Source organism: Thermobia domestica, chromosome 5 (genome assembly GCF_964235325.1).
Source record: "Thermobia domestica chromosome 5, izTheDome1.hap1.1, whole genome shotgun sequence".
NCBI lineage: Eukaryota > Metazoa > Arthropoda > Insecta > Zygentoma > Lepismatidae > Thermobia > Thermobia domestica.
In genome coordinates this window covers 94851973-94996151 of record NC_137458.1, presented here as the reverse complement: position 1 = coordinate 94996151, position 144179 = coordinate 94851973, and the positions used below count along the sequence as shown (strand labels likewise).

The 144179-nt window shown below is 36.6% G+C and overlaps 1 protein-coding gene across 1 annotated transcript; it reads right to left on the bottom strand.

Moving 5' to 3' along the window:
* Positions 1 to 64288: 64288 nt before the first annotated feature.
* LOC145686007 (lipase member H-like) lies at positions 64289 to 135192 on the bottom strand. The gene is made up of 7 exons (XM_081758842.1): positions 135037 to 135192; positions 125444 to 125534; positions 84887 to 85035; positions 79758 to 80009; positions 73800 to 73994; positions 67930 to 68098; positions 64289 to 64675 (listed from the first exon to the last, which is right to left on the bottom strand). Exons 1-7 carry the CDS (start codon positions 135080 to 135082, stop codon positions 64591 to 64593), a joined length of 987 nt encoding a protein of 328 aa, XP_081614968.1. The 5' UTR covers positions 135083 to 135192; the 3' UTR covers positions 64289 to 64590.
* Positions 135193 to 144179: the final 8987 nt, after the last annotated feature.

The following is a 144179-nucleotide window of genomic DNA, read 5'->3' as shown; positions in this document are numbered from 1 at the left end:
TTCAGTGAAGTTTTAGTAAAGTTTTCTGCTGGGTACTACCAAACTCAACTGATTAATAATATTAGAAATATTAGGATTATATTTATAAACAGTAAAATCACTAAATTGGGATAAAGCAAACATAATTCTAATGATAGTTGTTGATATACTGATTTTTCTAAATTAATGCAATTAACAATAGTGTGAATTAATAATTATACATAAAATAGGCAATGCACGAGTAGTTAGGTATAGAAGAAGAAGAAGAAAAAAGAATACAAACCAGCAGAAGAGGGGGTGAGAGAACTCGAAGTTGAAATTTATTATATTCTGAAATTATTTGATTTGTGATATTAACCTATAAAAATGTGATTAAGGAACACCTTAAATAGTTTTCTTTCGATTGCCGAGTTCTCACAAAATTGAATTCAACCTTTTTCTGATTCCACCCCCGCTGGTCAATAGTTGCTGGAAGCCATGATAGCAACCAGCACATAAATACCAGTTTGAGGAAACAGCAGATGACCAAGGTTCCCTGCCATTCCGGACTGGAAAGTTGTTCATCTTATGAGTCCTTAAGACTGTAAGTAATTGTACCTGGCTTCCAGGTAACCTGATTTTCTTATTTTGAACAATCACATCTTTATGGAGATAAAATACCGTCCTCCAAGATGGCGTCGGTGAAGTAGGAGTGTATTGTGGAATTCAACAGTTTGAAAATTTTTATAAAAACTAATAACTCTTGGAAGTAATCTTGCGAAAAATGATCAATACAATTAATATGGATAGCTAAATTTCATTTGCGTTACGCATCTCACTTATCTGCCATAAATGTCTCCACGTTACTATTAATCTTTATAGTCACTTCAAAATTTTGCATGATAGAATGAATCTTAAGTCGGAATGCATTTAGATACAAGCGAATTTACCCTTGTTGTGTATTCGGTACATTTTCTTAGTTACTGTAAGCTCACGGTATGATTAGCTTAGCTCCGGAATATTTTATGAAGGTTGATTCACCTTGTGGCTCTTAAATTTATATGACTGACAAACTAATGCATTGATCCACCACATTAGTATGAATTTTCTTGCATGTTGTTAAAAATAAATAAATAAATAAATAAAACAATAACGTTCCATATTAGTATTGAGAATATCCTGTCACGTACTTACGTTTTTTTATCATCAATTATACCATATGTACATAATTCGCTGTCCATTATTTTTTTTCTTTGTAGTGCATAAATAAAATATTTAATGTGTTGTCTGAGGGCTGGCTAAATGCTTAAGCCATATCTGATATATGCTACAGGTTTAGAACTCAGTTGGAGTTATAAAGTAGCAACACAGATTGGAGGACATTGTAGGATATGAGTGACAGTTAGATAATTATGTCTTCAAAAATGGAACGTTCAATTTTTTTTCGATAATTAAAAAGGGGATGGATCAGTATTTGGCAGATCTTTTTTCTTTTCCTGTCTGTAAAACCAGTCATGATACGAATTTAGTCGAAGAGCAATTATGGTAAAGTTCCGTAGTTGGCTACTCAAGATCAATCCTTGTCTGATATATTGTAACTAATGTACCGATTCGCTGAAACTGTCTTGTGATTATCAAATATATCAATTGAAGTATCGATATGCAACTTTATGAAACTGTTATGAGATACAATTGTCTTAAGTTATTAATCAAACTGGATTTTTTTTTAAACTTGTCTCCGTTTTGTAATGATGATGACCTAAAGTAATAAAATTGTTATTCTAATTTGAGCTTATGATTTCGAATAAACTAATTTGTTAAATAGCAATGTGAACAGGGATACATATAGAGGTTGTAATAATACGGAATCTTACTGCTGGTTTACTGCTGAAGCATAATGAAAAAAAAAGTCAAACGAGATTGTGATTATCAGAGTTGGAAACATTGAACGTTGCTATGAATAGTTAATGTGCTGCCATCTATAAACTTACGTTTGATAAATTGACCTATCGAACCTTGTAGTTTCGCAAGGTAATAACAAGAGTCAACATGTTATAATTTTGAGAGTGAAATTGTTTCGAAATTGTGTTGGGAAGATGAGAAGTTAATAGTGTACTGTGTATTGTGGTTTGTATAAGGAAATGGGAGCATTGCGAGTGTGTGGTTAATATTCCCTGATTCTAAATTTATAATCTTTTTTTATTTTCCATTTTCGATCAAACTACCAGGTGAGTATTGGTCACCCACTTAGGAATGGCCCCGATTCCTATTAGATCATCTGTGTATGTACTTATTAATATTGGTTTGGTAATTGTTTTCTACTTTCGATTTTGAGACTAAATGAAAACTTCAAATTTAAATTAAATTATTATAAATTAAATGAGTAGTGGAAGAATAGCTCATTTTCGCCTTCCGACATTAAGCCGTGATTGCGAGGCAATTTCACCCAGGAATCGGTTTGTTAGTTGTTATTATATTTATATGTTTTTCTTTAAATTATTTGTTATAATAAATTATGTCTCAATTGAAACTGATTCCTTCTAATTTAAATACAGTTTAATAACCCTTTCTCCAAGTCTTGTTTTCCGTAACCACTCGGAAAATGCAGTGTACTTGTCTTATCTTTGACATGATTGCTGCATAGTAATTTAGTTATCTTGCGAAACTACCTGGAAATATTAAGACTTTGGTTAGAAAGAAAGGGATGTATATTATTTTGGAATTGAACCTGAGTACGAAAATTACGAATGAAAGACCAGACATTAATTGAAAGTGTAATAATAAGTGAAAATAGCGAGAAGGAATTTAGGCCTAATATTAGAAATTATAGTTTTAGGATTTAAACCTGGGGAAAAAAAATGTCACAGAACCTTCTTGAGTGTTTTTCAACGGGTGAGAATGGCCAGGGGAATTCTCTCCTAGTTGACCTTGGCGAAGGGGAAAGAGCGAATGCTTGCGGACACGGGCGAGTAAACGATGACGATTCCTCGCTTGATTTCGCAGGTGTGGTTCTTCCTCCACATCGCGTGTTAAAGCCAGCTATTAGACCAGCTATAAGATGTAATTTTAATAAGCTTTTGGGTGATAACATGTATAAAGCTATAGAAAAGCAGGTTAGTCAGTTACCTGAAATAGATGGAAGTAATGGCTTTGAAGTATGTAAATTTCTATTAAAATTTGACTTGTTACAAGCCCAACTTGAAAATTGTGTAGAAGCTCTGTTAGTGGCTTCTCTGAGTAAATGTGCAGGCCCAGCATTCGAGGAAATGCAAAGGTTATTAAATATCACCACTGACTGGGAAAGAATTATAACAGCATTTTTAGAAAGATTTGTTACTCCGCTAGTAAAAATGGAATTCTTGAAAATAACGTTGTATAGAATAATGCAAGTAGAGGAATCTCTGGTAGATTTTATTAAGGAAAAATTAAGTGTATTATTCATTTTTGATATGAAAATGTCGGAGGATGAATTAACTAAAACTATTGCTAACCTTGTACCACCTGAAATAAGGGATTTAATGATAATTACTCAAGTTCCCCATACTGAGAAGGAATTAGTTGCATTTGCAGAAAGTTACGAAATGAATCGGCGTTACCGGTTGGATTATAAATTTATTACACAAAACCAAAATCAGAATGTAAAGCCCCTTGGTTATGTTAACGAGAAAAATAGGCAGAGGAATAATTTTAGTAAATGTAATTTATGTGGTCTTAATAATCATTTTTGGAAAATGTGTCCTTATAATAAAAGAAATATTCGTGGAGAAAAAACATACTATGTTAGTGAGGAACAACCTCCCTCCTTATTACAAATGCCTGTTTCGATTTGTCGAGATCTGTATCCCTGTTACATTGACTCTGGAAGTAGCCTGTCCTTAATTGAAGAACGAGTGTTGGCCAGGATTGAACGTAGGTGCCGTCCAAAAACTAGAGTAGTGAACTTTACCCTCTCAGTCATGAATTCTGAACCTATTAAAATCTCTAAACAAGTGGAACTAATATATTTTATAAATGGTGTTAAGTTTGTAAACTGGTTTTCGGTGGTTCAACATTCATCTTTAAAACTGCTAGTGGGACTTGATTTCCTACAAAAATATAACGTTAATATAAACATTCGAAATCGTGAGTTGAACTTTACGGAACTAAATTTAACCGTAAAATTAACTGAATGGAATCAAACTCGTTGTGAATCCAGTGATCTGTGCCCACAAATTTCTCGTTTTAGGTCTGGTCCTGAGAACTCTGTGTCGCCGCACAACCTTGACGCAGGGGGAGCGTGGAAACCCAGACCTAGTCAGCGAACGATACAGCCGTCAACCACTTGTCAACCTCGATCAGCTGATTCCAGGAACAGCGGCCAGACAGCCCAGCAGTGTTTCCATACACAACGCAAAAGAGCCAAGCGGAATTTTTGTAGGGAGGAGTCCAGAGTTCGCCAACCGAAACCAGGGACCAGCCAGCGATCTTCCACAGTACTTCAGGATCATGATGTTAGGGGAGGTGAACAATATCAAGACATTCCAGCTGGAGTACCAATTTCCAATCCTACCATCCATGATATTTATCCGGAGGAAGAAAATACAGGTTCAGTAAACCTTCATGAAAATATTTTTTCTGACGATTTAATACCATATGTGGAGAACGTTTTAGACAAATATAAGGACGTTATAAATGAAGAATTAGGAACAGTTAAAGATTTTGTTTATGAAATTAAAATGAATGACTTAAGTCCGAGTATAGCTCAACCATATCCCATGCCACGTCACAAGTTGCGTGAATTAGATGAATACTTGGATGAATTAATTAAGAAAAAGGTCATTGAGGAAGTTTCTAGTTCTGCCTACATTTCTCCGTGCTTCTTAGTTAATAATCGCGATGGAACCAAGCGGCTAGTGGTAAATTATTTTAATATTAATTCAAAAGTGCTTGTAACTGGATTTCCAGCTCCTAATGCTGAAGCTACTATTGCTAATATAGGTAAACATAAGATTTACAGCGTTCTCGATGCCAAGGGAGCTTTCCACCAATTACTGTTAGATGAAAACTCTAGGCAATATACTACTTTTGCTACTCCAACTAGGTTGTTAAGATATTTGAAAATGCCGATGGGTTTCATTAACTCACCATTTATTCTCTCTAGTATCATGAATAAAATCTTTAGGGATCTCTTAGGAGATTATTTAGATATATTTTGTGACGATATTATTATTCATACTGATACTATTGAAAAGCATAAAGAAATATTAGAGCTAGTTTTACAGAGATTACGAAAATGGGGTATTACTATTTCTAAAAAAAACTAAACTATGTAAAAATAAAATAAAATTTTTAGGTTATATATTTTCAGGTGGATATATGATGATCGATGATGACCGAGTCCAGGTAATTAAAAATCTACCTCGTCCTAAAAATCGTAGAGCGTTGAGTAAGATGATTGGTTTCTTGTCATATTATTTAAAATTTGTGAAAGATTATGGTGAACTAATGGGTCCTTTACATGCTTTAAAATCAAATAAAATACCATTTCGTTGGGGAAAAGAAGAAGATGAGATACTAGATCAAATAAAAGAGGCCATTATAAATCATATTGTATTGAAAGTCCCGGATTTCTCTAGTCCTTTTGTAATCCACATAGATAGTAGTAGTAGGGCTTATAGCGCGATCTTAAGTCAATATGATGATGAAGGACGTCTTCGTCCTGTATATTTCTTTTCGAAAATGATTCCATCTAGTGATTGGTCTAAAAGTATTTTCGATCTTGAAATGAAAAGTTTAGTCTATGCTTTAGATAAGTTCGATATTTACTTGCAAAAGAAATTTACTATTTATACTGACAATGCTAGTTTATCTTGGATATTATGAAATCATAAAAGGCAAAAGAAGTATGGTTCTTTAATAGAGAAAATAAGTAAGTCCTCTTTCGATATAATTCACCTTCGCTCTTTCAAAAAACATCTCACAGATTACATCAGTCGTATGTATAATTATGTAGACTTTACTCCACCCAACAGTGATATAGAAGAGATTAATACTATTAATGAACAGAAGGTCCATCTTTCTTTTGTAAATTTCTGGAGTCATTCCATCTTTAATAAACCACTGGCTGAACATCAAAGAGAAGATCCTCAGTTGAAAGAGATAATTTTAGCTTTAGAGAGAAAGGAAAATAAGGATCCGTACATATTGAAAGAAGGTGTGCTATTAAAAAGAACTAATGGTAGAAAATATGGTGGTTTACGAGCAGTAATTCCCCATTCTTTGCGCTATTCTGTTATAAAGTATTGGCACGAAGAATTAGTGGGGGGATGTCATGGTGGGATCCAGAAAACTATCTCTAAGGTTGCATCTAGGTTTACTTGGGATAAAATGTATGCTGAAATTAGTGATTTCGTGAGACGATGTAAAATTTGTCAAGAGAGCCAAGAACTTAATAGGAAACCGTATGGTACTTATTATTCTAAGGAGCCTCGATACCCAAATAATGTCCTACACTTAGATTGTATGGGAGCTTTGCCTACTAGTAATGGATTTAAATACATTATGGTTTTGACAGATAGTTATAGTCGTTTTGTTATAATAGAACCTTTAAGATCTTTGAATTCTAAATTAATTTGTTCTAAATTAACTAAGATCTTTCTAACTTACGGGTATCCATTTTCTATTTTGCATGATAATGCGTCATACCTCAGTAGTGAGTACTTCAAACAGTATTTGTTTAGCCTAGGAATTAAAAACATCTGTACTTCACCTTATTCTATGTCCTCGAACAGAACAGAGCGTATGAATAAAACGATTAAAGGGATACTCAGATCTTATATTAATAAGAATCATACCAAATGGGCTAACTATCTTTATCAAATCCAATATACTTTGAATATAACTGAAAATTGTGAAACTGAAAATTAGATGTTAACTGGATTTTAGATTTGGGTATAATAGAGAAATCACAAAATAAAGAAGAGATTAATGATATTATAGTTGATAACATCGAGAAAGCTTGGAAAAGGAGACAACAAGCTTATAATAAAAAACATGTACCTAGTAATTTGCCTGTGGGAGAATTAGTACTTGTAAAGAAAATGTTAAAATCATCCTTGGATAAGAAATATTATGCCAAGTTTGATACTAAATATTCCGGTCCATTCAAACTTTTGAATTATGTAACACCCAATACTGTGTGGGTTGAGTTAATTAGTAATCCTGATGTAAAGTTAAAACGTCATGTTCAATTTATAAAGAAGTACTTGCCACCAAGAAATGTAAACAGTGTTGCACATATTAATAATAATAATGACTAAACTAAGAAAGAAAAAAAAAGAAATTGTTCATTTCCAAGATAATGTAAATTATATATATATATATTTGTGTGTAGTTTATGTAATGTTTTTGTAAGAAATGTACTGTTGTGTATTTTTCAATTCTGCAGGTTCAGAATTATGTGGATCCACTATGTTTGTGTTTGCGTCTGAGACAACTGATTACCTTGAATCTACTGCTTGGTCGAGGAAAGGTGATTTTGTCAACCCGAAGGCTAGATATGTTTCCCACTCTTTTCATCTCATTGGTGCTTCCAGTCAATCTGTGGTAGATAAGGAGGAAGATCTCATCTTGTTGTGAACATCTACTTCTGGGACTTAAGATAGGACGTCCGGACATTGGTAATCGTGTAATATCTGGAAGTTGTTGGATTACTCTTGGTGAGTCGAACTATCCTTATTTCTGCATGCAGTGATTTGACTTCAACAGTGAATTATATTTTTTTTCTTTTTCATTTCGATAACCATTGTAAAGAAGCAAAACTTCCCAGAGGGGAGGAACTTAATATGAAGCATAATGAAAAAATAAAAAAGGCAAACGAGATTGTGATTATCAGAGTTGGAAACATTGAACATTGCTATGAATAGTTAATGTGCTGCCATCTATAAACTTACGTTTGATAAATTGACCTATCGAACCTTGTAGTTTCGCAAGGTAATAACAAGAGTCAACATGTTATAATTTTGAGAGTGAAATTGTTTCGAAATTGTGTCGGGAAGATGAGAAGTTAATAGTGTACTGTGTATTGTGGTTTGTATAAGGAAATGGGAGCATTGCGAGTGTGTGGTTAATATTCCCTTATTCTAAATTTATAATCTTTTTTTATTTTCCATTTTCGATCAAACTACCAGGTGAGTATTGGTCACCCACTTAGGAATGGCCCCGATTCCTATTAGATCATCTGTGTATGTACTTATTAATATTGGTTTGGTAATTGTTTTCTACTTTCGATTTTGAGACTAAATGAAAACTTCAAATTTAAATTAAATTATTATAAATTAAATGAGTAGTGGAAGAATAGCTCATTTTCGCCTTCCGACATTAAGCCGTGATTGCGAGGCAATTTCACCCAGGAATCGGTTTGTTAGTTGTTATTATATTTATATGTTTTTCTTTAAATTATTTGTTATAATAAATTATGTCTCAATTGAAACTGATTCCTTCTAATTTAAATACAGTTTAATAACCCTTTCTCCAAGTCTTGTTTTCCGTAACCACTCGGAAAATGCAGTGTACTTGTCTTATCTTTGACATGATTGCTGCACTGCTTAAGCAAGAACCTAAATGTAATTTTCTAGAACCGAGTCAGTTGCGCGTTATTTCGTTGGAACAAAGCTAATGTTGAGCAGTATTACAGAACTTAGTTTTTTTCCTTTATTACCTATTCAAAATTTATAAATTATCACAGTGTATAATATTTAAAAATACTCATCACTCTGTTTTACTGGATTTTAAGAATCTTTAACGAAGTGGTAATCCAATGCAAGATTTTTTTTATTTAGTTTCGAGATTTTCTCATTCCTGGAAAAGACCGTGTACAAAGTGGCGACCTTTAGCCAAGGATAATTATTAACTTCGCTGTAGTATGTAATACTGGTGTGAGATTCTGTAATTATAGTGGGGATAATTATGGTAGATATTGGAGATGCGTGACCCAATTACTATGTAAAAAAAATAAGTGAAGTATCAGTGAGACGACATGAACCAGAAAAGTACAGTTGTTGTGATAGCAGTAGTGCTAAAGACAATGTAGCTATTTGTTGTGAAAGCTGTGACCAATGGTTCCATATAAAGTGTTTGAATATGTCATCAGCTGAATTAGAGATTCTAAGACAATCGGAGGAAAAATGGTATTGTGTTACATGTAAAGTGCAAGGAAATAGAGAAGTAAATACTGAAATGAATGTACAGGCTGAAATCAATGCTGTTGTAGGTCAGGATGACATTGTTGTTACTGGTAGAAAAGAAAAGCCAAAGAAATCTGTCCCAGAAATCGAAATAGGGGGTGGTCCTCTTTTAGATAAGTTAACAACGATTATTGCAGGGTTGAGATTAGATATGTCCTCATTTAGAGCAGAAATAGCGACAAATATAAGTGACTTAAAAACAGAAATGTCATCTATCAGAACGGAAATTAGTAATGAAATGACAACTAATATAGGTGAATTAAAATCAGAAATGTCAAAGATGGGTAATGACATTGTATTTCTTAAGGAATCTTTTTCGTCTATGAAAGGGGAGTTAAGAAATGAAGTATCGCAGCTTAAATCTGAAATTGAAGAAACAAAAATTAAATTTGGAGAATCTATAGTTGATGTTCAGGAGAAATTTTCTAGGGAAATAACTGATATTACTAAAGATGTAGATAAGGTTAAGTCTGATGTAGGTATTTTAAAATTAGATCTTAAAGAATCGACTGAAGATATGGATTGTAAATTAGAAACTGTTACCAAAGAAATATCTGCATTGAAAGTTGAAATTAGCAAAGTTAGTGTAACTGTAGAAACACAAACAAAATTTGTAAAAGAGCAACAAGCTGAAGAAACCCGGAAGTTGTATGAATTAAATGAGAGAACAGCGAACATGGTGAAAGTGTTAGAAAGGGACGTAGTTGATGCATATCGACATGGGCGCGATTTATGCAAAAGAAATACTAAAAGTTTAAAAACCTTAGTGTATGATCACCTAAATAAAAATAATTCAGCTCAGTCGAGCCCCATTGACCAAAATTTGATTGGAAAAACATCGAAGCCTGTTAGAACCGAGAATAACATATCTAATGAAAACAATGAGACTCCGGTATTCATGTTAGATGGGATGCGAATTAACCGAGAAGAAAACGTCGTACACATAAATCTATCTTCATCATCTGACTCGGATGAAGAGAGAAATAAATATAAAAATAAAAATAAACGGCACAGGAATAAAACCGGTAGAAAGAGGACGTCGTGTCGCGAACCGTGCGTCATGCAATGTAAAAGGGCAGACATAGTTGTAAATGATAATGTAGAAATGGAAACTTCAGATCTAGATAAGACAAGTAAACAATGGGAAAACAGTCCCTCATACAAAATGGGTGCGGGATCTTACCTGCGCGAATTACATCACTTTCCACGGTTTGACGGACAGCTAACTCAGGGAGTGGCACAAATTTTTATAGATGATTTGATGCAGACAATGAATATGTATGTACTAACCGATAGGGACCGCCTATATATAATTGCAAGATGTTTAGAAAAGTCAGCTAAGATTTGGTATAGAAGCGTAGTAAATCAAATCAAAACATTTCAAGATTTTGTCAGATTATTCAAATTACAGTACATATCGGAGCGAATGGAGAGAGCACAAAAGCGCCATCTCTATTCGTTGCGGTATGGCAAAAGTAAACACTCTTCCTTGTTGGGATTCGTTCGGCATATTGTAGAGAAATATAACTCCATTGTGACATCGCCTTCTGATCAGGAATTAAAGGATCTAATATTAGATTGTCTTCCAAGCGAAGAATCGAAAATTTTAAAGTTAGGATCGGTCACTACCGTGCAGGATCTAATACTAAGGATAGCGGAATTAGAATGTAATCCCAATTCTTGTCCAGATTTCAATGGTGTAAAATTTCAGAATAGGAAACCACAAATAAGAAAGACTTTTATTTCGCAGTCTAACTCGACTCGAATTGATAATGCTGTTCAAACTGAACCAATGAAAAATGAAACTTCAGGGAACGAGAACCATTTTCGAACTTTAACTAATCAAAATTTTAGAAACAATAATGGACAATAATGGACGACAACGTCAAAATTGGAGGAGGAATCGGAATTTGAAATCAAGCTGGGGGACGAATGGAGTTAACAAATTTAGACCTATGAATGGAGTCCAACCTTACCCTTTAGTGTATGGAAATGGACCAGTCCCTTATGCGGTATCTGGAATGTATAATTTGAAACCATCATATGGCCAATGTCCTCCGGTTCCTATATTTAGTTCTCCTTTCTCTTCTAACATGCCGGTGGTAACTTCGGTTACTTCAGCATTACACCCGCCGTATCCTTCTGTTACTGCCGAGTCGATGAATAGTAATAATATTTCGACGTTTATGAAAAACTCAATTCCTGTTTCGGAAAACATCTTGAGCAGCCATCCTTAAGGGGAGACGATGACTGCTCAAATCAACTTCTCTCCCCGAAACAAAATTTAGGAAACCTATACAAGATTGATGATCCGAATGTTGAAAGTAAAAATGATTTTAACTTACCCTCTTTGAAATTATTAACGTACTTTGTTTTGAGAGAAGAAGAAGAAAGTGTAACAAAACAAGACTTTGAGATATTTCCTTCGCCTTCTGTGAAATGTAGGGTGGGGGAAGTGCAAATAAAATGTATCCTGGACACAGGCGCTAAACTCAATTTGTTAAATTATAATGTTTGGTTGAAATTACAAAATTCCTTTCGGTCCGCAAAGTTTGGAAAAGATAGCTTCCCAGTAAAGGGATTGCTCGAATTAACATTAAATATTCAGGACAATCTTTTTGATGTGCCTGTGTTCGTCGTTAAGGACATGAAAGCTGGGTTATTATTAGGCTCGCCTTTCTTTGTGAAATTTCAGGTAATTTTGGACAGTTCTAACAAGAAATTAATTTTGAAAAATAATAAACAAGAAAAGGTGACGTTGGATATTTCTTATCCAAAAATATTATTGGTACATGTAGATAATACCCAGATGTCCAATAACCATTGTGATGTTTCTTCTTCTTTCGATAAACGAAGTACTGATTACGGTGAAATTTCGGAGACAGAAATTAAGGAATACATAAATAATCGAAATGATTTGGATATGGAAACTAAATTAAGACTACAGACACTGTTAATTAAATATAAACATTTATTTTGTGAATACCCAAAACCGATTCGATGTGAGCCATATAACATTGAGCTCAGTGATCATGAGCCTGTTGTGGGAAAAATTTATCCCATACCACAGGCTATGCAAAAGGATTTCGAAGAGGAGTTACAGAAATGGATGAAGTTAGGTATAGCAAAAGAACATGCTAGTAGCTATAGAAATCCAATACACTGTGTTAGGAAAAGTTCGGGGGGTGTGAGAACTGTAATTGATCTCAGATTACTGAACTTGAAAGTAATTAGCCCAAAAATTCAAGTAGAGCCCATTAACGAGATTTTATCGCGAATTTCAGGAGCGAAAGTCTTCAGCTCCATGGATGCTACCATGGGATACTATGGGGTGAAGTTACATCCAGATTCATTTAAATACACTAGCTTCATTTATCTTGGTAGACAATCTGTACTATGTGTTTTGCCTATGGGACTTAAATCGAGCCCTAGCATTTTTCAAGAAGTTATGAACTCTTATTTCGGATTGGACACTCGACAATTTGTAGTGGTCTATCTTGATGATTTATTATGTTATAGCTCGGATTTAACGGAACATTTCGATCATTTGGAACAGATATTCAAAATTTTGGAATTTGGAAATTTCGCTCTAAATTTTAAAAAATGTCAATTTGTGCAATCCGAAATTTTATTCTTAGGTCATGTTGTAAATGGGACAGAATTAAAACCCAATCCGAAACAAAATGAAGCTATCAGGTATTTTCCTGTTCCGAAAACTAAAAAGAAATTACGATCCTTCTTAGGAATCCTTTCCTGGAGAAGGAAATTTATCTCGCAATTTGCTGCGTTGACTGCGCCTTTCTTTGATCTCCTGAAAAAGGATAGGAAATATTGTTTAACAGATGAACTATTTTAAAAATTTCAAAAGTTAAGGGTGTTACTAAGTGAACCTCCGGCACTTAGCCAACCGGATTTTTCAAAACACTTTCATTTGTTTTCGGATGCATCCTTAGAAAATTTGGCCGGTTATCTTGCACAATATGATGAATATGGAGAGTTACTAGTCATTGAATATGCTAGTCGGAAGTTAAAATTGTGTGAAGTATCTTATTCTATCTTTCAATTATAGTTATTAGCAGTCTTATTCATATGTGAACATTTTTCTTATTATATACTAGGTCGGAAAGTTACGGTGCATTGTGATAACAATGCAGTAACATATGCATTCACATTACAGAATTTGGATCCGAGAACCACAAAAATTTTGTTAAAGCTGCAACGATATGATCTCCAATTCGAACACATTAAGGGAGTGGATAATAAAATAGCCGACATTTTAAGTAGAAATACTCCTGAACTCCCTGCTGAATCGGAAGAATATCAAATAAACTTTGTAAATTATGATGTGAATACGTGGTTTGACATAACGGAACTTGAGCAAATGCAGACATTAGATAACTATTGTCGTGATCTAAAGAATAAAATAGATGCCGGAATGAACAAAGATCACATTCAAATCGTAAATAACTTGATGTATATTCAAAATGCTAAATCGAAACGTTGGCTGCTAATAATTCCTGAGTTGTTAATTGAAAGAATAATAAGATGCATTCATGAAACAGGACATTTTGGAGTAAACAAATGCGTAAAGTTAGCACGAGAGTTATTTTTTGGAAATCTCAAAAACAAACCTTTAGGAAATTCATTAATAACTGTGAAATATTTGCTCGAACGAAATTTTCTAATAGATGCATTGCTCGGGAGGAATTACATATCAGCGCAGATAAACCCCATCACAAGATATGTGTTGATTTGGTGGGAAAATTACCATGCAGTTATGGCTACTACTATGTTCTTTCAATAGTTGATGTGTATACTCGCTTCATCTGTTACTTACCTTTGAGAACAGCAACTGCTGCTGAAATTATTCGAACTCTAGAAAGATAATATTTTTATTTGTGTCCATATCCGAATTATATTGTGTCTGATCAGGACCCACAGTTCGTCTCTCAGAGGTAGAAAAACTTTTTTAGTGATCATCAAAAACGTCATATCTTGATTTCTCCATACAACCCAGGGGCTAACGGGATCCTGGAACGTTCGCATCGAGAATTGAACCGAATAGTAAGATTGTTGTGCAGCAATAATCATTCAAAGTGGAAAACTGTGTTGAAGACTGCACAAAACTTACTTAATTATTCATATAATAGTGCCATTGATTATACGCCTGCTGAATTGTTTATTTCTTTTTCGGCTGTTGACAGATTTAGGGAAAAATTTCCTTGGCCTCCAGAATTGCAGAATATGGAGAATTCAAGACGGCATATTCAGGTTGAACCTAGATTGTTTTCAAAAAGAAAAAGAAAATTACAAAATAACGTGGTAGAAATTAAAGAAGGAAATTTAGTAATGGTTCGGACACATTTTCTATCTGATGCGTTCAAAAGAATTACTCACAAGTATATGCCTGTTTATACCGGGCCTTATGTTGCTACAAAAGTGCATCATAACTCTGTTTCGTTAAAAGATTTAAAGGGGAGAGAAGTACCTACACAAAATTTACAAAATGTGAAACTTGTCAATTGCTCTAATGAAAAACGGGAAGAGCTGTTAAAACATTTCACTTAGTTATTAAAAAAATTGATTTTTTTTACGGGCCACTGGGAAAAATGTAATGTACCGGTTTACCGGTAGCGATTACATTATATTAATACCGGTATGCATATATTGAAACTCGTTACATGTCTGATGGCTCCCGTATTGTGTATTTGTGCCATTAAATTTTATTATCGTTATGTTCGTGTGTTTGTGTTAATTACATAAATTAGTTGTTGTTAGGTCGGTTTGGCACACCTTGGAAAACCTTTGTTTTCTCTGATATTTCATAATTATATAGATTTAGGCTATTATTCTATATCTGAGCACACGTTTGACTTGTAAAACCTATATTGTTAAGCGAAATATAATTATGTATAAATAAATTAACCGGTGTCACAATGTGCATTGTGCTGACGAAGAACTACATTACGGTAATACAAATATAATTACGATAATAATAATGAAATATTACCAGTACACTTCAAAATCATATTAAATTGTTGAATAGAAAAAGGGGGATTTGTATTACACACTTTATTAATTTGAAAATGGTATTATTGTTACTCACCAAGATTTTTAATCCAAAATTCTTGTATTTTTATACGTAATTATCAATAGAGCATTAGGCCTAGCGTTAGGCCTAATAATAATGACAATTCAGTGAAGTTTTAGTGAAGTTTTCTGCTGGATACTACCAAACTCAACTGATTAATAATATTAGAAATATTAGGATTATATTTATAAACAGTAAAATCACTAAATTGGGATAAAGCAAACATAATTCTAATGATAGTTGTTGATATACTGATTTTTCTAAATTAATGCAATTAACAATAGTGTGAATTAATAATTATACATAAAATAGGCAATGCACAAGTAGTTAGGTATAGAAGAAGAAGAAGAAAAAGAATACAAACCAGCAGAAGAGGGGGTGAGAGAACTCGAAGTTGAAATTTATTATATTCTGAAATTATTTGATTTGTGATATTAACCTATAAAAAATGTGATTTAGGAACACCTTAATAGGTTAAATAGTTTGCCGAGTTCTCACAAAATTGAATTCAACCTTTTTCTGATTCCACCCCCGCTGGTCAATAGTTGCTGGAAGCCATGATAGCAACCAGCACATAAATACCAGTTTGAGGAAACAGCAGATGACCAAGGTTCCCTGCCATTCCGGACTGGAAAGTTGTTCATCTTATGAGTCCTTAAGACTGTAAGTAATTGTACCTGGCTTCCAGGTAACCTGATTTTCTTATTTTGAACAATCACATCTTTATGGAGATAAAATACGGTCCTCCAAGATGGCGTCGGTGAAGTAGGAGTGTATTGTGGAATTCAACAGTTTGAAAATTTTTATAAAAACTAATAACTCTTGGAAGTAATCTTGCGAAAAATGATCAATACAATTAATATGGATAGCTAAATTTCATTTGCGTTACGCATCTCACTTATCTGCCATAAATGTCTCCACGTTACTATTAATCTTTATAGTCACTTCAAAATTTTGCATGATAGAATGAATCTTAAGTCGGAATGCATTTAGATATAAGCGAATTTACCCTTGTTGTGTATTCGGTACATTTTCTTAGTTACTGTAAATTCACGGTATGATTAGCTTAGCTCCGGAATATTTTATGAAGGTTGATTCACCTTGTGGCTCTTAAATTTATATGACTGACAAACTAATGCATTGATCCACCACATTAGTATGAATTTTCTTGCATGTTTTTAAAAATAAATAAATAAATAAATAAATAAAACAATAACGTTCCATATTAGTATTGAGAATATCCTGTCACGTACTTACGTTTTTTATCATCAATCATACCATATGTACATAATTCGCTGTCCATTATTTTTTTTCTTTGTAGTGCATAAATAAAATATTTAATGTGTTGTCCGAGGGCTGGCTAAATGCTTAAGCCATATCTGATATATGCTACAGTTTTAGAACTCAGTTGGAGTTATACAGTAGCAACACAGATTGGAGGACATTGTAGAATATGAGTGACAGTTAGATAATTATGTCTTCAAAAATGGAACGTTCATTTTTTTTCGATAATTAAAAAGGGGATGGATCAGTATTTGGCAGATCTTTTTTCTTTTCCTGTCTGTAAAACCAGTCATGATACGAATTTAGTCGAAGAGCAATTATGGTAAAGTTCCGTAGTTGGCTACTCAAGATCAATCCTTGTCTGATATATTGTAACTAATGTACCGATTCGCTGAAACTGTCTTGTGATTATCAAATATATCAATTGAAGTATCGATATGCAACTTTATGAAACTGTTATGAGATACAATTGTCTTAAGTTATTAATCAAACTGGATTTTTTTTCAAACTTGTGTCCGTTTTGTAATGATAAACCGACCTAAAGTAATAAAATTGTTATTCTAATTTGAGCTTATGATTTCGAATAAACTAATTTGTTAAATAGCAATGTGAACAGGATACATATAGAGGTTGTAATAATACGGAATCTTACTGCTGGTTTACTGCTTAAGCAAGAACCTAAATGTAATTTTCTAGAACCGAGTCAGTTGCGCGTTATTTCGTTGGAACAAAGCTAATGTTGAGCAGTATTACAGAACTTAGTTTTTTTTCCTTTATTATCTATTCAAAATTTATAAATTATCACAGTGTATAATATTTAAAAATACTCATCACTCTGTTTTACTGGATTTTAAGAATCTTTAACGAAGTGGTAATCCAATGCAGGAATTTTTTTATTTATTTTCGAGATTTTATCATTCCTGGAAAAGACCGTGTACACGTTTACCTACCAACAAAACATGTTTAAATTATTGTGCATGTGAAAAGGATGACAGTCTGTCACGATGTCTCCTACAGTGAAACACGCTGATCTGCTACGTGCTCTGCAACTAAACCAAGATTGCGTAAAGCTATTATTGCCAATGCAGACGCTTCATTAATACATAGTATTTGTGAATGTTGTTATAATGTCTTAAAAGGCAATGTTCCACTGACAAGTGCACAGAAGGCAAGATTAAAGCGTTACAAGAACACGCTCCGCTATCTCGTGGGCAATACAAAATCATTGGATAAAAAGAAGAAACATTTGGCCGTACAACAAGGAGGATTCTTACCTACATTACTTGCACCTATTGTAGGAAGTGTGTTATCCAGTATTTTGTTTAAACAATAAACATCATGGAACATAGCAAGAAGATGGTTTTAGTACCACCAGAAATGCTTCAACGAATGCATGCATCATCAGCCCGTGCGAGTGAAAATCGAGAATCTAATCTTGATCGTGAAATGCAATCTATATTGAATACATCGTATCCAAGTGATGAAGAAAAATGGAATCAGTACATAGTACGAGGGTTGCTATATATATTTCTGGCCTAGGCAACACTAAGTGTTGCCAGGTGCAATCTGACATTTCCATTGGAAAGTTTGACATTTTGTAGCATAAATGTACTCAGAACTTTTTGACTTACGACAATTTTTTTTTCTTTTACAGGTACTTGAAGAAATCAACTTGGCAAAAAAATGGAATTAACTCGTGAACATTTTCGTGCGATCATTTTTCACAACTTTCGACGTGGATTATCACGACAAGAGTGCATCGATGAACTTAAATCTTTGTATGGCGACGAAGCACCATCCTATAGCACTGTGAAAAACTGGTACAACGAATTCAATCGTGGCCGACGCTCGCTCAAAGACGAATTCCGTGAAGGTCGTCCAAAAACAGCCGTTGTGCCAGAAAACATCGATGCCGTACGTGAACTGATAATGCAAGACCGTCATGTGACTTACCGTGAGATAGAGGCATGCCTAGGCATTTCTTCCACCAGCATACATTCGATATTGCATGAACACCTGGCCGTAAAAAAGGTTTGTTCTCGTTGGATCCCGCACAATTTGACAATCGCTCAAAAGAAAGCTCGTGTGGATTGGTGTAAAGAAATGCTGAAAAAATACGATCGCGGTGCTTCAAAAGACGTTTATAAGATCGTCACAGGTGACGAATCATGGATCTATGCGTATGAGCCCGAAACAAAACAGCAATCGACCGTGTGGGTCTTCCAAGACGAGCCAAATCCAACGAAAGTTGTTCGTGGAAGAAGCACTTCGAAGCAAATGGTCGCCTGTTTCTTCGGCATAACTGGTCATGTGGCGACTGTTCCGCTTGAGCAACGTAGGACGGTCAATTCTGAGTGGTACACCACCATTTGTTTGCCTGAAGTCTTCGGAGAAATTCGAAAAATGAACAAGAGAAGACGAATCATTGTGCACCATGACAATGCGAGCTCTCACACATCGGCTCAAACCAGCGCATTTTTGACCGGCCAAAACGTCGAAGTGATGGGTCATCCGCCGTACAGCCCTGACTTGGCACCCAATGACTTCTTTTTATTCCCACACATCAAGAAAAAAATGCGTGGTCAACGATTTTCGTCGCCAGAAAATGCTGTTGAAGCATTCAAAAACCATGTTTTGGAGGTGTCTCAATCGGAGTGGAAAAAGTGCTTCGAAAATTGGTTTGAGCGCATGCAAAAGTGTATAAATCTTGATGGAGAATATTTTGAAAAACAATAAAACCATTTTCGTTGATAAATATTCGTATTTTCATTATTAGGCCAGAAATATATATAGCAGCCCTCGTAGAATACAGAAATATCTTTATGTGATACGTAGTAGTAGTGGTAGACGTTGGCCCGAATGACTCATCCTCATTCTCTTTTATGACCGGGATTTTTGAACTCCGTTCCCTTTTACGGCTAAGATGAATGCTTTGGTACCTCGATTCTGATTGGCTGAGAGAGGTCACGTGACGTTAGGCCCCGCCCACGCGGGAAATTCAAATTTTCCAGGTCACGTGGTATGACGTCATGAGTCACCCTGCGGGGAAATCCCTCACTAATTTGTTCCCTTTTACGGGTAAGATGTGTGTTTCTGATTGGTTGATAGCTGTCACGTGATTTTAGACCCTGCGATATTTGAAATTCGTTCCCTTTTACGGGTAAGATGAATCCTGTACCTTGAATTTGATTGGTGATAGCGGTCACATGATCTTAGACCCTGGGTTTTGAAATTTGGGTATCCTCTTTGATGAGTACTTTGGTACTACGATACATGATCTTAGACCCGCTACACGCTGAACAGGTCACATGGTATGACGTCATGTTTTACCCTTGCGGGGAAATCCATTACTAATTCGTTTCCTTTTACGGGTAAGATGAGTGCTTTGGTACCTTGATTCTGATTGGATGATAGAGATCACGTGATTTTAGGTCCTAGGATTTTTGAAATTAGGGTGTCCTTTCTGATGTATACTTTGGTATCTCGATTCTGATTGGTTGATAGAGGTCACGTGATCTTAAGCCCTGGGATTTTTAAAATTCGTTCCCTTTTTATGGGTAAGATGAGTCCTTTGGTACCTCGATGCTGATTGGCCGACAGAGGTCACATGCTCTTAGACCCGCCACACACCCCATGAGTGAAATATAGAGCGATATGTCGGTGATCCTGTATTTTAGAATTTTGTTCCCTTTTATGGTTATCCTTAAAGTTCCCATGGAGGGCTCAACCTCCTCCTTAAATAACCCTTTTTTTTTGGTATCATGATATTGTACAGAAGTTTACCTTAAATATTATCGTTCTCTTTGACAGATAAGATGATTCTTACCTTGATGGAGATCCTGTCCTTGAATTAGTAGCCTATGTCTCTGGAAGTAACAATGGTGAAAGAGAGGTGTCGCTTGTAGATTTCTTATAACACATTGTTGTGAGTTTAAGCGATTTATTGCTCAGTAAGCGCTTCATTAATGGAAACAGCGTTGCCAGATTTTTTTCTACCTAAACTGCTCCGATTCTTTTCGAAACGGTTCCGCAGAGTACAAGAAATTTTAAACTAAAAAATTTTTCGAACTAAAAAAATTTTGTAACTAAAAAAAATTTTAAACAAAAAAATTTTGAAACAAAAAGTTTTCAAACAAAAAATTTTCGAACCCAAAAAAAATTTCGAACTAAAAAATTTTGAAACAAAAAAAAGTTTCAAACAAAAAATTTTCGAACCCAAAAAAAATTTCGAACTAAAAAAATTGAAACAAAATTTTGTCGAACTAAAACATTTTTTAAAAACAAAAGTTTCGAACTAAAGATGTAAATCACATCTAAAAATTTTCAAATCAAACTTTTTATCGAACTAAACTTTTAAAATTTTCGAACTAGAAATTTAAACCGAGTTTAAGAAAAAATCCTAAGAAATGTTTTTTCAGGAATCGAACTCAGGTCTTTCAAACCAAAGATGTGTATGCTAACCGCTTAAATGAATTCGGTTTTAATCGATCTTGGTGGGTTTCGAACCATGGTCCTTGAAAAGGATACACATATACTTTAAGAAAATAAATCTGACAGTGTAACGCTTCTCAAATCAAACTTTTTATCGAGCTAAACTTTTAAAATTTTCGAACTAGAAATTTAAACCAAGTTTAAGAAAAAATCCTAAGAAATGTTTCTCCAGGAATCGAACTCAGGTCTTTCAAACCAAAGATGTGTATGCTATCCGCTTAAATGAATTCGGTTTTAATCGATCTTGGTGGGTTTCGAACCATGGTCCTTGAAAAGGATACACATATACTTTAAGAAAATAAATCTGACATTGTAACACTTCTCAAATCAAACTTTTTATCGAGCTAAACTTTTAAAATTTTCGAACTAGAAATTGAAACCAAGTTTTAGAAAAATCCTAAGAAATGTTTCTCCAGGAATCGAACTCAGGTCTTTCAAACCAAAGACGTGTATCCTAACCGCTTAGCTATGAATGAATTCGGATTTAATCATGCTTGGTGGGTTTCGAACCATGGTCCTTGAAAAGGATACACATATACTTTAAGAAAATAAATCTGACAGTGTAACGTGGATTAAAATAAAATGCTGATAGACTTCTTTGTGTGACGACATAGAAGCACATATGATTGAAAAAATGCAAACGTCAGCGAATCGCATTACTTTAGTTTTACTACGAACGTGTCAGCATGATTCATGGAAAAAAAAAGCAAACATTGACATTCTCGTATGGAATATGAGGAAAATGAAATGTCGTCACAGTTACGACAAGTAGTGACATGATCCTGACAGAAAGCATTTGGGATCAGAACTGTGATACTATATGATGTAACTATTGAGAAACTTGAATGACGTCACGATCGATTGTTACACATCGTTTTCGTTCGTGATTCATGACAAAAGCAGCGAGCGTTTTGATTGGTTCGTTGTGATGTCATTTTATAAATTTCCTCGTTTCTGATTGGCTGACGGTGACATCGTTTTCACAGCGACCTAAATAAAAATCTAAATTTCATTTTTCAAATCCTACATCGCTCTCAACTAGCGAGTGAAGAAGATCTCCTTTTAAAAGTGTTTTCATTTAAGCTTCATTGCACCGACTTTGTGTTCATTGAATTTGAGGTAAGTTCAGTGAGATTTTATTTTTCACACAAGATTCCAAAATCATTTTTATTTTATATTTGTGGGGGTGGATCGCGAATACACTGTTTTACTTTTAGTACGAAATATTTAGACTATGAAGAAATTAGTGGAATGGGAAAGTGGGAGTACGAATCAGGAACCTCCACACATTAGAAGTAAGCACGATAAACGATATGGTTTAGCGTCCCTTCAGCGAGCACCCGTCGGGAATTGAACCATGGCCAGAAAAATGTGTGCGCTTAGTTTTGAAAAGAATACATTACAAAATTTCAGAAACTATGTCTGAGAATAATATGGTTCGATTCCCTTTGAAAGCATTAGCGTCCCCTTCAGCTTAACGTGATATTCGAGCAACCGCCCGGGATTGAACCTGGGCCAGAGGCGTGTACGTCAATCATTTAGCTTAGTTTTGAAAAGAATGTATGATAACGCATGAGAATATTAAATTTCAGAAAAGGCTTGACAGCGATCCGATGTGTGAAAGCAAACCCCACCGAGGATTGAACCAGGGCCTTCCACGTTAAAAGCATGTACGCTAGCCGCTTAGTCACAATAATAAAAAAAAATACGCTATACAGATTTTGTTTTGACAATTACGTATGTGTAACGTTAATGGTTGATGAATCTCTTCAACTTGCAAACGCATCATTTAAAGGTCGTTGTGAGTAGAAAAAAAAATGCTTACGCGTACTTTCTAACATCTCAGTACTGTTGAAACATTTATTCATTTCATGCATTCTTTTTATCACTATAGAATCGTAGGTCAGTTACATGCTGATGTAGTGCTCTCGAGTTTGACGACAATAAAACACACATTTCAGTAACATAATTATTTAAAAAAACTTTGATTTCTAGTACACGTGCTTTCATAATGAGATTCTGAACGTCACCGCCAGGGGAATCAAACTCAGGACCTTTACATGAATTGCTTAGTTAAGAATTTATCATGAATGTTATGATTTCCCGAACTAAGCGGTTAGCATACGCGCCTTTGGCGTGGGAGACCAGGGTTCGATTCCCGGCGGGGAGCTCATGTGGTTCGGATTCCACGTTAATCAGTAGGTCCACGTCTCATATAGCCTCGCTGCTGAAAGGGACGCTAAACTAAAAAATCAAAAAATCAACTCAAATTCACGCTGCTCAATTCCTTTTTTTCCCATTACATATTTGTTTTACCGTACCTGTTTGTTTGTTTTCATTTTTTAATCATGGTCCAATCGGTTTTACTGTTCGCAATGAAATCACTCGTCATTATAGACGATTTATGTACGTTTATGTATTATGAGGTGTGCACGTCAACCATTTAGCTTAGTTTTGAAAAGAATGTATGATAACGCGTGAGAATATTAAATTTCAGAATAGGCTTGACATGCCCCGACGTGGAAAAGCAAACCCACCGAGGCTTGAACCAGGGCCTTCCACGTCCGAACCATGTACGCTAACCGCATAGTCACAATAATAATAATAAAAAAATACACTATACAGATTTTGTTTCGACAATTACGTATGTGTATTGTCAGAAATGTTTTGAATGTAATCCTGGATTAATGTGTGTAACTTTGAGATGTTGATGTTGATCTCTGACGTAGAAAGCGTGAAAATGTACGTTTAGTTTTCTTTTTTCTCTCTCTCTCTCTCTTTCAATCTTTCTCTGTATGCATCACATTTAACTTGCAAACGCATCATTTAAAGGTCGTTGTGAGTGGGGAAAATGCTGACGCGTACTTTATCACATCTCAGTACTGATGAAACATTCATTCATTTCATGCATTCTTTTTATCACTATAGAATCGTAGGTCAGTTACATGCAGATGTAGTGCTCTCGAGTTTGACGACAATAAAACACTCATTTCAGTAACATAATTATTTAAAAAAACTTTGATTTCTAGTACACGTGCTTTCATAATGAGATTTTGAACGTCACCGCCAGGGAATCAAACTCAGGACCTTTACATGAATTGTTTAGTTAAGAATTTATCATGAACGTTATGATTTCCTGTTTATCAGGTGATTAAGATTTTTCTTTCTTCTTTTCTTTTGTAGTAAATTCACGCTGCATAATTCCTTTTTTTCCCCACATTACATATTTGTTTTACCGTACCTGTTTGTTTGTTTTCTCCTTTTATTAACATGGCCGAATCGGGTTTTACTGTTCGCAATGAAATCACTCGCCATTATAGACGATTTAACATTGAGGGCAGAATGCTCGAAATTCAATTCAACGCACCACCCGTAGGAACCGATATCATACAGTATGTACATAACAGTTTCCAAGCAATGCTGGACCATTTGTTAGCCAATGTCGACGATGAGGCGATGGTTGGTTTATCGGTAATATCACCACGCAACACCAATAAACCATTTTGGGTGAGTTTTCGCCAAGCACGAAACCTGACACTGGAAACGATGTGGGCCTCCTTTGAAAGAGTGTTACAAAGTAACAATGCATTTCTCCTGCACGAACCATTCACGGTTCATTTCCATCGTGTGGATATTCCACGTGGCTATGGCGGTTTGCGGCAAGGAGTACTGGAGAACGAAGAGTTATTACGTACCAAGCGAGGGATTGTACGTGTACAAAATCAAGATTCAAGGTGCCTGGCGTACGCCCTTGTTATTGCTATTGGTCTGAAGGCATACAAGAATGTAGATGTGCAACGTTATAAGCAGTATCAACGCCAATCGAAATATGTTGTGGACCAAGAAGTCGATGCGCTATGTGCAAATGCAGGAGTGAATTTGGATCATGGTGCCAGTGTAAATGAAATTCGACAATTCCAGGCATACCTCAAAGAATATAAAATTACAGTGTATACCAGTTTCACAGGCCATGACATCATGTACGAGGGGCCCAACGACGAAAATCGCACTCCCATAAATTTGATTTGTTTGGCTGGTCATTTTGACATCATTCAATCTTTAACTGCTTGTTTTGCAACCAATTTCTACTGTGAGGCGTGCCATAAAAAATACAGTGAACGTAACAGACATGTGAAAAATTGTCCTGTAACGTGCTCCAAATGTCTACAGAGACCTCTATGCGACAAGAATCAAACGCCGATATTATGCAACGACTGCAATCGTCAATTTTACGGTGAACAATGTTTTAACAATCATCGTAATATTGTATATCATCAAGGGGAACCTATATGCAAAATGGTGAAGCAATGTACTAGATGTTACAGAGTATATTCTTTTGTGCATACTGGACAACGACATCATGATTGCAATGAGATCTTTTGCAATGTTTGTAAGAAGATTGTTCCAGGATCACATCAATGTTTTATGCTTCCCGATCGCCAATGCTTGAAACCTGGTGTTCCTTCACTCATGCACGCAAAGAAAGCCTTGTTGATATTCTATGATATAGAATCTATGCAGGACACGAATATTGGCGATAATACGTATGTACACATTCCAAATTTATTGGTTGCACAACAAGTATGTTATGCATGTGTTGAAAACAATAATATCCAACAGTCTTGCAGTACGTGTGGTCAGCGCCAGCATATTTTCCAAGGAGAGGATCCAGTTTATAATTTTCTCCAGTACTTGCGGGAACGTCGTCCCAATATAAATAGGATTTTCTGTGTCGCTCATAACTCTAAGGGATACGATGGACATTTCATCCTAAAGGCTATGGTAGAACAATGCCAATGGAGACCTGACGTCATATTAAATGGGACCAAGATACTGAGTTTAACGTTGAATAATCTGACGTTCATTGACTCGTTGAACTTCCTACCTATGGCATTAAGTAAATTGTCAAAAGCGTTCAATTTACCCGCAACCAAAGGCTACTTCCCGCATTTCTTCAACACCAAGGAGAATCAATCATATATTGGACCACTTCCGGAAACAAAGTATTATGGTGCAGATGAAATGGCCGTCGAAGACAGAAACAAGTTCATGCAGTGGTACAACGATCATCGTAATGATACGTTTGATTTTCAGAAAGAAATTATCAAATATTGTATTCAAGATGTCAATGTACTGCGACAAGCATGCGTTTCGTTTATGACGTCATTTGAAACAGAAACCAAAGTGAATCCCTTCTTGGAGACGATCACGATTGCCAGTGCTTCCAATTTAGTATTCCGCCGGAATTTCCTTAAACCCAACACCATAGGAATTCTACCGGCACATGGCTATCGATGGAGAAGTACGCAATCGATCGCTGCAATGCAATGGCTGGCCTACATTGAAAAAAGCGAAGAAAAACAAATCTTACATGCGGCCCGACAAAAAGAAGTGTTTATTGCGGGATTCCATGTTGATGGCTACTACCAAGATCCTGAGACGTTAGAGGAGCACGTCTACGAGCATGCCGGCTGCTTTTACCACGGGTGTAAAGTATGTTTTACTACAGGCCGTAATCAGCCCATCTACAGCAATCCAGAAGACACCATGGAATTCCGTTATGAACGAACGCAACGCAAAAATGCAAGACTGCGTGAATTGGGCTACATTGTACATGAAATGTGGGAGTGCGAATTTAATCAGTTCTTAAAACAAAATCCTGCAATGGCGACGTATCTGAAGAATCACCCGTACATGAACCGCAGACCATTAAATCCAAGAGATAGCTTTTTTGGAGGAAGGACCAATTGCGTGAAATTGTACCACCAAGTCGATGAAAAAGCGGGGGAAGTAATAAAATATTTCGATATTGTCTCGCTTTATCCTTATGTAAATAAGTGTGCTAAATACCCTGTAGGCCATCCACGAATTTATCTACAGGGTGATGAAAATATACCACCAATAAATAAAGTCAATGGTCTAATCAAAATGACGATATTACCAAGTCGCCATCTTTATCATGGTCTCCTGCCTTACCGATGTAACAAGAAACTACTCTTTCCACTGTGTGCTGCGTGTGCCGAAGAAATGAACCCAGACCCTACAGCAACGTGTACACACAACGACCAGGAGCGATGCCTCACTGGAACATGGGTATCATATGAAATCCAGAAAGCAGTAGAATTAGGATATCAACCAGTGGAAATTTTTGAAATTTGGGATTATGACATTGAACAATATGATCCCATCACGAAAACAGGTGGCTTGTTCACGGAATATATCAATACGTTTTTGAAATCAAAAATGGAAGCGTCTGGCTGGCCTAGTTCATGTGTCAGCGAAGAAGACAAATCAAAATTCATACAAACCGTCCTGGAGCGTGAAGGTATTGCATTGGATCCGTCCAAAATTGAAAATAATCCTGCACGAAGAAGTTTATCTAAGCTTTGTGTGAACTCATTATGGGGAAAGCTTTGCCAAAGATCAAACTTTAGCCAGACCACAATTATTGACCGGCCGGAAGAATTTTATGAAAAACTCACTTCCCCCGACATTAAACTCCATCAAATTGTACCCATCAATGATACGATGTTGTATGCGTTCTGGGAGTACAATGAACATGTGCATGTTCAAAACCGAAACACCAATGTCGTGTTAGGTGCATTTACAACATGTCAGGCACGCCTGGAACTGTACAAGTACCTGGAAATGTTGCAGGAACGTGTTTTATATTTCGACACGGATTCTGTAATATTTACGGAGAAGCCCGGGGAGCCAACCATTGAACCTTCAACGTACTTGGGATGCTTATCGAATGAGATGGAATCTTACGGACCACGAGCATACATCAAGACATTTGTCAGTGGAGGACCAAAAAATTACAGCCTAGAAATATACAATCCGGATACCAACGTCACCAGTTACATATGCAAAATTAGAGGATTTACATTAAATTACAATGCAGGACAACAATTAAATTTCAATACGCTAAAAGAAATGATTACAAATCAATGCCGTGGACAAGTCACCATCACTATCCCCCATAAGATATGCAGGACCAAAGACCATACCATCGTCACACGCAAAGAAGAAAAAATGTACAGTATCCAGTACACAAAACGTCGATTTAAAGAAATCAATTCTTATGATACGGTTCCGTACGGGTACGTTAAAAAACAGAAGATGGAACTGGAAAAAGAAGATGAAGAAGAAAAAACTGTAAATACCCAATAAGGCCGCCATTTCTTTTTTCCTTTTCCTTTTCTTCTTTCCCTTCCTTAACCACAAAACAGCAACACCAAGAAGAAAATGAAGTACCCACAAGAGTTCATAAACCATCAGTGGAAGAAATGCAGTCATCTCGTATCCAAGGAGGAACCTTGACCATAAAGCTGCAACACCAAGAAAAAATGCAGTACCCAGAAAAAGTTCGTAAACATCCATCAGTGGATGAAATGTACCCGAGGAGGAAGATGAGCCTAAACAGATCCATCATTTACGAGTAAGTTTTATTTCTCTCTTATCAATATTGACTCATTTTTATTGTTTCAGAAAAAAGAAATTCTTAAAGTAATCCGTCGTTTCTTCTTTTTCTTTACAGGATACGTCTACAACATTCGAAGATGATGACACGTCCAACATATTCATTAAACTAGATCCTGTATTTATTATGTTAATAAACTTGTATGAGAAGAGCACATACCTTTCGTTAAAATACAACAAGTTGAAAAAAATATGTTTTATTATTTCTTGAAACCCTGAACACTTGTTTTCAAATAAATGGTAATCTTGAAAATTTAAGGTGGAAAATATATCCAAGATTTGGTTTACATGATTTTGTTCGAAAAAATAATTAAAGAATTTTTTAGTGTCCAAAATTTGGTTTTTAATTTAGTTCGAAAAAAATTTGGATTTGAAAACTTTCAAATGTGGTTTACAACTTTAGTACGAAACTTGTTTTTAAAAATTGGTTCGAAATTTTTTGTTTAAATTTTTAGTTCGAAAAATTTTGATTTGAAAATTTAGTTCGAAAGTTTTTAGTTTAAAATATTTTTCGAAAAATTTTTAATTTTTTTAGTTCGAATTTTTTTTGGGTTCGAAAATTTTTTAAATTCCTTTTAGTTCGAAAATTTTTTGATTTGAAAATTTAGTTCGAAAGTTTTTAGTTTAAATTTTTTAGTTCGAATTTTTTTGAAATTTTTGTTTCAAAATTTTTAGTTCGAAATTTTTTTTGTTTGAAAATTTTTGTTTAAAATTTTTTTAGTTTTGAAATTTTTTTAGTTCGAAAAATTTTTTAGTTTAAAATTTCTTGTACTCTGCGGAACCGTTTCGAAAAGAATCGGAGCAGTTTAGGTAAGAAAAATCTGGCAACACTGTTTCCATTAATGAAGCGCTTACTGAGCAATAAATCGCTTAAACTCACAACAATGTGTTATAAGAAATCTACAAGCAACACCCCTCTTTCACCATTGTTACTTCCAGAGACATAGGCTACTAATTCAAGGACAGGATCTCCATCAAGGTAAGAATCATCTTATCTGTCAAAGAGAGAACGATAATATTTAATGTAAACTTCAGTACAATATCATACCATAAAAGGGTTATTTAAGGATGGGTTGAACCCTCCACGGGAACTTTAAGGTACCAAAAAGGATAACCATTAAAAAAAATCCAGGTCGAGGGTGATCACTGTCATACCACTCTGAATGTCTAGCATTGGGGTGAGGGTAAGATTATGTGACTTCTATCCTCCAATCAAAATTGATGTACCAAAACATTCATCTTACCTGTAAAAGGAAACAAATGAGTGAGGGGTTTTCCCATGTAATCTGTTCACCGTGTGATGGGTCTAAAATCATGTGACCTCTATCAACCAATCAGAATCGAGATACCAAAGTATACATCAGAAAGGACACCCTAATTTCAAAAATCCTAGGACCTAAAATCACGTGATCTCTATCATCCAATCAGAATCAAGGTACCAAAGCACTCATCTTACCCGTAAAAGGAAACGAATTAGTAATGGATTTCCCCGCAAGGGTAAAACATGACGTCATACCATGTGACCTGTTCAGCGTGTAGCGGGTCTAAGATCATGTAACCTCTATCAGCCAATCAGAATCGAGGTACCAAAGTACTCATCAAAGAGGATACCCAAATTTCAAAACCCAGGGTCTAAGATCATGTGACCGCTATCAACCAATCAAATTCAAGGTACCAAACCACTCATCTTACCCATAAAAGGGAACGAATTTTAAAAAATCCCTGAGCCTAAGATCACGTGACCTCTATCAGCCAATCATAAACACTCATCTTACCCGTAAAAGGGAACGAATTTCAAATATCGCAGGGTCTAAGATCACGTGACAGCTGTCAACCAATCAGAATCACACATCTTACCCGTAAAAGGGAACAAATTTCAAAAATCCCGGTCATAAAAGAGAATGAGGGATTTCCCAGCAGGGTGACTCATGACGTCATACCACGTGACCTGGAAAATTTGAATTTCCCGCGTGGGCGGGGCCTAACGTCACGTGACCTCTCTCAGCCAATCAGAATCGAGGTACCAAAGCATTCATCTTAGCCGTAAAAGGGAACGGAGTTCAAAAATCCCGGTCATAAAAGAGAATGAGGATGAGTCATTCGGGCCAACGTCTACCACTACTACTTACGTAAACAAGAAGAACCAATACCACTTACTATTACATCAATGAAACCTGATGGTGTCGTTTCGAATGTTGATGATAGCACGAAGCAAGAAATTTTAGCCGCAATACCACAAATGTATCGTAAGAAAGCCGAACTACTATTCCGACGTTTAAAACAAGATGACGCAATTACGTGGGATCATAAAGGAACAGTGTAAATCAACGATAATAAACTACATGGATCCAATATTTTAGATTTAATGTGTGATGTGACTCGACCGAGGAAACTTTCTAATCCTCAAGGCTGGGAATTGTTTTGCAACTACCTTTCATCGTCAAACACACCTCAAGAATTGATTGGTAATCCACGAAGCAATCAACAATCAAGTAATCAACAAGGCAATCCACTATATTGTCAAGCATAATAGTACAACAGCATCTGCACCACCAAAACCTGCACCTGAGTTATTTTCTTCCGGAGAAGAAGAAGAAGTTTTAGAAGTCCGGCCAAAAAGAAAACGTATCATTCCACAATGGTCAACGTACAAACCATGAACAGAAAGTTGAAATTCATTTATTACAATCCAGCACATCCTGCATCGTTTTCTACTACAAAAAAATTATGGCAAGCCACAGAAAAATCTATACCTCTAGCCAAAATAAAACTTTGGTTAAACAAACAACCTACCTACACGTTACATCGTCCTGTACGTCGTCGTTTCCGTAGAGATTTTTATCTTGTCAACAATATTGATGATCAATGGGAATGTGATTTAAATGATTTACAATCACTTAAAAACTATAATGACAATTACCGCTATATTCTTACAGTAATTGATGTGTTTAATCGGTACGGGTGGGCTGTATAACTAAAATCAAAAAGTGCCGAGGATATAGTGAATGCATTTGAAATGGTTTTGCAGGACAGGAAACCAATTGTGCTACGTAGTGATCAAAGAACTGAATTTACCAACAAGACAGTACAAAAGTTTCTCAGGAAACACAACGTGCAACATGTTACAACAAAGGATCCAGATATTAAAGCCAGCATCACAGAAAGATTTAATCAGACATTGAAACATCGTATGTGGAAATACTTTACCAAATATCAAACATACAATTACATCAAAGTATTGCCTTTACTTGTAAAAGCATACAATGAAAGTCGGCATTCCAGTATTAAAATGGCACCTGCAAACGTTTCTCAGGACAATTTACTGGACATGTGGCATAACTTATACGACAAAAAACTACAACTTTCAAAACAAGATACGGATTTATCTGTTGGTGATACTGTTCGTATTAGTAAAACAAAACGTATCTTTGACAAGGGTTACCTCGAGAACTGGACTTGGGAAATATTTAGAGTAAAAGCCATTGTACCAAGAAACCCACAAGTGTATCGACTAGAGGATTTAAATCATCAACTCATCGATGGTGTTTTCTACAGAGAAGAATTACAACCAGTACCGCTCCCTTCGACGTTCCTCATCGATAAAATACTACGCACAACAAAAGGTCGCAGAAAGGAGTATCTCGTCCAGTGAAAAGGATATCATACCTCATTCAATTCGTGGATCCCTGCAACTTCATTGAAGAAGAAGAATGGAACCTAATCAAGATTTTTACGTTACACTTCCCAGTAATAGTTCCATGGATTATTTTCCAGAAAATACATTGACTTCATATATTACGAAATTACAACGACGCGTAGAGTTTCGCCAGAAATGGGATGTGGCAATTGTAGAGATTCATTATCCACATTCTTTACTGAACATTAACAGTGAAAACAATAAAATATATTACAAATCATCAAGTAGTAATGATCAGGATCCGTGGAAGGTTGTAACGATTCCTGTACGCTATTATAACAATATACGGATTCTTATTCATGCAATTAATACACATCATAAAGAAACCAATTTATTTATATCCCATGATGCAACTAATAATATATGCCTCATAAGACATCCCAATAAGGAAATCCATACTTCTGTACAATTCTCACCAAGTGTTAGTTTAATGCTTGGATTTGAACCGAAAAGTGATTTAAAATATATGCAAAAGGGACAATATACACCGGATGTACAATTAGGTTTACCATCACAAATGTACGTCTACTGTGACATTATTGAAGCTGTCATTGTTGGAGATTCAATGGTACCCTTGCAACGAATTGTCAACATGGATCCTGGGAATCATACTTTTGGAAGTCACGCAGTACAAATCTTTAATCCTGCACATTATTTTCCGGTGGAAAAAATGAATTTTGAGCAAATAAAAATCGATATAAGAGATAGCACAGGTCATCGTATGCCATTCACCTTTGGAACGGTGTGTACAAAACTACATTGTCGTCGTCATGATTGATCCGTATTTGCAATACTACCAAAAACAAGCGTTATCCGGTGTCGGTATCAAATTTACAAGAAAAAGCTAAAAATAAGTTGAAAACTGCTGGGAAGTGGATATCATAAACGAAAATGAGATGACTGCTGTCAGTTTGAGGTTGACTTTCCAACGATCAACAACACCATCAATCCTACGAAGAGACGTACATTATCACATAAGAAGAAGAAGAAGAGATCATTGGCATCGTCACCAGATATTTTTGATTAATTCAACGATGGCTTTCTTGCATCATCAATCCTATGAATGTGTAAAAACTGAATTGGACATTTTTTTCAACGTTACCCACGCAAACCATTGTTCTGGACAATCGTATTATTGGCTACAAACCAATTAGTTCAATAACTGAAAATTCACCAATAGAATTTGTAGTGACTGGTAGCAGTGATGAATATATTGATTTGCCACAAACCTTATTGTATCCTCGTCGCCAAAAGTGCCTTTACATCGCCGTGACGGGTATGTGACTGCGCAGTACTCTAAGGAAGGGATGGTTGCATAAGAGTTTGTGATTAATTTTGAAGAGTTTTTATTTTGACTAGGGAAATAACGTAGGTATAGAGAGTAAAGGCACAGATTTCAAGCATCAGTGCACTGTCATCTCTGTTTTTCAATTTATTGCCTTATATGTTAAGTTAAAAATCACAACATCTGTCACTTATGGCGTAGATCATCTTACTTTTTAAAACTGCCACTTTAGCTTATTTGTCTAAACAATAATCTCCAGACATGATGTAGAGAGAAGAGAAAAAAAATACAACATCTGTAAGATTTATGTAATTCACTAAGGAACTATAGGGACTGACTGAGCTAATTACTGCTACTAGCGCTTTTCACTCTTCAGGAATTTACTACGATATGTTTCCTAAGTCCTAAATCTGTGCATGAATTATATGATTCGCCTCACTGTAATTGTTTGGGAATGGAAACTGATTACGCTGAACGTGAATATGTTTCGCTGTCGTAAAGCAAGGACCGTAATAAATGTAAATAAGGTTCTCATTATTATATAAAACACAGAAGTATTTATTCCGTGTATAAAACAATATAATACAGTAACTAAGCAACATCATAATCACTAACGCCCGCATAATTTTTTTCAACGGGGGGGAGGGGGAAGATCCATATAGAAAAATCTTTGAGTTTCACGTCCCACGTTTTTGCCGGTTAGGCTAATGGAGACGGTGATGATGAGTAATGAATGAAATGGTGGAATGAAGAAAGTGGGAGGAAACGGAAGAACCCCGAGAAAACCCACGCACACGGTGTTTGTCCAACACAAAGCTCAATTGGCGTGGGCTGGGGTCAAACCTCGGACCCAAAGCAGCAGAGGTGAACGCTGTACCACTGAGCCACCGCCTCCCCTGAGTCAAACGGCCACGCGTCAAAAGGGCCCGAGTCAAAAGGACTCCGCAACAAAAGGATGCGAGTCAAAAGCCCCGAATCGAAACGCAACTCACCAAAAGGGCCCGGGTGAAAAGGAGCCAAATCAAAACGCCCCTCATAAATATAGCCCGGGTCAAAAGGGACCCACGACAAAATGACCCAAGTCAAAAGGCCATGCGTCAAACGGGCCCGGGGGGAAAGGAGTCCGTTACAAAAGGACCCGAGTAAAACGTCCCTGTGTCAAAATTTCCCGGTTAAAAGGGCCCGAGTCGATAGGTGACGAATCAAACCGCCCCTCATTAAAAGAGCCCGGCTCAAACGGGTCCCAAAACAAAATGACCCAATTCAAAAGGCTCTGCATCAAACGGGCCCAGGAAAAAAAGGATCCCGCTACAAAAGGTCCGTAGTCAAACGGATCCTAGTCAAAAGGTCCCTCATAAAGAGAACCCGGATCAAAAAGGTTCCACGACAAAATGACCCAAGTCAAAAGGCCCTGCGTCAGACGAGCCCGGGTGAAAACGCACGCAACGGTGTTTGTCCACCACAAAGTTCAATTAGCGTGGGCTGGGATCGAGCCCGGAATCCCAAGCAGCAGAGATGAACGCTCTACCACTGAGCTACCGCGGCCCCTGAGTCAAACGGCACCGCGTTAAAGAGCCCGGGTCAAATGGTCTCCGCAACAAAAGGGCACGAGTGAAGTTCCGATTCAAAACGCCCCTCATCAAACGGGCTCTGGTCAAAAGAGGCCGAATCAAAATGCCTCTCATAAAAACAGCCTGGGTTGAAGGGCCCTCGATAAAATGACCCAAGTCAAAAGGCCATGCGTCAAACAGGCCCAGGAGAAAATGGGCCCGCTGCAAAAGGGCCTGAGTCAATCCGCCCCGCATTAAAAGGGCCCGAATCGAAAGGAGCCGTATCAAAACGCACCTTACAAATGGAGCCAGGTCAAACGGGACCCTCAACAAAATGATCCAAGTCAAACGGGCCCAGGATGAAAAGGGTCCCGCTACAAAAGTTCCCAAGTCAAACGGGCCCGAGTCAAAAGGCCTTCATAAAAAGAGTCCGGGTCAAAAGGGTTCCACGACAAAATTAGCCAAGTCAAAAGGCCCTGCGTCAAATGAGCCCGGGTGAAAACAAACGAAACGGTGTTTGTCCAATACAAAGTTCAATTGGCGTGGGCTGGGATCGAACCCGGAATTCCATGCAGCAGAGGTTAACGCTCTACCACTGAACCACCGCGGCCCCTGAGTCAAACGGCACCGCGTCAAAGTGCCCGGGTCAAATGTTCTCCGCAACAAAAAGGCGCGAGTGAAGTCCCGAATCATAACGCCCCTCATCAAACGGGCCCTGGTCAAAAGGAACCGAATCAAAATGCCCCTCATAAAAAGAGCCCGGGTTAAAGGGTTCTTCGATAAAGTGACCCAAGTCAAAACGCCCTGCGTCAAACGGGTCCAGGAGAAAAGGGGTCCGCTGCAAAAGTGCCTGAGTCAATCCGCTCCGGATAAAAAGGGCCCGAATCGAAAGGACCCGAATCAAAACGCACCTCATAAATAGACCCCAGTCAAACGGGTCCCACGACAAAATGACCCAAGTCAAACGGGCCCTGGGTCAAATGAGCCCGGGTGAAAACCCACGAAACGGTGTTTGTCCAATACAAAGTTCAATTGGCGTGGGCTGAGATCGAACCCGGGATTCCAAGCAGCAGAGGTTAACGCTCTACCACTGAACCACCGCGGCCCCTGAGTCAAACGGCACCGCGTCAAAGTGCCCGGTTCAAATGTTCTGAGCAACAAAAGGGCCCGAGTGAAGTCCCGAATCATAACGCCCCTCATCAAACGCGCCCTGATCAAAAAGAACCGAATCAAAATGCCCCTCATAAAAAGAGCCCGGGTTAAATGGTCCTTCGATAAGGTGACCCAACTCAAAACGCCCTGCGTCAAACGGGTCCAGGAGAAAAGTGGCCCACTGCAAAAGTGCCTGAGTCATCTGCCCCGGATAAAAAGGGCCCGAATCGAAAGGAGCCGAATCAAAACGCCCCTCATAAATAGATCCCGGGTCAAGCGGGTCCCACGACAAAATGAGCCAAGTCAAAAGGCCTTGCGTTGAACGAGCCCGGATGAAAACCCACGAAACGGTGTTTGTCCACCACAAAGTTCAATTGGCGTGGGCTGGGATCGAGCCCGGAATCCCAAGCAGCAGAGATGAACGCTCTACCACTGAGCCACTGCGGCCCCTGAGTCAAACGGCACCGCGTTCAAGAGCCCGGGTCAAATGGTCTCCGCAACAAAAGGGCGCGAGTGAAGTTCTGATTCAAAACGCCCCTCATCAAACGGGCCCTGGTCAAAAGGAGCCGAATCAAAATGCCCCTCATAAAAACAGCCTGGGTTGAAGGGCCCTCGATAAAATGACCCAAGTGAAAAGGCCATGCGTCAAACGGGCCCAGGAGAAAATGAGCCCGCTGCAAAAGGGCCTGAGCCAATTCACCCCGGATTAAAAGGGCCCGAATCGAAAGGAGCCGAATCAAAACGCACCTTACAAATGGAGCCAGGTCAAACAGGTCCGTCGACAAAATGACCCCAGTCAAAAGGACCTGCGTCAAACGGACCCAGGAGAAAAAGAGCTCCGCTGCAAAAGGGCCCGAGTCAAATGACCCCTCATAAAAAGAGCCCTGGTCAAAAGGGTTCCACGACAAAATGAGCCAAGTCAAAAGGCCCTGCGTCAAATGAGCCCGGGTGAAAATCCACGAAACGGTGTTTGTCCACCACAAAGTTCAATTGGCGTGGGCTGAGATCGAACCCGGGATTCCAAGCAGCAGAGGTTAACGCTCTACCACTAAACCACCGCAGCCCCTGAGTCAAACGGCACCGCGTCAAAGAGCCCGGGTCAAATGTTCTCCGCAACAAAAGGGCGCGAGTGAAGTCCCGAATCAAAACGCCCCTCATCAAACGTGCCCTGGTCAAAAGGAGCCGAATCAAAATGCCCCTCATAAAAGAGCCCGGGTTAAAGGGTCCCTCGATAAAATGACCCAAGTCAAAAGGCCCTGCGTCAAACGGGCCCAGGAGAAAAGGGGTCCGCTGCAAAAGTGCCTGAGTCAATCCGCTCCGGATAAAAAGGGCCCGAATCGAAAGGACCCGAATCAAAACGCACCTCATAAATAGACCCCAGTCAAACGGGTCCCACGACAAAATGACCCAAGTCAAACGGGCCCTGGGTCAAATGAGCCCGGGTGAAAACCCACGAAACGGTGTTTGTCCAATACAAAGTTCAATTGGCGTGGGCTGAGATTGAACCCGGGATTCCAAGCAGCAGAGGTTAACGCTCTACCACTGAACCACCGCGGCCCCTGAGTCAAACGGCACCGCGTCAAAGTGCCCGGTTCAAATGTTCTGAGCAACAAAAGGGCCCGAGTGAAGTCCCGAATCATAACGCCCCTCATCAAACGCGCCCTGGTCAAAAAGAACCGAATCAAAATGCCCCTCATAAAAAGAGCCCGGGTTAAATGGTCCTTCGATAAGGTGACCCAACTCAAAACGCCCTGCGTCAAACGGGTCCAGGAGAAAAGTGGCCCACTGCAAAAGTGCCTGAGTCATCTGCCCCGGATAAAAAGGGCCCGAATCGAAAGGAGCCGAATCAAAACGCCCCTCATAAATAGATCCCGGGTCAAGCGGGTCCCACGACAAAATGAGCCAAGTCAAAAGGCCTTGCGTTGAACGAGCCCGGATGAAAACCCACGAAACGGTGTTTGTCCACCACAAAGTTCAATTGGCGTGGGCTGGGATCGAGCCCGGAATCCCAAGCAGCAGAGATGAACGCTCTACCACTGAGCCACTGCGGCCCCTGAGTCAAACGGCACCGCGTTCAAGAGCCCGGGTCAAATGGTCTCCGCAACAAAAGGGCGCGAGTGAAGTTCTGATTCAAAACGCCCCTCATCAAACGGGCCCTGGTCAAAAGGAGCCGAATCAAAATGCCCCTCATAAAAACAGCCTGGGTTGAAGGGCCCTCGATAAAATGACCCAAGTGAAAAGGCCATGCGTCAAACGGGCCCAGGAGAAAATGAGCCCGCTGCAAAAGGGCCTGAGCCAATTCGCCCCGGATTAAAAGGGCCCGAATCGAAAGGAGCCGAATCAAAACGCACCTTACAAATGGAGCCAGGTCAAACAGGTCCGTCGACAAAATGACCCCAGTCAAAAGGACCTGCGTCAAACGGACCCAGGAGAAAAAGAGCTCCGCTGCAAAAGGGCCCGAGTCAAATGACCCCTCATAAAAAGAGCCCTGGTCAAAAGGGTTCCACGACAAAATGAGCCAAGTCAAAAGGCCCTGCGTCAAATGAGCCCGGGTGAAAATCCACGAAACGGTGTTTGTCCACCACAAAGTTCAATTGGCGTGGGCTGAGATCGAACCCGGGATTCCAAGCAGCAGAGGTTAACGCTCTACCACTAAACCACCGCAGCCCCTGAGTCAAACGGCACCGCGTCAAAGAGCCCGGGTCAAATGTTCTCCGCAACAAAAGGGCGCGAGTGAAGTCCCGAATCAAAACGCCCCTCATCAAACGTGCCCTGGTCAAAAGGAGCCGAATCAAAATGCCCCTCATAAAAGAGCCCGGGTTAAAGGGTCCCTCGATAAAATGACCCAAGTCAAAAGGCCCTGCGTCAAACGGGCCCAGGTGAAAAACGGGCTCGCTTTCAAAGGGCCCGTGAAACGGCCCCGGATTAAAAGGGCCCAAATCGAAAAGAGCCGAATCAAAACGCATCATAAATACAGCCCGGTCAAACGGGTCCCTCGACAAAATGACCCCAGTCCAAAGGACCTGCGTTAAACGGGCCTTTGTCAAAAATGGGCCCGCTATAAAAGGGCCCAAGTCACATGGCCCCGCGTCAAGAGGGTCCGGGTCAAAATGTCTCCACAACAAAAGGGCCCGAGAATAGTTTGTTAACGCAAAAATTTGTGATTTAGGTAGCGATAATAAACATAACAATTATAATGACTGTCTGCATTTTTGCATTACGTTACTATACTCAGAATTTTTGCGAAGACTGTTAAGGAATGAAAACCAACGTCAGTAACAGAGGCGACATTTGATGGAAGTTACAATTTTAAAAATTAACGTTTTACGAATGTAATTCACGAGAACTGCGCAAATGTATGGTGGAATTTCATTTACGGTGGAAAACATTAATGGTCTCAAAACAAAAACACAATCACTTTTTGTTCATTGCTATGCAAATTTAATTATTATTATTATTATTATTATTATTATTATTACTTTTTCTATTATCATCATTAATACAAGGTCAGTGGTAGAAATGCTTTCAAACCAGTATATGCCACTGCTCGAAACTATTAACTCTATATTAACATCGGTCGTTTTTCGATCATTTTATGTTACTCCGTCCCATTCCCCAAGGTGTGCAAGAGTGCCGTCTTAATCTTGCCCCAAGACAAGAAAAGCAAACAATATTTTCGCAAACACTGCTAGGCTTAGAGAGGGAGTGACACACAACGCACACAGCTCGCTGTATAGCTGCAAGAGACCTGTGGGTAATTAGTTGCTCTCTTGTTACAAGACGTTTAGTCAGTATACCTATCAAGGTCAGTTCCAGCAGCAACAACTAGTCCCTTCTGTTTACTTTTCACGAATATTATGCGTACAGGTCACGTATTGCGTAGATTAAATGACATGTGTCAAGTATATATTCTCAAAAAGATATGATTACTCAAAAGGCAAAAACATGTAGCTATTTTTGTTTTCCCCTTTTCTATTAGCCAGTGGAAGTGTGTATGGTTATTCCACATCCCTCTTGTAGTTTGCTTACTATTCGTTCTTCTTTTTAGTTGAGCTTTTGGCTATGAATACCACCGCGACAAGAAGTGGTTCTTATAATAGTGGCGTATTTTCGCCCCGAGAAATTACGGAAATAATAAATAATGTATACTACGGTGCTTTTGAAACGGACGATGAACGTAGTTTGTAGAAAGATTCTAGCATCAAATTGTGACACACATGCCTTTTTCATATAGGCTCGCTGCTCAACGGGACGTTAAATCAGTGGCGGAATAGACACACACATTATATATACAGGGTGGCCCATTTTAATCTTTCCACGGAAATATCTCGAAATCGTTTAAGCATAAATAAACTGAACAAAAACTCAAATAGGAAATACCATGGGGCAAATCGAACGGCAATGTCGCGATGCACCCAGAGCCGCTTTTCAAGCGGGCTTGGGGCTAAATTAAAAATATTAAATGGAAACATGGGGCGAGTGAGACTACATTCGATAGATCTTTAAAAACTAAGAAGTGATGTGGCAAAAGATTTTCATATCGGTCACCGTGTTCAAAATGGCCGCCAAAACATGTTACCTTTATCACATAAACATCCAATAGCACTAATATGGAAACGGTTGAACATAAATCAACCAAACAGAAACTCAAATAGGAAAGTCGTGGGGCAAATCGAATAATGTTTTCGCGGTGCCTCCAGGGCCGCCTTTCATCTTAGCCCAGGCCCAACTTAAAAATTTTATTTGAAAATATGGGTCACGCGATAACTCGTTCGATAGGTCTTCATACACTAAACAGCGTTGTGACAAAAGATTGTTCATATGGGCCACCGTTTTCAAAATGGCCGCCAAGACATCTTGCCTGTATCAGATAAAACGGCCAGTACCACTAATATAAAAACGGTTGAAGATAATGACGGCTTAACAGAATAAAACACCTATAGGAAATCACAGAGGGTATTTATCATTCCACGGCTCGAAAATGTTGCAACGGAGGAGATGATTAGAGTAAAGGTGCCATAATGCAAAGGAGGAAATCTAATTCCTAGAAAACGGTCCAACGATAAGTGGGTGAAGGGGACGGGAAGGAACGGTAAAATTCCAAACGAGCACCTTAGTTTTTGCAAATTGTATCTACACAACAAAATTATCTGTTACATGTTTTTTATGAGATATATGTCTGTAATGGAAAATAGTAGGTAAAATTCTTCTGAAACGGTACCTTCCATTTTGATTGCAGGAAATAATTTGTGCAAAATGAATCAACTGAAATGCGAAACCAATTTGTCGAACAATGTAATTTTAGAACAATGTGTAGAAACGTTGGTTTTCTCAAAAGTCGTCTGCAGAATATTGGTTCATTACAGTACCAGTCACTTGTACACCCCAAGTGTTTCAGGAGCTCCTCCGTGGCTAAGCGGTTAGCGTACGCGCCTTTGGCTTGGGAGACCCGGGTTCGATTCCCGGCGGGAGCACGTGTAGTTCGGATTGCACGTTAATCAGTAGGTCCATGTCTCATATAGCCTCGCTGCTGAACAAGACATTAAACCCAAAATCAACTCAACCAAGTGTTTCAGACAAACCATACCTATTGCAAGTAAATGTGGGGGTTCTCATTTGAAATTTTACCATTCATTTCCGCTTCACCCCTTACGGAAGGAGATCGGAAAGATAATTTTCTAAGAATTAGATTTCCTCTTCAGCATTATCACTTATACTTTAATAATCTTTTTCTCCATAGGATCATTCTCGAGGCGTGCAATGAATAATACCCTCTGTGATTTCCTATAGGAGTTATATTTTGTTCATCTACTATTATTTTCAACCGTTTTCATATTAGTGATATTGGACGTTTATCTGATATAGATAACATATTTTGGCGGCCATTTTGAATACGGTGACCTATATGAAAAACCGTTTGCCACATCGTTTTTTAGTTTTTAAAGATCTATCGAAGGAAGTGTCACTCGCCCCATGTTTCCATTTAAAATTTTTAATTTGTCCTCGGGCCCACTTGAAGAGCGGCCCTGGGGGCACCCTGATATCATCATTCGATTTGCCCCATGGTATTTCTTATTTGAGTTTTTGTTCAGTTTATTTATGTTCAACCGTTCTTGAGATATTTCTGTGGAAAGATTAAAATGGGCCACAATGTATATATATATATATATATATATATATATATATATATATATATATATATATATATATATATATATATATAGTAAAATCTGTCAACTTGGCCAAAGTACCATTTTGTCGTTTTCCTTAACTCTTTCGTATTCCCATACGCGAAGCAGATGTTCTGTATTTGTAAGTGGAGACAAAGAAGCATAGATTCCCACGATTTGTTCTTGGAAGTCAAATTCTAGAACACTACCCTGATAAAGGGTTGGGGAAAGAAGATATGAATAAGAAAAAGCACGTACAGGAATTCCGGAAATGATTGCACGTATTTGTTTACCCTATCTGTTTTGGTAAAATCATTAGCTATAGCCTATCAGCTCCGTTCATCAGTGGGGAGCTTTAGTAATTTTGGGAAATTCTCAACAAAAAGTAGTTAAATGATTAATCTATATACATTATTTTAAAGTAGCTGCCGTGCCATTGCTTATTAACAACCAAGTAATACTAGAAATCCTATTCTAAAAATACACGAATCACAGTTATTTTTTGTAAGTTGGCCACTTTTCAATGGAACCAATGTTGGCCAGCATAGACAGGTTTCGCTGTATATATATACTATATTTGTGTGTCTATATATATAGTATTTGTAAGGCATATGTTTACTCTCTTCCTTTAAGTATAAAATTTTATAATTAGTGAAATTTGGTGAATAGTTTTTTTTCGAAGCATAGATTTCTGAATGGTACCTCATTTGCAAGAAATGGGGTCATTACTTCCCCATACCCTCCTTAGGGATAGTCATTTCTAAATACCTTAGAAATGAACTGTAAGGTGAACAAAAAAAGAAAAAAACGATAGAAGTAAAAAACCAAACACCTTACAACACCTAACTTAATACCTAATACCAAATAACTTAACTAATACCTTACAGTTTTGTGAATGAGCTTTATGCCCTGTTCTTCATTACGGCGAAAACATTAATAACTCTTTTTTTTTTTTTTTTTTGAATTCAGGTTCCTACAAAGCTTCTATACCAAGTTCTTTATTGTAAGTGTCCGTAATTCAGAAAGTTTGTCATGCTGTTTGTTAAGTAAGTTACACTCTTTTCAGGGCATTCATTGAATGTTTACAAAATACTGAAGTTGATGAAATGCTCAATACCATATTTAGCAGTTTTGTTGTTTCCTGATATACGCTTTGAAATTCATTACTGAGAATATATTTCAAGTATTCAGGAAGAGAAATGTGTTTGTTCTATCGGAACATATGTTGATAAGTTCATTCTTAAGCTGATCTGAGCAAAAAGTATTAGAAAAGGTGGATATCAAGTCATAGATTTTTGTATTTTTCAAATCTTTCATCTGTACAATTATTGAGCGAAGAATCTAATATAAATAAAGTAGAGTTTCTTTGTGTGTCTATCTAAATATCTTTGTGTCTGTGTGCGCCAGCGGACCAAATGAGTGGACCGAGTTACCAAAATTTGGTCACGGGTACCTAGATCCAGGCCCCAGACCAAGACAACAAGGTTTCTCGTTTTCAAAATTCGAACCGGGGGGGGGGGGGCATTTACCGGGGCATGTAAAAGTACTGGTCACTCTCGCGAAAAATATAAAATTGATAGAATTTCCAATACATCTAAACTTTTCTTTAGGGAGTCTTCTTTTTTTTTATTCTGATGTTGGAGACATGTAGGGACAATATATATATATATATATATATATATATATATATATATATATATATATATATATATATATATGCTAATGTTCTTCAAGGATACAACAATTTAACATTTTATAGAGGGAGCTCGAAAGATGGTTTAAAATAAAAACAATAAGAAGAAATAGCGGTCTGTTTCTGTCACTTACAAATCCAGCTTAAAATGAAGATAGGTACCCGTGTGCCGTAGTCAAAACAGCAACTGTCTTTTCGCAAGTACTACAGTGAAACCTCTACCAACGAACACTTCCCGTAACGGACATATTTTTTAAACCCCAAACACTGTAATGGGAAAAAACATATTGATAAACCTCTCTAAAGCGGACACTCTCTAGTACGGACACGGATAGTCTTTCCTGTCTTTTATAGGTATTATTTACCTCCGTATTACGGACACTTTCTCTAGAAACGAGTTGGAAAGTGCAGTAAAAATACATTTTTAGTATTTCATACATGTGTCATCAAGGAAGCATTGTGACATTTTGCCTCTCAACTGGCTGCTCAGCAACCCAGACGAAGTCTCTGTTTAACAACACTCTCATGTCCTTTGCTTACATCCACTCCCACCCAAACTGTTTTAGACAGAAAAGTGTTTGACAGTTACCCACAATTTGGGATGACATGTTATGGTACTGTTCCGCTAGAATCTGTAAGCAAGCAGAAGACAAGTTTGGTATTTTTGGCCCGCGGGTACACATATTGTCTGAAAAAAGACACTACTGGACTGCAATTAATTCACAAATTAAAACAACATACCGAAAATGTAGTAAGTAGTAGCAAGTGTAAAGAGCAGAGAACTATATCATCTTATTTCCATGTTGTGTCTCGAACATAGAGTATTGGGTGGCGGAGGATAATTCAGGCATTTTCTTAATATTCGTAAATACATGATTCATGCAAAAATATTTGTTTTCTAATTGTGTATTACCTTGTTTACTAATTTACGTCATAAAATATTGAAACCTCTCTAAGGCGGACACCTCTCTATAACGGATAATTTTTGATTCCCCATGGCTGTCCGCTTTAGAGAGGTTTCACTGTACTACATAGCACGAGTCTTTGGACTTCGCACGTGGTTGTTTGTTTCTCCTACGCTTCTATAGGAATAATGTTCAAGGTTTCGCGAGATCCATTGCTTTCTGTCTTTCATACGCAAGCATTAAAAAAAAGCCCAGAAAATAAATTATAGGAAATTTTAAGTTCAGAATCTAAATTGCAAAATTTTAAGTTAGTAATTTAGGCTTAATGGCTTAATACATATAACATTCTAAAGGGTAGAGGCTGTCTACCCTGTCTCCCCTCAGGCCTTGCCACTGCGTTAAACTCAAAATCAAAACTCAACACATACCTCTTTTTATTTAAAAATATTGTGTGGTATACAATATGCGGAATTCAAGATGGCTCTATGATGTATACTAAATCATTTAACGCAGTTTCCAATGCCAAATTGTAACATTTGCTTTTCCTCTGTCTATGCATCTCTTTGTTACTGCTCTATCATGATACATTTTTTCTATTAGATACATATGTCAAACATAGCACACTCTGTCTCAGACAAATGATGTGTAACAAATGAGTTCACATTCTCATTTGTGGGAATATTCAAGCCTAAGCTGAAGTGTAAAATCATAATCTTTTACATTTAAAACAATATTGTGTGATATGCAATATGGCGGAATTCAAGATGCCTTCCATGGTGACCACACTCCAAATCAATGCAGGTTTTGCAATAATACCATTTGTAACATTTATTTTTCCTCCATCCGCGCATGTCGCTATTATTGTTCTGTCCCAATACTTTTCACTAACCCTGTATGCAGATCCACATATGTATTCTCACAGTAAAATTAAACTAATCTTTCCCACAGAATATTTTTCATACTATACTTTGATCCAGGGGTAGAAATGAAATTTTACAAGTAAGGGGAAAATCAGCAATAGATAAAGTTTGATTGGGCTATGTCACGAGAATACAAACTCAGAAAGACAGGAGCCAGAGCCATTAGGCCGCAATTGCGGCCTAGGGCCTCTCAAAAAATGAAACAATAAAGAAAGAAAGAGAAAGAGAGAAAATCTAGTACCATAACTAAATAATTCGGTAGATCACTGTTATTATGCTGCCAACACACACTCCTCTTCTATCCTTTCATCAATCAGTAAGTTATCTTTTTCAATAAGGTCCTTTTGTTACTGGATTTGTGGCTAGGTTCATCTTTCACTTTGATCTTTTATTATCAGAAACTGTGATTTAGTTTGTACCTGGGGCCTTGGACCCTTCTTTCAATATATTGGACAGTTGGGACCTTCTTACATTACATTAAGCAGCTGTGGCCCTGAGTTCTTTATTCATTATATTGGGCAGTTGGGGACCTTCTTTCATTTCATTGAGCAGTTGGGCTCCTAGGCACTTTCTTCATCATGTTGAGCTGTTGGGACCTGGAACTTTTTTCATTATGTTGGGCAGATGGGGCCCTTTCATCGTTGAAGACTGGGGTCTGGTTTGTAGCTGGGTCCATATTTAACCATAGGCTGATTAGTCCTTTATGGATGTTAATACATCTTGTAGGTCTATATTTGATAACTCAAAAATGGAAAAACGGCGTATTTTTTAAAAATTATTTTCTATCAAAAACGTTTACAAAATTGCAGGAGAAAACAGTGAAAGACAGCAAGAAAGTGGGCATTTTCAGCATAATGGTTGATTCTATTTAAGATGTTTCAGTGCTGAATCAGCTTACTATAGTAATTCTCTGCGTTATAAGCGGTCAAGTATTTGGGCGGCTGTTAGCAGTTGTTGTAAAGAGTGACACTATAAGACAAGTAACTTAAAATGAAAACAAAAGAGTACTTTGTGCCAACAATGTTTTGATCTCTGATATTGTAAGTTGGTCTTTTGATGGAGCTGCTAACTTGAATGGATGCTATAAAGGAGTTAAAGCATTACTGGAGAAGGATAATCCTGAAATAATTTACGTCCAATGCATGGCTCATGCTCTTAATTTGGCTATGACAAATTTGACTGAGCAGATCCCTGAAGCTGTAAACTTGTTTGGTGTGGTTGAAACCAGTACTGTGTTCTGTCTGAATACTACAAAAGAAAGAATGTTTGGAAGAAAATGATTGATGCAAGCCACGAGGAACATGACCAACTACGAAAAGTTCAACAAGTTGGTGCAACACGATTGTGGAGCAAAAACAAGGCACTGAATGCGGTAATCGACACTAACGAGTTTCGCTACGAAACATGAAGCCAAGGCGAACACTGTAATGATGTGCTCTGTGTTTCAGGACTTGTTTACAGAAACGAAGCATGTTTCAAAATACCTGCAGTCTCACGAATTGGAGTATCGTACAACCTGGAGACTTGCTGCAGTAGCTTCAGAAGAAAATAGAGGCAAAAGATGTCTGTTTAAGCTTTACGAAAATACAAAAATATTTTGTGCACAGCTCGTGCAATCTGGTGTAGAGATAGCAATGGAAAAAGTCTTTCCGCCCAGAAGAATCTTAAAGAAGAAGAAAATGCCAGGAGAGCTTGCGGCAGTTGAACTGGGAAAGAACTTAAATATAAGTGAAAATGATTTATGCAGAATAAAAAACCAGCGAGAATTCTGAATACAGCTGTTACATGTGTCAGTGATAGATTTCAGCAGCCAAATAAACTCCAAATGCTGGATCCCAAGCACTTTTCGGAAATCGGGAAGAATGGTGTGTCTGCAGGAGCTTTCAGAGTTCTTGCGAAAAAACTAAATATAAAATAGGAGGAAATATACAAAGATCTCCAGCAGTTCTTTGTTGTATATTCTGTCACAAAACGTTCTGGTTTTTGATGATCCTGAAGAGAATGATGCCCCTGAATCCATAGAAGATGATGATGATTATGCATCTGAGCATGCTATGTGAGATTGAACATTTTGGACGGGATTCACGGCAAGAGTGATAATGATGCTGCAAACAACTTGTGTAAAAAATTTTTGTCATGTGCAGGGAAAATTTTGTACCAATTTCTGTCAGTCTAGTTGTTTTAATAATTTATACATTGCATACAAACATGCGTTGTCTCTACCATGCATACAAGTGACATGTGAAAGGTGCTTCTCAAAGTTAAAGTTAGAGAGTAAACAAATCTCAGAGCTAATTTGTGTGAAGACATTTTGGACACATTTTTACTAATGAAAATGGAAAGAGATATGTTAAATTTAGTGTCTGTGAACGAAGTTATTCAGGAACTCTGCCATTCATTATCTGAACTGAAAAGAATCTTAACGTTTTAAAATTATTAGTTTTTTAGTTGTTCAGCAGTGTTTTTCATTTTCAGTAAAACGTCGTGTTCATTCCAGAGTCAAAAGTTATTATTAGTTGTTTGTTACAATTTTCAGTAAGCTGTTCTGTTCTTTCCATAGTAAAAAGCTATTGGCTACTATTTGTTTAGTGTTTCAGCTACTATACAGAGTGTCTCAAAAGTCCCATGACATACGGTAACTCTCTTATTATCAGAGTTACAACAAAATGTAAGAGGGGAAACCGTCTCCAAATATAATGTTTTCAATCTAAAGTGCAAGAATTTTTCAAATCGGACAAGCCGTTTGGGCTGTACGCTCTATATGCGCATAATGTTACATGAAAATGCAACGTTACCATTTACCTGGACCCAGAACATAAATGGATGAAGTTACTGTCTATTAAAAACTTTATTTGAAGACGGTATCTCCTCTTACATTTTGTTGTAACTTTGATCATAACAAAGTTATCCTAAGTCAAGAGGACTTTTTAGACAACCCGTTTTCTCTGTATATTTCTCTTTCGACAGTGCGTTGACTTAATTCAATATTCATTTATACATTGATCAATTTTGAAATTTCACCGAAATTAGTCTGCAGCGCGGCTGTGTAAGATAGACCGGTTTGTTTCGGGGAGGCATGAGCCCCCGAGCTCATAGCTGGTTGCGCCACTGATTGTACGATATTTTAGAAATTGATATTATAGTCTGAGAGCCCTCCATAGTAACCGCGGCCTAGGCCCTAATACACCCAGTCTGCCTATGACGGGAGTGAAAGCAAACTTTCATGAAGAACGACTTAAGCGAAAGCGATTGTTGCAAACCAATCAATAAGCAAACAAAACTAATATCACCATTCAAATTTCCTTTTTGTTACTAATAACCACAGATATATTTCCTTCTTTTGCACAAACACTTCAATTTACTAAGAGGACTAAACCCCTTGTGCATGCTTGATTTCCAATCTTGCTTTGATCTAAAGCTTTTCACCCGTGAAACAGTATTTACCGGTCCCTTTTGACGCGGGACCTTCCTGACTTGTGTCACTTTGACGCAAGGAACTTTTGACTCAGGCCCGGCTGACGCCTGGCCGTTTTAACCCGTGCTCTTTTGTAGCGGTGCCCCTTTGACCAGGGCCTGTTTGACGTAGTTCCCTATTGACTCGGTCCATTTTGTCGCAGAACCCTTTTGACCCAAGCTCTTTTGACGCAGCGCCCTTATGACTCGAGCCCTTTTTTCGCGGAGACATTTTACCTGGGCCCTTTCGACGGGGAGTTGTTTTGACTCAGACATTTTATAGCAGGACCACTTTTGACCCGGGCACGTTTGACGCAGGGCCCTTTTGACTCGGGCCCTTTTGTTGAGTAGACTTTTGGCCAAGGCCCTTTTGACATCGGGCCGTTTGACTTAGGCTTTTTGTAGTGGAGCCCCATTACACCTGGGCCCGTTTTACGCTGAGCCCTTGCGATTCTTTTGTCGTGGGACTCCTTTGACCCGAACTCTTTTGATGAGGGGCGTTTAGATTCTTGCCTTTTGACTAAGGCCCTTTTATTGCGAGGACATTTAATCGGCCCATTTGACGCAGATCTGTTTGACTCTTGCCCTTTTGTAGCAGGGCTCCTTTTTGACACGGGCCTGTTTGACGCAGGGCCTTTTGACTCAGGTCCTTTTGTCGTGGAACCATTTTAACTCGACCCCTTTTTATGAAGGGCGTTCTGATTCGGGCCCATTTGACTCAGGCCCTTTCGTTGCCGAAATCTTTTGACCCAGGACCTTTTGACGCGGGACCGTTTTGACTCGGGTCCTTTTGTAGCGGAAACCCTTTTGACCCGAACTCGTTTGAGGCAGGTCCCTTTTGACTCGGGCTCTTTTGGTGTAAGACCCTTTTGACCCGGCTGTTTTGATGAGGGTCGTTTTGATTCGAGCCCTTTAAACTCCTGCACTTTTGTTGCTGAGACCTTGACCCGAGCCCTTTTGTCGCGGGTCCCTTTTGACTCGTGGCCATTCAAGCGAGGCCACTTTTGACTTGTGCCCTTTTGTTGCGGAGACCTTTTATCTCGGTCCCTTTTGATGCATGGCTCACTTGGACCCTTTTGTAGCGGGGCCCCTGTTTGACACGGGCCCTTTTGACGAAGAGCTTTTTGACTCGGGTTCTTTTTTGTGTGATCCTTTTGGCCAGGGCCCTTTTTATGAGGGACGTTTTGATTCGAGTCCTTTTGACTCAGGCCATTTTGTTGCGGAGACCTCTTCTCCCGGGCACTTATGACGTGGGGCCTTTTTAGTCTGGCCCTTTTGTAGCGGGTCCCTTTTGTCGCGGGCCGTTTTGACTCGGGCCTTTCTGTGTTTGTCCTTTTGTCTGCCCTTCTGACATGGAACCCTATATATAAGGCAGCAGCTGAAATACCTGGGACAGGGGGCCTGGTGGAGTATGAGTAAATCAATGATCGATCAATCCAGGAAGCAGTAAAATTAATTACACACTGTTCATATATCTTTCTTTCTATTCTCTTAACATCATGTCTGGAGATGAATGTTCTGACTAATGGGCTACAGCGGCGAAAGACGATATACGCTATCAATATTAATGTTATGGATTTTAACTTAACATATATAGGGCAATAAAATGAAAATGACTATATCGGTATTTTGCCCTCCCCTCCCCCTTGGAAAAAGTCCTGCGGGCGTAAGTGATTATGATGTTTCTTAGTTACTGTATTATATTGTTCTATAAACGGAATAAATACTTCTGTGTTTTGTATAATAATAAGAACGTTATCTACATTTATTACGGTCCTTGCTTTACGAAAGCGAAACATATTCACGTTCAGCGTAATCAGTTTCCATTCTCAAATAATTACAGTGAGAGGAATGAAATAATTCACGCACACATTTAGGACTTAGAAAAGTGCCCTGCGAACATGTCGTAGTAAAGTCCTGAAGAATGAAAAGCTCTAGTAGTAGTTGTTAGCAGTTATTAACTTAACATATAAGACAGTAAATTGAAAAACTGAGAATACGAATATTTTCAGAGAGGACAGTGCGGTGATGCTTCTAATCTATGTCTTTAGTCCCTATACCTACGTTATTTCCCTAGCCAAAATAAAAACTCTTCAAAATTTCTTATGCAACCATCCCTTCCTTAGAGTACTGCGCGGTTACATACCCGTCACGGCGATGTAAAGGCACTTTTGGCGACGAGAATACATCCAAGCACAAATTGTGAAATCAGATGGTTCCTCCTTCACCGAAACGGATAAAGCAATTGCACCTGTCAATGATTTTCTAAATGCTATGTTTAGTGAAGTACAAATCTACTTGAACAATAAACTGATTTCATTTCCGTCACATAATCATCTATATCGTTCGTACCTGGAAAAACTGCTCAATTACAGTGATGGAGATAAAAATACACATTTACAAACAGCAATGTGGTTTCAAGATCTGTTGGTCATATGAACGAAACCACCAGGGAGAAAAAGGATTTCAACAACGCTATGAACTGACAAAACAAAGTATGAAATTCGATATGATTGGACATCTTCATTGTGACATTTTTAATCAAGATAATTTTTTAATTCATGGAGTGGAATTACGTGTGAAACTTATTCCTTCAAAACCAAACTTTTGTCTCATGGCCAGTGAAAGTGGTGTCAATGCAAAAATCAATATTCTAGATGCATCGTTGCAGGTGAAAAGAGTCACCATTAGTCCTAGTGTCAAATTGGCACAAAATAAAATTTTACAATCTAGACCGGCAAAGTATCCTCTGACAAGGGTTAAATGAAATAATTTACCATCCCGAATGATATACAATCCAAAACTATTGATAACCTGTTTATGGGAACATTGCCAAATCGTATTGTTGTAGGATTTACATCGAATGAAGCATCCAGTGGAACTATTACCAGCAATCCATTTGAATTTCATCATCTAAACATTAATTTCTTTACATTGTACGTGGATGGAAAAGCAGTACCTTCAAAACCATTGCAACCCAGCTTTGAAGAAAATCTCTACATTTCATCGTACCACACATTGTTCTCAGGCTCTGGCATACATTTTACCAATACTGGAAATACAATTTCAAGAGCCGACTACAAGAATGGATATACACTGTTTGTGTTTGACCTAACTCCCGATTCTTCTGCTGGAGATTGTCACTATTGGAATTTACAACGACATGGAGCCATCCGATTGGCAGTTCATTTCCAAGAGAAATTAGCAGCACCTGCAAACTGTATTGTGTATGGGGAGTTTTCCTCGCTCCTAGAGATCGACCACCAGCGCAACATTATCCTGGACTTTTAAATTACAAGGTACGTATACGTTATGTATCATTTCCATTCACGATGTTGAATACATTACAATTAGCTAGTGATTTAAATGGTAGTCCATTATTCAGATCTCATTTTACCGGGGTATTTGCAAGCGATAAGTTGCTCTCACGGATTTCTCTTCCTCTGGCAATCATTGTAAATGCAGATCCATCCACAAAATTAGGAAGCCATTGGATTGCAATTTATATTGATAATCGCGGTGTTGGAGAATATTTTGACAGCTATGGTCTTCCTCCTTATGTACCACAACATGCTGCATTCTTAAAACTTCATTGTATGTACTATAAATATAATAGTAGCCAAATGCAAAGCCATGGTTCGTCCGTATGTGGCTATTATTCTTATTTTTATTTGTGCTGTAAAGCCCAAGGAAAATCTCTGCGTGAAATTCAATACTTGTTTTCAACAGTACCCACGGTTAATGATCGTAGACTACTACAATATACCTTCCAGGTAATTTTATCATATTTATCATTGAGGGTGTATTTATCATAATCTATTTCTATACTAATCATCTTTTTCCTCGTTCTTTTTACAGAATTCACAATACGAAGCTTTGCAAACCGGTGCTATGCTGCGAAACATGGAAACAAATCATCACAATCAAGAAGAGGAGGAGGTCTAATGAAGAAACCCAGCTCAATATACAAACATTGTCAATACCTTACTGTAACAAGAAAGAAAAAGAAGAAACCAGAAAAATGAATAAAATACAATTTATGCTTATCTATGTGTTTTTATTGTTCATTCCATCAATATGATACATACAACGTTATCAGCTTCTCCTAAAGAATTGTGCGATATAAGACGAGAACCCTGGTCATAAATCTTGTTCAAAATTTCCACCTAACTCCTAGAGAACATTGACCAGGGACCTCGTCGCGTATCAAAACCAAATCATCGATCACGTGACCGTACTAGCATTTGACACCCTAAGGGTCCTACCAAATTGAAAGGGGATACCCGTCCATAAATTATAACCTTATCAAAGAGGATAAATTGAGTCAATAACCGAACACGTGGTTGTACTAAAAATTTGGCAACTTTGTACGCATGAAAGGACCACCGAAATTTATCATGATATATATTGAGGTCCTGTACTATGCTTAACTTGGACAATATCCAAAAATTCAAGGGGGGTGGGTCAATGTACCGCTCTCAAATTCTAAGAAGGGTGCATGAATATACCCATGTCTTATGATAGAAATGGACCCCTATAATCATATAAGGTAATAGGATCTCATCAAAGGGGATAACTATGGTCAAAATCAAACACGTGTTACTACGTATTGCTTATGTTTATATTTTGACAATTTTGTACCCCTAAAAGGGAACGAGATGGACCACCCAAATTTATAGTGATATATATTAGGGTCCAGTACTATGATACCAAATGTTTAAATTTGGCAATTTCTAAAATTTGAGGGGTGGACCAAGGTACCCCTCCCAAAAATTTCAAAGGGTTTACAAATGTACCTCTGTCTTATGAAAGGGAATGGACCCCTACACATGACCATATAACCATATAAAGTAATAGGACCTCATCCAAGCGGATAAATTGGGCCAAAAACCTCCGAAATTTGAATTTTTGGCAATTTTGTACCCATGAAAGGGAACGAGGTGGACCACCCAAATTTATAATGATCCATACTAGTGTTCTATACTATTATACCAAATGTTCAAATTGGGCACTGTCTAAAATTTAAGGGGTGGGCCAAGGTACCCCTCCCAAAAATTTCAAGGGGTGCATTAATATACCCATGTCTTATGAAAGATAATGAACCCCTGTATACGCCCATATAACCATATAAGGTAATAACACCTCATCAAAGGGGATAAATTAGGTCAAAAACCTCCGAAATTTGAATTTTTGGCATTTTTTTACCCATGAAAGGGAACGACATAGATCCCCAATACTACTAGAGGTACATACTATGGTCCTTGGCTGCCATACCTAATTTTTAGATGTGGTAATTTCCAAAATTTAAGGGGATGGACCTATGCACCTCTGCCAAAATTTATGGGGTGGGCCAAGGTACCCCTGCCAAATTTTAGAGGGGGTGGTCCTAAGTACCGCTAGGTCATTGACTCCGGACCAAGGTCATTGACCTTTGACCTATGACGTCACAAAGGTCGGGGTCACAGTCCAAAGTTAGACAGGGTGACCCCAGTACTACTCCTGCACACATTTTTCATTTTCTGCCTTTTTCCGGTGTTTGGTTTCTTTTATTGTGCTTTCTTCATTCCCCTAAGTTTCTACTGTACGTATACATTATTGCGAATCTTACTACTATTTTGTAGGTTTTTCCTTTCACCTTAACAGTATCCCTTTATCTCAAACAATATCTAAGGTTGGGGCCACGGTGGTTCAGTAGTAGAGCGTTCACCTCTGATGCATGCAGTCCTTAGTTCCAATTCCTGCTTACTTCAAGTGAAATTTATGGTAGACAAATACATATGTGCGTGGGTTTTCTCGAGGTTGTCCTATGTCAAGGAAATTTAACTTTGTGGGCACTTTTGGCTACAAAGGCTTTTACAATGTCCTCAAAAGATAGTTTTGAAGCTAACTTATGCTCTATAGATATGATCCTAAGGTTGGTGAGTCGTTATTGTCCTGCTAAGATTCTGAGGTATTTTTTTATGATCTTTAGTTTGCTAATATTCCTTTCCTTGCCTTATCGTGAAGATAAATATTAGCCCAGTTTGCACCCCCTAATCTGGCGCCCGTTAGCTTCAATCTTAGTTAAGTCACTGGTGATTAATGACCAATCACATGGTTTCAGTAATCAGTGGTCCATGCTGTTTCTTCGTAACAGCATTTGTGTTGTGCTAAAGCGTGATGGTCCCTTATCAGATGTTTACCCGTGCAAAAACTGTCACCTATATCCATGCCGTTTAACTCGCGATGGACTGTGATTATCAATATAGTGTGTGTGAGGTATTATTTGTATTCCTCTGTCACTTGCATCGCATCCGCACAAAGGTTCTAAGTGACAATACACTATAATGCACGACGGGACCTGTCGCTAATAGTTTTTCGACTACTGTTTCTCTTCTCTGATGTGGTTTTGCCCTGAGTTTTGTAGATCATCATCACCTTGTACACCGTCACTCGCGACACGCCCAACTCCCTCTACACTTTTGTCACGGTTGCATCATATAAGCCAGTGCCAACGATTTGATCTATTTGGAAATCAGAATTTAATATTATCATTGCCTGCTCACTTCACTGCACACTCCGTTTCACTGCTTTACGTGTAGTACGGAGTTTGTCCTAACATGCCATCATCAACAGCTTGCCACCACAGTTGCCGAATGACCGTTGCCAACTCAGATATTTGGCGTGTTTCCAACTTCCAGGAGCTCCCACTAAATTGTTTAAGCATCTATATGTTTACTGGAGTTTAATAGTGATGCATATCTGGCTTATTTTTGTTTTTGTTTTTTTGGTCATTAATTTTTTATGGAACTGTTTTTCTGCTTTCTATGCTCTGGACAAATTTCAAATTCTAACGTTGTGAAAATCAAATTTTGTTCTATATTTGACAATATTATTACTATTTAACGAAAAACAATGTCCAAATATGAGATATATCATATACCAATCGGTATATTTTACTCAGCTGAACAAAATGACATGCGTGAGTATAAAAGTTAATGCGTAGTTTCTGAGAAACTATTAATTAGACACCTTAAAAGTTGATGTAAATTGGAATTCCAGAATAAATCCCTTTGCTGGTATCATAAACGAGTGCAAAGATGCAAATCCAAATTATACATAAGTTTTCAAGCAGTTATAAGCATGTGCAGCACTGAAACGGACATTTGCTCCACAATTCATGCACGAGAAAACTTCTCCACTTTAAGATTAATCTCTTTCAGTGCCATATATCAAAGACATTTAACTCGTTGTGTGTATATAATGTACTATTTTACTACATACGAGCAGTGGTAAAAGTTAGGGGTAACGCGGAGGGACGTCTTACCTACACCTCGAAAAAATATGTACGTCGTTCCCCCAGTTTGTAAAATAATTACAATGGGCAGAGATAGACAGGAGGAGCGGCTTAACGCCATGCCGCTTGCTACCGTCCCCCCACCTTTTAAGATCCGCTTTTACCCCTGTATTCGAGAGGAAAGAAAAACATTGATCATACCTGAGTTAGAAAATTGTTGAAATAAACTTCAAACATCAAATCTGCAGCAACAGAATAAAATACGTTTGTGAATCATTCTCTACATTTATGGTCCTACTACAATTCCTCACCATTCTCGTTATTTCAAAACCTTTTACCTTCTTCACTGGAGAATTTTTTGCATATCACACAGAGTTTGAATTGTAATTGAAATTCAAGCGTGTTTAGTTCTAATTTCATTCGAACCTGGACCATGCAAATCCCATGTGTTAACCAATTACATACACTGATCAGTTAATTAAGTTTAAATAAAAACTATTAGCTAGTTAAAATTCTTTTGTGTAGGTCTAAACGCTCTACTAAGACCCTATGAAAAGATGATCATTCTTCTTCTTATTATTCTTATTCTTGTTCACCTCAACCATAGGTTGGTGGGCAACATGGAGATTTTAAAACTTTTCTCTCGCTTGGTAGAGCTGTTTTATACTTTGAAAATTTCTCTTCTTCGTAACTCCATCTAAATATTCTATCCTTGGTCTTCCTCTTCCTGGTTTTCCTTCTGCCTTTTCCTCTATTAGCACGGTGATCCAATCGGAGTGTCGAATAAGATGACCAAGTATGCTTTTCTTTTTTTTTCCTATTATCTTCACGATCTGTCGTCCTTCATTAGCTTCATTTAGTACGACTTCATTCCTTTTCCTTTCAGTTTATGATATGCGTAGAATTCTGCACCAACACCACATTTCAAATGCTTCCAGCTTAGATATATCAGCTTTCCTCAATGTCCACGTCTCTGATTCGTAAAGCGCCACGTTCCATACTAGGGTCTTAATAAATCGTTTACAAACGTCCAACGACACATTTCTTGATGTTAGTAGTCCTCTATTTCTATTGAATGCTTGTTTAGCCTGTGCTATTCTGGAACTTAACGTCTTTTTTTACTTTTCCATCTGAGGATATTAGACTTCCTAAATAGGGGAAAGTCTTAACGTCTTCGATTTTCTCTCCATCTAGCCATACGTTTGCCTCTTCCTGTCCTGCTCTTGTGCACTTTATCACTTTAGTTTTCTTCTTATTTATTTTCATTTTGCATGTTTATTTCAGTTGGTCGTTCAAGTTTGGAAGTGCTTTCTCCAAGCTCTTTTCGTTTTCCGCTATCAATGCCATGTCATAAGTAAACTTAATTGTGCTGAAAACCTGACTATTTTTACGCCTTTCTCGTTTTTATCAAAGAATTCTTTCATAGCCTCCTCTATATAGACATTAGACGATCATTAGTCCAGCTAATTAATTTTCTTCATCAAATTTTATTGTCTATGTGTTATTTTGTATTGAAATTCTGTTATTGCTTTGTTGCTATTAAGGATAATTGCAATCCCTATCATTTCAAAGATTCAAACTGTTTCACATCAGTTATTGTTACATAAAGAAAATGTGACTGGTGCGAAAAATACTTTTATACGCGTGCATTACAAGAGATGCAATTTCCAATTATTCTCTGCAAACTCATCCTATCTGACTGTAAATAAAGCTAAAGTTCACGTGTTTAAAACAAAATGTTTAGAACGTATACAAAATTTGTTTTAAACAAAATCAATTATTTAAAACAAGTTTTAATAATTTGTTTTAAACACTTTGTTTTAAACAAAACAATCCTGATTTAAATCAGGGTAAAAGTGAGGAGGAACGCGAGGAGACGCCGTTACCCCACTTCCAAAAAGTATCTATGACATCCCCCATCCTAAAAAAAAATATAATGGGCAAAGACAGGCACGGGGGACGGCGTGACGTCATGCCTCCCCCTATGCTTTCAGATCCACTTTTACCCCTGATCTCATTAACTCCGCTTCTTTGTGCAACTTTTTCGCTGTCCTTGATACGAAAAGCCCACTGATGCGTCATATATCGGCCAGATGGATACGTCTATTCCATACTTCGAAACTTATGTAATCAGCATCTTCCTCTGATTTTTTTCTATATTGTCGAAGGTATTTATTTTAAAACAGCTGATTAAACCTCAGGGCTGCATTGGAACGAAGATGAAATCACAAAAGTTCTCACCTATATCAGAATTCGCACCCGGATTGTCCAGTTGATAAGCAGACTCTTTACTTACTACGCCATTGCATCTCTTTTCACAAAGCAAAAGATGTGTGTTCTTGGAATGGCAACTTGAGAACTGTAACGCGATTTAAACATCAAATTTTAATGTAATGTTAGTTAACTGTTAATAACATCCCATTGTTGAAGCGGTGGTTTATTCTCGATTTTCATCCCAGAGGTCCTGATATCTCATATCTTAAATCTATCTTATTTCTAAAGACGAAATTGCATTAGATATTGATAAACAATTCATAAGTACAGTCTCTTACATTATTAAATATTTTACATATAAGGGAAAATTAAATAACATTACTTTCCGGATTACATTATTTCAGTTCTTATTAATTTTAAAATGCTATACGTATCCTACTATTTCATTTAAAAAATAAAAAGTAAGAAACTGGTATGGAACTCGACCAGAGATAGAAACCTTATTTGAAGTTTGGTTTCTAACATTATCTGTTTCACCATATGAACTTTGCTGAGTTAACCTCTTACTTTTTACCATATATTCTCGTTTCCCAGCCATATTAGTGCGTCACTTTGAACTTTAGGAGATGGATTTCTTCTGCCTGTTCACATATTTTCCCACGAAATCTTAATTACAAAAGCCAATATGTACTTGGCAGAAAATATAGACACGAATTTAAACAAGAATTCTCAAAACAGTTTACATGGTACTAACAAGGAACGGGCATGAACATGTCATCCGGACATCCGAATCAAACCTAGTCCATTTGATAAACATAACAAAGTTGTGTTAATACACAAAAAATAGGTGCCATGGACAACGGAGTAAGTCCCTGGGGGCCATTAACCCTGTTAGTATAAAGAAAATCGTAGTCTCGCAGTGAAATAGCTATTGTATCAACATTGTTCATTCGAAAGTTATGGTTTGTAGTTTATTCTCTTCAGCATGATACAAGCTTTCCAGAGGTGCTGTGTATTGGGGCCCATAATGTACTTGAACAGGGAAAATTGGAAGAATGTCGGGCAAATTCCCTCCAGAAATCCCTCTCACCAACTTTGGACTCCTCTGGAGTGGCCCCGTGTAAAAGCACACAATGCAAATTTATCTCTAAAAATACTATGGGATTAGGAAATGACTGTACCAAGTTTTGTATTGATAGACGGAATAGATATGAGGGAAAAGCTTGTATAACAATACACATTTTTCCCTCATATCTGTTCTGTTTATCAATACAAAACTTGGTACTCTATATCAAAGCGTCAGAAGAGTTTAAGGCGACCAGTTGCTGATTTATGCGTATATTGGGGATGTGTAGTCACTACATTATAAATCTCATCTTTTTTTTATTTTTATGCATTTATTTTATTTTTTTTTTTACATATTTATTGATTTATTTTAAGTCAGAAACCACTATTTTTTAACGAAAAAATAATCTATCAAATTACCTCACGATCAGTCATTGAATTATAAAAAAAAATGTGCTGTCATACATAGGATCGAAGCCAAGATTACTTCTACTGAATAAACGTTTTTTGGTCACTTCTTAATAACACCAAAAATGTAATCTTACATCGTGCAAATGTCGGTGCTCTATTAAAGAATAACATGAACTACAGACTCGAAATCATGTTGGTATAAAGTTAACATCTAAGCAAACCTAAGAGATTTTAATATCAAGTGCTAGTTGCTTACCACTATTTGTTATTATTTATGTATTCAAATGGCCTTAAATTACGCCATCGTTTAGTTTTTCTTTGTGCATTTATTACCTAACATCAAACACATCGAAAAATAAAGCAATTTTGCATTTTATTTTGAATAATAAATTGTCGAACTTCGGTAAAGAATATCAGAAATAATGATTGAAGGGCAATGTGCTGGTTACGTGCTTCTCGAGATCGTGAACAGCGTGTTCAATTTCAGTATAGCTGGTCAGTTTCAAATTTTTCTGAAGATAGAAAACCTCTCATACAAATGGCAGTAGGCTTAGTGTTACGTAAGGACGTCAAATAAATTCACGAGTCACAATAAAATTTCCAATACAAATAGCAGAGACGTCCTTCGAAGTTTCTAGACGTAATGCTCTATATACTTGGTTGAAACCGGAGAAAAGAGCAACAACAGCTACAGAACTATCCCGAGCAGCGTCTGTCAGCTTTTTAAGCGCATTTTGAACAAGTGTCTCATTTAGTATTTACTGTTAGAATCAAACTCTCTGTTGACCAATATTCAGCATGGTTTTCGCTCTCTCCAATCTACTACACTGGAAGTAAAACGTGCGTGAGATAGTGGATCAGTATGACAATCTCCATCTGTAATAGTCTACGAATAAGATATTTGTGTTTGATACCTTCCGAAGTGGAATAATGGCACTGTGTTTTCGAACTGTTTTGAAGATGCTTTGTGGTCTGTGTATATTCTGTATCACATTAACACTCTCTGTAAATGCAAATCTTAAGTAAATTGCAAAATATTTTGAACATATTACGATGCTTCAAATCGATGTAGGATGCCTCCTCCTTGAGTATCCATAATTATCTTGTTTATCTCCCCACCAGCCTGCGAAAATTTTCCGGTAAAAGTAATTTTATGGAATATACCTTAGATTTAGTGTCCTTATGTAAAAAAAAAAATAATACCAGTTGTTTCGTATCACGTACAGATTTGTCACAAGTCCTCACGTATATGCTAATGGAACTTCTTTTTTGTAAATAAGGTTTGGATTGGGTGTATGGAATGCAGGTATGGATATGTCTGAGATAAAATATTCTATGCCCTCTGTTTTGGAGGGGATTAGGTAATTATCAAGTAATACCTGAACAACAAATATAATAGTTGTAGTTCGCGCATGTGCAGTGTCAGAGAAGGTCAATACTCCAAGTTATTTTGTCTCAGAGGGGATTCTGGGAACGTGTATCATGCATTTGTCTACAAGTTAAAATGTGCACTTGAAATCGATCCATGAATGAGTTTGTGTTAAAAATGGCAAGTGGCAGTGATATTCGGAGGCGAAAATGTGTGAATAATCCAAACTCTTTCTGTTATATATATGCCCATTACACAATTAAAGACCAGAAGCGAAATATTACGTCATTTATAAAAAGCTTGTTCTTGGCATATTTTAACATGAAGTTAGGTGACCAGGACAAGAAATTCGCATTTCATAATGTCTGTAAACCGTGTATAGAAAACCTGCGGCAATGGTACAAAGGTTTGTTGCCATCAATACTATTCGGAATCCCAATGGTTTGGCGGGAACAAAGAAATCATGTTGACGACTATTATTTTTGTGTATGTAAAGTTTCAATACGAGAAAGAAAAAGCACATTATGTATCCGATCCTTCCATCAGTTTCTGATAACTGTATTGGTGGTTTTGGGACTGGAATATCGGGTCTATGTGGTACGGGGGTTATGGCTGACGGTTCAAGTGTGGATGATGGTGATGATGATACCTTTATACTGGATATTGAAGATAAAACTCCGCGTCTTTATAATCAGTGTGACTTAAATGATTTTGTGCGTGACCCAGGCCTTATTAAAGAAAAGAGTGGACTTTTAGGATCAAGTTTAAAAGAGAGAATTTTTTTACTTCCTGGGACAAGTTCATATTGTTACAGAAATCGGGAGGAAGAATTCAGGCAGTTTCTTGTTCAAGAAGAAGAACTTGTGTTTTGCTGTGATATCCCTGGCTTGATTCGTCGTCTTGGAATAGTTTACCGAGCAAAGGACTGGCGTATATTTATTGATTTGAGTAAAAAGAAGTGTGAAAGTTTTTCTTCTGCACAATGGGAATAAACTTGCTTCAGTGCCAATTACCCATTCGACATCTTTTCGTGAAAACTATCACAATTTATCTATGGTTTTTGCAGAAACTGAAATACAATGAACGCAGATGGTTACTGTGCCGTGATTTAAAAGTGTGCGGTATCATATTGAGACAGCAAGCAGATTATACAAAATTAACGTGTTTTCTGTGTGAGTGGGACTCTCGGGACAAGACTAGACACTGGTTTGTTTCTGAGTGGCCCAAGAGGGAACAGTTCGTGCTAGAAAAAAGCAAAAAGAAAACATTATAAATCGTCCATTAATTGATTCTCAAAGTGTGTTATTGCTCTATTTACATATAAAATTGGTAATTATGAAGCTGTACGTTAAGAGTTAAGATAGAAGTAGTCCCTGCTTTCGGTACTGCTGTCAGAAATTTCCAGGACTGTCGAATGCCAAAATTAAGGAAGGAGTTTTTGACGGCTCCCAAATTCGGAGGCATATGAAGTCTCCTATATCAGCTACGACGATGACCGAAACACAGCTTCAGGCATGGGAATCATTCAAAGATGTTTCCAGCAAATTCCTGGATAATGTTAAAGATGACAACTACCAACAGATTGTCGAAACCACGCTGTACAACTTCCAAAAATTAAGTTGCTATATGAGCTTAAAATTACATTTCCTGCACAGTGATCCGGACTATTTTCCTGCAAATTTAGGAGCATTCAGCGGTTCCATCAATACATAAAAGAAATGGAACGAAGATATCAGGGCCGATGGAACGTCTCCATGATGTCAGATCATTGTTGGTGTCTAGTGTCAGGAACACAAACGCAAATCAACACAGCGTTCATTCACATCAAAGCGCAACAAAAATAGTGTCTTGTAGTGAGATTCATACATTCTAGCGATGAACATATTACATTAAGTAGTGCTTTTTTGTATATTCGTTACAATTTGATCATGTATTCACATCGCAGATATTGTCTATTATGATGAACTTTGTGTTGAAATTAAAACAGTATGAAAAAATTGATTTCATATAGTAGCAAATTGTATGTGATAGGCAAACATATAGTGTTCTTGTGATGAGATTTATACCTTTTACAAATGAACCTGTTACATAAAATAGTATTTTGTATATTCGTTGCAATTTCATCATGTCCCATTCAAATTACATATATTCTATATCATGGTGTTTTCTATCGAAATTACAAGATAAAAGAAAATTCGATTGCAAATAGCAAAGAAACTGTACGTGATATGCAAAAACGGTTTCGATATTTGAAATCAGAACACCTAAATTAGGTTAAATCACCTCTTCAAGCTTTTGCCGGAGAAAAAAAGTTTTATTTCGCGGGCCGAATTAGACGTATTTCCAATAACTTAACTCCACTTCGCGCTTTTTGTACTCGTGTTTGCAGATACAAACTTTGCAGGTGAGATTAGAACCAATTCTACGGGACCCACTTTACTAGTATGTAGATCAAATCATTCGTGGCCTTGTTATTGTACAAGAAGATAAAGCACAAACAAAACCCATTTCTATGTCTCTAATACAATCTGACATGATCTCTAAAATTACAAATCAACTCGAACTATGATTGGTCAATGTGAAGTAAGAAATGTTAAATTTGTTTAATAAAATTTTATTACGTAAAGAATTGTAGTATAATAATTGGTAAATATACAGATTTACTGCAAAAAGCATTCATTTCATTGAAATACTATTATTGATATTAAAAGTTTATTGCATTACACACACAGTACGATCTTTTCAAAAACAGCTGCTTTTTTTCTTACAATTAACTCTATTTCAGCGATGGATGTACGAACCATTTCAATTCAATCCGCAACTAGGCCTATATAACTATGCTCACACTCGCTTAATTCAAAGGACCTTTATATTTGTTCAGTTCCAGATAATTTCAAGACTCAGTTTGCTATATATCTGGCTCCAGGTAAACCTCTCGCAAAAGGCTTTATAGCGTTCGTCAACAAATAATACTTCCCTCTGGCACTGTAAAATTACAAAGAAAAGAAAAACCTATTAAAAGAAGTAATTGCAAATAAATGGTTTGAAGTTAATTTATTGAATTTAAAGATTAAAGGCAAAACATTTTATCTAATACGATTGTATTGAAATAATTTCCATAATGTTTACAAAGCACTTCCAAAATGGCCTTAATGACCCCTTACGTAATTTTAAAAAAATGTATTCAGCCAGTGATGTACGCAAGATTAGTTTCGGGTTTTAGCCCCCCCGTAAGTAATATATAGTATTATACAAAAATGAATATTTGCCATATTAAGATATATATATGGCCGACAATGTTTGGGATGTGATTCCTCCCACCAAGATAAGACAAAAAGTATAGACCAACTTGGATGCACAAATGCTTCCTTTCGGAGTTATAGGCTGCCGAAAACATTTTAAAAAATGAAATTTAAAGGTCCATAGCTTCAAAACTATGGGACCTACCGTAATCAGGTCAAGACTTCACTCAGGAACTGTATGTGCCCTATCCAAAAATACATGCTTCAGAATCCTGCGGTACTTCTGCAACATTTTTTAGAGAGGCAGTTGGAGAGCACTTCAAATTATATGACTGTAGCCAAACTACCTCTATAAAAATTACTCCGTCAGTGCCTTAGGATTCTGAAACATGTATTTTTGGATAGAGCACATATTAGTTTCTAAGTGAAGTCTTGACCCGACTACGGTAGGTGCCATAGTTTTGGAGCTATGGACCTTTAAAGTTATTTTTTTCATGTTTTCGGCCCTATAACTCCGAAAGGAAGCATTTGTGCACCCAGATTGGTCTATACTTTTTGTCTTATTTTGATGTAAGGAATCGCCTCCTAAACGTTGGAATATATAAACACTTGGAAATATATGAACTTGTGTGCTTGAAACCCTGTTGACGACTTTCTGCGCACCCCACTGGCAGACGCAGTGTTTTAGTTACGAGATAATATTGAGGTTGGTTGACATATTGGGGAATTTACTTTTAAGAAGTATAGTTACATTTACATTTATATAAGCTTTGGTATACCTGAGAAACTTATCCTGAAGCGAAAACACTTCTCAGGAAGTTTTTCATCAATAGTAAAATAGAGGAGTGATGTTAATTCATAATATGTACAGTTCCAGAACTTCGTTCAACATTAGAAGTATCAATATTTATCATCTCTCAGCAAATTTTGTACATGCATGGACCTACATACATTGAATGTGAAAGTCATGTAATAAAACAAGTTTAGCAGTATTGAATCATTGGGGATTCCAACGTGAAGTAGGCGTTGGCAGGACAGGTAGTTTTCGTCGACAGCATTTCCTTCTGCCATTAATTCATGATCATATATTGAATGTGGGCCATGACAGCTCCGACATTTCGGGTGATTGTTACAAGCATGCATTTGTGCTCCACACATGAATCAAGATCATACTTTATTATTTACTTCCAAGAGTACGATAATAACTTGTCCGTACTCATTGGATCCCGTAATCATAACGTCTTCTTGGTCGAGTATAGTCTTTATTTTATTTAGTTGTAGAATGTTACCGAATTTCGGAAACTCAATACTTACTTGGTTCTAAAAAAGATCGTAAGGATGTATGGCACCTAAAGAGCCCAGGAAGAGTATCAATATGAAAAGCGGAAATAAATTAGGTCTTTTCCACATTTTTGGATTGAGACAAAAGTGCCTCTTGATGAGCTATTTAGAAGTCTTGTTTGGAAATGGAGAATTTTCTTGGATGTGAAGGAAAGAACTTCTTCAGACGATTGAAATCTTGTGGTAGCGTCATATTGTCGGAACAAATTACCCATGTAGTAACTGTTAAGACAGTTTCATCTAAGGTGCTTCAGATGGATATTAGCGAATTGTCAATATGTTATTTTGTAATAGCCTTCTTTTCCTTTTAGTATGGAGTACTGGTTTCTTTTTTATTAGCATTAGTGACTAAACTCTAATCAGTGTTTTTGTTGAACAGTTTTGCGCCATGCACCATCCGTTTCAATGGAGTTCTGGCTTCTTCCTTTGTTTGTCATTTTCCTTCTTTAGAAGGTTGTCTCAGGAACCTCCCAGTCCTTAGCTATTTTCGAGTAGATTTCGGTTCTTAAGAAGTTTTTGGTTTGGTTTTACATGTTATGTCGTTTTCTGTGAGGATTTGGGGTGGTCTGGAATATTAGTTTTGTAATTGCGGCAGTTGCTTCCTCCACTGTGGTGTCCAGTAGTACGATATATCACACAAGTATTATTTAGGTTCTCTCGACAAAGAAATTTGTGTGTTATCACATCGATAATAAGGTTTCGGAGAACATTCCTTGGTTAGATGCCCGTATTGCCGACAATTCCAGCAAGGAGATGGTTTGGGATTGCAGTAGGTACTTTTTCTTCTTAAAAAATACTCTCTCCAGGATGAGTTTATTTGTTTGGTATGGATGCCCTAGCTCTACCAGAGGATTGGGGCCTTTGATTGGGTGAACCTCTATTATGTTTGAGAAGTTTATCTTTTTGATCCAAAGTTTTTGCCGGACCTCTTTAGTATTTACTGGAAGGTGTACTCTAGTAATCATGCAAGTGAAAGATTCACTGGACTTTCTCGGTTGCACTATTTTCTTGTGATGCTGACTGAAGAAAATATTGTTTGATGCTGATTTAATCGAAACTTTGATTATTTCGATTGAGACAGAATTCTTGTTCAGATTCACGAATAATAAAATTATGTCATCATTGAACTTGAAATAAATATCTTGTTTCAGTGTATGCAGTGGCGTGTTTAGGGGTGTCTTCCGGGCTTAATCCCCCCAAATCTTACTTACTATATTAAAGTACATGAAATATCTTGCAGAATTTTCACATTTTCAGGCAAAGCCCCCCGAAACAAAATCATAAATACGCCACTGAGTGTATGCTTTCTATTTGATGTAATATTCTACTTCTTTTGTCTTCTTTTTGAGCATCTTACATCAAGGAAGAACAACAGCTTCCTTCTATTCTGATGTCCTAACGGTGAATGGACCAAGAGTTCTCAAGAAGTACATGCACATTTTACCTCTCCGTCTATAAGCGTGGGAGGAAAGCATCAATAATAAATCAAGTGTTTGAATAGCGGAAGGATAGGAACAGTTTTGTTTATTTTCATTTAGAAGTAAGGCGTAGCAGAGAATAGTTATCTTTTGAAACGACGTTCACAAGTAGCCCGAAACAGAGAGTAGTTATATCTTTAACCTTAACTGGCACTTATACAGCAGCACTATATCTTACCTTGTTGGAACATCAATCCCCATTGGCACGGTATTCTCTCCGTTTCCAATACAGAGTCCCTTCTTAAAAATCATAAAGCTCCTGCAGCGTACAGCAATAAAGTTCTGTCCATTCCGAATGGATTCGGCATAATATTCTGGTGCACGAGTATGATCGCACGATGCTCTATCTGTAAAAGTAATGAAATTTCAGTTATCTATACAATAGAATCTCTAAATCCTCATCTAGTATTTCAACGTATAATATCTAGGATTCTAGAAAATATTAGACGTATAGAATAGGAATGATGTATGTGCCAACATGTTCATTTTTACTTTTTCGTATCAGTATATTTTATAAAGTTTCCATTATAACTGAGAGTGTCATTGGTTCATCTCAAATGCTAGTGAAATTTTAGCTGTGGGGAAAAGTCCATAGTTTCAGAGCTAGGGCTGTCCAAAATTATGAAAAAAACTAAGTTACAACACGGGCTATTTCGAATTGGAAAAATCGTGGATGGCGGATCACATGATTGTAAAGGATCACAAATACGAAATCAAAAATCACATATTTTATTAATGTACAATCGGTATGCAGAGGATTCCCTACGTGGTATAATTCCCAGACATGCTCTCAGCAGTTTTTAGATAATAGGGAAAAAGTCCAAAGTAGGCAAAAGTTAATTAAGCCTTGACAGCTAAATATGCTTCGGCTTGAAGTTGGGAGTGTTAGGAACGCCAGCTCTATAATTCCTTGTGTTCGGGATGATCCGTGCTTCGATGCATTTTGTCACGTCATATTTCATTTATTTTTTTCTTATAAGCGTGAAATAAAATATCGCAACATGTGTTAGTCTGAACACAGAGGCAGTGGTGTTGGCGATCCCTAACACTTGCGACATCCCGCCAAAGTATTCCGTTCACTGTAGTCAAGGCTTATCTTTAGCCTACTTTGGCCCATCTTAAAGTCAGAGTATGTGTGAAAATTCTGTTGAGAACATGTCTGAGAATTATACCCCGCAAAGAATACCCTGCACACCAATTGCCTATTGATGAAATATGTGTGTTTGGATTGCATATATATGACTTGTTTTACGCTGGTATGGACTATCATTTTACGGTTTCTCGAATTCAAATTGAACATGTTGAAATTTAGTTTGTCCCCGATTTTCGTCAGCTCTAAATCTGGAATTATTCACTTTTCCCCACAAGTCCATATTAACTTTTTCTCCTATTTTGATATGAGGAATCATCTCGTACAGTTTATCGGTATAGTTCATTAACACCCTGTACAACAAACCGTCGAGATTCTAACCAATGTCAAAAATATTAAAATCCAACAGAAAGAAACAACGTGCATGGCTACAGAGACAACTGATCCGTTCCCTTCCGTTGTGTCTAAGGCGAATGAACTTTATGGCAGTCCGCATTTTTTACATAATATTCATGGTCGGAGAGTAACTTTAAAAATCTACGACTAAATTTCATGCATCAATCATGTTCTGTTTTGATATGAAAGTAACATTACATTAAGTAACAAACAGGAGCTGAATATTTTAAACTGCAAACTGTGGCTGCATTCGATATGTTTTGTCACTCTTTCTCCTCGATATGCTGCTCCCATACGGCAGCTTTTAAGGGATTTAATAATAAATTCACGCACAATTAAGATTTGAAGGAGTGTGTGTTAAATTAGAAGTTACACTATTCCAATGATGGAATGAGATAGTGAGTTGTGGGTCAACACTATGTAACCTATTAGTACGTACTACCCATCGTTACTTACTCTGACGCACCATGTCCCACCGATCCACTCTAACCCACTCCAACCATCGTTCATCATAATACATTGTGTTTTGTTTCTTATTTAAAAGAAAGCCTGACCCTACAAACACAAATGGTCGATCGTCAAGGTGCTAGGTGTTTTAAAACAAAAGATTGTTTCATTTACTAGCACAGTGAACTCTTCTTGTATTCGAGTTTATGTTATTTTATGTTATGTTATTTTATTTTATCTGAACAGAAATAGAGAAAATACAAAGAAAAAGAATTGATAGATGTTTTACAATTCAAGACCGTCCTTTAATTTTTGTTCAAAAAAAATCCTTCCTTTTTGGATCAAAAGATCCAATATATTTCAGGCAAAACTTTTCTTGTAGGTCTTACATCTGGAGAACTACATATAGTATAGTCGAATCCAAACTATCAGTTAACTCAGTATGATGTGCTTATTCCGTAAAAATACGAAAATTCTATTTAAGGGCCGTTCAAAACTTTTGTGGCCCCTGATCCAAAACCTATTATTGGCAAAGATGCAATCTTTTGATGCATTTTATTTATTTATTTATTTTTACCACTCATAAAATTCCTGCCCAAGATCGCAATCTTTTGATCCATTGTTTGGATCATTCCTAAAATTCTTGTCACTTTCTTACATGTTTCCTACGTCTTTCAAATAAATTAGCACAAACTTGGTACGAAGGTTAAAATATATATAAAAGTAAAAAGATAAGAATTTGTAAAAAGAAAAATATATTGGGATTGCAATAATTGTAATCACAAATTTCCCATTTTCTTTCAAGCTTTTCGCTTCCTCCTTTCCTTGTAAGTTGCAAGCAAGAACCAATTCCAATTTTTCATTTTCATTTTTGTGTTCAGCGTAGTACTAATACCAAAATTCTCTACTTACATTTCTAGTAAAAATCAATAGTTGAATAGTGATATTAGGCACTATCTTGATTTAAAAAATAACAATTTTTACTTATTTAGGCTGGAAAAGTTCATGAAGACAATTTTGTATTTAGATAACTATACATGCCTAATATCTAGTTCAGTTCATAGGTATACGTCTCCAAATATCTGCTGTCTACTTTAGTTCTTGTCCCTAACAACAACACATATATAAATCATATCCTATTCATTTGTCTGAGTAACAGAATACAATTAACTAGTCCAATATGCCACCTGCATAATGCTTAACTTTTATTTTTACAATGATTTTATCAGGTTACTTTTCTGTTTGTTTGAGGGAAATCTTCCTAATTAAGTTTCATGCAATTTCATATTAATAACAGCTCTGAAATTTCCTGCAGATACCTAAATCCGACATAAATACAATGTATGTAATTTTTGCTCTAGTTTTTCTTTTTACTGTAAAATAATGAAGTTAGGCTATTACAATAAAGATTACGTATATGGTCACGAAACGTCAGTTAATTAAGCCTTACTTCAGCAGATTCCAGAGTGGCTTAATATTGGTTCGAAACTTTTGTGCAGTGTATCTAATGGAAAATGTATTGACTGTTGCTTTCTGTGAAGCAATTAAATATAGCTTGTTACTTCGTTGAATCATTCTGTGTAGGATCGTAAAACCAAGGGCGGATCCAGGACGGACTTCTAGGGGGAGGGGGTAGTTGTAATACTGCTACTTAGAGTTACTTTTAAGTGCTCCAAACTCTGGGGTGGGTTTTATTTGTATATAAAATAAGAAAGTTTCGCCCCCCTTCGATCGCCCTTCTTTGATCCGCTCCTGCGTAAAACAGATATTTTTTATTATATAGTAGGGTTCTTATTACAACATACCACCTCCTAAGATTCAATCAAGAACTAATTCAATGTGGAAATATAAAACGTTACAATATGCATACACTATCTACCAAAACGTGACCGATCAATCTGCTACGACATCGCCGTAAGTAATCTAGAGCAACCTGCACGACGCCAGTCATTTGTTTCGTTGCAGTAGACATTATCAGTGATCGTGCGTCAGGCGAGAAGTCAGTTTGACTGAGAATGGTGCACAGACAAGAACTTAGTGAGTTCGATAAGGGAGTCATAATCTGCTGTCATATTGCGGGTTTGTCGAATCATGCCATTAGTGCCCAATTACGCTACCCAAAATCAACGGTGGATAATGTAATCCTGAAATGGAAACGTCACGGTGCCACCTGTGTCCCTAAACGGCCCGACGACCCAAGAAATAAACGGACAGGGGCCGGAGAGTGCTGAAATGAGTGGTATTCAGCAATCGCCGTTAAACTGCGTCTGATATCCAGCACGAGTTCCACCCTGCATCTCGCACATCAGTTTCACTGAACACTGTCAGGACAGAACTACATGCACTTGGTTTTCATGGTAGAGCAGTTACTTACAAGTTCCACATCACTCCAACGAACAAATCCAGGAGGTTGGCATGGGTAAGGCTCATCGAAATTGGGCCCTAGACCAATGGAAACATGTGTTATGGAGTGATGAATCATGCTACACGTGTTTCAGGTCAGATGGTCGGGTGTGGGTGTGGCGACGTGACCTGGGGAACGCTTCTTACCAGACTGCATTGTGCCAACAGTGAAATTTGGTGGTGCTGGTGTAATGGTGTGGGGTGCATTTTGTTGGTACACCTTGGGCCCGCTTGTTATTGTGCCTGGTAGCATGACAAGTGCAAATTATCTGGACAGTTTGGACAATTCAGTGCTTCCCACATTGTGAAAATCCTTTGGAATGGACTCATGTTACTATCAGCATGGCAATGCCCCTTGAAATAAAGCTGCCAATGTTATATCTTGGTATGACGAAAACAATGTGCAATGACTCCAGTGCCCTGCTCAATCCCGTGGAAAATCTGTGGGATGACTTAGAGCAGCGTTTAAGGTCCAGACCAACTCACCTGCCGTGCTTGGAACTGCCTTGTTGGAGGAGTGGTCGGTCATCTTACCTGATACCTATCAGCAACTAATGGAAAGCCTTCCTTGGAGGATACACGCTGTGATCCAGGCCAAAGGAGGCCTTACCCGATATTAGGTACGTTATGATTTGCTTCATTCCGAAAGTTGTGGGGTGACCGGTAACTTTTTGGTAGATAGTGTATATTATAACCGTAAAAAATTAAAAACAATGCTTTTATATGCAGAAAAAGGAAAATTTTTGACGGGTTAAACAAAGAAATTGGACTAAGGCTAAAAGCGTTGGGTGTGTTTAGATAATGGATTATAGGAAAATAGTTCCTTGATATTTAAAATACCTTTATACTCCACATTAAAAAAAACAGCCAATGCTTTTCGTCTTAAATTCCATTTCTTCATTTTACCCGCCAAAAAAATATGTTTTCCCTTTCCAATATATTTTATAGAAGCATTGTTTCCAAAAGTGAGCACAGTATTAAACCTGGTACAAAAGGTAACCATTTTTTTGCCTGTTTGTTGTAAGTAAAATGAGATAATGAAATGTAACTTACCACAATAATAGATAATGTTATTCTACACCCTAAAATAAGAATCAAAAGAATTTTAGTGTTGCCATTCATAGAAATTGCAGTGTGGCCAGAATATGAATTACTCAAAAATGTAGGTTAAGGCAGCGACCAGAAAAATTAACTCAATGGTAATTGATTACTTATCATGTTGTCTTTGTTCCTTGTTAACTACTTTTAAAATAATATTTGTACTTATTTTGTAATAAACCACAAAATAAATACAAATATTATTAAGAAAGGTACTTAGCAAGAAACCAAGACAACATGATAAGTAATCAATTACCGTTGAGTTCATTTTTCTGGTCGCTCCCTTAACCTACATTTTTGAGTATTTCATATTCTGGCCACGCTGCAATTTCTATGGATGGCAATACTAAAATTCTTTTGATTCGTATTTTCGGGTGTAGAATAGCATTATCTATTACTGTGATAAGTTACATTTCATTATCTCTTTTCACTTACAAAAAACAGGCAAAAGAAAAATGGTTAGCCTTCTGCCCACTTCCAATAAATAAGGAGCAATATATCCCTATGTTAGAAAGGTAACAGAATTTCGTAAAACATTCTGAATATTTCAAATTAAAGAAGCGATTATTGTCAAATACATTCTACGATCTATTGTAAATGAAGAGTTTAGTGACCTGTGGGATCCTCCGCTCTGTGGCAACCTGGCTGATGAGTTCCTCCGTTCACGTAGAAATCAGCGTGGCCATCGGGACCAATTTTGCCATTGTAACCAGCATTTGTGTGTATTACATCCACAAAATCTGCGTCTGAGGAATCCAGCTTCTTAGAGCGTGCCAAGGTAATAAAGAGTGGAAGGGCTGGATCCAAACCTAGTTAATAAGAGAGAAACACAAATCGATTGGAATAAAAATGTACAATTACAATGTTAAACAATAAAATAAAACATACAAGGAATTAGTGAAATATAAACATTTTTTTTTTTTTACAAAATTAAGAATTGATATATTCGCTAACAAAAAAATTGTTCTAGGATTCCCATGTAGTAGCACTTCACAAGCTTCCTAGGTCTTTCATTATCAGATAAAAAAAGGGAAGATACATGTTAGTGAGCGTATCCTCCTGTAGACTGTTGGTTGTGACCGGCAAAAGCAAACGGGAATGTCACAGAAAAGAGGTCGAACACGGGGATTGCAAACAGCATTATACAATACAACGAGATACTTTGTATCGTTTAATAATTACCTGTACCTTGGGCAGAAAGTGCTCATACTCAAGTACTATACTTGATATAATGTTAATTTAAAATAACAAAAGAAGAATGTTTTTAATATGTGTAAAGAAATATACATTATTGTATAATTCGTTGCTATGTAATTGTTTATAGATACTGAATCAACATGTATGTTTGCAAGACAGTTTGAGTGAAAATACGTTAAAAGAGTATCAACTAATAAACCATTTAATACCGATCATCGACTTGTAATTTCGATAGAAAAGGTGAGAATAATAGTGTATATAATTATTGAAGATATTTTTATGTGTAAACAATTACTACCACTCAAGATTTACTTATATCATTAGCCGAACCAGGTTGACGACTACCTTTGGTGAGTCGTTGTAAAATTTTTGGTTTACCTCACCCGGGTACTTTGTAAATTCTTATCCTGAAGTATAAAGTAAGGGTGAATTTACTGCTGTAATAAGGTTCATGACTACGAACTTTACTATACTTCGAAGTGGTAAAATAATCACAAGAAAAATGATGATCGGTGAGGCAATGGAGAAAGAAACTGGTGACAGTGGTAACGAAGAACAAAATACAGCTCCTGTTGTACCCGAAATGTTATCGTTAGAAGACAAAATCTTAATGGCTTTACAGAGACAAGAACAATGATTGGAACAAAGTTTAGCCCAGATGTCGGAAAATTTAAAGCAGACTTCCAGTAAACAGTATGAAGAATTAAAACAGACGATGGAGCGGAAATCCGAAGATTCCAGTAAACAGTATCAGGAATTAAGTAAACGATTGGAGCAGACATCCGAAGAAACGAAACAATCTATTATCCAGGCGGTGAGTGACATTACATCACAGTTCGATGAAAAGCTAAGAAGAGTATCTGAAGATTGCCAGGATAATTACAACCATACAATTCAAGAAGTCAACTGTGTAAAAAAGGATTTGGAAGTAATAGAATCTTCTATACGGCAACAAAAGATTCAGGTCACGGATAATTCTACCAAAATACGTGCGAATACTCAGTTGATATCTGCATTACAAGAGGAAATCAGGATGCTACAGATTAAGGACAACGCATACCACAACAACATGGTTAATGATCATTTGGAGTTCCCTTGTTTACAGGAGATGACCTCGCGTTCACCCGTAGCAGATCAACGTGGACCTCACATTATCTCATCATCTAGTAATCCATCCGATGAGGACTTATTTTGGAAGGAATCCATCCAAGGAATACAGATGGGCGGAAAAGAGACGGTGGAATTACACATCACGCAGTAGGTAGGAATTGTCACTCAACACGAACACGGAAAGATGAAAGAAAGGTAAAGTTAAGTGTAAAGATGAGTGAAATACGTGCTATGAGTAAGTTCAGTGGTAAATGTAACGAAAATGCTACCTCTTTCCTAGAAAAATTTCAGGATGAGTGCAATATAATGTGTATAGATAAATCGCAATATATGAAACTAATCCCTCATTTATTACTCCCACCATGTTCTTTATGGTTTAAAGCAGTACGAGATCACGTCAATACATATGATGAATTTAAAGCTGCGCTGATTGCAAATTACGAAAATGACTTTTTGCTTGCAAACAGAGATGCCACGATTAGAAATCAACCATTTAATCCTCGTTTGCACAAATCTGTTGTTGATTTTGTTGTAAATACATATAACGAATTAAAAGTCGTAAATTCGTTGCAATCGGAATCTAGAGTAATTGCATCAATTCGAAATTTACTACCGTTTAAGCTACAACAGATCCTGTTTTCTACCCAGTGTATGAGTTTTAATCATTTATTAATGATTGTAGAATGTTATGAAACTCAATACCACGCTCAGAATCATCAAGCAGGATTAGGCAAAATTAAAAACAATTCAGATCACTTTGTACCTGTTCGTAATCTAAATATCCGTAATGCGAACGATACGGAACACTACCTAAATCGAGTGAATTTAAGCAATCCGAACGAGCAAAATAGGCAAAGATATGTTGGAAATCCACCTAACCTAATCAACCGTGGCAATCCTTATGTTAGACCATATAACCAAAATAGATTCAAAAATAGACGAAATACATGGCGAAATTCAAGGAATACAGTAAACTACATGGATAGACGTAGTCGTAATTCAAGAGATGTCACTTCGTATCAAAATCAAGATAATGACGCAATTCATGTACAAAATAATGCGGAACCAAATCACGATTGTGCAGTACAATGTACTTTATTAGAATCATATGCAAGTACGAATGTAAACTGACTGCAGTTGATGAAGTAAGAGTTAAACCCATATCAGCTACTGATTCTTATGAATATGTTTGTGTAAAAATAGATTTATTTTCTTCCTTTTGTTCGTCTGAACGTAGGTTACGTTTAATTTTTGATTTTTACTTAATTTAATTTTCTTTAATTCTCATTAACCAATGATAATTTTCAAATGATTTTTAATTTTCTCTTGTTAATGTGAAGAATTATAATTCGATTTATAATTTGATTAAAGGCAAAGGTTATTTATATTATATGGATTTGTGTTGAGAATTTGTTGTCAAAGATTATGTTAAGAATAAGGTTCATTCTATTAAGCCATTTATCCGACGACTGTCTTTATGCGCTACTTTATATATTACCCGAATAAGATTCTTCTATATTCTGATGCCTTATGGATACAATGTATATTTTAAAACATCATCTAACGTAGTTATCATATAATGCGCCCTGGAAAGATCAAATATTATTTTTCTTAACATCACCGTTTTAATAATGATTGAAAATGCTAATCATTGTGATTTATGTTTTTAAAAGGTAATTTGCCTCTTACGATTTTGACTGCGCACCCTTCAGTAATTATATTATTAAGCGACGACGTTTTTGTAATAAAAGATAAATGATAATGGAATGAAAGATTTATTATAAATGTATTTATATATATGAAGCTTAATGAAGATATATATATACGAGGGGCGATCAAAATGTAAAGGACATAAGTAATGTAACATCATTATTGTAAACAGACCAGTGGTTCTTAAATATAAAAGCTAAGCTCGCTTGTAACTTTGATATTCAGTCCCATCGTCGGGCGACATTTTTATACAACGAGATACTTTGTATCGTTTAATAATTACCTGTACCTTGGGCAGAAAGTGCTCATACTCAAGTACTATACTTGATATAATGTTAATTTAAAATAACAAAAGAAGAATGTTTTTAATATATGTAAAGAAATGTACATTATTGTATAATTCGTTGCTATGTAATTGTTTATAGATACTGAATCAACATGTACGTTTGCAAGACAGTTTGAGTGAAAATACGTTAAAAGAGTATCAACTAATAAACCATTTAATACCGATCATTGACTTGTAATTTCGATAGAAAAGGTGAGAATAATAGTGTATATAATTATTGAAGATATTTTTATGTGTAAACAATTACTACCACTCAAGATTTACTTATATCATTAGCCGAACCAGGTTGACGACTACCTTTGGTGAGTCGTTGTAACAAGCCTACATTATTTATGAGTTTAAAGTGACAATAAACACTAATGAAGCGTTAAGATAGTCGTACCAGGACGTGGGTAGGGATGTGGAAAATGAAGGGTTAACAATGGCTTGAGAGAAGTCTTATCGGTAAAAATTTATCCCTAAAAGTTCAGGGAAGAAATCTATCTAATGTTCTAATCTTAGTATACAGGAGTTAGAACCCATTAGATAAAGTTTTTTTATCTTAACTTGTAGTGATAAATAAATTTTAAATTTTAAAGTTTTAACTTCAATCCCGGCTGGGACTCATATGGTTTGAATCCCACTTTAAGTAGTAGTTTCACGTGCTTTATAGCCTCGTTTCTCAAAAGGACGCTAAACTCTAATCTAATCCAAAGTCAATTTAACTTTCATCTGTATGCTCTCCATCAAGAGCTGGTCACTCTCAACGACTATCAGAATGTCTATGAATTCAGTAGTGTCACTTAAGTCGTTTCGGTACAATTCAACTTTTATCACTTCAATCTAACGGAAGAAAAATTACCAGATGTTCTAATGCCAGTCCCCTTAGTTCGATGCGATAGAAGTTTATTACTTATGTGATTTCCATCAAGAGCTGCTACTGCAAGAATTCCTTCAGAAAGCACCATGAAAGAAAATATATGACTTCGTAGTACAGAAGTAATAGACTACCATGCAGCGGATAATAATGTGTAAAACGGCTACAAATACGAGTGACTATTTTAACGATTAGGCATATATTTTTTACTGCTTTTAAAGAATTTATATGGAAAGAAATTATAATTTACAGGTAAAACAACGGGCTTTTCTTATATGTAAATGTTGTCTTTCAATGTTGGTTCAACTATAAATAATAACGGTATCCGTACAATCGCAAGACAGAAGAAAGAATGGAAAGCTTTTAAATATTGACTGGCGTCTATAAATACTAATTCCTACATTTCTTTATCTCAGCTTTGAGGTCAATTTTCACCTGACCTCATAGACGGATGTGTTTTAAATAGTTTATTGGATTCTGCGTTTTCAAGTTAGTATACAGAGCACAATTAGAAATGTATTCAAGAGTGGGCACCTTTTTTCTTACAGTTGACATGAATGGTAGCTCTGTACGTTTCACGAATTACAAGCGAGAACGCGATGCGAAGGAAGTTTGTTTCGATCGTATATGGAGTTAGATAGATTAAGGATTTAGGATTTAGATTTCTGGGCTTTCGGCATCAACGGCCATTTAGCCCATCAGGTATGAGGGATGACATTTCTCGGCGAGCACATTATCCGGGGAAAGGGAAGGAAGAAAGGATGGGGGAAGAAAGCGGCCTGGGACCTATATGTGAGATACCTTTGATGATTTGCCTGGTGTGAATGAGGAAAACCCAAGAAAACCTCATTCATGATGGCTGGCCTGAAAAAGCTCTTTGCAGTTTTTTGACCGAGTGTCCCCACCCGGAATCAAACCCGGTGCGAGCGTTAGCGACTACGCTACGCGGGGCCACTGGAGTTAGAATGAAGAGTAGATGCATTACGGTAAACAGGCTGGAATCTGCCACTCCGATAAGTCACGACAAGACAGAGAAAGAGCATAATGCACAAATGAATCGCTCATTTGAGAAACGTCATAAGTCAGCCATATGCCGAAAATGAGTTTACATGCAACTTTGATTCTTGAATGGTAGCTACACCTTTGGGTTACGATATGTCAGAAGTCACGCTACTAGTTCGTGCAATATCGAGTTGCAACAAGTGTCTTTGAGTTGAGAAACGCAACAAATCATTGACTTACGGTATTATTGACATTATTGACATACGACGTTTCTCAAATCAGCGATTCAAATACAAACTAATGCAGAAAAATATTTTGATTAAAATGTTAAACACAATTAACAGAACTTACCGGTGATCCTGTGAAGTCTTTTCGCCGATTGTAGATATTTGTTGATTTTTCCTGCAATCTGAGCTCCAAGACTGAACCCTATAACATGTATGTCTGCAAGAGAAACTCCTTCCGATACCAAAAAGTCGATCATTTGCGCCGTGCAGTTGGCAGTGACGTCTGTGTTCATTACAGCACTTACGTAGCATGGATCTTTTACCAATTTCCGGTAGTCCACTGATATGATGTTAAAGTCTCCCCTGTCGAAAAAAGCTGTTGCCAAAGTATGTAAGTATTTGATGTTAAATAATACATACTAATTTCTTTTAATAACAAAGTTTAAATTACAGGAATACTTCGATTATCATGGTTGTTGTCAAAAACGAAAAATTTCACAGAAATCGAATCCATGATAATCGAGATAAATAATGTGTGTAAAATCGCTGGTTATTACCAAGTATAAGACTTCCAAGATAAAAGAAGGTTCTCAATTCAACCGATACAATGTGCATTCAATAAGTTGCAAGACCACCTCGAAATAATATATTTAACGATGCCAGCCAGACAATTTTCTTGACACATTAATTTTCTACATGCATGTCTTCCTTTCAGACACTCGCGGAAACGGCCGTAGAGACGAACACAAAAGGGAAGTCATCCACTTGAATGTGTGTCAGTACGTCCGACACATTCGTTTGAATTGATGTTTTTAACACATCAAAACGCTTTCCTTTAAGGGTATTCACTACAGCGAAATTAAACTACCACTAATTTTAGAGCTTTTCTGTAATATCTTCACAACAAATAAAAATATTCGAAAAGTAGAAACGTAGTGAACTAGAAATTCGATTTTGGAAATGGTACATGCTAAATCTATATACAGTTACGAATCAAAAGCAGATAGATGAGTTCTGATAACGGTACCACATGCAAAATCGTGTTGTCAAGTTCGTTACGTTTCTGCTTTTCGAATATTTTTATTTGTGTTGAAGATATTACAGAAAAAATTCTAAAATTAGCGGTAGTTTAATTTCGCTGTAGTGAAGACCCTTAAGTACAAATTTGAGCTTTGGTGTCTAAAATTGGTGTCTACAGCCATACCGAGTTCAGCGGCAATGTTTTTGATGTTTCTTTTGCATAACAGGTGCTGAGAGAAGACGAGAGCAAATATTGAGAGCTAAAAATCAAAGTAAGTGCTATTTTCGGTGCTCAAAAACCGCTTATGTAAGTTCAGAAAAAGGCTAACTTCAAAATAAAACAAACCAGCTGTTAAGTCTACCAAACATTTCTGGCACATACGCGATGTCCGTAGATTTTAGTGGAATATATATGTGTAATTCAAACAATACCTTCTAATTGAGTAGAGGGAAATGGTGGAAATCAAACGTCTAGCTGCTATGGTAAGATGGCCTATTAAGTAAAATCTGATGAAAGAGTCTATTGGCCCCATTCTATATGCACAAAAAGTGCACTTTCTTGCATATTTTTAGAGGAGAAAGGACTATTAACGGTAATAAGAAGAGAAAGTGGTGATGATGTTAAGCAATACTTTAACGATATTTTAGTTTAGAAAAGTATGCTATCATTAGAATTTTCAGAAATATTATCGTGGCGATATAGGGCAGAACGTTTTTCATGTTCCTCGTAGAACAGCTCGACGAAGAATTAAAGAACTGAAGCTAGGAATTTCGATAACACCAATACAGTAGAAAGCACACCAAGAAAAAGTTTGATTCCAGAAGGTATACCTATACCCAGTGGCGTATTTAGGGGGGGGGGCTTCCGGGCTTAAGCCCCCCCCGAAATCTTACTTACTATAGTAAAGTATATGAAATATCTTGCAGATTTTTCACATTTTCAGGCAAAGCCCTCCCCATAAGTTAGCAAAGCCCCCCCCCCGAAAGAAAATCGTAAATACGCCACTGCCTATACCACTCAGAGAAGTCACTTGCACTTCACATAAAATATAATCCAGCTAACCTTCTGAGCTCAAGGTTATTTCTTCCTTCAATGCAAAGTTCAGCGGTACTACAAGCAAGTGTCAAATTAAGTATAATTCATTAATAGAGAGCAATTTACTTGGCCAAGAACGCTTTCATCATCTTCAATGCAAGAACAGTTGACGAAATCATATTTCGCGCACTAGTGTTCCATTAATTACCTTTAATGCCTGATACTCAAATAAGAAAATCTGGTTATAAGAGGAAACGGTAATTGACTTTTCTTGAGCTAACTTCTGATAATTATATTGGCCAATTTAAAGTGAAAAACACATGGAATCTTCTATGAAATGTACAGCAGCAACTTCGGTGGCTTCATCAAATTAAGATCGCAACAACTATTGCAAATTACGTAATGGATATTATTATGACCCTAAGAATCAGCAGGACTGGTATCAATTTGTTAATTGTAAGGGTTGGTAGTATAAAAATGCTTTAGTGATAATTTTGGAGACCAATAGTGTTTGTTCTATTCTTTAATAATATCGCGTTCTTTAGTTGAATTCAGGGGGTCATCTTCGTACACATCTGGTAAGTTGAACCTTTTGGTACGTTCGAAATTAAAGTAATGTATCGTTCTTGTTATTCGTAGCTACCATTCACTGTTCTGCATAATTATGTACAAGTCCGAATTTTTTTGAATTGCATAAGCAATTACCATATTCAATTCTTATAATATATCCCAAGGGAGGGTGCACCTCGAGGCCTCAGTAATTCGAATTTTGGGGTGGAATGAATTATAAACTGCGATAAATCGAGAATAGCAATAATCAAAATAATGATAATCAAGGTTTTCCTATAAATAATATTTCACCCGTCCTTCCAGAGCATTTAAGAAGTAGGGCTACATATTACATGGATAGTTGTTACTAGATGATAGTAATATTTATTTTAAAAATTAAATCAAGGACAAAGAACGTTAAAAGCAAGGTAAACGTTAAGCAGGAGAAATTATAATACAGGGTGCTCTCGGTAGTTCAATATTCGATACTTCAACAAGCCCAGTAGTTCAACATTTCTGAGTAATTTCCTGGCGTACAGGGCCCAGGGCTCTACACTTCAACAGTTTTGCAGAAACTATGTTCGGTAGTTCAACATTTGGCAAAATGGCTAACAGATTGCTATGTACTTCAACGGTTTTGAGGTTCAGCTGCCCAGTTGTTCAACGTGCTGTTGACAAACAGACCTGACAGAAGACGCTACAGTACATACAGCAATGCCGTAGATGTAAACAAACCCCCTCTCTTCTCCCCTCTATTTCATCGCCGAGCCAGGCGACGCGATGCAAGCGAGCGTTTTAAAGCGTGCATTGTTGAACCTCTTTGTTTCAACTGTACTGTATACCTATATGATTTTGATTGAAAAATGTGATTCTAAGTTTGACTTAAATTTTTACCAGTAAATGCGTTTTAAGTACAGTACATATAGCAATGCCGTTTTATTACCTATTTACACTCAACCTAACCATCCCCACATTCTTTTTACAAATATATTCATTAGTTCAACATTTCCGATAGTTCAACACCTTGCTAGCCCGATAGGTATTGAACTACTGAGCGTCCCCTGTATATAACTTGCTAATTTGATCTCTATTCATTTTTTCACAGTTCATTGAAATATTGCAAAATTTAAGGAATAATCTTAGCATTTTCCTGCATATATTTTAAAACTTGTTTCGAAAAGTACAACAGAGAGTCATTTCAATATTTACCATTTAACAGCTCGCTGGTATTGCAATAAATGTCATGATTATTTTTTTTATTATTTCTTGGTAACTGGAAACAATGTAACCAATTAACAATAACTTCACTCTGAGACTTTGAAATATATATATATATATATATATATATATATATATATATATATATATATATATATATATATATATATATATATATATATATATATATATATATATATATATATATATGTGTGTGTGTGTGTGTGTGTGTGTGTGTGTGTGTGTGTGTGTGTGTGTGAGTGTGTGTGTGTGTGTGTGTGCTTGTGTGTGTGGGGGGGGGGGTAAAGTAAATCAAAAACTGTATTTATAACAGTTTACCAAGTGAAATAATCCATTGCTAATATCTTCTACATTTGACATTCGACTGGGACCTGTTTTTGAAGGTAGGAAAAACCATTCGAGTAGGAAAACCGACACATACCAGTATTTTTTATCTTCAGGACAGGAGCATGAAGTGAACAGAATATATGTGATCACTTTAAAACAATTTTCTGTCAAACTAAACCATCCCAACAGGACCAAAAGTTTTCCATTCAATTCCTGAAATATGAAATAAAAAATTCGTCACAGAGTGAATAAGAATGCTGAAAGGAGGGGGGGCGTTTAGTAGATACTTTACTATATTTTATAAGGACAGCTCTGCACAAATGCGTAACTTGACATGAGTGACCTCTTGGATCTTATGAGATTCCACAGGAACCCTTTCTGCTGGTCTAGAGGCTAGCACACGCGGCTTTGGTGCATGTGGTCGATGGTTCGATTTCTCGTAGGAGTAGTATTTCTTTCAGAAACAATATTCTACGGGGCACACTTAGTATTCCTGGGGGACACTGCTAGTACTATTCTGTTTATTAATATTTTATATACGTATTATTTGGTCTCCTCTAGGGGAACAATCTCAGCTCTCCGGGGGAAAGTGCCCCTTCAAAAACGCGACTGAAAGAAACACTGAGTAGGAGAGCATTGAATACATTACGGTAGTTCGGTTTCCTCTTTAAACGTAGGTCCACGTCTTACATAATCTCGCATCTGAAAGGGGCCATTAAACTTCAACAAGCACAGATTCTATATGCGGTTCCTTCATTCCTTTCGTGTCATCTCTACATATCTGAGAAAATTTTAAAGATATTTCCTAGTCATGTTTGCGACAACTATTGTGTTTAATGAAATCGATTTTCTTTTCATTTTCGGTATGCGTATTATTTTTGAAGTTGTATTTTGTTCATTATCGCCTTGTAAATATTCCACAGTATAATTAAAACAAAGCTGTGTGTGTTGAAGGTGATGTAACATTGCAAAACCTGTTACACAAGTATTGTTTTTATATGATATATTTAGTGGTTGATCAGTTTTGTTTCAATAATATTCTGAAGTTGATCAGAATATAAATTTAAAAACTAAATAGTTACCTGGTCGTAGTTGCTTATTTGGTGAGTAGTCTTTGCTACCAGTGAATCCATGAATCAAAATCTTCGTCGGATTACTTGGATTAAATTTTGTATCACGAAGAGATCCACTCCTTGTGTAGTCAATCCTTTCTGGAGTTGTTTCGCTGGTTCTACCAATAATAATAAGAAAGAGTTATTGTTACGTTTAGTTATAAACTTATGTCAAATTTTTATAGGCATAATATAGACCCTTAACAATTCATAATATATAATTCGTTTAACACAGTTTTTTAATAGAATAGGCATAATGTCATTAAGCATAAGTAAGTAGTAGTCATCATGATGTTGTTCTTTCATTGATTAATACTTTAGCAAGATTGATTAAAACTTGGCAAGATTGATTAAAGCTTATTAGACTAATTAAAACTAAATTAAGTTTGTCCATACTTGAGATAGGTCGATATGCCCTACCGTTGAAAGTGCAAAAATTAATCGCGATCGATAATTCAAATAAATATCAATCAACGTTAATTTCTTGTACTTTCAACAGTAAGACATATCGACTTACCTCAAGTATGGACAAACTTAGTCTAGTTCTAATTGCTAAGGTTAATAAGGTTTTATTAATCGTTTCGTGTCCAAGTGCTTTCAGTTTGCGTGGTCCCACGCTCAACTCATGATGGAGCTACTGCCTAATTTGCTGGGATACAAACCTGAGTAGTAATTCAGATCAGGCACCCACCCAGAATTTTTTTGTTGAATGCGGGCCAATACTGCAAGCAATTACGTCTACGTAGTATTCAACGCGTATCATTCTGCGCTCGAACAGACTATAAGTAGTTGTGAGATACTTCCACTTATATTTTTTTTTTTTTTTTTAAAGGATGGAACTAAGAGAAAGACTACAGATGAAGAGCAAGATTACATTTTCATGCTACAGCAATTATTTTCCTGTTAAACAAGCATATTTTTATTGAGAAACTGTACTGGAGTGTCCGGACGCGGTGGACCCTCCGTAGTTGCGCCCCCTGATTCACATCCCACTGGAAACATTAAATCTTGTTTAGTAGAGCCTCTGTACTGAGAAGGAAAGTTGAATTGAAGCCAATCAATCAAATAAGTACCGTAAAATGGGGGGACATTGGCAGGTTTTTTAAGGTTTTTTCAAGATTTTTCAGAAACTATTGAAGATTCAATTTTAAAAAAATCAACATGACATTTGAACCTTCCCCTTGAAATATCTGGAACGTCTTTTCCAAAATTCTAATTTGTACCTGTATGAAAATTTTTTGTGCCAATTTTACCCCGTATACGGGTACCGGTAACTTTGGCAAGTAATTTATTAGGCTCGTTTTTACAAAATTTGTACTAAATAGAGGCAACGTTGCCACTTAAAAGTATTTTTTAAAATATTTTACAATAGTTTTTGGTTTATTAAAACCATTAATTGTGCATAGGAAAACTGACATTCATAGATTACAAAAATTGAGTGAAGAAAATTACAAAAATAGAGCGTTGAACAGAATTTGAAGTGCCCAATCAGAGAGGCACATTGAACATTCGTAATAGGGATCCTTAGTGTTCTCATTACAATTGCCACACACCCAATTTAAACAGTTCATACACACACTGAACCCTATCCGGGCCTGAAAAAGTACTCCAGAGTCAGGAACAAACGTGACATTTGTCTTCGTTTGAGGAAATCGCAGCCGAAGTGGAAAGTTGTCCAGGATCATCTTGGCTTCCTGATGAAACAAACTCTGCACCTAAATTTTCACCCGGAATAATCTTCTTTCCTCGTTTCTTTCTCGGTTCCTTCTCTTGACCGCTTAACTCCTGTAGCATCTCTTTAAGACATTTGTCCAGAGAACTTCTAATTGATTGTCCCTCTTCTGCATCCGGTATTTTTTTCCAGAACAACTGACGGATTAAACGGAACAAGTCCAGTAGCTCGAAATCCAGATAGCACAATGTTCTCCTTAGGTCTCATTTCATCCCAAAATCTTCTTAACAGCAGCGGAAAATGCTCTTTGGATAAACATCCTGATACCCTGCTCTCCTTTCTCCATTTGCTTAGGATATTCCTCCAGATGATCTTCATGGGACTGAACACAGCCACGTCTAGAAGCTGTGTAATATGTGTAGAATTCGGAGGTAACGTCGTGAAGTAGATTTGATTCTCCTTGCAGGCTTTTATTACAGTAGGTGAAAAATGTGACCCCAAGATGTCTCCAACTACCAATTTCTTTCCGTCCGTCTTCTGGGCATGTGGTAAAAGGATCGTGAAAAACCAGCGCTCAAATGTTCTGGATTCAAACCAACCAGTGTTCGTACAATCTTAGAAATTTTCTACAGGGCCACCCTCTGTCCAGCCTTGATAAAGATTTTTGGCTTTGTACACAACAAATGGCGCTAGCAGTTCTCCGCCTGCAGTGATGCTCACTGTTGTGTGATAAAATTTATTTGTTCTTGGAAAAAAAAAAAGTAAAGAAGCTTCAGCAGAAGTAAGCCTCTGGGATAGGTAACTATCTTAGAAGTTTACGAGTTGGCTACTTTGTCTCATGACTGTTCAGTGGAAGGTGTTGCCCTCTACGAGCTTTCGTGGTTGTGCCGCTAACCTCCCCTCTTCAGTTATGAAGAACAGGTATGTATAGTTACACCTACTTTTTCGTTTGTAGGCAATTTTCATTAGCAAAGCATGTTAACTCATAAATTTCTATATTATTTGGTGTTGAGTGACAATATAAAAGTGAAAAGTGATTTGGAATTGTGAAATGAAAAGTTTACGAAAGTTGAGTTTTGTTAATATCGAAATTAAAAAGGAAAATTATCTTGTTAACCTGTTTGACGTGCCTAAATCCAAATTGAATTGGACGATTAGATGTTAAAACAAGAAGACATTTGGTATGTATTTATTATTTTTCTATTATTGGCATGCGAACTAAAAAGGAACATTTATTTGGAATTTACATTATGTAACGAGATAACATGCTATATTTATATTTATATCATAAATTGTGGATTAATTGAATTCGCGGATAGTCAATTTTATTTAGTATTTAACCAGAAATTGCTTGAGCTATTAATCTCTTTTTTGGGAAGTTGTTTTCACATTTATTTTCGATTTTGGAATTCTAATAAAATTTGTTATATTTGTTTTGTTGAAAATCTTATCTTTAATTCTAAGTATAACCTGAGAAAACTCCGCAAAACGTACTATCCGAGCGGTTTAGTATTAATTTACTTAGATACCGCAACATCACCATAAGAGAAATTCATTTGAGAATGATCCTGCATTCTCTCCACTCTTTTCATAACCCGCGGTACCAACACCTTCTTCGAACCAGGGTCGTCCGATAAGTTTGTTTCATCAAATTTGTACACTAGGGAAGGCTCTACTGAATCTAGCGCATCCTTTATCCTGGTAAAATAATCTGCCACAGATATACGTATAACGGATGATCGAGATTTCTTAGTATTACTTGCAGTTCTCAATACAATATCGTTCCTTTTGAGAAGTGAATATATGAAATCGTCTCCAGGCAGATTTTTAGAAAAATAGGGTGTGTTTAACCCCTTTCTTATCCAAATACTTTTTAACCATTATTTTCATATCAAATGGTGTCAAGGGATAACCCAAGGTGACCAGACGTCCCGTTTTAGCTGGGACAGTCCCTTATTTTCAACCGTTGCCCCGTTTTTTTCTGATTCTCAAACGGGACGCCTAAGGTCCCGTTTTTAAGCAAACATGACCCAGGTGTCCCGTAATTATTATTCAAAATATAAATGGTCAATGCTTATTCTACACTCTTTCGTACCAACACTCATTTGGAAGGTTCAGCCGTGCCTAGAACTTCTCAATATTCAAATGAGAATTGAGTGTTCTGTGGTTCAAATTGGGATTGAGTGGGAATTCTGAGTGTTGAAGTAGTTAAAAGTAGTGTTGGGTAGTACTTAAGTTAGAAACGCTGTGTTATCATTCCTACTTGTGTATTTTGTAAATCGAAAACACTTCTGAGTCCCAAAATGCAATGTGGAAGTCAACCCCCCCCCCATCACCGATTCGTATGCGTCCCGTTTTTGAAAGTAAAAGTTCTGGTCACCTTGGGATAACCCCATTTAGCAACCTCCACCATAGTATTAACAAGCTCTGTTTTTCCTCTTTTGTTAAAGTTGGGGGCCTTCCTAAAGTTTTAGTACATTGGCCTTTACGTGATTTTGAATTGTTCCCCTGTTTATATCATAGGGGAGAGGTGCCGAATATCGCACCCATTTTATTTTTCGTACGTAGCGAAGCAGAAATAGTTGAAAATGAAAACAGAACAAGAACAAGGCAAAGGATGGAATGTTTGCCAACTCGTGTGATGCCTAGAATGGATTTCAATACATTATATACTTGTACATAACGTTTTAAACAAAACTCTACGATTTTCCGAGTTGAAAACAAGTGTGCATAATATCGTACCCCGGTGCGGTGCGATATTAAGAACACATTCTGTAAGGGCATAACGTGCAAGACTTTGTTGCCGAAAACAAGAACAAGAAGTTATAATGAGGTATGTAATTAAACAGAGGCTAATATGCTACAACTATTAAGGCCTCTTACATGCTACAATAGAAAAAAACATGTTTGGCCTACATTCTAAAGCATACAACACATTCTTGTACAAATTATCTAGAAATGGAACATGGACATTGCAGAATAGCCTACATGTGTGTTACAAATTACAAATGAAACTTCGAAATTGCATAGGCCTACAAACAAAGCTAGAAATATTCAATGAAATATGGAATGGATGGTCTGAAAAAAACATTAGAAAAGATGTAGTTAAAGAAGAGGCGAAATAATAAAAACAATGCCGCCAATGCAGTTCAGTGTTCACGTCAAATTCAATGTGAAAGTGATTATTCTAATGTTCCAAACACAAATCACACACAAACTGCTTGTAGTCGTCAGTACTCGTGCATAGCTCATGCCACAAAGAGCTACACTGAATACAACGGATCCATTTTTCGCCCCCTTTGTCACGTGAAAATGTTCCGTTACAATAAGGACATCCTCAGTCTTCATTTTCACTGTCTTCATCAGTTGACACTAAATGAAAAGACATATCCAAATCTACATCACTGGTTATGCCAGGGCTTCTCTCTCGTGTTCTTTTCTTCCCCTTCTTTAACGTTGGTTTATTCTCTGTACGAACGTGTGTTCTTTCCAATTCGCTTTGCTGCTTTCTTTTCATATTGTTTGACTGTTCCTTTTTGAGATGCGCGTTGCAAATCTTCAGTGAGTTTATTTTTGTATGGTGAGCTTGTTAGAAGAGTAGCAGAACCACCTCGTCTTCCTCTAGACATACCAGGATTAGGCACATGATGAGGCACTGGACTTACACCCGATGGTAAGACGAGCGACGATGCACTGGAGGTGCATCCATTTGAAGAATGCGAAGACCGGTTGAACGTATCGGTGTTTCCTAAATAACTGCCTTCAAAAGTCGTTGAAGAGTGAGCAGCAGGTGACTCATGCAGGCGTAATGCTGTAGATGTCTTGGGGTCTTCTGTTGGTGATGTAGGCCTAAATGTTCTCACGTGTGTGGAAGCCACAGTCCCTCCGTTTGCTGCTTCCTTGCTGACTTCTTCGTTTGCTTCAGCAATGTATTCATGCTCAGGATCGCAGAGATACAGACCAGTCACTCGATATCCATTGGCAGCTACTTCAATTGTGGCAGCCTTTTTGTAAGCTTCTCCAAACAATGCTGCAACTTCGTAGTGGGTAACTGCTTTGCGTTTGTTATGTTTGAGCCATGTCTCTATTGCTTGCGCATAATATGTCTTCAGTGGTTGCATAAAAGCTCTGTCGAGAGGTTGCAGTTTATGTGTCGTGTGTGGTGGCTAAGAGAAATGTGAACACCATTTTCGCGTGTCAATTGAAGCAACCTGACATTGCGCGTATGTGAGTAATGGCCATCCAGAATAAGAATGACTGGATTATCTTTGGAGGGTTTGACGTTCGTTAAGAACTGCTTCCAGAAGTTCCTGCTTCATATTCTTTCTAGGATATACAATAAGGGGTGGTACAAAATGCCCTGACACACTCATGCATGAAACCACTGTGACTAGGGAACCACGTTCCGCGGACGAAACTGAACCAACTTGTCTTTTCCCTTTAAGAGCAATCACCTTTCTTGTTTTGTGCTGGACGATGGTAAGGCCTGTTTCGTCAACGTTGTAAATTTTTGTTGGGTCATGATGCACAATGTCAACCAGCGGTTCGTATATAACAAAAAAATGCATTAACATTTTCTTTAGAGAACCCCTTAAGTCTAGCAAGACTTGTCAGTTGATGTTTTCGTAGAGTGAGCTTCGGATTGCGAGTCATAAAGCCACGAAACCATTTAGCACCTGCTGACTAATCGTTCTTCGGAAATGGATGCGAAATTGATTTCAGCGAGTTGAAAAGCTAAAAGTTTGATATCATTGGCCGTTAAACCAAAAAACACAGATTCCATATCTACACAATACTTCACTAATTCACTTTCCAGATGAACCCAAGAGTTGATTTTCGCCCTAACCTAATGGAAACTAGTTTAACTATATCCTGTTCGGCACAACCCACACGGAACATGCCCTGTACAGCCTTATGTGACATCATTCCAAGATGAAAAGTGCTATTCGTAATATCGCACCCGTGCGATATTTGGAACATATGCAGGGTGCGATATTCGGCACAAGTGGGCATGCTAACATGGCGCCTACTTCTACCAACACATTTGGTATCCACTTCGCAATATACACTTCACACTATAACTAGGTAGTTACACATACCATTTATGCACTAATGATATGATTATATCATACCTTTGACTGCAGAATATATTGTTGACGACAATCTTGCAAAATATTTTGGCCTTCACCAAAATTACAACAGCTCGTGCTTTTCTTCCACCTGCACACAGCGCGGCGAAACTCCGTCTACTGGAATAGATACCTCAGCCGATTATAGTACACGTGTTAACACCAGAGTGCAGCACTCCCCGGCCGAAATCCAACGGGGTACGGAATTAGGAAGGGGTGTGATAATCGGCACTTCTCCCGTACTTTTTGCTGACTTCATTTTGTGACATGCCGTTTCTAACATCCTGAACTGCCCTTTGTAGATCTTCATCTTGTATAAGGTTTATATATTTTCTTTCAATTTCCTTTCTTGTAAGTTCTGACCATCTTGAAAGAAACGAAGAAATACAGCACACAACTGACTGTGACTCCAGTCTACTCTGTAATGAACCTCGAAAGAGGCTAGAGTTTGTAAAATGGCGGTATCGTTCTTATTAGCAATAGTAAAAATCATAATAATGTACGGTACTGTGTTTGTCTAATTGTTGGTCAATGTTGAAGTAATTGTTGGAAACCCGATTAAAGAAAAAGAGCTAAAAGGAGAGAGAAAGTTTTGCTTAGAACAACGTTGCCAAATTTAGCCAGCTCTATGTCAATGTTACTCCTGGGTGCCAATGTTCCCCCATTTTACGGTAGGTTAGACGGAATAGTTTCCTATTATGAATTGAACAATTCTGGTAGCATGTTAATCTAATCTGGTAGCGTAACTTAGGCCGAATAGGGTCAAATTTGCGTTTGGCACTGTGAAACGTGGAACAGAAGCTGGCGAACCTGTGCTGCCATCTGGTAACATTCTTTAGACAAAACCATTATTGGCTTAATGTAATTTTTTCTCCAGTTCGAGTATATCAATGTTACTAACTTACTAAAGTTACCGTAGTTACTAACTGCACTTAACTGTACTGTAATTTTCCGTAGTTACTAACTTACTGAAGTTACTTATTAACTTACTAACTTAACCGTAAAAACATAAAAGTTACTGATTAATCTTATTACATTGTTTTTATTTTCAGGTGGGGAGATATCGACGAAAAACTCAACATCAATAGAGAGAAGAACAGTTGCAGTTAGCAATAAAGGCACATAAAGAAGGAAGAAGCCAATAGACATGCGGGAGATTTGTTTAATGTGCCATACTCTTATCTCCAGAGAATACTACAACAGGGACGAGATCCATTAAAAAATATAAAGCACAGGGAGGGCAGACAGTTTTCAAATCCAGAATTCTGAAGCTGTCTGTGTGGTTTTGGGTTAAATCATAATGACGTACGACGTGGTGCGCACTTATTTGCAGAAAGTAACAGGTTGAAGCATAACTTTTCAAATGTAAATTGACTGGCTGGTATTGAGTGGTTACAACCGTTTCGAAAGCGTAATCCTCAGACCAGATATTCTCAGGCCAGAAGGACGATCCATTGCTAGAAGTGATGGTTTGAACAAAGAAATCGTAGGTGAATATTTTTCTTTGCTTGGAAAGACACTAGTTGATCTCACTCTCACAAATAAGCTTCAGTGTATATACAATGTAGACAAAAATGGTCTCCAAGTAAATAATAGGGCTTTCAAAAGCTATTTGTCTAAAAAAGAACATCGTCTGTGTGCACTTTAACCTTAAACGCGGAGAAATTGTAAAAATAGTTGCATGTGCAAACGCAACTGGTCGTTTCATTCCACCAATGGCAATCTTTAAAGGAAAGAAGTTTCACCCAGAATTCTAAGACAGTTTTTCCAACGGGACACTTGTAAGCCACTGACTCCGGCTGGATAGATTAGAATGTGGCATTTCCAGGATCACCGGACACCTGACACATGTCCACTTCTTTTAGAGGCCACAGTGGACACAAAAGTTTATTAATTTTGGAATTTTGTGAGAAAAATTTACATCTGATGTGCCTTCCACCTCATACCACCACAGATTTCAGCCTCTTGACGATCCTTTTTCAAACTTCTCATTTCCTATTATGATCACGAGAGAGATTTGTTAGAAAATCAGGTGTTGAAAGGAAAATAACTACGTTTTCATTCGGGCAGATTTCTAGCGGTGTGTGGATGAGAGCTGCCACGCTACGTATTGCAGCATCAGAATTTTCTTCTACTGGCTTATAGCCTTTCAACGACAAAAAGCATGAGTATCTGCCCTCTACCATCGAAAACAAAAAGGATGCAAATGCAGGGATGATCCCAGAAATTCATAATGCAGAAATTCAGCAACATAAGATCGCTAAGAATAAAAGTAATGTAGAAAAGTTGCAGCTTGTTAGTGAAAACATTCTTCAGTAGCTTCCACTTCATTTCAACAACTTTTGCCAACACCGACAAACATCACACAAAGAGCTGTAACCCTGAAGGAAACGTCTCATCTTTGCGATCTTCTGACCACCTGATAATCTTCAAAAAGCTAGACTGAAAACCAAAGATGTGAAATCACAACTGCCTAGGAAACATGCATAGATCGAACATTTTCATTGTCTGATGACGAAGATCTTCCAGAAAATGTTGATACACGAAGTTCTAAGCAATCAGAAGAAAATACAGTGTGCAAATTTTACTTTGTGTCACACTACGATCCTTGTTCACAAGATTTGGGTTCTTTGATCAGATTTCAAGGTAAAGGTAAAAAATGATATCATGAAGTCCGCTTCAGAGCTGAAGGTAAAAACTTTTTTATTTGTGGCAAGTGTAGGCATACTTAACTTTGGAATTTCTATGTGAGGAAAGTGTTCTCACGTAAGATCTGTCAGAGGCTAATTACATTCTTCAAGATTCGTAGTGAAATAACGTACGTCAAACTTTACCAAAACATTACTTTTACAACAATAAATAGATATCGCCTTCTATTTTGGATGTCAGTATAAAACCCATGTGTATCTTGAGCAACTAATAAAATTTATATCAGCTATTTTTTAAAAAAAATTCGAATTTATGTGCCTCTTACAATGTGTATCCAAGTTTATAAAAAAAATGTAATAAAATTTTCTTAACAATGAATAGCTCTGCACTACTGTCAGTCTGTCAGTGTACAATTTAGAAATGTTAATATGTGTATCTTGAGGGAAAATGTTAATATTTGTATGTATTTTAACGTGTTTTTGATTACCCCTTTCAGCCTACTCCTTGACCGACAGAGATTGGGTGAATAGGGTCATGCACAAATTTTATGATTTAAAAAAATAATATTTTAAGAATTATGAATACAAAGACCAAACGAATTGAGAAATGTGAGGGAAGGATCTGTGTATACAAAGCAAGAAATTAATGTATGATAATTCTGAGTAATTCGTCTTTTTCTTTTTCCTGGCCCTATTCGGCTGAAATTATTCAAAACCAAAAAAAAAAAAAAAAAAAAACTTTTTTTCCTCTCAGCTACTTTTCTTACATAACATTTAATACTTTGAGAGAAAATATGTCCAATATTTTTAGTTACATATCCAAAAACCTAATATATATTAACAAAAATAAATTTTATTCGAAGAAATTCCTTCCTTTTTACGCAGTGAGTATATTGGTGTTTCAAAACATCAGCGATGTTTGGAAGGTCATTCCTGACACCAAAATAAGATAAAAAGTATAGACCAACCTGGGTGCACAAATGCTTCCTTTCGGAGTTAATATGCTGCCGAAAACATGAAAAAATCAAAATCAACTTTGAAGGTCCATAGCTCCAAAACCATGGGACCTATAGTAGTCGGGTCAAGACTTCACTTAGGAATTAATATGTGCCCTTCCAAATATCTATGTTTCAGAATCCTAAGGTACTTCCGCAACAAGTTTTATGAAGGGAGTTTATCTATGGACATATAATTTGAAGTACTCACCAACTACCTATATAAGCATTTGTGCACCCAGGTTGGTTTATACTTTTTGTCTTATCTTAGTGTTAGGAATCGCCTCCCAAACATTGTCGGTGTTGTTTTGATATCCCATTTCGGAGCTATAGCCCACCGAATATCGCTCTAAACAATAAACAAAAGAGTCCTAATCTGCAAACGAAATTTCAGATCAAGATCGACTGGTGAAACAGGGGCAACAGTATAGTTAGTGTAGAAGCATAGAAGGAAATTAGTGGAATATATATATGCCACTAATTATTACTCATACTCATGTTACTTGTGTACTCATGTTGGTCTACAAGTTTCTTATATGTTTTCTTGTAAGGATTCATTTCACATTTTTGAGTACATAAACTTGATTATGTCTTTTTATTCGAAAAAGTTACGCACTGAAGCACAGCAAGCACACCTTTACTACTTTTACTTTGGAGAACATAGTTCGTAAGAACGCCAATAGATGGCAGGAAATTGTATATATTGAGAATGTATACAGAATACACATCAGAAACAAATAGAATCCAATACTAAAAGAAAAATGCTTGATTCAAAAACGAAATTAATATTCAACAACCAAGAGTTGATTGTCGTTATACTTTAAAGTTGCACTTTTTGTAAAATTACTTTGTTAGCAATTTCGTTCGAAGTTATTGAATTTTCAGATATTCTCAATTTTGCTCCCATCTTCCCTTCTTTAAAACTAGATATTCACAGATAACTTTTAAATAACTTAAGAGATAAATTTATTTCAGTAAACATTTTTGTATTAGCACACTCAATCTAGTACAATAAAAGATAACCGTAATAAAAGCCGATGGATTATCTTCTACCAGAAAACTTGGTAGTGGGTCATAGGTTATGATCGGCGTGCTTCGGAATTGGTGACTGTTGAAATAAAACTCAAAAACACGTTCGCCCAATGTAGTTTAAAGTGTAGCATATGGTGGCGAGTCAAGCAATTGTCGTTTGTTACTATCAATCAGTGATGATTTCAGAGGGGGTGGAAGAATGCCCCCCCCCGTACCTGTTACTTTTTCAATTATTAATCCATTCGGTTGTTAAGAATTCTTTGTTTTACACCCCAGCAATATTTCCTGTGCTTCAACTCTACCAATAATAATAATAATAATAATAATAATAATAATAATAATAATAATAATAATAATAATAATAATAATAATAATAATAATAATAATAATAATAATATCAAAACAACATATTAGTTAATGTTTAACTTCAAATTAACATTTAACACAGTAGTGGCTTCAGTGTGTAACGTGGGTTTCTGTCACCACGGCATGGCGCGTCCTCAGGTTGCGGATCGAGGAGAAGGCCTCTAGATATAGAGGTTAGCTGCGAATATACTGAATAAGCAGTCGCGGACAGACGACTAGGAGTGGTCCTCCAGCTTGGGGGTTTGGGTAGGGCTAACAACCTCATCCTGTAAAAGAAAGCACTTGTTCAGAAATATTCACAAAAGCCTCGGACAAGGGCTGAAAACTTGGCACGACCTCAGCAAAAGAAAATGGACATGAGATTTGGAACATGGAATATTAGGAGTCTTTATAGGACAGGCGCGTTAAAATCCGTAACGAGTGAGTTAGAGAAATACAGGATGGACGTAGTAGGAGTTCAGGAAGTTAGGTGGGAAGGAAATGGATCTGTGAATTCCGGAAATTTTTCGTTTTTTCACGGGCAAGGAAATAAAAATCACCAGTTAGGAACAGGGTTTTTCGTTCATAAACGTATATTACCAGCAATTAAACGGGTTGAATTTGTTACTGACAGACTTTCATTACTCTTAAGGGACGGTGGTGTGATATTGTTTTAAATGTACATGCCCCAACTGAAGATAAGGATGACGATGTAAAAGACAGTTTTTACGAAGAAGTGGAACGGATATTTGACAAACTCCCGCGATACATATGAAAATTCTATTAGGGGATTTCAATGCAAAGATAGGACGAGAGGATATTTTCAAACCTATTATAGGGAACGAAAGTCTGCATAAGGAAAGTAATGACAACGGTGTTAGACTCGTGAACTTTGCAACATCCAAAAACCTAATCGTGAAGAGTACAAAATTCCCACATCGCGACATTCATAAATACACTTGGACATCACCAGACGGGAAAACACATAATGAAATTGATCACGTTTTAGTAGATAGAAGACGGCAATCCTGTATAATTGATGTCCGGTCGTTTAGAGGGGCTGATTGTGACACTGACCACTACCTGGTAGCAGCGATAATACGAGAGAGGTTATCGTTGAATAAAGGTAATATTCATTGTCCGAAAACGGAGAGATTCAACTTAAAGAAATTAGAAGAGAGCCAGGTAAGAGAGAAATACCAGATTAAAGTTTCGAATAGATTCTCGGCTTTAGAAGATTCGGAGTGCACTAGTGTTGAGGATACCTGGATTGAAATTAGAGATAGCATTAAAAGTTCAGCAATAGAAAAAATGGGATACGCGGAAATACGTAGGAACAAACCATGGTTCGACCAGGAATGCATAAAACTAGCAGAGAAGAGAAAACAGGCAAAATTACGCTGGCTACAAAATCCGAATGAAATAACAACCAAAATTTCGCAGATATCAGGCGGGAAACTTCCAAATCTTTTAGAACAAAGAAACGCGATTTTTTTAAAGCTAAAATTAAGGAACTTGAAGATAATAGTAAAAATAAAAACATCCGGGATATGTATAAAGGAATCAACGAATTTAAGAAAGGCTATCAACCTCGTGCTTATATATTAAAAAAATCTGACGGTACAGTTCTCACTGACACGGATAGCATCTTAAATAGATGGAAAGATTTCTTTGACGATTTGCTTAACACGCAACCAAAAACTAGTGTGCGTGCAGAAAAGGAGATACACACCACAGAACCGTATATTCCAGAACCCAACCGAATATAAGTAGAAACCGCTATAAAGAAATTAAAGAAACACAAATCTTCGGGTGTAGATGAAATTCTGGCTGAGTTAATTTTAGCTGGAGGCGAAAAATTGTGGAACAAGATACACAAACTCATTCTCCTTATTTGGAACAAGGAAGAATTGCCACAAGAATGGAAAGAATCCATCATTGTTCCAATTCACAAGAAAGGCGACAAAACTGACTGTAATAATTATCGAGGCATTTCTCTTCTGTCAACATCCTATAAAATCCTTTCAAATATTCTATTAGCAAGACTGACTCCATACGCAGATGAAATTATTGGAGATTATCAGTGCGGATTTAGACGAAATCGATCAACTATCGACCAAATATTTACCATTCGCCAAATACTCGAAAAAAAGTGGAAATACAATACCCCGGTACATCAACTACTTATTGATTTTAGAAAGGCGTACGACTCGGTTAGGAGAGAAACATTATACAACGTTCTTACAGAACTTGGAATACCGACAAAGCTAATTAGATTAATTAAGATATGTTTAAATGAATCCCAAAGTAAAGTCAGGGTAGGAAAATTTTTGTCCACGAGCTTTCTCGTCGAAAATGGCCTAAAACAAGGAGATGCGTTGTCGCCATTATTATTTAACTTCGTTCTGGAATACGCTATAAGGAAAATCAAAGATAGCAACCAGGGCCTACAGTTGAACGGTATTCACCAGGTTATGGCATATGCTGATGATGTAAATTTAATAGGTGATGATAGGAGAACAATAGAAAGAAATGCAGAGATCTTATTAAACGCTTGCAGGGACATGGGTTTAGAAGTAAATGCAGAGAAAACTAAATACATGGAAGTGCGTCGGGACCGTAATACGGCAAATTATGGATGCGCTAAAATATTAAATAGTACTTTTGATAAAGTGGATAGTTTCAAATATCTAGGATCAATATTAACAGAGGAAAATCATATTCACGAAGAAATTAAATGTCGACTAAAAGCAGGGAATTCGTGTTACTATTCGGTTCAAAATCTCTTGTCGTCGCCAATTCTGTCGAGGAATTTGAAGCTTAAAATATACAAAACGATAATCATGGCTGTTGTTTTGTATGGCTGCGAAACATGGTCGCTTGCTCTGAGGGAAGAACATAGACTGAAGGTATTTGAGAACAAGATCCTGAGACGAATATTCGGACCCAAGAGGAACGGGACGGGGAATGGCGGAAACTTCATAACGAGGAACTACATAATTTATATCGTTTACCCAACATTGTTAGGGTCGTCAAGTCTAGGAGGCTTAGGTGGGCGGGTCATGTAGCTAGAATGGAAGAAAGTAGAAACGCTTTCAAAGTCTTGACTGGAAGACCAACCGGAAAACGACCATTAGGAAGACCTAGGCGCAGATGGGAAGACAATATTAAGATGGATCTCGCAGAGATTGGAATACAAAGTAAAAACTGGATGCAGTTAGCTAAGGACAGAAGTCAGTGGAGAGCTTTTGTGAACGCGGCATTGAACCTCCGGGTTCCATAGGCCATAGAGTTAGTTAGTTAGTTAGTTAGTGGCTTCAGAGTTTTACAAGAAGGAAGTCGCATTGGCAATGACACAGCAACTTGCTTCCCCCCTCCTCTCTTGCAAATCCCTCTCCTGGCTTTGGGATCCCTAAGGATTTTTCACTTTGAAGGCTTACTTCAAATTTTAATGTGAGGCACAAATAGCTAATTAGGAGAAAAATAGCAATGAATTTGCCTTTACATAGTCATAGATATATCCAATATACGTATATTATACATACAAAATTATTGACCTTAATTTATTTCTAAAACTTTACTCAACAGCCTACAATTGAAGCTATTCAAGAAATGGAAACCAATTGATCTTACCGACAGTGCTCAACCTATTTCTTGAATTTGGATTTCCCAACCGATTCTGTAAATATCATTCTATTAGATACACATTAACATACGTACTTATTAACAGTATAATTTGATACGGGCTCAAAAAAATCTAGGAAGCGGTGAAAAGTTAACTTGCTTTATATTTTGTACAATATTCATTAACTTGTTAAACAAGAACACTGTAATTTTCCATGATGCATTTAAATTCAAGATGCATTTGATTGTGTTCTTTTCTAAGCAAATGAATAATTTGTTAGGCCATTTATTTTCAGTACCAAGACGTAGGCCTAGTGTTTAATGTATAATCTGAATCACACCCTCCGGGATGCCCCTACCGGGAATCGAACTCTGGTATATCATAGCGAAAATTATTTGTCAATTATAGAACTACAAGAAAGCCCCAAAATATACTTGAAACTCCGTAAGTGTAGCGGAGGCTGAATTTACTGAGCCCTCCGTGAGTGTTCCTCACCTTAAACCTGACACGTATAACTTGCCTACTAACTCAAATCTAGGCTAATTCTCACCTTCAGGCTAGTAAAAACACTAGAAATTCATGTCTATATTTTTCTTGGAAATGTTGATATTTTATTTTTAGGCATTTACTTTTCTCTGCTTACCTGTATTTTATAATTATTATTTAACTTAAGGTTTGTTCAGTCGGCGAGAGTGTGATTACATTATACATAAAGCTACATGTGTAAAGAACTGTTCTGTGACAATAACTGGACAGTAGAAAGAGCCAGAATAGGTGAAGAGAGGTTAACATAAAAAATCGTGACTTATGCTGTGTTACTAGAGATGCTCTCGAGTCGAGACGCACTTTGTAAAATTCGAGACGAGTCGAGACCAACGTATTTCTCGACTCGATTTTTTTTAGTCGAGACACGAGTCGAGTCGAGACTGCTCGTGAAAATCTCGACTCGACTCGAATGTCTCGAAAATCTTTCTATAATTTTTAATATTATTTTGAAAAAAGTATTCAGTCAGAAACAGCCTTGAAATCAATTGCAGCATTTATTACTTTAGAAAATTATAGAATGCGCTAAACTTAATAGTTAATCTTTCGAGATCAAGATGTAATTTTCAGCTCAATTCAGTTAATTAAAGCTAATAATTAATGTCGTGATATTGATTGTACTTCAAATATAATAATCATAATTGATTATCTACTTTGTATAAAACTATTATCCGTAGCCTATATGTAGTTGTATAAAACTATTACGATAAAGTGAACTTCATAAATTCTCTGAATGAACAATTGGCAGTCTATAGTAATTTAGCATAGCCTAGTTATAATTATTGTGTTTTCGTTCTCATGAACGCAATAGGAGTACATAACTTGTGGATTATTTGCTTTCCTATTTTGAGGCTTTAATGTGTTGCAGCATATCACGAGCTACGAATATTATTATTATTATTATTAATATTATTATTATTATTATTATTATTATTATTATTATTATTATTATTATTATTATTATTATTATTATTATTATTATTATGTATTCTGCCTTTCGGTAGGTCCTGGGACTAATGAGGATTTTTTAATTCAATTTTAGATTTTGGCCTGGAAATGTTTCTTCCAGTTTTGTCGATCTTCAGCTTCCTCTTTTAACTCCCAATATTTTCTCCTATCTTTCAAATCTTGGATCAGCTGTGTTCTTCTTCCTATTCCTCGCTTCCTTTCCATCTTTCCTTCTATGGCGGTGTTAAGAAGATAATTTCTTCGCAAGATTGTCCAATCCAATTGGCCTTTCTACGAAGAATGGTGGCTAGAAGTGTCCTCTTCTCTCTTATCCGTTTGTTGCTCTCTCCGTCCATTTTATCTTCTCCATCTTCCTCCAACACCACATTTCGAAGCTCTCTAAATATTTCTTCTCTAACGTCCGTAACGTCCATAATATATAATGTAACATTTGTTGTACATCACATATTATGATACGAGACCATTTTACATGGTATATTACAATAAATGGACTACTTGGATGCCAAGAACTAGTAGAGATAGGTACCTTTCACTTCTATAGATAGGTATTTTTTAAAATGATTTTTGTAAACACTAAATCATAAAACAATAAACTACATACAGTAGTTACGGTTTTGGTTCTCAACATAAAAGAAACATGGATTGTCCATGAGATATTGAACTTCAACTTTCACTCCTGGAAAATTTCAATTTTGAAGTTAGGCCATTTGGCATCAAAGCAGTTCACTGTAAGATAAATACACTCCTCACTTTACTCTAGTAACATAGTTGTTCAGGAGCCTCGGATTTCCATCCTCTCAAATGACAGCTGAACGATTGCTTGATACATAGGAGTAATAGTGTATTAAGTTTTCGAGCTTTGGTGCGTCTCCGGATTTACACACTGATATAACTTTTAATATGAATTTATTTAGCTTTCTTTTGTTATCGACTTAACACCGACTTCTCTCTGTTATCATGGAGGTGTTCATTCGCTAGACATTGATTCTGGGACATTGACTGCTGAAGGAGAAATGGGTTTAGTAATTTTTATTTTCCACAATTCACGTCTAAAATGTATTTCACTTACTTACTAATCTTTTTGCAACGCTATTTGCTTTTTCTTTCTTTCTTTTCATGACAATTGCAAATAGTTTTGTTTGGTGCTGGGAGTATATTTTATATTCACCTAATAAAATTACGGGTTCATTTTGTAATCAGTTTTAAATTTACAGTAACTATTAAGTTCACAATCAAATCGCGCTAAGTGTCTAATGCATTTCGAAGGCTTTTATTTTTATGCAGCTCATTGAGGAAAATCTATTTCATAATCGTAACATTCATTACTTTAAATACTAAGAAACTATAAAGGTAAAGTGGACTCGACCTAGCCCTGTGGCCGCTGTGATTCAGTGGCACAGCTTTCACCCTTGGTGTGTGAAGACTCTGATTCGATCCCAGCTGGTGCCAAGTGGGCTTTGTGGCATAGAAACACCGTGTGTGTGGACTTTCTTGTGGTTCTTTAGTTTCCTTCCACTTACTTCATTCCACCATTTCATTCATTCTCAACATTACCGTTTTTTTAAGCTTACAAAAGACTGTTTACTTGCCCTTAGTTTTATTATTGTGAACTGAAACTCAAGTGCGCAGTTATCTTCGATACTTCTGTCCCTTTTTACTTTACAATTTGAGGTGGGATGAGGGTCAGGATAGATCTAGTGATATACGCTGAAAGAAATGCTTCAGTACAGTGTCGGAAGCGGTATGTATTGTTTATGTTACTTACAATGTTACTTCTCTATAAAATGTAAATTCACCCTTTCTCCCCTTCCCTTATTCGAATACAGTGAACCAACTCACTGCTGAAGAAAGATGCTAAGAGAAAATTGAACTATCTTATATCTGTGTCTTAAAACTTTCTTTGAAGTGCAGTCTTTTGTATTTGTAAGGTTTTGCGAGTATGTTTTCACATCAATATGAAAAGATAGTGAGCCAAATGTTTAACCATGGACTCCTGCTGCAAACTGACCATGACTAAACACCTGATCTCGCTCTGCTCATTTTATCTCGCACACGTGAAATGGGTTTGTTGTTTCCAAAACAAATGGAAATACAGTTATCTGGTGCTTTTGGGTATTTTCTCCGCACACAGATATCATTATTATGTTTTAATGATCACAAGAAATAGCAAAACCATCCGATACACATGATACAAAAGAGCGAACAGAGGGAGGCAAAGATTATAATAGACCAAGTTTTCCGCGTGGTACCGCGTAGTAGCAATACTTCATACTTCTATCATTTGGTGCACATCTCTATGAAGTTGTTTTCCACATAAGTATAGCTTACTTCTTTTCGAAATAGCTCCTTCGTGTCACAGCTGTGTTTAGTTTTGTTTCGTGCTAGGATGAAAGGGAGAAATGCAACATTTGCTTCTCGGTGAACTTAGAGGGTCTATATATTATTAAGATGAGCGGTAGTAAGCGAGGTTTAACAAAGAGTGGTTTTCGGATCTACAATTTAACGTGTAGTTGCAGTCCGTGTTGAGAATCGAACCAAATCTATGTAAGACCTGTTAACATTGAGCTCTTTTGTGGTAAAAGTGAACTTCAGAAACACACAAAAGACTTGAAACATCAAGCTAATGTAAAGGAATTGCAAAATGTACTGCATCTTTTCTGTGGCAAGGAACATGCCGTGCACAGCAACACAAGAATCTTGTTAAGGCCAATATTTTTTTTCTTTTTGCCGAACTTAATATCCCCTTCCCCACCATAAAAGAAAATATAATGTTTGTTAAAAGAAAGTGCACCTAATATTTTTAAATTTTGTTTGTGATCTTATCATGCATAATTACCGGTATATATAATGCCTTTCATACACCGAGAATGAATTCAACTGTACGTCATAGCCCCTCTAAAGCGATATTTTTCAAACTTATTTATTGCTAGATATTGTAAATTTACTGTATCTATCTTAGTGGATGGGAAATTTTGCGTCTAATCGGAAAATTTCATGACTTCGGACAGGAATTCGCAGTTACGAAATTTGCATCACTGTCTTCTAAAAGGATGTCTAGAAAAAATACTACTGTAAAATAACTGAAAACAAAGATAGATTTGATAGCCAAATTTACGTCATCTTGGTGCGTCATCGTTTTTCTTTAAATACTTGTATTTAGTATTCGATTAGAGTTTAGAATACGTTTTAGCATCGAGGTTATACGAGACGTGAACTTACAAATTAACGTGGGATCAGAACCACAAGAGTTCCCACCGGAAATCAAACCTGGGTCTCCCGCAACAAAGACGCGTACGATAACCATATGGACACAAGGGGGTTCAATATTTGGTAATGTGTACATAAAGTTGTGGAATTGCGCTTGTATAATGTTAGTAGTTCTACCTAGGTACTAACATAAATTTTCACAATACTCTGCTTAATAAAGTATCTTTAAAAAGAAAATGTCACTCTTCATGTTTCAGTTCCTGGTTCGACTGAAGGATAGTATAAATTCCAATGACCTTTTTTGGGATTCTACTTTATGCTGTAGATCCATCATAAACTGGGTGTTTGATACGGATATAAACTAAAAACTTACAAATATAGATTTAAGTCACATTCAAATATCTTTAAAATAAAATTGAATGTATACGTATGATGTGTCATTTACTAATTCATTTTTATCGTTTGTGTAAGAGTCATGTTAGTTCTTTAATACAAGTACATGAATACAGTTAGCTCCTCTTAATGAAAGTAGGTGGTGGCTGGTCGTTAAAATTAGTGTGGAAAGATAAGTAAGGAATCTGGCATAATTTAGAAAAATCTATCGTAATTCAGGCCCATGTTTGGCATCATTGATTGCCTCAAGTGTAGCAACCCTGACTTAAAGGTATTGCTTCGAGAAAGATGGTTTCTCTGTTATATATCAGATATATAGTCTCAAGTTGGAGCAGTATTCTCTATGACAAGCTTTGAAGCAGGCAGTATATCTGTTGAAATAAGTTATTTCTGAGTGTATGACTGGAATTAAGAACTATTTTGAGTCAGTTCGACTTGTTTCTAGTTAAGGCTAGGTAAATCAATCTCCAGATAGAGAAATAGATTACTCTTATGTTATTTCTTAGCAGGGAACATCTAACATTTTCACGGGAGACAGTGTCTGTTTATGGATATTGACATTTCCACGTTTATTTAAGATTGCTACAATACCTGGTTTCCATAGTAATGGAGCAAGTCTTAGGGATTTTAGAGTGAGAGCCTTATTTGAAACGTGAGCAAGGAGGGTCCTTGTTTACGAGGTTCAAATACTTTTTTTTAACCGCAGTCTGACTGCATTCAACTCAGTGCGAGCTTAAAGAATACTGGACTCAGTTTTCGGTGCGAGAACTTGACGACAGTTTTTGTAGAAACTTAATCTCAAACGAAGATTCTGCTGAAGGCGCTTCACTTCTCTGGTGAGAGGAATTTTCTTATATTCAACCAACTCAATCCTATAAGTAACAGAATTAGCTCTTTGATGGAGAGTGTTTATAGTCCATTCCATGTTTAGGACTTTAAGCCAGACAGCTTTCTGATTAATTAAATAGTCTTTAAGATATTGAGGGAGTATGATGTAAGAAAACACATGTTCTGCTCTCTCATGATTAAAGCACAACTTAGCTACGTTAAAGAAAACCGGTTTGAAGCTATGGTTTTATGAAGGCTTAAGTAGGTGACTTCACTCCGGACTGAAAAGTTGGTCTGTTATTTCATGACAGTTAACTTAAAGAAACTCTTTTCAAATCAGAGTACCATTCTTAAGCACCAAAATATCCTGTATGGTCTGTAGAAATGCTTTATTTATCAAAGTTTCCCCAAATGTGTGGTGTGTACTGCTCTGTGCTTGTTAATTACCCTACACAAACTTACCGGGCCGTTCAAATTTTTACAGGTAAAGAAGTACTATCAAATATCATTGGGCGCCCCCACCTTATTACAGATGTCGGACGTCGTAGGCTGGGCAAACTGGTAAAACAGGACAGGCAGCGAACTGTGGCGGCTGAACACACAGTGCCCCGAACACTCCCAACGATGGGCCTCCGCAACCGACGACCCATCCATGTGCGAATGTTCACAAAACGACACCGGCAACTACGACTGAAATGAACACGTGACCATCGCCACTGGACCTTGGCGCATTGGCAGAGCGTTGCATTGTCTGATGAATCCCGATACTTTCTTCATCATGACGATGGGAGGGTGCGAATCCGTCGTGTTGCAAGGGAATAACTCCTTGACACCTGTACTACGGGACGGAGACAAGCTGGCGGCGGCTTAATTAAGCTCTGGGGAACATTCACGTGAGCATCCATGTGTCTAGTGGAGCTTGGGCAAGGCACCATGACGCCGAGGTGCATCGCACACTGCTTGCAGACTACGTATAGCCCTTCATGACGACCATGTTTGTCAACGGTAGTGGAATTTTTTGACAAGATAATACACCATGTCACAAGGCCAGGAGTATAATGGAGTGATTCGAGGAACATAGGGGCGAGTTCCAAGTGATGTGCTGGCCCCCCAACTCGCCGGATCTGAACCCAATCGAACGCATCTGGGATGTGATTGAACGTGACGTTAGAGCGCATCATCCCCTCCCCGGAATTTACGGTAATTAGGTGACCTGTGTGTGCACATGTGGTCCAACTCTCTCCAGCGACCTATCAAGGATCATTGCGTGCATGCCAAGACGCCGTTGTTATCCGTGCCGAAGGTGGACATACTGACAATTAGATAGATAGTCATAATGTTCTATCTGATGTGAGCGTATATTTTAACTCGTATATTTTGTCTCGACTCGAATTTCGAGACGTCTCGTCTCGAATTCGAGTCGAGTCGAGACAACATTTCTCGAGACGAGTCGAGACAGGCTTAAATCTCGACTCGTGCGCATCTCTATGTGTTACCACATCTTTCATGGACATCAGAAACTGTTGCAGACTACAAATTAAAATAACTAAAATTTGTTTTCGTTCATTTCTCATTTGAATACAGAAATAAATGTGTAAAATTGTCCGTTTTGCAGCCGGTAATAAAATCGAACCGAGGTGCACTGGTGAGAAGCTTACTTTCACGCCTTTCGTTTTTGTAAAGTACCTAAGCAGCACAAAGAGCCATTTTTATCTCATCCATGTTCATAAATATGGTCTGGAAAGTAACACGCAACTTATATTCAAATATTAAACATATGATCTGTATGCAATGACATAGTGCGTATTAAATATATTCAAGCGTATTATAAATTAAGATCGCATACAGTGTGTAGCCGTTAATGTAAAAGAATGTATTACAATAAATAATGTTTAAGACTACTACACTGAGAATAGGGCACAGAAAAAGAATTGGGTAGATTATGAGGACTGAAAATTGAGACAAAATTTAAATTGACCGTACACAGGACTGTCCTGGTAATAAAATGGGACGTAGTACAGTATATAGTAACTTTGCATATAACTATAGTAACATTGTCTTTTAAATTTTAAATTATTATAAATAGTCTACTTTTTTTAAAAAAAATGGCCTATTCATAAACATTGTGTTAGACTTAAGGAAATATAAACTAATTATTTTCTGAGCAAAACTATGTATTTTCATTAAAATTCAACAGACTTAAGTCAATAATAATTCTTTTGAACGTTCCAATTTAAACCACTTTTCAGTCATTCACGGTCGAAATATCTAATGCGGTTTTAGTACCGTGTATAAGCTACTCCATTGATAAATTGCTTAGCATGCTTTGTAGCATTTTTCGCTGATTATATAGTAACATGTGTTTTAGTGCATAGCTAACCTAGTATAGCGTAATCTCCACCAGAAATTCAATGTTAATTTCATTGTGGTTTTATTGTGACGTTCAACAACAAGAGATAACAGTGGATGTACGCCTATGCGTTGATTTAACGAACGAACATAGAACTCAATCATTTGCGAATAATTTTATACTTCAACTATATTATCAATAATTGCTGGGACAAACCAGAGAGTTTCTTAGATTGCAAAGGCATTTCTGGAAATGATGGAAAGTTAGACATGATGTACATTCATTGTTTGATGTTATTCAAGCATTGTGAACATACGACACATATATCTGCTTTGTTATTTCCAATGTAGCAGCACTGCTTTGTGCCTAGTCACACGCACGATGACTTGTAGACAGCTTTAAAATTGTGTTTTTGTTTTGATATAAACTTTGGAAATTTGCGGGTGACATTTATTTCTGTTTATCATACTGAAAAAGAATATCGACATATGTATATGTGTTGAAAATCTATTTCTTCATGTCCAAAATCTAAGTTGTATGCATAAAATCTCAAGAACGTTAGTTGAAAAAAAAATGAAATGAAATCTTTCAGTTTTACTTCCCACGGTTATGCTGTGTGGTGGAATAAAGAAAGTGGAAGGAAACGGGAGAATCCCGAGAAAACTCAACTAAACCATGTTTTTCTACCACAAAGCCCATTTGGCACGAACTGGAATCGAGCCAGGAACCCCACGCACTAAAGGTGAACGCTCTACAACTGAGCTACAATGACCCCAAACGTTAGTTGGAAATAGATGCTAAGTTATATGGCAGCATTCGAATCCCTGTTGATAGTACTGCAGGCAAAGATGGTAGCAGGATTGTCCCCAGGGGATGGGTTGACCGACACACAAACACAGTCCCGATCCCGATGAACACACATAGCTCGTACCTTGATGTGCACGTGAATGCGTACTTCATGTATAATGCAAAAATAATATGTATATATTTTGTTAAGGACAATGATCTGGTACGTAAGATTCGATATTTTGGTGGCCAGACCCGCACATTTATGCTGTCAATATAAAATGTGTCCTGATCCGCCTTTTGATTCATTCTAGTCAACTGAAATTTAATGCGTCAATTATCTAGCCTATGCTTTGTTCATGTATGTCAAAAATTTTTCAAGCATGTACACTAACTAGACTAGATTTACTTGCGGACTATGAAACTCAAAATGTCACGCCTCATGTATTTATCAAAACTACTTATCATTTTTATTATAAGAATAGCTGATAGTCAATGGGAACAGAAAGACCCGAATACCGACTAATGTATGAGGATTGTTATACGTTAGTTTTGCTATTATGAAAACTATTTATAAATATTTTATACAAAAGAATATACGCTCGAATTGCTTCAAAACAGAGTAAGAAATCAGTTGTTATTACGCAGTACGAAATATTATTGAATGTTTTAGCACTGTGTTGAGTGTTTAAGCACACTAGCAACAATTAGGTAGTGTTAATAAACTTTTTCGGCCCTGACTCTATCAGACGATGAAACAAAAGTTTATTACTTCGACTCCGCCACTAACCAACTAAATATAGAGCTATTGAAGCTTTCGCCTTCACCAATCAGCAAGAAATCTAGACTCAGTTATTGTCTAGCAAGGTTATGCCAAGTGGTCGAATTTGGACATATCGGCAGTAAATTAAGGTACCAAAAATCATATCACCTTTAAGACATTTAAAATTAAATTTACTACATTGAACTTATGCACAAACAAGTTCTCTTTTTTTCCTTTGTCTTTTCTAACACACACGCTTCCTTTTTGTTTCATGCGTACGAGCATCCAGTAGTAATTTATTGTTAGATCATTGGTTATGACCACTGTGTCTTGGAATTGAGAGAAGATCCTCCTACTTCACTTCGAGGAGCATTGTTGTAATCTTACTGTTGTTATATCAACCATATCCTGTAGACGATGGAGGAAAAAACTATTATCCAGTTAGTTTCCAAATCTTGCAACATCCATCCTATTCCCCAGACTTTCCCTAATACCTATTATTGGTTCTACCTATATAAAGTGGCAGAATACATAAGTGCTAAGAAACTTGACACTAAATAACGTCACCCAGTCTTTGTAAATAGAAATCTTTGTCCCTCATTATTTCTTAAGTTTTTCATGTAAAATCTTTTTATTCACCTGCGATTCAAATGTTAGAAAATATTGGCATCTAAATGTGATTCAGTTGGACATAATTATGAGGAGAAATGATGGACAGAATTTCTAATTATCTTATGTGGAAGTAGGATCACAGGGGACTAACTTTTAGTACGCCCATTATACATTTGAAGTTGTTATGCCATTCGCGACGCTTTTCATGTACTGTATATGACCTGGATATAGTGCTCAGAGTACGAAATACCACTTCTACTTAGATTACAATAAATATGTATTCTTGATTACATTTTCACACGTTGTAGTTATTTAAAAAGAAAACTCATTCATTTGTTAGAGACAATTCAATTAGTATATCGGGCATACCATGTATGTTATATCCTTGTGTCACACATTAAGATATAAAAGTGCATACAGGTAATACAAAGGTTTAGATCTAGCCTATCCAACTTCAAAATATGTTATTGTTATATCTTAAAACATATACTGAGGCGTTAGATTAATTAGTATAAGAAGGTCGGTCTCAAATCCAAGTGTTATTAGATAATGAATATTTATATTCATTTCGTCAAAATAATAATACTTACATATCTTTATTACTTTTTTAAATCATCGGACATAAAATTCTAGAAAAGTGAAGTAAATACACGGAAAAACCGCCGTTGCAGTAATAATTTCAAACAATCCGAACAGGTACTGATTTTAATTAGTTCGGATTCGGATTATTAGATGTAATTAATAGTACTATGTCCAATGGCTCGACGTCGACCGGTGTCTGTTTGGATTATTTGAAATTACTGCTGTAATTTAAAAAATTACCTATATTAACCATGTCTCAAATTCTTAGTACAAAATAAAACTGACGATCATTCTGCAATCTGATCATTATTGAAGTCCTCTGTTTTTAATTCTAAAGCTAACAACTTAATCTAATGTAACATATTAAAAACAATAAGCTTTTCACTTCTTTCAATTTCTTGAGATAAATTTTGAACTCTATCCCACACAATAATGTTATTATACAGAATTCTACTGCATATGTGCTATGATCTATTTAGTGCTCCTAATAATAAGTGCAAAAGTGCTTTATACAGTGCGTTTAAATTGTACGTTTTGAAAAACAAGTGGATTAAATAGTGCCCATGTAAACTTATATGCTCATAGATTCAACATGCTTCATTTCCAAAGTTCGATTCAGGTTTTCTGAAATTTCGGATTATATCCTATTGAAATTCAGATTAGAGAGATTATAATATACGCTAAGCCTTTCCACAATTTGTGTTACTGTATGTGCACAATAATACAGGGTGTCCAATATACAATGCAACCCGGAATTTGAGATAGTAGAACTTTTGAACATGAAGTGATACACAAATAATGGTTATACCAAAATGAAGCCTTGTTCTTGCATATATTTTTAAACTAGAAACCACACAGTGTTGCCAGATGTAACCGAAGGTGTAAATCTTTTTTTTTTTTTTTTTTTTGCAAAACATGTAAATTGATTCATAACTTATATGTATGGATGTTCTGTCCTTGATTTTCAGTTTGTTTAGTTGGAGTGGCTTGGAAACTATGGAAAAAAGAATTTTTCATTTCCATTGATAACTAATCGGATGAGGCCTCTGTAAGGGGGAACTAGAGAAATCGTAGTTTTCATAAATTAACACACTGAATTGGCAACCCTGCTGATGTTTCAATGCATCAGAAACTGTGTTAAGGATCTGTCTACATTATACAATTCCTGAAAACAATGAAAAACAAACTTTGAAATTATTATGATAAAATTTTTACTTACATGCACCCGGCAACACTGCTATTCATTTCCATGGGGCTATTTAAAAATGTATACAAGAACAATTCTCGAACTATTCAAGACCTGGAAACGAACATTCGCAGTGCCATTGAGAACATTAACACTTCTAATCTTCGTAAAGTTGCTGCCAACCTGGTGAAACATGTGAACCAGTGTTTGAATCAACTCTGTAGAGCTGGTAACTCATTTCTGATAGTAGCAGTGTTGCCGGGTGCACGTAAGTAAACGATTTATCATGATAATTTCAAAGTTTGTTTTTCGTTGTTTTCAGGAATTGCATACTGTAGACATATCCTTAACACACCTTTTGATGCACTGAAACATTAGCAAAGTTTCCAATTCAGAGTGTTAATTTATGAAAATTACCCTAGTTCCCGCTTACAGAGGTCTCACCCGATTAGTTGTTGGTGAAAATGAAAAATTATTTTTTCTGCTCCATAGTTTCCAAGCCACTCCAACTAAACAAGCTGAAAATTAACGACAGAACATCCATACGTATGAGTTATGAGTCAATTTACGTGCTTTGTAAATAATAATAATAATAATAATAATAATAATAATAATAATAATAATAATAATAATAATAATAATACATCTTCGGTTACATCTGACAACAATGTGTGGTTCCTAGTGTACTTCAATCGTTGCTTCCTATATTAAAAATATGTGCATGAGCAAAGCTTCATTTTGGTATAACCATTATTCGTGTATCACTTCAGGTTCAAAAGTTCTACTATCCCGGGGAGTTCTACTAACTCCGGGTTGTATTGTATATTGGACACCCTGTAGTATATATGTTTTTACAGAGTGTATCATTCGCTCATCATATCAATAAAGTATACTATGCTTTGATTTAAATTTCTATGGGTTTCTTGTAGGTGAGCTCGAAGATCTACACATTGAGAGATCAAAAGGTGTTGGATTTTGATTGAATAATTTAGATTAGCCTACCTGGGCTCCCAAGTAATTTATTAATATTTTAATTTCGTTTTGCAACACGAATTCTTCGCTGAAACAAAATTTTCGAGTATTTCGGAATATTGTCACTCCTAAGTGAAGGGGCACGAAAACGTTCGAATTATACAAAAATAATCGAAAAATATGCCTAGAATCAAACGCACACAACTACAAAAGAAAAAAACGGACTATAGGGAAGCTGAGGGATGACTTCCCACCCCATTTTCATGATTTTCTGCTGTGTCGTCATCGCTGTGTGAGACTTAGCATTATCATGATGGACTTTAATGACCTTACCGTATAGCTGTGGTCGCTTGGTCTGGAAAGCACCTCGTGCCTTATTCAGTGACAAACAATAATGCTCGTTGTTCATTTTGGATTCGTATTCCAAAAAGTCTGTGAAAATAACACTGCAGTGATCCCAGATAAAGGAGACCATGATTTTTTTGACCTGGTCTGGCAATTAGAGGTCTTTTAAACTGCTTCAACCAAAGGCGCAAATCTGTCTTCAACATTGGGGGGGACGGGTAAGACGTTCCCATATATATATATATATATATATATATATATATATATATATATATATATATATATATATATATATATATATATATATATATATATATATATATATATATATATAAGCGATGTTCAAAATATTTATGAAGTTGAAAAACAATGCTGTGAAGGATCAGGGGAGCAGAATTGTCTTCAGTGACGTATTTAGGAGACTATCGGGCTCATTCTCCCCTCGAAATAATTTGTTAGTTTTACGCATTCCACGTACAACAATAATCCTTCTTACCATTTCTAAGAATGTCATTGACTTTCCATTTTCTTATGCTTTTTGTTCAGAAATAATACTGTATTTGTCAAATTTCATTCCATGTAAGAACTGCGTCCTTAATTGTTCTTTCTGTCATCCTTTCTATTTTTCTGTTTCTTTTTCTTGACGTTACTACTTTCATTTCTCCTATCATACTTTATCGACCGTTGTCAGTTGTGATTCAAGTTGGCCGTCATCAGTAACACCAAAACTAAGAGGAGCTGATAAGCGAAACTAGTGCGCGGATTTCCACACCAACATGCGCGGATATCAACATGACAGGACTTTAGTTATTATAACAAAGAAACAATTATATCGTTTAGTTATTTTTAAAAGAAGGAAATGTTTGAATTAAAGAAAATCAAAACGGGGGAATAATTAGCCCGGGAAATTAGGACGGCCAAGAGGATGCTTTCTTTTTCTTGTATGAATAGAATAAAGGGTTAGATTCACTTCTAAATTTTTGTATCATATCACATAGGATTTATCGATCTGTAATTCTTGCCATTATAACTTCAATTTATGCATAAATTAAAATATATTTAATTCTCAAACTCACGTGGGCAATTGCCCACTTCCTTCCATGTGTTGGGCATAGAAAGAAAATCCTAAATACGCCATTGGTTGTCTTCAACATTGGAAGGTGGGCAGATTTGAGGCTTATTCTAGATAAGGGAGATGAAACTCATATTACGGTAGATGAATCTGATCAACTGTTGCAGAGTATATTAGGTGATGTAGATGAAGTAGTAGTACATATCAGTATTACAAATCACTGCCGTGAAAACATTCTGAAATCTGAATACATGCATATTTATAATTGGTATGTTTCTAATTAGGCATCCACAAAGATCCACGTTAAAATTGTTTTATAGTAATATAATAATATAAATGACGACTTCCCCAAAACTATGAAGAAAGAATATCAATTATGTATGACGCAACAATACTCTTTGAGCAAAATTATTATAATCTTAATAACATTACAGGAATCGTTTCAGAAATCTGACGCATAACATACTTTTTACTTAACAGATGTAACCTTAAGATTATAGAGAAAAATATTCCAGCAATTGAATTCTTTTCTTTGCTTGCGAAACATCCTCTCTCAAAAGACAAAATGGGACACGCGGAAATACGTAGGAACAAACCATGGTTCGAACTAGCAGAGAAGAGAAAACAGGCAAAATTACGTTGGCTACAAAATCCGAATGAAATAACTACACAAAATTTCGTAGACATCAGACGAGGAACTTCCAAAACTTTTAGAACAAAGAAACGCGATATTTTGAAAGCTAAAATTTAGGAACTTGAAGATAATAGTAAAAATAAAAACATTCGGGACATGTATAAAGGGATCAACGAATTTAAGAAAGGCTATCAACCTCGTTCTTATATATGAAAGAAAGCTGATGGAACAGTTCTCACTGATACAGATAGCATTTTAAATAGATAGAAAGATTTCTTTGACGATTTGCTTAACACGCAACCAAAAACTAATGTGCGTGGAGAAAGGAAGATACACACCGCAGAACCATATATTCCAGAACCCAATCGAATAGAAGTAAAAATCGCTATAAAGATATTAAAGAAACACAAATCTCGGGTGTAAACGAAATTCCAGCTGAGTTAGTTTTAGCTGGAGGCAAAAAATTGTGGAACAAGATACACAAACTCATTCTCCTTATCTACAACAAGGAAGAATTGCCACAAGAGTGGGAAGAATCAATCATTGTTCCAATCCACAAGAAAGGCGACAAAACTGACTGTAATAATTATCGAAGCATCTCTCTTCTGTTAACATCCTATAAAATCCTTTCAAACATTCTATTAGTAAGATTGACCCCATACGCAGATGAAATTTTTGGAGATTATCAGTGTGGATTTAGACGAAATCGATCAACTATCGACCAAATATTTACCATTCGCCAAATACTCGAAAACAAGCGGAAATACAGTAGTCCGGCACATCAACTATTTATTGATTTTAGAAAGGCTTATAACTCGGTTAGGAGAGAAACATTGTACAACGTTCTTACAGAATTTGGAATACCGAAAAAGCTAATTAGATCAATTAAGGCATGTTTAAATGAATCCCAAAGTAAAGTCCGGGCAGGAAAATTTTTGGCCACGAGCTTTCACGTTAAGAATGGCCTGAAACAAGAAGATGCGTTGTCGCCATTATTATTCAACTTTGTCCTGGAATACGCTATAAGGAAAATCAAAGATAGCAACCAGGGCCTAGAGCTGAACGGTGTTCACCAGGTTATGCGTACGCTGATTATGTAAATTTAGTAGGGGATGATAGGAGAAAACTAGAAAGAAATGCAGAGGTCTTATTAGATGCGCTTGCATGGACATGGGTTTAGAAGTAAATGCAGAGAAAACTAAATACATGGAAATGCGTCGGGACCGTAATACGGCAAATTATGTATGTGTTAAAATATTAAATAATACTTTTGATAAAGTGGATACTTTCAAATATCTAGGATCAATATTAACAGACGAAAATCATATTCACGAAGAAATTAAATGTCGACTAAAAACAGGGAATTCGTGTTATTATTCAGTTCAAAACCTCTTGTCGTCGCGAATTCTGTCGAGGGATTTGAAGCTTAAAATGTATAAAACGATAATCACACCTGTTGTCCTGTATGGTTTAGAAGCATGGTCGTTTACTGAGTGCAGAGCATAGACTGAAAGTATTTGAGAACAAGATCCCGAGATAAATATTCGGACCAAGAGGAACGGGAATGGAGAATGGTGGAAACTTCATAACGACGAACTACGTAAATTATACGGCTTACCAAACATTGTTAAGGTCATCAAGTCTAGGAGGCTTAGGTGGGCAGGACATGTAGCCAGGATGGAAGAAAGTAGGAACGCTTTCAAAGTGTTAGGGGTAAGACCAATCGGAAAACGACTATTAAGAAGACTTAGGCGCAGATGAGAAGACAATATTAAGATGGATCTCGCAGAGATAGGAATACAAAGTAGAAACTGGATCCAGTTGGCCAAGAATAGAAGTCAGTAGAGAGCTTTTGTGAACGCAGCATTGAACCTCCGGGTTCCATAGGCTATAGAGTTAGTTAGCTTACGAAGCATGAGTAGATGCCTAGGCTGATACTACAAATAGATTAAATGCGCATTTACTGAAAAGATGGGTTCTATTGACATTGGATATTCTATATACTCTTCGTGTGCTAGGGCCTAGGGGAGAGGAGGAGATAAGATTTCATATCAGGTTACGTCACGCACAGTCGCACGCCTTCATTTTCATTAAAAATGGAAAAGCCAAGAGAAACAAATTTCATCTCACTTTCCTATGTGGCAGTCGGACACAACTCATCACAGTTATCTGCAAAAAGCACTTTTCAAGCACTATTGGGAGAGCCTCCAGTTCCAATGTTGGGGGGGACATGTCTCCCCTTTTCCCCGGAATTCGTGCCCGTACCTGAGACAACTTTCCAGCATGAGGAGAGGGGCATATCCTCCTCTGGCATTTATTACAATTTGTGCCCAAATAGCGGAAGTGGAATTAATACATATTGATGAGACTACTAAACTCACTACAGCACGAAGTTCAGTTTGAAATACTACAGAATACGATTCTTTTTTTAAAAAAATGGAAAAGCCAAGAGAAATCAATTTCATGTTACATTCCTTTCGGGCAGTCGGACACAAATCATGACACTTATCCGAAAAAGCACTTTTTAAATCAGATTATTGGGAGGGACAGTCCCCCCCAGGTCCAAGATTGGGGGGGACATGTCCCCCTCGTCCCCCCCGGGATTTGCGCCAGTGGCTTCAACCAACGATTGATGCTGGCGCGGTCCAATGTGTGATTCCCATAAACCGGGAGCAACTTCCTATGAATTGATGTGGCTCACTTATCACAGCTTTTGAACAAGAATTCCATTACCAATCGTGGGCGGGTTTTGATGTCTACTTCAGTGTCCATTGTGGTTTACTACAATTATTACCATTTTGAAGCCAAAGGATCAAAAAGTATTTAAAGATATAGTTGCTATAATTTCATAAAAATATTATACCCATATATTCAAAACTTATTGAACAAATTTGTACAATGAAAATGAAACTTAATATACCGCAGATTTTATCTTATTTGCGTGATGTAATATTGCAAACAAGAAAACGATTAAACACGCAAATTAATCTACACGTACTATAGAAAACATGCTTATGTACAAACTTACAGTCCCACATACATTGAATTACTAGAAACAATCTTAATTGTCTGTTATCACTTAAAGAAATTCATGATCTTCGTTTGGTTTGATTTGATTGTTTCTTGTACGATCAACAAAATCTTCAATTTCATTTGTTGCGTGAAATACGTTATTAGTTACACTTGTTTTGCATTCAATAGATCCTCGTAAAAATTCCAGCCATTTCGGAACCTTCAGATAAGGTTCCTATTTTGACACACGCCGTTTGTTTACTTCATCGCCGATCTTGTCTTTATCTTCATCTTCACTATCAAAGAGGTTGTGTTTGTGTCACTGTTTCCCCCGCCTGTGAGCTCCTTCGTGGTTAAGCGGTTAGCGTACATGCTTTTGGGGTGGGAGACCCGGTTTCAATTCCCGGCGGGAGCTCATGTTGTTCGGATTCCACGTTAATCATTAGGTTCACGTCTCATATAGCCTCGCTGCTGAACGGAACTCAAAATCAACTCAGCTCTTTCCTACGCCTGCGTCTGGACAACTGAAAACCAGTTGGCACTGGATTCTTCTGTTTGCAATGTGTCCGACACTAAAAATTCTTGCACTGTATTACTTCGAATTATCCAAACAGTTTGATTTTCCCATGGATTTTGTAAGCATTGTTTTAATACAGTTTTCAAGGGGAATAAAATTTTGCTCCAAGTTAGAACTAATGAAGCTCCGCTGAATATTACGCTTTCGACTGAAGAATATACCGTCTCTTCAGTAGGGAGTGTTTTAGTTTTTGTACTTACTTGTTAGAATTGTGTATGTCTTTTTTTTTTTTTTTTAATAAATTAAATTTGAAGATAAGAGAAATACGACTATGAAGAATCCAAAGGTAGACAGTAAACAATATCACGAGCTAGAAGTTTCAATTTCGTCCGATAGATGTCAGGCGCTATAAGAAGTTTGCTGCCACTTAACGGCGCAATCTGTAACTTCTACTCCCTTTGTTTCAATAGTAGAGAATGGGATATGGATAGCCATCGTTAAGTAACCGTTACCCGTACAAATGTTAATGGATTCACTCAGCTAACGAACTCGGCCGAGATGATTACTCTAACTATCTATTGGAAAAATACAGAATCCAAAAATTCCTTTTCGTTCAAGAGTTATCGTCTGGAGTAATATACGTACACTCGTGCCAATATTGCAACGTTACTAGTACCACTTGCGTGATTCTAATAAGAATAGTGAATAGTCCCTCGGGATATAATCACATTAAATTACAGAATAAGTGTTTACGTGAGTAAAACTTATTCAAAAGGAAGAAAAGAAGAAAGATTTCGTGAGGAAATAGAATACAAACAAATGTGCAAGAGGTGCATAAGAGTTCAATGCCTGCTATCAAGGAAACAAGTAGGTGGAATTCAAAGACAAAAGGTGAATAATTGTGTAAAAGTGACTTTTCTTCACGAACAATTACCTCTCATTTCTACTCACCTTTTCCTTGAATGTATTCTGTGCTTCGATCTTAGAAAAAGAAACAAGAAAGTTGATTTATATAACATTTTAGTTTACATTTCAAAACGTAATAACATAATACCATAATTATCTCTGTACTTAACAGTGACAGTAGCTCAGTGGCATAAAAATAAATATGAAGGCTCGCCTACAAGAATAAATATCTCTGCACCCTAAAAACATAACAATAATTTATAGGATCGATATATTTGCGCTTCATATATTTGTGCAGACGACTTGTTTACAAGTTAAGTCAGACATATGGCAGTATTGTCAGGGGTACTGCTTTTGCCTGAAATTTATTGCCTGTGTACAAGCTTTTTTCTTTTTCTTTTTTCAAGAAAACAAAAAGGGTAAGTTAATCGTAATCAAATTTGATGTGATTGCATCCGTATACATAGTTTAAATCCTTTTGCGTTAAATATGTAAAAATATTTAACATGAGATTAAGCACTAAACCATTCAGATCACTTGCTAACTCAATTGTCTTAAGAAAAAAAATATTTAAATGTTCTTCAAATATTAAAGAATATTTAGAAGACCATTAACATAAATACATATAGAAATTAGGATTTTTCTTCTCCATTGAATTTCAATAATTTCTTATATAGTGTTTCTAGTATCGGACTTAATTACTGTGTGTGGTTTGTATAACAAAACCAAACAAGATATTGATTACGTACAACGGCGCCGACTTTTAAAAATATATGCGGGTACACAAGCCCGTATCCATGGGGGTCTAGGGGGCCGGTCCACCTAAATTTTTACTTCCCCCCAGAAACTTTCACAATATGCTTGCAAATGAACTATACTATGGTGATGAACTATAATATGGTTGGATCGGCCCCCCTAACTTCCACCGGTCCCCTCCTACATTTTTGGGCTGGCTACCGGCCTGTAGGGTGCATATGAATGTCGGGACGTGTTAGCCTATATGTTTTCAGGGAAGTCTCGATATTTGATTGGTTTGTTTTTAGTTAAAATGTTTTATGAACACTGTCACAAAGGGCTGTGCTGTGATAAAGTTAAATATACCGGAACTATAAGGATAAGTTGGGGCTGCCATAGCTCAGTCCGTAACACGGCTGACTTAAACTGAGGAAAAACAGGTTCAAACCCGGGTCCAAACTAAAAATCCTGTGAGTGCGCCTCAGCCACAAGATTATTTGTGTGGTTACTGGAGCCTCGGAGCACCCACGTGGTCGGCGCGCATGATTACGTATACTGCCTTTTACTGCTTTTACCTTCTGGCAATTCTGTAAAGTAATACAGAAAACCAATCATGTCTCCTCTACCACTGCACCCTTCAACCAATAACATCTTGTAAACACAATACAAAACAAATCAAATAAAAAATGATTAGATATGTAGTACAATTAGTTACTGACATATTGCAGCAGACAAAAATCCATGTTAACACACTGTTGATCATTACTAGCATCATCCATTTCAGATTTTTAATTAGGCTCATCACTCATATTGGATGTTTGCGTTAGGTGTAGTGACGCTACCTACGACGATTGCGATTTGTGATAGTTGAGATCAAATGAAAGTACCAAAATATGACCATTGAGACTTCCTAGTTTCAAATTATTATTATTATTATTATTATTATTATTATTATTATTATTATTATTATTATTATTATTATTATTATTATTATTATTATTATTATTATTATTATTATTATTATTTAGACACACCATCATTAATGATTATAGGCCTATACCAATTTCTCACGCTTTTTCTAAACCTGAAACTGGCAAAGTAGTGAGAACCTTGAAATAAAGCGCTACTATTTTGGTGTTTAAAATCAAGGTTGTTGATCTTCACTTCGTGTTTTTTTTTTTTTTTTTTAACACGTCCTTATCTTGTGCTACACAAAATATAAACAATGACGTATCAGCATCAATATGCGTCGTCTGTTTCACCACAGATTGTGCATTAATCCAGCTTCTATACGTGGGTCAAGGCTCTGAGACAATTTCTGAAATCAATAGTAACTGAACATACTGGATAACAGGGTAGCATATGCAAACGCTGAATTTCGTCAAGTGGGGGAACGTCAAGCTCCTAAGTTCAAATCATTATGTATTTATTTACATATCTTAATATAGTAAATTTTTATTTTTATATTATATCTTGCTCAAGGATGGTTAAAACTCTGAAGTCTACCTTGCGTACGTCATTGGCAGGGTGATATCACGCTTTTCTTCATTCTATTGTGTAACTTACCGTAAGTCGATTCATAGGTAAGCTTAAATATTAGACGTTAGGATCTTTCAGGAATAAGCCTTGTATTTCATCTTTTTTGCAGGAGGAAATATCGATTCCTCTCTCAGATCTTTTGATGTCCGACAGAACTTCTAATATCCCATTAATTTTTCAGTTTCCTTATATAAAATCGGACCTCGTGTTTTCGCCCAATTTACAATTAGTTTATTTCAGTAATTGATGAGCCAATATTTATCCTCTGATTTAAGAATAATATAATTACAGCACATTAACTAATGATGAAGATTTTTTTGTTTTGTTTTGTTTACAGTGTGTCTATTTCACACGCAATTGAATCTAGTTAAACTACACAATTCTGAACAGGGTGGTTTAGTTAAATTCAATCAAGAAATTACAAATCTGCTTAAACTAAGTATAAAAACCTCGATTAAGCTCCTTAAGTTTATCGAATCATGTACTGAAATATTTCAAGTGCAGTGTAGGGCATGGTGGCGGGAAAGAGAGGGAGGGGGCGAAGGAGACTACAATTAATGGATGATATAAAACAGAAAGATCATACGCGAAGACGAAAAGGTTAGCAGAGGACCGTGAAGCATGGAAGCTTCTCAGCTGCGGCAAGTGACCTGCCAATAAAGGCAGAATACCTATGATGATGATGTAGGGCCTATAGGAAATAATATTAATAACGATCGAATAGTGTAGAACTTTAGATATTCATGAAAGCTTATACTGTTTGGTATGTTTTGTAGGAGCTTCGGTAATAAGAAAGAGATTGTTTACCATTGATGCTACTAGTAAGAACAGTTGTTGTGTATGATAACTTGTCATAAACAGTACTACATAGTAAAAGAGCTGTTACAGCCTTATTAAATGAGTGTCAAGTCATTTTCAAACTACCTCGCGAATAATACACATGATACTAAAATTCAACAAGAAGAGTTGTTTTCGTGTTGTAAATTTATATGATCTTTAATATTGGCTTATTAATTATTGTTGACAATGTAAAACAACAATAATTTCTCAGGTTAACTTATTCTAATAAAAGTTACAGAAAATGGTGCTACTAACTTAAAAGTGTTCCACAACTACATAAAGCTAGTGAATTATTACCAAAATTTTAAATGATTTATTTATCTATTAAAATGAAATGTGATAGCGTACGGGAATTAGAAAGAATAGAGAAACATGCCGAAATGTATAGGGAGGTGAAATAAGCGAAAATTCGTAGAAAGCACGAGGGAACAATGATAAAAGAAAATAAGAATGTGAAAGGAATATATTCTAGTAAATATTGAAGAGGAAAACAAAGCAAGTGATTAAAACAAAGGGTTTATGGTATTTCAATACGAGTTTAAGAAAGCGTTATACAATGCAAGGAATACGAAGGTAGTTATAAATTAGATAATGTATAAAATTAATTTATTAAGTGAGCTCACTCGTGGCTTAGAGGTTACTATACGCGCCTTTGGCGTGGGAGACTCGGGTTCGATTCCATGTTAAGCCGTAAACCCATGTCTCATTAAGATTAGCTGCTGAAAGTAACGAGGAAACATTCCATTTGAGTGATAATCTTAATCGTCGGGTGCTTATAACACTCACACGCTACAGTGTAACATGAAAGAGATTACCCAAAAATATATGTGTTTGTTGCGATGTCTAAATCAAAGGTACACTGTGCGTTTTCCTTCGCGAGGAACATTGTGAGAGGTATACCATTCCTTAATATGCTACAGTTGTGGTTCTTTCCACAAGTGAAAGAGGATTCCAATAACTTTATATGTCAACTTGCTTGGACACCGCATCATCGCCACATCATTGAAGTGCGTCGCTACCGGAACGAAGAATTCCTACGCTGTTCAGCTGGGCGATGTATTGTAGATGACTTTGCGCTTTTCCCATGTCCTCCTATATCTCCCGATCTGTCTTTTTGTCATTTTCTTTTCTTTGGAAGCATGTGAAAGACATCGTGTATGTTCCTTCATTACCAACAAGTTTGTGTGAGCTCCACGATTGCAATACAGCTGCATTTAACATTATTAGCAGGGATATGCTAGAGCAGTGTGCGGTGAACTAAACTACCTTATAGATATGTCAAAGGAAAGCCGATTATTTGCAACAGTATGTCTCAAACTTAGGTAGTTTCGTATACTTTCATGTATCATTCGTTTGTAATTATTATACATTTTTAAACACAACTTTATAAAACTCTATGAATAATTTACATTATTGGAAATTTCATGGAAAATGCAGTTAATAAATAGGGATGCGCACGAGACGAGTCGAGACAGAATTTTCCTGACAAAATTCGAGTCGATACACAGCTCTTCCAATGAAAAATATATATTTTTCGAGTCGAGACCACTTTTACAGCACATTTTCGAGACGAGACAGTCTCAAATCTCGTCTCGTGCGCATCCCTATTTATTAACTGCATTTTAAAACATTTGCTCATAGCAGGTAAACATAAGTGGAAAATATGATCATTAGGATTTGTTTGATTAAGTACCTACCGCTGCCACGCTGAATTAACGAAAGAGTTAATTAAAATTATTATAAGAAACCATGTGAGTGTCCTGCGTATTTCTTTAATGTGTATAGACCCTGGTTCGATTCTCGGTGCACATGCAGAATTTTCTATAATAATCCGCCAATTGACAAGCAGCTTAAATTAAGTTGAAAGGAATTTAAAAACCAGACATCATGACCATCCCGTCTACCTGGTCATGCATAATCTTTCGTGGATATAGGGGGAAGTTAAATAAGGTCTCGTTTAATTAGTTGAGTCCGTAATACGAGGTCAAACTCTACGTAAAGCAATGCTTTCAAAAGAGAAATATCTTTATTGTCTTTTGTTTTGTTGAAAGCTGGAATAAATGGAAGAATGTGTTTAGTGTTTACATTTCTATGAAATTACAGAAAATACTGATGTCAGTAGAAAATTGTACTCAATAATACTACCTATTACCAAGGTACTAATCAAAGAAATGGAATAAATTAATGTTTTGTTGATTTCTGCATGATACAATTCAAATAATACTGTAGTAATAAAAAAAATACATGGATTTGAGAGTTAAAAGTAAAATCAATTATTATTCCAGCTTACCTTGTATACAAATGAAAAGTAATGTTTGCGTTTGGACATACTTCCGGAGCCACGAAACAGTTATCTAAATCAAGGTCCTGTGCTTCCAGACCTAAAATTAATTCAGATATGTTAGTAATCTTCAGATACAACATGTAAAAATGATTATATGATGTTCCAGCTTTACCAACAGATGAGAAAAATTCTCATAGTTCTTCAACAATTTTGTATGCTGTGTATTTACCACTGACCTTATGTAAATAACGTTCCTTATATTGTCTATAATTTAGAAAAAATTGTATTAATGTCAGTTCATTAATAGTAAGACATTTCTAACTATAAATTATATTACGATATCCGCATACTCTTTAGAACACAAAGGGAAATATACTAAAACTAGACGCATAAATAGTGATTATTTTGCACTAGTATTCTTAATAGAGATGATTTCGAAGTGGCAATTCCAAATATATAGAAGTTTAAGTTGTATTTCATATGTGATTGAGTGTTGATTTTAAATTTTGTCTTTATTTTCATCGCTGACTAATAAATTACCCACCAATACGTACTCGTGAGGGTATTTACAACAAATTACAAGTCAATTCCACCATCCTTTTACTCTATTTAGCATAGAAATCTATGTATATGTTTTGTATGTATGTAGATAGATAAAATATCACACAACTAGATAAGAATACACAAAAAAATCCTGGCGATACAAGTAGTTGATGAAGAAATGATCCCAATAAATTCTTTCAGATTGGAAGCATTTCATATGTCAATGGAATAAAAAAAATCACTGGTAGTTGTCAGTCTTTCGAGACGAAATTCGTTGGGTTGAGTTCTAACTCCTTAACTCCTATTCCACAATTGTTTCAAGTTCGAAAATGTTATTCCCCTTGTTTATCTTTGTTTTTAATATTCCCGCGGAAACAGCAGGTTGAGGGTGTCTCTTCACCCGCCTTATTTTCATAACTTAATTCTCACCAGCATGATTAATTCGATTGAGTGGAACAGCGGAATTAACTAAGGAAACTCATCACCATCAAAACACCGAACACATATTTCAGACTTTGACCGTTTCTGATTTTGAAAACGCCCCTGCGTACACTATAAGTCGTTTCTCGGCACCTTTTATATCATATCGTCATTAACATTTTTTAAAGTAATGAATAAAAATTTGTGATTCTTATTGAAACGTTTGAGTTGAGAGCGGAGCGATCAAGAAAATTTTTACTAAATCTATTTCTGTGCAAACCACAACAATATTGATTTAATAGGCCGCCAATACTTTTACAGGGCGCTGCGTCGTTTACTCTTTTCCAACATTTTTCTTTCTTCTTGCTCGTTCGGCGCCCTCTTGCTATCAGCACCCGGGGCAATGGTCCCACTCGCTCCCCCCGTAGCTTCGGCCCTGACAACAATGGCTAGATATGCCCACAATACGAGGCAAGACAGAAGTTTTGTGACGCTATGAGACAGAGATCTTTCAATAAACATATTAAACCTCCGAGATAAGACGATTCTTTCACAATCCATTTTTGAGAGTAGACAGTCTGAACTTTTATCATAGGGGCAATCCTAACTATAACAATATACAGTAGAGCGTCGATTATCCGAACGTCGGTCAACCGAACGACCGCTTAACCGAACTGTGTACTCGCTCGCACCTGTTACTCTTCCACCCTACCGTCCATCATCCCCCTCACTCCCAAACCAAGTTTCCCACAGTAGTCGCCGCACTGAGCCACCGCTGGTGGAACATTGCTTCTAATGGGGCCTTCATAAGGCGCTGCTGACCGGCCAAGCCGCCAGTCGCTGTGTTTCAACAATCAGCACACTTCTGTTGGTTTGGCACTGGCTGTAGAAGTACAGTACAGTACAGTACAGTTCGATTATCCGAACAAACCAGTTTTCCGAACGCCCATGTCCCCCAATTACTTCGGATAATCGACGTTCTACTGTACTGTATATAAGCGTAATAGCTATTAATTTTTCACCTTGATCATTCCTTAGCTGAACACAGTACATTTCCAGAATTTCTTGTCAAAATTACCTATTATATCACACAAAACAGTACTGCAAACAGTTCTTTTGAGTAACCTGTGGAAAGTCATTTATTTACGTTTTGTTTACGAAACCGGATTCTATAAAATATTTTACATAAGTTAAAAATATGATGTAGCCCAGTGTTTCTCAATCGCTATGTCGCGACACATTGGTGTGTCGCAATTACATGTTAGGTGTGTCACAATTTTTTTTAATGTCTTCTAAGATCTTCCGCAAAGGAATTATCTTTAGAAGAAAATCAATCGATTTAATTTCACACTTGTCTTCTAAGTTTAAAGCTGGAAAGTTTGCTTCTAACGCTATTCATTTTTCTTTGCAAAGAAACACAGAACATGAGAGTTTGTCTGTCAAGAGTTCGTCCACGCATCGATATGCTTTGCAAAATCGGCAGGAATAAATACCTCACCAATTTTAAGTTTAAGTCTTATATTTCTTCTATTTGTTTCTCATATTTCGATTTAAGAGTCATAAGTTTCTTTTATATTAATATGTTTCTATTCGAGAATTTTACAGAATTTGCTTGTGAGATTTGTATCTCAAAGTCGTTCCATATTTTTTTTAAATGTATTGTATGTATTTTATGTGTTTGCTTTTCTACATCTAGGAAAAAATCACATCCAAAGGTATCGCGGAAGCTTGAAACATACTTGGTGTGCCCCACAGGAAAGAAAGGTTGAGAAACGCTGCTCTAATCAGTGTCTACTACAAAATTTATCGAATTATTGTTGTAGTATTTTCTGATTGTATTGGGAAAAATGTGTCTTTGATATTGTCTTTGAAACCATTCCAAACTTTTTAATAGTTGAACTCCAGAACATAATAAGTGACGATTCTGGTAAGTGAGGGTCGTATATGAATATCTGACCAAGAAATACTTAAACCAATAAAAATTTTGTGTTCTTCAGAAGAAAGTAATATTACCTCATAAGATTCTGACCAGTTTTCTTCGAGTAAACCTAGGGCGACCAGACTACTGATTTTCGCAGTACAGTACTGTTTTTCAAAGAGATGTCTTGTGTCTTGCGAAGACGCCTAGAGAATCGAGAAATGTCCTTCCTTTTTAAAATGTCCTGCGAAATGTCCTGAGTTACAGTAACTCATTTGCAATATTTTAATGCTTCATTCTTTATCCACAACATTTTGAATAACATACACTCTTTTCCTGAGTAATGAACCGCTGTATTTTATAGCACTTCTCGAAAGATTAGGAAGGCAGAACAATCAACAAACCATCGTTTTGCAATACGTTGTTTGTACTGAGAACGGCTTGTTGAGATATTGATAAGGTAGGAAAAATTTCTACTTCAAGTTACGACAGTGATACTAACAAGATAAGTAGAAGTTCCCTTGGGCCGCTCTAAATTTCCCCTCATTCCTCAAAACAATCCCACGCTCCGAAAATAGATTAAAAAGAAAAAATATATCTTTTGCTCTACGAAGTTTCACTGTACGTTCATAAAAAGACACTGTTTGTCATTTGACAAAACATTTGGAATTGTGCTGAATTCCTTCAGTACTTTTGTTCAGTGCTTTTCTTTGTAACGAAAATGAATGAGGAACTTAAGGTTAACATTAGACCTAAATGAAATAAGAAGATGCGTACTGCCGACGCAGTAAACTATCATATACTACTATATTTATGTCCTTCTTTTCGATTGTCAGAATCTGGTCACCCTAGGTGAACAAGCAGTCGATTCAGCCCTCTCAGAACCGCAGAATGTACTTATGCAGAGGATAGAACAAAATGTAAACACTTGATTGACCCAGAGGCGTTCGCCGCATAACGGTTTACGTACGTATTCTACCAACACCAACGCGCTACGGAATTTAATGTATAACTAATTATTATTTATTCGATTGATTAGAAATGACAAATTGTCAGTCCTCAAACGCAGTACATAAAGCACAGAGAGAAAACGAAATTGGATGGTGTCTAAATATGAGCTTCTAAAGTTCATTGCATATTACTATGAGTCTACTATGAGTCTACTCCATAGACGTCGAATACATGAGTGCTCCGAGACTCAAACACCCAAACACCGGAAGTTTTTAATAAGTGCTGAGCCCCATTGAATTTTTGCAGGGGAATTAACTTCGAAATTGCATTTTCACGAAGTGGATAACTAAATAAGTAAAACTATCGTACATGTGACCTCAGGTTAAATTTCAGATACAATGCCCATTTTAGACTTCAGGTTTACAACATATCGAAGATCGAGTGATATAACGTTATAATGATAATCAGGGCCCGGATCTTGTTGACCTAAAATTTTCTAAAAAGTGGCCTATAAAATGAAACTAAAATTCCTGGAAAATGACCCTAAAAATCACAAAAATTGACCTTAAAACTTGGGTTTTCTTAAACGTTTATTTCGGTAAACATTGACATTTTTAAATATCCATTGGATTTTTAATTAACATTTCTCGCTCATATTAAAAAAAAAAAATGTTTCAGTTAGTTGCACTCCATTGATCATTTATTTCTATTGATCAGTCCATTGTACGGCATTGTAGGTACTGAAAACGTCAATTCACTCCCTAGTTGAAACTAGAAAGCACTCTTAAATAATAAAAGTTCGCAAATGTAGACTACGTGAGAATAATAGATGAAACCCTGTTTAAAATCTTTTTATGCCTTTTAATCCATTTTTAGTTATTCAGGTGATCACATCCTTTGTGGTCAACAACCCAAAACTATCTGTTTGGCCACCTACCAACCCCCACCTTTCGTTAACCAGCTACAGTTTAGTTTTCATTAGCTTGTTAAGAATGCAGTTTTTCATCCCAATAGTCAGGAAGCAAGAAATGAGATTATTCAACTTCGTCTTTTCCACATCCGCAAACCGTGTTCATTTAAAGATTTCTTATGTAGAAGAAAAAAGAATAAAAAGTCCACAAGTGACCTAAAAGTTACCTTAAAATATTAAAAAATGACCTGAAACTTCAAAACGGCAAAAAGTGACCAAAAGTTGACCCTAAAAAAAGATATTTTTAGAACCTAGAGTTGATGGATAACGTTTTTACTTGAACTTGCCTTCTCCTATGCGTAACAGAAAAAAGTTGACTTGTCAACAAGATCCGGGCCCTGATGATAATAATAATCCGTATTCAATTTTCTATAATTATTTCTTTAAACAACTTGAAGTTTGATGCTGTTATTTTATGTTTTTAGAAATGTAAAATGCTTTTACATAAGTTACAAGACAATTGAATCATTTTCTATTTTCACTGAAATTATCCTCAAATGTTCTAACAGTTTGATTGAAATCATTATTATTTTCATATTTTTACTTAATTCTTTTTTAGCTTTTACAATTTAAAAACAATTTCACGGTTCATTTTATTTCAGTAGGTCTTGATAGTATTTTTCGCCTCTCACATGGGAAGGTCCCACAAGTTGTCGTTAAAATCTGATTGCTACATAGAGCATCTGATAGAGCATCATGAAAAATGAAAATGAGCAAAATTTAATATGCTATGGATCAGTAGGATAGAACCTACGGGGCTTCAAAATTTGAATATCCAAAAAATTATATCATGGAATTATGTACCGGCAGATCCAGAGAATAATGTCTAAATGGCTTACCTTACCTTTTCTTTCTCTGAAATCTGTATAGTGCAATTTCTTGTATATGAAAGAAAATTGAGTGTTTCAATATTATAAGCGAATAATAGTAAAATACGAATATAAACAAACATGTGTATTTTTTTAACAAATGATAACAAATAATAAAGTAAATAAATCATTATTAGTAACCAAATTAGTAAATGAATGTTGCTGTGCTAATTTTGAAATAAAATCAGTTTGTGATCAGAAATGAGATAGCTACTTATCCCCTTCTAATATTTATTATTATTATTATTATTATTATTATTATTATTATTATTATTATTATTATTATTATTATTATTATTATTATTATTATTATATTGCTAATCAATTTAGCCTTTAAATCAGGGCGCGAATTTCAAAGTCACACGCATTCGCCAACCCAAAAATGATAGTCGCCACTATCTCTCATGTACAAATTATGAGAGCCCTCCCTCCCCTTCAACGGTCTTTGGTTTGACAAAGAAAGAGATTACATCAGGGCATAACATTTCAAAACTAGACAATTAGATTCAGGATAATCAATTTTGAATTGGACAATTCATATACATGTTAAAAAATATCTTACATTAAGACTTCACATTTGTGTAATGCTCTCACTTTGCATTGAAGTGTCAGTTGTCGTTTGCAGTTTTCGGATCTAAGTCCTTAAGTGAAGAGCTATTGATGAAAATTGTGAGCAAATCATCTAGTGTGCCAGTCCTCAGTGAATTCCTGTAGGCAGTCTTAACACTATTGAGACTGCTGAAGCCTCTCTTACATGAAGTAGTACTCACAGGTAAAACTGCGCAAAATGTGACGATTGGAAGCAAATTTGAGAATCTCGTAAAATGAAGTTTTCAATGTAAATCCTTTTCAGTGTCTGATTCTGTGTTTTCTCTCGCTCAGTGACAATTATTTTCGTGCGAAATAAAAACTGTTCAGCCCTGTGAGTTTAGGCAGAAACCACTCTTACTGAACACTGGTCGCCAGCTCGAAATTTCTAGTCGTCAATGGCGACCTGGCGACCAGAAATGTTGCGCCCTGCGTTAAACATAAACAATCACAGTGTAAAGACTGTTAATGAGTCAAACAATTATATGGGTCAAAATGACACACTAGCAGCGTTCTAGGTAGGCACAAATTGTCGTCCTCCTAGTATTCAAAAGTGCTATTGCCTGTCATCTAACACACGAACTTTTTCTCAAGGTCACCATATAAGAAATTCTCTGATAGTCTGGATGGCAATTGGAAGCAGTAAACATTTTTTACAATTATTTTTTGACTATGTACTTGTATGACACATTCAAACCAATTATATTGAGTAGACTTTAACCTTTGTATTAGTTAGATAATAAATTTGTTTTAAAAAACCGCTTATGAAGGGCCATTCGTACGCCAAATGATAAGAATAGTGATAGAAGTCATGATCTTATGTGTCGTGATTTTAACCTTCTTTCCCCAGAAGCAGTAGACGAATATAAACAATTTTTCTTTATACAATAATAATAATAATAATAATAATAATAATAATAATAATAATAATAATAATAATAAAACACTACTAGTACCAGTGTTTATATTTAACCAATTGGTTAGGACAAATGCCTTTGGTGCACGTAGACACGAATCCATTCGCGTGGGACAGAGAATTTTCGATATTGACACCATTAACTTGTATGGACGGAGATCGAACGAGGAATATTTTGCACTTGTGGTTAGTACTCTACCGCAAAGCCACAGTGTTCCGCGCTTGAGTTCTGCTTCCTATTCCTATACTATTATTGTGTATCCTTTAGGCGATGGACGATGGAAATATGAACGATGATAATGAAATAAACTGTGAAAGAATAACACATAATTTACGTGCCCTGAGCGGGACTTGCACCCGTAATCGCCAGCCTAGGTCGCTCGATGTGCTATCAACCCGTTAGCTGATGTCATTTCCATGTTGCAACATGGCAGCCAGATAGTTTGAAGATTTCTAGTCTATAATATAACAACTTCTGTGCAATAGATCAACGGCGACGCAGACGTGAAACAACACAAAATTATACAAACTTAATAATAATAACAAAAACATGTCTTAACACATTTCTGCAGATGTCATCTACACTATACGGCGTGTTCAGAGCACAAGGAAATAAATTCCAGTTATCAAGTTATCAAAATTGTGAGAAAAAACAAGAATTTTAGGAATGATCAAAAGATGGATCAAACAATTGGGATCTTGGCGTGGCCAATAATTAGTTTCTGGATCAGGAGCCACAAAATTTTTGAATGGCCCTAAATCGAGTTTTCGTATTTTCTAAAGAATAAGTACATCATACTGAGTTACGTGATAGTTTGAGTTTGGCTACACTGTATGTAGTTCTCCAGATATACTGTAAGGCCAACAAGAAAATTTTTGATTGAAATATATTGAATCTTTTGATCCAACGACCAAGAAGTGGATTTGATTGCCATGTGCGCTGGACATCAGTATGTCAGAAAATGCATACGCTCAAAAAACTACCGCGTAAAGCGTTCTCATAGCAAAAAGTAAAAACTTAATAAATTTTTCAATGTCATTTACTATAGATATTTATTATATTCCTGGAATGCAATATACACGCTTATAATTAGAGTATACGTACGTCAATCTGATATACAGGATTTTGGGGTAGCTGTGATACATTTACTGAGTTATTTTTGTCAGCGATTGCATGGTTTCGCTGCCCACTGAACATATGACACATGCTAAATAGATAGAAATATAATCGTGGCCCATAGGCGTCTCTGGAAAGTTAAAATGGGGGGGTGACGGTGACCACTAGCATGCTACTTTACTAGACTCTTATTGAATTTACGTCAAATTTATGAGTAAATGGTAATATACTTGAATTATGAGTAACTGCATCCTTATACTACCTTTACTAATACAATTGATCGGTTAAACATGACGTATTTTGGCCAGTATTTGTTGTTCATTTATTTCCGATGGCTTCCAAAGTTGTGAGCTGCATATGGAACTTACAATGATTATATTTTACATTTACTTATAAATATTATAATGAAAGAATTACTTTTTTTAAGTTTCTGAAAAATTGAATTTTGAAGTCCAAATAGATCATAGATAAGTAAGGGAGGGAAACTTACTTGCATGAAAATAAAGTGGAACATCCACCAGCCTATGCTTTCTGTACGTATCAAATATATTGTTTGGAACCGAAAAAGTGAGTTTTATATCATTTCACTTAGGTTCAGTGCAGCAGTGATAAAATCACTTAGCTCATCCATTTCAATCCCACCAAACTAATATTTAACAACACGTATAAATTCATTTGTTGTGCTTCTCTGTACTTCTTCTATATAAATCAGCATTAGTCATTTTCATATTCCCAACAAAATATTGGGGGGGACACGTCTCCCCTGTCCCCCCGCCAGAGACGCCCGTAATCGTGGCACTGTTCCCATTTCTGCGTTCCTTCGATTATTTATCTAGTTCACTAAGATCGCCGCCTCTGAGTGAGATCGCCGTTATTTTCACACCGCCTCTGAGTGAAATCAGTATCACCAAGCTTGTGTTATCCACAATACGGATCACTGGTGTTAAATAACACACAAAAATGGTTGTAATGCTGGGACTAGTGGCCTATATTAAATTTTTTTTGACATGATCATGGTTTACTGTGTAGTATGTAAACCCTATTTTTTCGAAAAATTATAGTTTTTGGAAAAAGATTATTATGGATTTAAAACAATGAATAGTAAACTGGAGGTTACGATCATTATGATGACATAAAAAAAAACTACCTAAGAGAGTACAAATATGCAATTCACCTAACAGACCCTTATAATGGTCATTATGTTTGATATACTCCAGAAATTTCGGCACACAAAACACACGCGGCAATCACAATAGCATACGATTGATAAAAGGCAGTTTTATAGACAGCATTCCAACAACACTCACCTGACAAACATAACGATAATAGTGTTACTAATGCTAAAAGAATCATTTTGCACTTAAGATGGACGAGAGAGAAATGCAATTACCTCTATACCGTATTGTCTTTATAAGATTCTCTACCGTCTTATCGTTTCGTCTTTAATATCTGGCTACGGCATATTAAAATTTACTATGTGTTACACAACCACATGTGCTGATACTGTGTTCAAGGTTAATATTTTGGTCCATTTTACATGTTTTTGTGGTCTATCAAGATTAGTGAAAGAAAAAGCTCACAAGCAGGCTAGTTTCTTATCATTCGTTTCAGAAAATAGTTCATAAGTTCATTTTGTATATGTAACATTTTGTGTATAGTAATCTTGCAAAAGAGAAGTGTCATAAAAATATATAATTAATAAATTTTATTTTATTTAAAAAATAGATATAGACTATTCAATTATTGAAGCGAACTAGTGAGCTTTTACTATTCAACTTAAAGATATTTGTGTGTCTGTCTGTCCGTCCGTTTGTCGGTTTCACGGTAACTCTCGTGAAACTTATCCTATTTTGATTAAACTCGTTATATACCTTTCTACAATCTCCCGAAATAACTTCAGGGTAAAATCTATAAAATCTATGTATATACTATGTGATCAAAAGTATCCGGACACCCCCAAAACATTCGTTTTTCATATTAGGTGCATTGTACTGCCACCTAATGCCAGGTACCCATTATCAGCGACCTTAATAGGCATCAGACATCGTGAGAAAGCAGAATGGGGCGTTCCGCGGAACTCACGAACTTCGAACGTGGTCAGGTGATTGGGTGTCACTTGTGTCAGAAGTCTGTACGCGAGATTTCCACACTCCTAAACATCATTAGGTCCACTGTTTCTGATGTGATAGTGAATTAGAAACGTGAAGGAACCAGAGCCGTAGCTAAGGAGGGGCCAGCGGGGCGCCCGCCCCGGGCGCTGATAGCAAGGGGGCGCCGAACAAGAAAGGAGAAAGAAAAAGTGGTGTTGGACATGAATAAAAGATTAGTCGCCCCCAGAAAGTATTGGCGCCCTATTAGATAAATATTGCTATCGGTTATCAATGAAATACGTAGATTTCTTAAAAATTTTCTTGCTCGCTTCGCTCGCAATCCAAGAGTTTAAATAAGTCACAAGTTTTTACTTATTACTTAAAGAGTTATTATAGATGATTTCTTAATGATATGTGGTATACAGGGTGCCGAGTACTGAGTTATACTGTACGCAGGAGCGTTTTCAAAATCAGAAACGAACAAACTCGTGCTCGGCGTTTTGACAGTAATGAGTTTGTTCAGTTCAAAACGTTTTTTCTACCCATTCGGATTAATCAAGACGCACAGTGGGGCCAAAGCACTGAATTCTTGGCAAAAATAAGAATTAGCAACATGAAGCAGAAAATTGAAAGAAAATCAATTAGTTCTGTGTGTGCAGTGGCTACAATAATGTTATTTCGACATTATTTCATCAAAAACATAGAGTTTTACATCATAAAAGGAAATATTCCTTATATTCGCGCCTAATTTATATAACAGATTATATGATTGGCATAAACAAACGCGTGGGTAATATGCTTTGATTTATCAATTTACGATTGGCTTACATTCTTACGCATTAAGGGAAAAAGTTTACTTATTTATTTTACAACAGAAGAGTAATAAAATTGAAGAAAAGTTCTTGCTTCTCAAAATTATTTCAAAGTTGTGGAGGATTCGTTACGACAATGAAGATGCAAGGATGCTTCAATATAAAAATTATCTCATCCCAAGTTCTTGGTATCAGATATATGAAACATATTATGATTTACAAGCATCAGTAACCTGTTCAGGTTGTTTTATATATTGCATCGTCCATTACGTGAGCTCATTTCAGGGCTTGATTGGAACACTCAGAGCTGGAGCGAGCGGAGGCTCATTACAGTTGATTCCAATGTCACTTCTGTGCACGCATCACAAAAAACACAATACTGAATTGATCAATACCATTTTAATATGATTCTACCTTATGGTCCATAGATTGTTTAGCAAACATTGGCGTTTCAAAATGTCGCTACCATTAATCAAATATGTTTGACTAGAGTTTAGTTCTGTTGGTGAACGCCAGAGAAGTATGACTAGATGTCGGGTCCTGGGGGCTAAACACCGAACGAGGCCTGGGGGCAAAATTCCCAGAATCGACTTATACTCAACTTTGTCACTGCGTGCATGGGGAACAAACGTCTAATAACCTAACACTTTTTCTCACATTCGTCCCAACTCAATTCAAAGGCAGCATTGCATCCTGAATGCCGTTTTCCGCAAACATTTTCATGCTCTATATTTCCCAAAAGTGCAAATATGTGCAGGTCTTCTCTTTGCATGCAGTAAGAACAATGTTTCCCCTACAACATATTAAAAATGACAGACATATTATGCCATATTTTCTACTAAAATGCCATTCTATTTTTTGACCATAGTTTATATGCTTTAAGTACCACAGCATTTCCCAAATATGATATTAAGTAGGGGATTATCATAGGAATATGATAATGATATTAGCATCATTCCAAATATGATTATTGACTACACATTACATCAACATTCTAAATATACAAAACGATACATACATGTCGGTCGTGTCACCATGTTGACCAGCCACTGAATATCTACACGCAATGTAGGAATAGTCGTATTCAAAGTCAATTTCCTATCTTCTGTCACTAAGCAGCGCCTCTCCGGCTTCGGCGGATAACCAAATTTACACGTCCCATGAGTTCATTGTAAACTGCTATCACTTCTTTTCCTGCACACTATCTTATGTGTTTACTATTAAGGTTTCATTATAACAAATTATATCGAGTCAATCTTTTACTTCATTTTTCGAGTTTTTGTTAAGAATTGCCTGGTTTGGCCCCAGTGTGCGACGGTGAGAATGAAGGTATGAAAGTGAAAAAAGTGAAGAGACACATTCAAGCTGCTGTTTGCACGGGAATATTAAAAATAAAGGTAAACGAGGGGAACAATAACATTTTCGAACTTCAAGCAGTTGTAGAATAGGGATTTAAGGGATCAGAACTTTGCCCAATGAAGTTCGAAATTTTCAGACACTAATCACTACCAATGATTTACTTTTAAATTCCATTGACATATTAAATTCCATTGACATTTGGAGGAATTTATTGGGGTCATTTTTCCATGAAGTTTTTGTATCGCCATCATATTATTTTGTGCATACGTGTCTAGTTGTGTGATGTTTTTATTTATCTACATACATAAAAAAACATAAGTACACACACTCTTTATATATGTACGTGTTAGTGTATTTTAATGTCTTAATTAATAATAAGTACCTTAAATTTGGAACTTTCATTCATTAAGAAATTATGTAATTACTATAATTTCAGACATATGTAGTAGCCAAAGTATATTTTGGATTTTAAGTACAAACATTGAACATATTCTTCACCTTCATCGATCAATATTTAGAAATTCACAAAGAAGGATTCTTCTGAATTGCCATTACATTTCACAAAATATTTCTTACCGTAAAAAGATCGAAATTAAAATGCTATTGATGTGGTCACATACAGAATAAAATTTAAAATTTTACAATTATTACTGGAAATTAATACTGTCACCCATTTCGAACAATTTAAAAGCACATAGTTTTTAATGTATTTAAATTTCATTTCTTATCGATAGTATGAAACGTTGTATCTAGTAGTAATTTTCGAGAACTGTTCTCCTGGTGAATCTGTATACAACCAAAGGTAGTTTTGTCAAGTTTAACAAAAAGTCCAAAATGAGACTCTTGAAAACAGCTCTTGTTTGAAAAAGGATACATAATGATCTTTTTGGTTGTTGCAATGGTCTTCCAAGAAGATTAATAAAACTTCAGTTTAGCATAACAACAAAAGCTACTTTTCATATATATATATATATATATATATATATATATATATATATATATATATATATATATATAATATGATTGGTAATTTGCGTGTAGAGGGCGCCGAATTCTACTTGGCCCCGGGCGCCGAAATTTCTAGCTACGGCTCTGGAAGGAACACGTACAGTACAAAAGCGTACAGGCCGACCTCGTCTGTTGACTGACAGAGACCGCCGACAGTTGAAGAGGATCGAAAAGTGTAATAGGCAGACATCTATCCAGACCATCACAGAGGAATTCCAAACTGCATCAGGATCCACTGCAAGAACTATGACAGTTAGGCCTGAGGTGAGAAAACTTGGATTTCATGGTCGAGCGGCTGCTCAAAAGCCACACACCATGCAGGTATATACCAAACGACGCCTCGCTTGGTGTAAGGAGAGTAAACATTGGACGATTGAACAGTGGAAAAATGTTGTGTGGATTGATGAATCACCGTACACAATATGGCGACCCGATGGCAGAGTGTGAGTATGGCGAATGCCCGGTGAACGTCATCTGTCAGCGTGTGTAGTGCCAACAGTAAAATTCGGAGGTGGTGGTGTTATGGTGTGATCATGTTTTTCTTGGAGGAGGCTTGCACCCCTTATTGTTTTGCGTGGCACTTTCACAGCGCAGGCCTACATTGATGTTTTAAGCACCTTCTTGGTTCCCACTGATGAAGAGCAATTCGGTGATGGCGATTGCATCTTTCAACACGATCGAGCACCTGTTCATACTGCACGGCCCATGGCGGAGTGGTTACACCTGTAATGGACTGGCTTGCACGAGTCCTGACTTGAATCCTATAGAACACCTTTGGGATGTTTTGGAACGCCGACTTCGTGCCAGGCCTCACCGACCTACATCGATACCTCTCCTCAGTTCAGCACTGTGTGAAGAATGGGCTGCCATTCCCCAAGAAACCTTCCAGCACCTGATTGAAAGTATGCCTATGAGAGTGGAAGCTGTCATCAAGGCTAAGGGTGGGCCAACACCATATTGAATTCCAGCAGTACCGATGGAGAGCGCCACGAACTTGTAAGTCATTTTCAGCCAGGTGTCCAGATACTTTTGATCACATAGTATATATATATATTCATAATTTTGATCGATTTCATATTTTTTTCGAACCCTTCGATTTTGATACTATATGGTGCATATATTCCTTGAGACTTCCGAATCATCCCCAGCGCTTGGAGCTAAAATCAGTCTGAACTGAAGAGTGCATTTGACGCCCCTCTCCTCGGGTTATTTGATTTTGATTGAATATGTTCTAACAACTACTTGACGTTGAAATGAGTCATGTTTCGGTTTTAGAAGCTGCGTCCACGCTTTCGTTCAATACAGTATCATGTTATTGTGTGATTTTGTATGTATAAGTTAATTTCAATCTCTTTTCTCTCATTTGAGTTAAATAGTTTTAATATTAAGTTGCAGCCATGAAATACTTGTGTTCCATTTTATTGTTTATAGTTTACTACTACTGCTGTGATAATCATCATCATAGGTATTCTGCCTTTATTGGCAGGTCACTTGCTGCAGCTGAGAAGCTTCCATGCTCCACGGTCCTCCGCTAACCTTTTCGTCTTCGCGTATGATCTTTCTGTTTTAATATCATCCATTAATTGTAGTCTCTTTCGCCCCCTCCCTCTCTTTCCCGCCACCATACCCTCTAGGACGTCCCTCATGATACAATCTCTTCTTAGGCAATGTCCCAACCAGTTTCTCTTCCTCTTCCTAATAATATCTAAAAGTGTTCTTTTCTCACCCACCATTTCTAACACTCTCTCATTCGTTTTCCGCTCGACCCAACTAATTCTTTCCATTCTTCTCCACACCCACATTTCTAAGGCTTCCAGTCGATTTTCGTCACCTTTACGTAATGTCCACGTTTCCGCCCCATACAATACAAAACTCCACACGAAGCATTTTATGAGTCTTTTTCTCAACTCTTTGTTCAAGGTCCCACAAAACAGACTTTTCTTTCTTTTAAAGGCTTCTTTCGCCATTCCTATCCTTGCTTTTATTTCACGTTCGCATTTCATGTCATTACTAAGAACACTACCCAGGTATCGAAAACAATTCACTTGTTCTATTTTCTCCCCCCCTACTTTTATATTTGACACAGACCCCTTCGTTCCAATCACCATAGCTTTTGTCTTTCTAACATTTATCTTCATCCCATATTCCTCAAAGCCCTTTCTCATTTTTTCTAACATTTTATTGATTTTCTTTTCAGATTCCGCAACAAGCGCCATATCGTCTGCAAATGTTTTACATCTAATCATTCTACCTCCTACCGAAATGCCATCATCATCATGTAGGCTCTTTTTCACTACGGTATCTCTTCTAGATAGACATTAAATAGTGTTGGCGAGAGGCAGCATCCTTGTCGAACTCCCCTTCCAATTGCACTCTCTTCCGTCAGTTCTTCCCCTATCCTAACACTTACTTGTTGGTTCATGTATAAGTTTCTTATTAGTCTTCTATCTTTCCATTCCAACCCTATCTTCGTTAGAACTCCCAACAACTGTGATAATAATAATAATAATAATAATAATAATAATAATAATAATAATAATAATAATAATAATAATAATTATTATTATTATTATTATTATTATTATTATTATTATTATTATTATTATTATTATTATTATTATTATTATTATTATTATTATTATTACACTTAAGCCGTCAGAACAAATACATACTTTCTGAATTCCATGGTTTTTAATGTGTAGCAAGGCCTGTCTAATAGCAAAAGTTTCAGTTTCATATGTTGACATGCTAATTAATTGGTGACTTCTGTATTAGAGTATGTTGATGTCGAAAATATAGCCTATACACTGCCGCAGACACCCCATTATTTTTCTTTGAACCATTTGTGAATAATAATACAAAGTTTCTTGATAGATTATCAATATGATGCTACTGTATTGCTGGAATGATTTGTTTAGACATAATTTTTTTATCTCATTGTGTGGATATTTAGAAGTAATTAAATCCATAGCTGTTAATGAAGTGCTGTACGAAACACAAAATCATGGTAAAATAGGAAATTTGATAATTTTATTTTTGGAGGTGTTGTAATGCGGAGTAGGCTTTAAACATCCACAGGAGTTTTCTTTTTCTAATACGGTAGGCCTTTAATTTGGTACTGTAGATACATTTGTTGTAGGATTTTTGTGAGATGTAATTCAGTTAGTGCTAGTATGTATTTATGAGTACTTTATATTATTTGTAAGTCTTTGGTTGGTGTAACTAAATTTTCTTCTAGTAGGATATTTCTAGGACAGAAATTTGGTTGACTAAATATAATTGTTAATCCTTCATATAGATGATGGATATATTTTTGTGATATTGGTGAGAAGAAAATATAACTGTACAGCATTTGCATTTTAAACATTGTTTATAAATAGTATACAGGATAGAAGAGTGTAGAACCTTTTAAAAAAATTAACCCTATAAATAACTTTGAAAACTTTTGTGCTTATTTTTAAGAATTCCATATATATATGTTCCAACAGGTTGACTGCCATGAGTATCATATGTGGTGCTCACCTTATTTTTCTGTGTGGCAATGAGCACCATATATGACGCTCATGCTCAATATCACAAATTACTAACTTATTCAGGTTCTTGAGCATCACATATGATGCTGATTGTCACAAATTACTATGAGACCATGAGCATGACATATGGTGCTCGGCTCCCATTGGTACATTTTAGGGAGAAGCAAAATATCGCGACAAAAATGTGACATGACTATCCATAATTGAGCCAAAGGTAAGAAGAAATTTGTGGCCTCCTGGGAGCAGTACCCTCAAATCACCTTGGCAGTCAACCTGTTAATTTTACATTCAAGTTAAGTCCTAAATATTTTATCTTATTTGTTTGTTTAATAAGATGATTAATGTGAATTTTGGGGACAATTCATTTAGGTATGAATGTTTATAAGGCTTGATTTAGACTAGTTTATCGTTAGCCCGTTATTTTCGCTTCAGTCCGAAAGTATTTTCAACGCTGAATTTAACTGCACTTTACCTGAAAGTATGTCCTGAATTCGAGTAAATATGATTAAATGGTCAGCAAATTCGTGTTATCCTCCTGCATGTTTGCCAAGATTTGCTAACTTTCTTACCAATTTTATTTTATTTTTTTTAAGGTGTTGATTAACATGTATACTATCTGGATAAATATTTATACTACATAAGTTTTAAACATGAAATAAAGTAAATTGTCTGTAACTTATTTTTATATTAACTCGTTGGTAATTTACAAGAAAAAGAAAAATAAATTATCTCGCATCTAATACTGTTTAATGTTGATTGCAGCAACTGGACGTACATATCAAACATCATAAATTATCATCTGTTGGAGCCTAAAGTACAGACGTACTAATTTAATTCAGTGCAAGTAGTAATCCCAATTAATGGCATAATTGTCAATTCAAGTAGACAACATACAGAACATTGAATAAAAGTGGTGCAGATAAATTACGACACTAGTAAATTGAATTAAACATAAACGAAAGATCATGGACGGTGATTGAAAATAAAATCAATAAACAAGAAAACCACATGTATATAACAAGCAAGAGTTCGTTAACAAAGACAATAGCCATAACTAGATTTATATTTGAACATTTATATTTGAGTAGCCGAGTGTTGGATGATGGGAAAAATAAAAGCAAACATGTTAAACGTAAACAATTAGAGGATTTAATTTAGCAGATTTAGCTTACTCTATCGAAGGAACCATTACTGCACATTACATAACTTCATTAATTAAAGTAAAAATATTAAATACCGTAGTATGTGAGTAAGCAAATCTATGTTTTTCGAAGAAGCGAGGGGCCGCGGTGGCTCAGTGGTAGAGCGTTCACCTCTGGTGCTTGGGGTCCCGGGTTCGATCCCAGCCCCCGCCAAGTGAACTTTGTGGTGGACAAACACCGTGTGCATGGGTTTTTTCGGGGTTCACCCGTTTCCTCCCACTTTCTTCATTCCACCATTTCATTTATTACTCATCATCACCGTCTCCTTTAGCCTAACCGGCATAACCGTGGGACGTAAAACTCAAAGATTTCATTTCATTTCATTTTTTCGAAGAAGCGAATCCCTCTCGAAAATCCAGGGATAGCAATTACCCCCTCTCCCCTTCCCCGCTAAGAGTGCCTATGTACAGAGGGCCAAAGGCTTTGGCGCAACAACTAACGAAAAT

Coding starts and splice junctions, on each gene's coding strand:
- LOC145686007 (XM_081758842.1), bottom strand. CDS start 135,082: ATGATTCTTTTAGCATTAGTAACACTATTATCGTTATGTTTGTCAG. Junction 85,036..125,443: donor ACTTTTCATTTGTATACAAG/GTAAGCTGGAAT, acceptor TATTATTGGTAG/AACCAGCGAAACAACTCCAG. Junction 80,010..84,886: donor AAATAAGCAACTACGACCAG/GTAACTATTTAG, acceptor CTTTGGCAACAG/CTTTTTTCGACAGGGGAGAC.